We start from the raw sequence: 128,327 nt of genomic DNA on the forward strand, positions 1-128,327 counted from the left end.
AATCGTTAATTAAAATCCAAAACAAACTTTCAAATTCAATATGGTATTAAGGTAAATCAGTTTTTAATTTTTGACTGATGTAGCTATTTTCCTTATTTTTAATCTGAAGTGCAAGTTTGGTTATTTTGCAAATTACCTTTTTTTTTTTTTTCATTTCTATCTTTCTTTCTTTCTTTTTTCTTGGACATAAATATTTCTTTTTTTAAAAAAATTTTAGCTCGGATATTTTTTTAAAGTAATTTTTGTGCAGAGATCTTAATTGATAATTTCATTTGTCACAATTTTGTTAGGGAATTCAAATTTTTTCATTTCTATTTTAAACGTGTTTTTGAAGTGTGATGGTTACTAAATGTTTCAATTTGTGTTTGATCATTTTCCTATCTTTATGCTGGAATTGTCACTCAGCAATAAGAGACTTTGTTTATTTATGGACATATCTGAGCTATGAACTAATTACCAACGTTGGACTAAAGCAGGGGTCCCCAACCCTATGCCCGCGGGCACCATGGCGCCCGTCAATCGATCTAGGTGCGCCCGCGGCTTGTGCTCAACGATAAAATATTTCAGTTTTCCATTTTCCCAATAAATGCTATGAAAATACATGCTAAAGTACGCCGGCTCAGTAAAGGTAAAGTACTTGAATAGATTTCTACATTTAATTGGATAAATAAAAAATTATCTTGCAACCAAAAATCAAACATTTTTAGAACTAAGACATCCTCTTTGGCTAGCAGATTTGTCTTTCAGAACGGACATAAGGGAAAAACTAAATTATTTAAACTTGGAGCTGCAGGGAAAGGACAAACATAAAGCAAAATTGATAGAGGCTGTAAACTCGTCCAGAGCTAAGCTAGTTTTGTGGTTATCACATTTGAAAATTAAGTTTCTTGTGCATTTTCCAAGCATGAAAAAATTGATAGGTGACAGTGAAATTGACTTATTAACATTTGTCACCAACCTCTAATTGCTTAAAGATCAATTTAAAAAGCGCTTTCAGCAATTTAATATCATCGAGCCTTTGATAACTTTTTTGTTAATCCTTTTACCAACCAAATAAACGTAACCGTAATAGCAACATACATTTCAGAATTAGAAATTGTGGATATTCAGAATGACATTATCCTCAAAACTATTATATCACATGAGAAATTCTGGAAAATAGTTGAAGGAATAAATTCCATTCTTAAAAAGAGCATCATATTCTCCCAATTATGTATTGCTGGCCAGCGAAATGCCATGCCAAACACCACATGCCACTGTATTTTATAAGTAATTTTTATACTTCATATGTTTTGAAAGTAATTTAGTAATATTTCTTTTTACAAAAAATATTAATATTAATTGTATGAATATATTAAATTAATTTTTAAAATTTAATTTTTTGTGCGCTATATGTAGTGTGTATTATTACCTATGTCTACCAACTATAAATTTATCTTGAAAAAATAAGTGGTGCCCGCCATTCGATCTATATTCTCGTATTTGCTCTTTGGTACAAAAAGGTTGGGGACCACTGGACTAAAGCATTAATGTCCGGTTGTACTTCAATTTAAATTCTAACAACAAGTATTTTATTCATTTTTCCAAACTATTTGCATTAGTTTCAACATTTCTTGATTTAATTTTTGCCACACCGTAATTGCATTCAAATATTAAAAGTGAATCTCAATAATTATTGCAGTTGCATTACGAAAAGAAAAAAATTTTAAATGGCATTTTCATTTAAACCCTAATCACTGTAAAACAAAAACATAATTTCTACTAACCAAAAAATCATAGAAGCTGTAACACATAAAACAATATGAAAATAATTTCTTGAAACACTTTTCAATCAAATAAATCAATTAACTGAAAATAAAAATTTAAAGAAATAAAAATTTCAACAGTAAATACTATCAATATATAAAAAGTAGTTTCACTTTGAAACATCAAATAACGGAAAAAATTAAAATCATAATCATTTAAGAAATTGTTTTATGAGAATTGTAAAAAAAAATGAACTCAAAGGATACGTGAAAAAGTTCGAATTAGTCCAAGATATTTTGAAAATCACAACATCAGAGATGAGAGTGCGTTGAAATTCCGTGAACACAATTCCAAAACCAAAGACGAGAGCTGCTAGGGAAAAAATTTGTTTCTTCGTTAAGATGAATCGTAAATTAACACCAATAGTGACGGAGAAATTGAAGCTTATTTTTCTTTTGAATGTCGAATATTTAAGTAGACCATCGTGGGTGTGAGAATAATTATTCATCGACGATAAGATCCAGCTCCGCACTTAAGAGTGGCAAAATCAACGCTTTCTCAAAGGGATAGTTTCAATAAAACATTTTAATTAACAGGAATTCGATGCAGTTTTTCTTTTTAGTCCAAGGAAGGAATTGAAGCTCAGCTTTCTAGTATTCTCAGGAACGTAGACAAAATATGCAGCATAGACATGGAAAACGGATGATCGTTTAGTTCCACTGTGCGTAGGTATAATTTATAATAAACTAAACGTTTGATGATTGAAGAGATTATTTTTTTTTTGATGAAGATACAGGATGAATTAATTATTGCCATAAGTTGAAGAAGAATTTGACTGCTTATTTACCAAATGTCCATTTGAATAAATGATTTAAAGTTATTCCATATTTTTGAAGTACCCTCTTCCGAAGTTGATTTATTTAATTTCAAATGAGATATTAAATATCTTTAATGTACCGTACGAACTGTACCCCTTCCCGACCGTTAAATCCTGGCGACTTATAACGTCGTTGCCGAGTGGAAGGATTAAAACAGGTCATAGGTCGGGAAGGAGGGTACAAAATTTATTTATTAATTATTAGACAAGAGCAGTCATGAGAATGAGTAAAAGTGTACACGAAAAGTTGCGCTCCTTGGTTATATGTTAGGGAAAATCTTGCAAAGTAAAATCCGTAAAATGTCTTAATTTAGGGAAAGAGGGAAATCTTAGTAGTTGCTATTGGTTTATGAAAGAGATCGCGCGTTTCCCACACAAGAGCAAAGGGAAAAATGTCCTGCTCTTAATTAAATGCATACTTGAGCCAAAAATAGATTTAAGAACAGGATGTGGCTTTTAAAAGTGTGAGAAAGTATTTCGTTTAGAATAATTAATTAGGATGAAGTTTTATAAAAGAAACTAACATAAAAAGATTAATTGAAGCTTTTTATGTTACATATATATATATATATATATATATATATATAACGTCGTTGCCGAGTGGAAGGATTAAAACAGGTCATAGGTCGGGAAGGAGGGTACAAAATTTATTTATTAATTATTAGACAAGAGCAGTCATGAGAAAGAGTAAAAGTGCACACGAAAAGTTGTGCTCCTTGGTTATATGTTAGGGAAAATCTTGCAAAGTAAAATCCGTAAAATGTCTTAATTTAGGGAAAGAGGGAAACCTTAGTAGTTGCTATTGGTTTATGAAATGGATCGAACGTTTCCCACACAAGAGCAAAGGGAAAAATGTCCTGCTCTTAATTAAATGCATAGTTGAGCCAAAAATAGATTTAAGAACAGGATGTGGCTTTTAAAAGTGTGAGAAAGTATTTCAAATAGAATAATTAATTAGGATGAAGTTCGATAGCAAAGAAACTAACATAAAAAGATTAATTGAAGCTTTTTATGTTACATCCCCCCTCGCCAAAAATGTTTAGTTACAAACCAAAAATTTTGAAATTATCTATTTGCAAAATCTTCCCTATGGTAGAAGTACAAATAATATAACCAAATTTGTAATGGTAACAATATATAAAAGTAATATAAATTATAAAACATTTACATATGTTCTCATTGTAAAAATTTTAACATAATTAAAATTCTGTAGTAGCATCATCAGCAAATTTAAAATTTTCATTTTCAACAGTTTTTTTGACTAACAGTTTTTTCAGTTTCAAAAGTCTCTTGTTTAAAAATCACAACACAGCTATTTCACTATAAGAAGTATTCTTCATAAAAACACTATTTAAGTTAACTCTTCAATCATGATGACAAAAATTTATAAAAATTTGTTAAAAATGTGTAATTTAAAATGTAAAACACAAAATGCAAAATACAGTTTTACAGGAAAAATTTCAATCTGAAATTAGATTTGAGTATTGTTTACCTTGTTTGAAAACAAAATAAAATAAAAAATCTCACAGTGGTTGTTATTCTGAAGACCAATACTTCAGTATTGTCTTTATTTCACTTTATTTACCTTTCATATTTATCACTTTTATAGCAAAATATCCGGAATTTTTTTTTTTTTCTTTATGTCCAAAATTTGCCTTCTATAACATTTTTTCTTTTCCTTTTCTCTCTTATTTTTCTTTCTACTTTCTTTTCTTTTTCTCTCTTATTTTTCTTTTCTTTCTTTTACATTTCTTTTATTTCTACTTTCTTTATATTTATTTATTTGTACTTTTATTTTCTTTCTTGGTATTTTTATTGCAATTATTAACCCGGATTTCAGGAAATATGTGTACAGACAAATTGCTTTTATAATCAGAAAAGGTGATCAGTCTTCTCAGATTTTACATTACAACCCGTTTAACACAATTTATCACTAATTGAAATCCAAAACAAAGTTTTCAAATTTAATATGGTATTAAGGTAAATCAGTTTTTAAAATTTGACTGACCTAGCTATTTTCCTTATTTTTAATCTGAAGTGCAAGTTTGGTTTATTTGCAAATTACCTTTTATTTCTTTTTTTCATTTATATCTTTCATTCTTTCTTTTTGGACATAAATTTTTTTTTTTCAAAAATTTTAGTTCGGATATTTTTTAAAGTAATTTTTGTGCAGAGATCTTAATTGATAATTTAATTTGTCACAATTAGGAAATTCAAATATTTTCATTTCTATTTCTTACGTGTTTTTGAAGTGAATTTGGTTACTAATACTTTTCAATTTGTGTTTGATCATTTTCTTGTCTGAATGCTGGAATTAAAGCTCAAAAATAAAGAAACGATTTATTTATGGAAATTACTGAGCTAGAACAGAGCTATGAACTATTTACCAATGTTGAACTAAAGCATTAATGTTTGGTTGTACTTCAATTTAAATTCTAAACAAGTATTTTATTCATTTTTCCAAATTTTTTGATTAGTTTTGACATTTCTTGATTTAATTTTTGCCACACCGAAATTGCATTCACATATTAAAATTGAATTTCAATAATTATTGCAGTTGCATTTAGAAGAGAATTTTTTTTTAAATGTTTTAATTGCATTTTTATCTTCACCCTAAGCACTAGAGTAAAACAAAAACATAAATTCTACTACTCAAAAAATCATAGAAGCTGTAACACATAAAACAATAAATTTGAAAATAATTTCTCGAAACAATTCTTATGACAATCAATTCACTGAAAATAAATATTTCAAGAAAAAAAATTTCAACAGTAAACACGATTAATATATAAAAAATAATTTTTCAATTGAAACATCAAGAATGAAAAAAAATTTAAATAATAATCAATAAAAATTCAAAAAATTGTTTTATGAGAATTGTAAAAAAAAAATAAACACAAAAGGATACATGAAAAAGTTCGAATTAGTCCAAGATATTTTGAAAATCACAACATCAGAGATGAGAGTGCGTTGAAATTCCGTGAACACAATTCCAAAACCAAAGACGAGAGCTGCTAGGGAAAAAATTTGTTTCTTCGTTAAGATGAATCGTAAATTAACACCAATAGTGACGGAGAAATTGAAGCTTATTTTTCTTTTGAATGTCGAACATCTAAGGAGACCATCGTAAATTATTCCGGGGTGCGAAAACAATTCATCGACGATAAGATCCAGCTCAGCACTTAAGAGTGGTAAAATCAACGCTTTCTCAAAGGGATAGGGTTTCAATAAAACATTTCAATTATCAGGATTTCGATGCAGTTTTTCTTTTTACTCCAAGGAAGGAAATTGAAGCTCAGCTTTCTAGTAGTCTCAGAAACGTAGACAAAATATGCAGCATAGACATCAGAGTTGTAGAAGAATTTGACTGCTTATTTATCAGCTGTTCATTTGAATAAATGATTCGAAATTATTCCATATTTTTGATGTACCCTCTTCCGAATTTGATTTATTTAATTTCAAATGAGATATTAAATATCTTTAGTGTACTGTACGTACTGTACCCCTTCCCGACCATTCAATCCTGTCGACTTATAACGTCGTTGCCGAGTGGAAGGATTAAAACAGGTCATAGGTCGGGAAGGAGGGTACAAAATTTATTTATTAATTATTAGACAAGAGCAGTCATGAGAAAGAGTAAAAGTGCACACGAAAAGTTGTGCTCCTTGGTTATATGTTAGGGAAAATCTTGCAAAGTAAAATCCGTAAAATGTCTTAATTTAGGGAAAGAGGGAAACCTTAGTAGTTGCTATTGGTTTATGAAATGGATCGAACGTTTCCCACACAAGAGCAAAGGGAAAAATGTCCTGCTCTTAATTAAATGCATAGTTGAGCCAAAAATAGATTTAAGAACAGGATGTGGCTTTTAAAAGTGTGAGAAAGTATTTCAAATAGAATAATTAATTAGGATGAAGTTCGATAGCAAAGAAACTAACATAAAAAGATTAATTGAAGCTTTTTATGTTACATATATATATATATATATATATATATATATATATATATATATATATATATATATATATATATATATATATATATATATATATATATATATATGTATCTCAATGAATAACTTTCGTTCTAATGATCGGATTTTCACGTATTGAGTATCAATCTTTATGTTTTCTGAGGGTGACTTCATATATACTAATTAATTAGTGCTCACTATTAATTAAGTTACGAAATCGGACACAAAAGGCTTTTTCCTGACTAAACATATGACAAAATTTTGAAAAGATTGGATCATATGGGAGGATAATAAGTTATATATGTTTGGCGATAGTCGCGAAAAAAAAAAAAAAAAAAAAACACCTAAGCAAAGTCACAGCAACAAATGAATTTTTTATGATAATCAAGACTAATTGAAGAACGGAATACCCAATTTTGCTCTGCTGCTAAGCAACCAAATTCAGACAATTAAAAAAATTGAAATAATGTTCTATGATTGTTCGAAGAGGTTTCATTAATATTTAATAGGAAATATCTTGAATTTCCTAGGCAATAGACAATTTTTCAGCTAGTTTCTGACAAAATAGCAAAGATTTTTTTTCTTTTTAATCTCTTTTGAAAAGAAATCTTGAATCCATTTATAAATTATTTATGATTTCCTAAAGTTTTAGAACTTGAATACATGAACTTTTTATCCTAAATTATTTGGGTATTTTACGTTGTTTTTACTTCATTTAGATGAGGGTTTCATACTAAATTCAAATTTACAAAACTTATTTTAACAATATTCAAAATTTTAGGGATAATCATTTTAACAGATTTGATCGAGTCTTCTAGGCAAAAAAGTTTTTAAAAAAAAGAAAAAGAAATGTTTAGTAATTCTAATGCAAATATAATTTATATAATTTACGAGATTTCTTTTTACTATTACGGAAGGAATTGCTTGATGTTAAGGGGCATTTTAAAAACATTGAAATATGTTATGTTTAAGAATTACGTATTGAAAAAATATGTTGCATGTCATGCCTCCATGTTGTGATGGCGCTGTCATCAAGGTAGATGTTGTAAAATGACAGAGGAGGGAACGCTCTGATGGAGAGCGGAAGCGAATTGTTTAGGTGGATTTGTTATATTAATTTTCTTCAAACTTCATTTTTTTTCTTTGTTAATAAATATTTGTGTTGTTAACTGGTTACCATTTATTTGGCCAATTGTGATTTTGGGAAGTATCTGAGTGAAGAAGGGAAAAGGAAGAAAGAATATACGTTATATCACAGCACGCTCTCTTTCGAGAACCAGAGCATAAATCAAGGTATGAGATTTATCATATTCTGTTTATAAGAAACATTTTAAGAATTGAATTATGAGAAGTATTGATTTTAAGTGATATTCTTAAAGAAGAGAAAGAGTAGAATAATTGTGATTTAGAGAAATTATAATTATTTTGGGAATAGAAATAAATAGAACAATTATGTTTAACATAAGGGGGATGAAAAAAGAAGATTTGGTCGTAGCTGCCGAAGAATTAGGTTTAGAAGTAAAATCGGAGCATAAAGTTGTTGATTTGAAGGATTTGATAGAGAAAAGTGATCAATTTAAAAATGACTTTGATTTTGTTAAAGAATTTTTAATTACTACAGTTACCGAACGTATCGAACGAGAGAAAAAAGAAGCAGAATTGCTAAATGCGGAAAAGAATCAAAACAAAACAACAACTGAAGCAGCATTAGAACTCGAGAAGACTAGGCTTGAGATTGTTAAAGCACAATTAGAATTAACTAGAATGCAAACAGAGAGTAATAGCTCTAACTCAAATGTAGGAAATGATTTTAGTTCAAATAATAATAACTTAGAAACATTAATCAAAAGCGTTAAAACTTTAACTATTTCCGTTCCTAGTAAACCCGAATCTTGGAATTTATTTTTTACGTCTCTTGAAAAAGCATTTGTAATAAAAAATGTCCCGGAAGAATTTAAAGTCGAAATATTATTTAATTTGTTAGGTGAACGAGCGGCACATTTGGTAGTTTATGCAAACGCGGAAGAAATAAAAGATTATCTTAAAGTTAAAGCTTTAATTTTAAAAGAATTTCAACCTACCCCAGAAGCCTGTCTAGAAAACTTTCTAAACACCAAAAGATCTAAAAATGAAAACCATATGCAATTTGCTAGTAGACTAAGAGCGAATTGGGACTTTTATTGTGAACTTAAAAATGTAAAAGATTTTGAAACGCTGAATGAATTAATAGTTAGCGATAGATTACTAAGTGCGTTAGACAACGAAACTCGAAGCTATGTCAGAATAAAACAATTAGATACTTGGCTTAAACCTAGGCAGATAGCTGAATTATGCGATAATTGGTTTACCTCTAAAGGTAGAAATTTCTCAGAATTGTATGATAATTCGGTTAACAATCGTAATCCGAATGGAAACACTAAGTATGTTCCACCACCTTTGAGAAAACCCCCATTTACTAGAGAAAACAAATATTTTCCCCACACACGCGAATGTTATATCTGTTCTAGTAACTCACATATGGCTAAGAGTTGCCCAAATAGAAGAAATAAATACTATGATCAATCAAATAAAGCCGGTAATGATATTCAAAACAAAACGCGAAGTAACACACAAACGTCTATGAATAAATCCAGTGATAATACTGCAGTTGTTACAAATGTAAATTCAAAACATTTGCAGAGTTCTAAAACTTTAAATGAAATTAATTTGTACCCGTTACAAAAAGTCACAATTTCTATTGCAAGTAGACAAATAGACGCGATCATCGATAGCGGGGCTGAGATTTCAATTTTGAATACGACCCTACTTCCGTCTTTAGAAATAGAAGCTAAGGGAAAAATAATTTTACAATCCGCATTTAAAGAACAAGTCGAGGCGAAATTAGCAATATTGCCTGTCTATTATAAAAACCCTGACGATTGTCTATTTTATAGTTCAAATATTTTGTTTGCTTTAACAGATAAACTAAACATCCCTTGTTTAATTACACCGGACGCTTATAATTCTTTGATTTATCAAAATGATGATTCAGCTAAAATCGAAAACACTTTAGTTTTAGAATGCGACACGTCAGTAGACGAGGGGGAAGAAATGAATAAAAGTTCATCAAGGTCAGAGGATTCATTTTCACAATCCGAAGAAAGTGAAGCAGGGTGCGGTATTTATTTAATGTCGAATACTAATAAATTATGCAGTTCTAGCGATGAATATTCGGAGGCTAATAAATTTCGAGAAATGCAGAAAGATTGTTTAACTTTAAAGAACTCTTTTAAAGATGCTAGTTTGAAAAAGAATAATTTCTTTTTGCGAGATGATTTATTATTTCATAAAGATAAAATTTGTGGCGATACAATATATCAATTAGTATTACCTGAAATTTATAGGGATAAAGTTTTTCAATTAGCTCATAATGAGAATCATTTAGGAATACGAAAAACTAAGGAACGCATAAAATTATCTTTTTATTGGCCTAATGTTTCAAAAGATGTTGAAAATTATTGCAAAACCTGCGAAAATTGTCAATTAAAAAGTCCGGAGCGAAAATCTGATAAAATTCCTATAACCCCTGTCGTTAGAGCTCCATATCCCTTTCACACGGTAAATATAGATTTAATTGGAGAAATTGTTCCACCCTCGGGTAGAAAACATAAGTATTGTTTATGTTTAATTGATCAAAATTCTAGATGGCCCGAAGTCGTCCCACTAAAAAATTTGTCTGCTAAGACAACATGCGATGCCCTTTTAGAGATATTCATGCGTACCGGAATTCCAGAAGTAATTTGCAGTGACCAGGGTACTAATTTTACTTCGCAATTGACGAAAGAATTTGAAAATAGGTTAGGAGCAAGTCCTAGATTTTCCACTCCATCTTACCCAGCTTCAAATGGTTTAGTAGAGAAATGGAATAGGGTATTTAAACAGATGTTACACCATGTTATCCGTTCAGATCCTACCGATTGGGATAAACATATTCCATATTTACTTTTTGCGTACCGCGAAGTACCAAATTGTACGACGGGAATATCTCCTTTTAAACTTATGTATGGACGCGAAGCTAGAGGCCCTTTGTCAGTTCTAAAATCTTCTTGGTCAGGTGAGATTCCATTACCCCTAAATCTTAGCAATTCGGCTGTAGATTATTTACAGGAATTAAAAATAAATTTGGAAAAGGCCGCAGATCTCGCTTCTTTGACTACAATTAAAAAACAAAATTCTTATGCCCATTATTTTAACCGAAGTACAAGAATGAAAGAGTTTAAGAAAGGTGAATTAGTCTATTTACTAATTCCGGATTCTTCGAATAAACTGTACGCAAGATGGACAGGACCAGGCGAAATAATAGAACGAGTTAATCCTAATTCATATAAGGTTAAACTACCAGATGGCAATGTGCGACATATGCATGCTAACAAAATAAGACATTTTCATGCTAGAACACAAACCGTGGGAGTTATTTTCGAAGATGATGTTGAATTTGGTGAAATTCATCCTACACCAATTATAACACCTTCGTTAGGAAAAGATGTCATTCAGGTAGATGTTAGTCATTTAGAAGAAAGTAAACAAAGAGAGTTGCTTGAACTTTTGCACAAGCATGCATCATTATTCTCCGGTAAAGTACAAGTCGCTAATGTAGGTGAACATAAAATTCGATTAATACCAGGTGCTGAGAGGAAGAAACCCTACATTTACAAAATCCCCGAATCTTTAAAGACTGAAGTTGACAAACAAATTTCAGAATTAGAAAATCTAGGTCTTATTGAGCCCAGTGAAGCAGACATTGCGTACCCAGTAGTTTGCGTGGCAAAGAAGGATGGTAGTATGCGTTTATGCATCGATTTCAGACATTTAAATGCTGTAACAAAACCCTTTGATTACCCAATGGAAAATTCATCAGACTTCATCAACCAAATTGGACATGCTAAAATTATATCCTGCCTAGATGTATTAAAAGGATACTGGGAAATTCCTTTAGAAGAGGAAAGCCGTGATCTTACTTCATTTAAAACTCATCGAGCCCAATATAGATGGAAGGTAATGCCATTTGGTCTCCGCAACGCAGCAGCTTCCTTTCAGAAAGTGATGAACAGTGCTTTAAGTGAATATCGTGAATTCTGCAAAGCATATCTCGATGATATAGCTATATTTTCTTGTGACTGGAATACACATCTTAAACAATTAGATATGGTACTGTCTAAATTAACTAATCTAAAATTCACCGTTAATGTCAAGAAATGTGTTTTCGCAAAAACACAAATCAAGTATTTAGGTCATATTATAGGAGATGGTAGACATGAACCAGATCCTGAAAAGCTTCGTGCTATTGAAATCATCGAAACACCTAAAACCAAGTCAGCTTTAAAAAGTGTCTTAGGTCTCTTTAATTATTACAGAAATTATATACAAAACTATGCTGAGATAGCAAAACCACTGACAGATTTAACCAAAAAGAAAGTTCCAGAGCTTATTCCTTGGACTGACGTAGAGGAATTATCCTTCCAAAAACTAAAGAAGAAGTTGATTGAAGCTCCTTCCCTTTATACTCCAGATCCTAAAAGACCGTATGTTATACAGTGTGATGCAAGTTCCTATGGTGTTGGTGCTTGCTTATCCCAAAGAGATGATAACGGTCAACTTTGCCCCATCAGTTTTGCTAGCCAAAAACTGAACAAAGTGCAGCAGAACTGGGCTACAATTGAACGTGAAGCGTATGCTGTAGTATGGTCGATTAAAAAGTTCGAAAATTACGTGTTTGGTGCGAATATTGACATTATAACTGATCATAATCCTTTAATATTTTTACAGAAGTCAGCACCCCAATCTGCTAAGTTGCAACGTTGGGCTTTAGCTCTCCAAAGGTACAATATTCATATCACACACTGCCCAGGTGCTCAATTAAAAAATGCTGATGGTCTATCAAGACTAGTAAGTGATTAAATGTTTTGTGTACTTATTAAAAAACAATCTAACATATATGATAACCTGTTTTATAACAAGGCTTCTTTTCATCTGTAAATATATATATGAGTATTATTGAAATTGAATATCTATTGCAATATCGTATCAATTGTATCAAGGATTCTTTTCATCTGTAATTGTTTATACATACCAGTTTTATAGAAATTTGATTTGTTTATTGTATATCTTATGTGTTATAGCCAGGCAACTATACATCTGTCATATTTCTACTATTTTCATTTTGCATAGTTTATGTGTAAGTATTTGTAACAAGTATTCTATTCATATGTTTTATTTACAATTAAGTGTTAAATATATTTTTATATATATTATCCTACTATGTAGATCAGATTTCGCTATACCAGGTGTAGCGCAATCTTGTCGGGGGGGTGTCATGCCTCCATGTTGTGATGGCGCTGTCATCAAGGTAGATGTTGTAAAAAGACAGAGGAGGGAACGCTCTGATGGAGAGCGGAAGCGAATTGTTTAGGTGGATTTGTTATATTAATTTTCTTCAAACTTCATTTTTTTTCTTTGTTAATAAATATTTGTGTTGTTAACTGGTTACCATTTATTTGGCCAATTGTGATTTTGGGAAGTATCTGAGTGAAGAAGGGAAAAGGAAGAAAGAATATACGTTATATCACATTGCACATTGTATGATTTATTGTTTAAAAAATCGCATCATTCTGCCAAATATTTAGGCTACATGATTTTCTTTGGATAAAGCTGATTTGATGTTTCCTGAACTTATTTTCTCAAATTCACCTTAAAATGTGGCACAACATGTTCTTCAATTACAACAGATACATAATAAGCTACATTTATCGCCAAATACTGCTACTATGCTTTCTTTGTATACTGATATGTATGCTTTATATATCTGATATGATACTCTCCGTTTAAACTCCGTTTAAACAGAGATACTCTCCGTTTAAACAGAGCTCCCTAAGATACTGAAATAATAGTCCAAAAACTTAAAAGATAAAATATTCAATTTCATTAACTCAAAATATCTGGTCTCAAAATTTTAATTTTAAAGTTGAAGATAACTTTATAGTTACAATATTGATGATACGATTCTCTTATTTTTTTAAGCACCTCATGAATTTTGTTATAGCATTAAAATGTTTCTTTTACGAGCATAAAATGCAAAATTGTGTAATTAATAATAAAAACTTCATTGGCTTCAAAAAATACGGAAATGGAACCAGGAGTCGACGTGTTTCGAGCATTCAAAAATAGGTGCCCATTCTCAAAACTCATCGGGCATGAATGACTTGTGACGTTAATCATTGGAAGCTCAAAACATGTCAACGTTTATTATCATCTATTATTTTTTAAATCAATGAAAATTTCATCCTTTCGATTCAGTCTTTTTATTATTAAGTAGCACAGTATATTAAATTACTTAACATGATATTAAAATTAATTTTACATAAGATAAAAGCATAGGTTCTTAGATTGAAAAAATAATTAGTCACTACATTGAATATCATCAATTAAAAACATCAATACTGTAAAAAAAATTTACTGTTAGCCTTAATAACACTTTTTAAGGACATGAGAAAATTTCTTTTACAATCAAAATTTGAAAATTCGAATGTGAAAATGGAATGTCCCTTAGCACCAGGAATCAAAATGAAATAGTTACAAGGACAGCTATTTCAAACAAGCTAACGTTTCCGTCTTACTCGAAATTGTTTGAAAATTTAATTTTTATTTAAAGATTTCAAAAATTTTTCAAGATATAATTTAGGGTATGCATTAGGCCTACTTCGATAGAATTTATTTTTTCATCCATGTCTGCTTAAAATTACTAAATAATTTTCTTAAAGTAAATTATTCGAGCTATATAATTTAATGCAGTTATAGTATAATAGTAACCGGGGCTGCTATCGCATATCCTTAACCTTTAAACCGCTATCATCAAATAATGGAATAAACTTAGATAAATAATAATAGTTAAATTTTTTCTCGTTTTAGCTTTCAAGCAGTAATATGTTTCGTCCAAACAGATTTCATTTCTGGAATTAACGAAATTGAGTAGATTCCTTGGAACAATATCATTCTTATCCACAGACGAAATATAGGAAAAATTGGTATTGTAAGAAATATAACCTTCTCACAGCGCATTTTTTATTTTTTAAATTACGCAGTGATAATTCGAAAATTACGTATATATTTTATTACATTTTTCAAATCAGATGATGATTCTAAAAATGGCACGGCTTCGGAATCTTTTTACAAATTTCAATTTTTAGTATTTTCTGTTTAACAAAATAAGACATTTTCCTAACAACAAATTATGCTACTTAATATCATTTGAATTGTGCTGAAATTGATAAAAAATTTTAACAAATTTCAACATCTTTTTTTTAAAAAAACCGCTCTAGTTACTCCACAAGAAAAGCTCCAGCTCTAACTCCCCAATTAGTACTTAAAAGCTGACGGAACAGACGTGGAGACGTGGAAGGGGTTCGTGCAGGTGAAAGCTTATATTCGTGATAAAAATTGACATCCATTTAAAGTTCAGTTACTAATAAATAAAAGAAAAACTCCAAATAATTGTTATGGTTTTGGGCCCAAATGCAATAAATTTCTTTAGTTTCTCTAAGTTCATCGTATTATCGTATTTATCTTTTCCATACTATTATATCCAAGATAAAAATTAATATTTATTAAAAGTTTGGTTACTAACAAAAACTCCTTCAGAAACAATCGTCTGCATTTCAAAATTATTCTTATGGATTTGTGTTAAAATACAATCTATTTCATTGGTTTCTTTCGATTCATCGTTCTCTTTATTTTCTACACACATCACTGATTTTTTTAAGCATTTCAACAATGATATAATACAAATTTAGTCACGAAATAAAAATTTATTCTGTTAAAGTGCATGAAACAATTGTAACTTCAGAAAAGAACGAAACCGAAAAAATATTTTTTTTGTTCTTCCGTTTTTTGTTGCCTATCAAATCTATTCTATTTCTAATATTAACATACAATTATTCTTCGTTTCGTGGTTTCATTTCAAATTTGGTTTGTTTACTCAGTGGCCATCACACAAAAAAATATTATCTTATTTTCTGTCAAAATACAGGGGATCTGAAACCATTCACGCAAACACCCTCTTCCTTGTATGTCCATCTGTTTGCAATGAGGAAAAGTATTCGGGAAAAAAAATATGAAAAGAGAACTTTATTTAGCCATTGTTTCTACACTATTTCAGGAAGTAGGTATTACAGATACAGTTTGTGTCTAGATTGAGCTGCTGTCCAAAAAGTGGTCCTTTTAACATAAATCTATATCATGAACACTGTAAGTTTGATATCCTCCATTTCCATTACTATTTTATTAATCAAAATATTATAATAGTTTAATATTTAGAAACATATATTATTCACAGTAAGTATTGCATGGATTGTCTAATATTGAAATTATTGTTGTTAATTATTGTTATTGTTCATTAATTGTTCGAAATGAGAACAATATGTTCAGGTTAGCTGATAGTGATACTATATTTAAACGCTTATAATAAAATAATTTAAATTTGTTATATAAGTGCAAATATGGTGGAAGAGTTGAAGGAATATCGAATAAATGGAAATATGTATTATATATTTTTAAAAAATGCATTACGTATTAAGATTAAATACAAGGTGTGGCTATTAACTTGATCTAACAACCCCTGAAAATATTATACGTGAATTGCATACTCTCAAAATATGCAGGGGTCAAATAACAGATTTCGGGACTGTTGGCACAAAGTCACTTGGGGTCCTCTAAAAAAGCGGGCAAGTTTCAATTAGCATACATGGAAGGGGGGGGGGAGGGTTCATCACCATAACAAAAGATAATTTTATTAGAGAACAGCTAAAAGTAAAGCCTTGTTTAGAAGTATATCATATTGAAAATCAAAACTTAATTTAGCTAAACTATGAAAAAGATACAAAAATTTAATTAATATAGTAAGAATTATCGGTGAGAATGATTAAAATTAGAATTATCGGTGAGAATGATTAAAATTAGAATTATCGGTGAGAATGATTAAAATTATATTGAAAATAAGACATTCGTGCTAAGTACCTTGCAAAGCATCTAGAGCAATATAAGAAAAAAATCATTTTCAAGATTTATTTTTTACTTCAAAAAGCGTTATATATCAGATCAGGAGCACAACATTATTGCTTTTTTTAAAAGAAAACAATCTTACAAAAAACAAAAAAAATTTGGCGGACCTACCTGACGCTCTAACAACGAGCAAAAATATAATTTGGTATTTTCTAACTGTAACAAATTTTATAGTTACTAAAAGACTGTTAGATTATCTAAATTAAGTAATTTCTAAAGAAAATTTCTTCATTCATATTCAAAAAATTAACAATAATTATTTTGTAAATTAAAAAAGAATATTCTAAATAACTGCAAATTTGAAAAACTATTTTTTTGAAGTGAGTCGTGTTTGGGAGATTTTACCTCTACCGCAGAAAAAGACACGAGTGTTTCATGCTGTATTTCATAACCATAAATTATTAAAATACCAAATATATTATTTTTTACTTATTAAGACCCAAATCAATGCAAAATAATAAAAACAGTATGAAGAATATGCTTAGTAAAAATTCTGCTTCAAGAGGTTCAACCTTGTTCCGTTAGCAAATTGTTTGGTTTCGGAGGTTGTAGAGATGCATCTTTGACTATACTCGTCGGGCAAACCTCATGCAGATTTCTTCGTGTTTTCAAAACTGAAAAATTTACCAAAGGAACAAGTTTTAAGGACGTCTAAGACATTAACAGCATCAGAATTGAAGAGCATTACGAAAAAGAACTCTAAAAATAGTTTCTGAAACTAGCGTGAATTACGACATTGAATGAATGTAATTTACATAATATTTCCAGGAGTTGTTCTACCAGTCCTGTCGCACCTTTTATTTGTAAACTTCTTGGGTTAAAAAGCGATGACTTATATTTTTGTAGTTGAGAAAAGTTTTTCTGCGATAAATACCGCACAGACTTCTGAAGCAGTGTGAGAGAGCATAATGAAAGCCCTTGTTAGATGCAATTATATGAAGTGGGAAAGTGGCAATACTTTTATGGAATGTTTATTATTAATTTATTATTAATAATTAATAATTAATCTAAGTCAACACACGTTCCAATCAAACAAAAATAATAGAATGTTTAAGGGAAAAAAAAATAGCAATATTTTTACATTGTTTTTAAGTGCTCATGAGAATAGACGAGCTATTTATTATTGGTTGGTTTATATTTATCCGAAATAATTAATGATTCTTATTTTAAAAAAAAATTATTATTCCCTTCTGCTAATTTGCATTAAATAAGCGGAAAACAAAAAAAAATATTATGATTCAGATCTGCAAATGTATTCTCTTAAATAACTAGCTGATCTCAGTATAAAGTACTCCCACTCTATAATATTCTTCGGAGTAAATGTACAATAGTTTCTTAATTAAAGCATATGTATCTCTTTTCGCATTATACTATATGATTTAAATTAAAATTAAGATATTATTTGATAAAAAAAACTTCTTGTTCCATAATCGCCGCTCTTAAGATGCAATATATTTTTAAACATGCTTTGTAAAAAATGGAATCAAAAATTTATACATAATCGAAGGGTCGCATATTAACGAAAAAAATAAACGATAAAAAGCGAAAAAAATAAACGATATTAAAATCTAAAGATGTATCATTATTGAAGAAGTCTGTTGTATTGAAATATCTAAATCAGTTTGATTGCCGGAAACTTCTTATAATCGCATTTCTCAGTTTTTTATTTCATTTTTAACAATTGATACATTTATATTTTATATTCTTCGTTAGAATTGAAAACATTATAAATGAACACTCCATATATGATAGCTGGTATTATGAAATCATTTAACAGATAGTCTCTTCAATTAACACATTCGATTGACAATTTAGCATCAAGAGTACATAATTGATTATCAGCATTTTATTTAATATCGTGAACAATATATTTCTTAATTCTCTTAAATAGTTTTTTTCGATAGTTCTTTTAATAGCTAGGAGTAAAAATAATGTTAAAATGCACTCTAGCAACAGCCATTTTGTGGTCAAAGAAATCGAACTTCAAATTCGATCCCTCTCCTAACTAAACTATTGACACTATATTTTGTAGATTGTGTTTATATTTTGAGGTTATCCGTCGGGGATGAACAAGAAAAATATGTTTTTTCAGATAAACTATGTTATTTGTCTCATTTACTAAAAATATCATTCGCATTAATTAATTAGAATATTGAAGGAGTATGAACCCCTTGAGCAATTTAAATTGTAAATTAGTACTTGAAAATCTGGTCATTAAATAAAAAGCTATTCAGATTATACAGATTTTTTTTTCCCATTTTGTGTTTTGCATATGGTAATAAAGACATTTTTTTTACATTTGTTTTTTCTTCTATCAGACAACGGAGGTTGGAAAAAAGTGTCCCAAGTATTTTACAAGTTATTATCGATGTCTTACTATATTTCATGAAGAACTTTTGATTTCGTTGTATTAGAAGATTATGCTAAGAATAGGTTCACCAATTTTGTTTTGATCAACTCAATAGTTTAAGATTTATTTTGGCAATTTTTATTTAGTCCAAGCGACAATTTTAAAATGACACTTTGATATCATTGAGCATTATTAGATACTCGTATGAAAAGGAAAATAAATAAAAGGAGACCTCGAATATATTTGGTAATGTAAAAACTTCATTTGCTTCAAGAACTATAAAGGTGTCGACTTTCCCAAAATTCTAATTTGTTTCGAGTGTTCGAAAACAAGTGTCCGTTCTCAAGACTAACCAGCCGAGAATAAGAAAAACGAAACAGATTTGAAAGAGAGAATGCCAGCAAGAAAAAAACGGAAAACAAAATAAACACGAAAAAATAAACCAGAAAAACCACGGTAACGAGAGATGCAAATTAATTTAAAATATTTTGAGATTAATTTCATTTCTTTTTGTAAATTAATTACAAAGAATGAATAGGGAATAATATAAATTTAATACTATAATAATAAAAAGTTCAGAACTGTGGCGTCAGGCATTTGACCAGGGTCCTCCAAATCTCTGCTTCAGTTAGTAGCGTATCACTGACACACAATAAGCCTTTCTCATCTTAAATAGGTCAATTTTATTTTATTTTGTAACCAAGCCTTTAGCCTACAAAAATTGTAATAAACTTATTAACACAATTCAGGAAAATACGTTAAGAACTATATAAAACTCTAAACTAAAGATGTTAATCTAGACGTAAATTCTCTTCTGCAAATTCTCTCGACATTAAAAAATAATTTTTTTCATGTACAGTAGGGAATTCGCTTCGCTTTTAGGCGGGCCGATCCTGTCCTAATCCTATAATTCTCAGTTTTTCCGATGTATATCGTTATTTTCTACTGCATCTGTTACACTTGCACGATGTTGATCATAAAGCTGCTGGAATGAGTCTATGAATGCTCCTTTTGGGATCGATCGATGCACAGATGTGACACATCTTTAATGAGTGCAGCATTATATGAGAGCAGATCTTGCGCTTACTTAAACCTTTGTTAATGATCAGTCATTGATAATTCTTAAATCTTCCAATTTCTAATGGCGAACTTGCAACAACATCGGTCGTAACCATTGGAAAACCATTGATGGAATGGATAGCCACTGCACTCTCAGAAATGAAACTCACATTTTTGACGATTCAGCAATCCTCGAGTAGTATTTCGTTAATTTTGAGAATTATTTCGTCACAAACTTTCGTGATTAGTGAGTACTGACGAAACGCTAATTCTCAAATATATGACGAAAATGATTCCTCAACTCAGAACTCCATTATGGGATATTGGCAGGTAGGTACTTTATTTACGTTGCATTAGAGCTGCACAATGGGCTACTGACGATGGTCTGGGAAATATCCCTGAGGAGGATCCGAAGACATGCCATCGCCATTGTGATCCTCTGCTTTGGTAGCCCGCCGACCTGCGCGAAGTCGAGCACTTTACGGTAGATCAGTTTAACAAGGACTGATACTGCGCACCCTCGGTCTTTAAGCAGACTGATCAAAGTGGTCACCCGCCCGCTTACAGACCGCAGTCAGTGATGCTTGACTTCAGTGCTCTACTAAAAACCGTGCTTTTACGGTCAGTCCACTGCGGTTCAATGGGAGATTATTTTTAATTATAATGAAGACTAGACGATCGAAACTAGAATGACGAAACAAGCTGGCCGGATGTATGATGGTCAAGGAGTTGACCTCATATCAGGAGGATCCCGGGTTCGAGTTACGCTGCGGGAATGGAAGTAATTTATCTCTCTGTTCTGTATGTCCTTCTGGCGTTGTTGGAGCGACGCTGATCCACCTACACGGTGCCCACAAAAAAAAAAATACCCGCAATTTTGATTTGGAAAAAAAAGCAGAAGGATCAAATATTTGCTTTTGACGGAATTCTTTTCCCCGAAGAAGTAATGGTAGTTATTCATTACTTTGACAAGATTTTTGCTCGGAGCATATACCAGGAAACGGTTTCGCCAAAAACGAAGTAAGTTTCACGATATTTGAGTATAATTTTTTTTACACTGTGGACATCACATTTGTTCGTAATCAATGGCATGGCCCAAATGTCGCTTACCATCAACAGGCTCTTTTCCTCTTGTAAGCATCTAAACTAACAGTAAACGTCTTTTCTTCTCATAATTGTTCCGTACACCCTTGCTACCATTTTACGCGTTTCTGAGGCCGTTACCAGATTTTCACCAAAATTTTATGCTTATTCATTAGTTCATTTCAATTTCACGCGAGTTAACGTACAGACGCCGTGTCTCCATAGGCTTCTTCCTGCGCATGCTCTTGGCCACAATTCCCAACCAATACTGCTTCTGAGTTAGCCAACTAATCACCCAACTTTTTATACGCACCTTGTATATAACCGATAATATTTTTCTCATTTTACTAAAAACAGATTATTGTTTTTCAGTTAAGTTACCTACAGTTATCAAGAGTCTTTTTTTTTTAATGTTTTAGGCGCAAACAATTAACTGGGCTGAATGACATCCTGGGTTTGGCAAGATGGTGGCATAGCTGCTATGCTTGAGGTCAGCTTGCCACTGTCGAACCAAATTTTGGATGTTCATAATCATCAAATTGGATGAAAATCTTCTCAGAGAAGCACTCTCGTGCAACAATGATCTGATTATGATATCTTGTATCCAGAACTCGTGAGGTAGCAGCTTTAGAAGTTAGTATAATTTTAATTTCTTCAATCAAAATTTATTTTTGCGTCAGTAGGGAATTATGGTAGTATTAATATAATTTTAATTTCTTCTATTTAACGTTGTTTTTCGAAACTCTGTCGCCAAGTAAAAGAAAAAAGTCTTAGTTCAAGTACCTTAAACTTGAAGCAATGCTATGATTTTAAACTATATATATAATATTGCGGTGAGGAATTATCCGGGGTTTAGACAGACAAATAGCTTAAGCTAACGTTGTTTTTCGATGTTTTAAATGTCATTGGCATTTTGCGTCATTTTCAAAATAAGCGTAGACAACGCTGGCTTTAGATAGGCTAAACTTGATCTAAAAGTCATGGAGTAACAGTTACAAACTCACAGCAGTTATAAAAATAGCACATTATTCGAAAAATGCATCATTTCATATCACGACGGACACTTCGAAAAACAGCCTTAAAGTTTCTTTCCGAGGAAATAAAGAAATATAAAATTGATATCTAAAATAACAGTCGACTGAAACGAAAGCCTTCGCACTTCTTTAAAGAGTGATTCAATTTTGATATCTTGTGTCCAGAACCAGTTTGGTAACAGCTTTAAATATTAATAGGATTTAAATTTCTTTCATATAAAATTCTTTTAGACGATTATGATTTTTGTATAATTTTGATTTTTTTATTAAAAGTTTTTTTTTTGGAGAAGTGAAGAATTACGATATTTTAAACCAAGGCAAATGGAACGAGTCATCGTAAAAGAATCTATAAATTTGAAAGTTTAACGTAACCTCAGAAAAAATGTGTTTTTTCCGATGACAATTCCTCAATTTTATAATTAATGTACTCATGTAAAACTAAAGTAGTATGCTACTTTGCATTAACCATAAGTTTGTCTATCAGGTCACGAGATAAGGCTATTATCCAGTATTACTTTTATTATCCAGTATTTGCGTTACTTTTTTTCCCTATAGGTAAAGAATAAAAAAGGCGCATTATTTCGATAAAATTTTTAATCTCAACTGTGTGCAGAAAGGGATACCTAGAAGTGACGTACGTGGGTATCTCGATCCTGATAGGTTAGTAAAACGTACCATTCGTTTGCGTCATCAACTGTTCTTTACATTCTTCTTCGAGTGAGCTAAGCCTATCAAGTACCGATTCTCTTAAGTAATGCAGCCTATATTCGTTCACAAAAATTCTTTCACGAAGATTTCAATTCTACCACTATATATTTACACAAAGACAGGCACGAAAGTCATGTAGAACAAAAACAAACTTATTATGCATCGAAGTTGCCAGGTTCACAAAACAAAAATATATCACTGTTACAATAAAATACGAAAACAAATAATAAATCTAAGTTAAGTAAAAGAAGTAGACTAGAAAGTATTATATTTCAAAAAATTCGAAGCGCTATGCGGCTCTGTATTTAATTAACTTAACGTTAATTAACCTTTTAAGTTATGTAGAGAAATTTAGCTCAACTTTAATACTGACGTCATAGCTGGTGCTGGCGTCATAGGTCACATGCGTGGGTATTGAGCGTCTTCTTCTTCTTGGAGTGCAAATACCCAATTATAATCTTTTTTCTTTAATTCAAACGGCAACCAAAATAATAAAGTCATATACAATTAAACTGAAATACAGATCATTGAAGTAAGCATAATTAATGAAAGATATAAACATGATACATTTCTGGCAAGATTGATTTTAAAAGTTATATTTTCGATCGAGTCAAAAAATTTTCGAACAACTTACGTGAAAAGTATTAACCTTATCAATCCTGAAAATGTGAAATTATCTGCACGTTCATCACCTAGCGTTTACGAAAAAGAAAGGAAAAAATAAAATAAAATGTTTTGTGAATTCTAATCAGATTATTGGAGGGGGGTGGGGGACGTAGAATATCGCAAATATTTTCAAGTTATGTTGAGCTATGAAAATGTCATTGAGTTTTTTAAGAGTTAAGGTTATTATTTTTGAAACGTTTTATGTCCATGCTAATTTTATTTTATTATTTACTTTTAATTGCGTAATGCAGTTAAGCAAAAACTATTATTATTTATATATTTATTTTTTGCAGCAGCATACTATAAAAATGTTACTACCGTCATCGCTACTGCTTCAAAAAATGCAGAAAAAAATAATAAATGAATATTATAGAAAATAAATAAGCAACAATTTGAAACCAAAAGTAGTAAAAATATATGAAAGCACTAATAATGAATGCAAAAAAAAAATATGAAAAATTTTCACAGTTTTAGAGAAACGTTAAAGGAACATTTTGATATGAAAAGGATATTGATGTGGTCATTAGTTTGTGAATAATTTTACATTGCTATTGATTATTTTACATTATGAATTATTTTACATTTTATTCTACATTATGAATTATTTTACATTTTATTCTACATTATGAATTATTTTACATTTTATTCTACATTATGAATCAGTATTTTACATTATTACGAAAATTCAATTTCAAGAAAATAATTAGTAAGAGAATACAGATGTTTATGCTGTTATGCGCTGTTAGTCTCACTTTGTTATAAGTTGCAGGTCTCCCTCAGATTAAATTTAGAATAAGTTTGGGAGCAATTAAATAGTTTGCATTGATTTCCCGATACCTATGTAGTTCTTACGAATTTTTTGACGTAAAGGAAAAATAATTAAAAAAAAAATAAAAATTAATAAATTAGAAATTTCTACCTTAATAACTAAAGATAAAAAAAAATAGATCTTTTTTTTTTTTAAATAAAGATATTCAAAAACTGTTAAGAATTTTAAATTTGTCAAGAGCGCGAATTTTACTCTCCTCAAATATAAGCTTACATTTTAATTTTATGTAATAAGAGCTTATATTTAAATTTTTTATTTATTTATCTTTCTTTAAAAATCTTATTTATATAACTTTCGAGTATACTATGTATCGGTTAAAATTCCCGTTGCGGACCTTATTTTATAAGCGATCGAAATAAGTTTTAAGTTAAGTTTCATTTTCGTTTTCGTGAAAGAACATTCCTTAACTAAATTTTTTTTTTAAATTCTAATATTTAAATTCTGATTATATGACTGGGTTGAAATAACTGCTACAATTAAAGGTTATTGATCGAACCAAATTATAAACAAGTTTTAAGTTAAGTTTCACTTTCGATTTCCGGAAAGAATGAGTCTTGAAATCTGCAATTTAAGCAGAACTTTATGCATCCTTGAAGTTAAAGGGGAAACTTCCCTTTCTTCTCTTCAAGCAGTTTTCCTATCAATTAATTCTAGAACGAATAAAAGTATTGCAAGTGGAGCTAGTTTTGGTATGTTATCCTGTTTCAATTAGTATATTTATTTTAATACTCATGAATATTTTATATATCTCATTTGTAGAACCCAGAATTTCTTATTCTTTGACGTAGTATTTTTATAAAATATATTTTTCATACTTTTTAAATTATTTTAGTGAAAAATATTATATTTAGTATTTTAATAATTTATGATTGTGTGAAATATAACAAGAAACACTTGTATCTTGCTCGGCTTTAAAGGTAAAGTCTCACACACAAGGCTCACTTTCTAACAAAAATTTGCACTTTTTTAAGTTTACATAGTTAACATAGTTTTTCGTCTTTAAAATTTCTTTAATTTACTGAATCAATTATCGATACATTACAGAATATGAATGACAAAAAATGTTTTTCTAACTATTTTTTTTATTTATTTATTTTTTAAAAATTTTTATATATGATAATTGTACAACGGTAACTAAATATGTCCATCATAAAAGGTTGAGTAATACGATTCTATAACTTTATAACATCGCTTATTATACTAAAGGATAATCACTTTTATTTTTAAGCTTTGCTTTTAATTAATAGTTAAAATTTAAAGCTTAATTAGAGCATGAAGGTTTATAAATAAATATTATTGGTAGATGCCGTTCAAAAATTCAAATAATTATTTCCTGCTAAATAATGTTTAATTATATTAAAAAGTTATGCTGATATTAGCCAATGTACTCATATCTCATTTGTTTAATTATGGCCATATCATGTGATTTTTACCGCTAAATGAAAAAGCACTGACGATAGTCAAAAACAGTAAGACATATTTTATAATAATATAGCAATCTTTTGTAACAATATTACATGCATAGCAATTATATTTTTATGATAAATATGGATAGGTAAATCAGTGTCAGCTAGTTTAAACTACCAAAAAGCTTTTAAAAAAAATCATAGCCAAAATGTTTTAAATAGTTTGAGAATACTTTAAATTTTTTTCACTGCTCAAGTTTTTTTTCTCATTTTTTTTTAATCCTGTTAAGGGTACATCATGTTTACTTTAATCAAATGCAAACATGAGAACGAGAGGTGCATTTCGGAATTTTATATTTCAATTATATTTAAAATTGCTTCATTTTATCAGAGTAAACAAATTTGTATTTCATTATTGTGGTATGTTTTTATTCATTATTGTAGGGGTGCACAACCTTTTTAAATGAAGGGCCACTTGCGCAGCAAGTAGATTAACGAAGTGCCGCACGCATATTTAGTCATGTTAGCGGCAAATTTGATAATTTGTATATAAACACAAGTGTTCTAAGCAATAAGTTTTTTTTTTATCAGTAAACTTAATAAGAAATTAGCAGAAAATTAAATACTTTTAATCATTTGAATTTATTTAAAGATATAAAAAACTAATACTTTTCTTTAAAAAAAAACTTTCTTTTTTTATCGCAATAATTAATTTATTAATATATATAGAGAGAGAGGGGGGGAGGTATAAATTCTAACCAAAGAAAAAAAAATTGTAGAGCTTTTAGAGTGGAAATGTTTAAAAAATGTGCATATTTTCTCGAGTAATATAGATTTGAATTAAGTATTTTTATTAAAGAGAATTTATAATGTTTAAACAAAAACCAAAAATTAAAACAAATCCATTATAGTTCAAATTGAAATTCAATATTTTCATTATTTTTCTAAAAAAAAATTCATTGCTTTCAGAAACTCCCGCGAGCCGCACATCAACAGTCGACTGGCTGCATGTGGCTCGCGGTCCGCTGGCTTAGCACCCCTAATATTAGTATTATTGTAATATTAAGGCAAGAGGTTCGGACCCTCCCCCCCCCCCGGCCTCGTTCTCAATATAAATGTAAAGATTTTTATCTGACAACATCATATCTCTCTCTTTCCTTTCGTTACTTTTCACATAAAATCTAACGCGCGATTAGAAAGTAAAGATCTCGAGAATGAAAAATAAATTTTCTAGAATAATGAACAACTAGGAAATATTTAAAAAATAAATATTCGAAAAATTTAATATATAATTTCCAATAGTTTTGAATGAATTGGAATTTCGAGAAAAACTTGCATCAAGTTTATATATAAAAAAAGGTTTTATTGAGCATGTCAAGTTTCAACTCCGTAGTTGCATTTCAACTGGCAACAGATAGGTTCGCATAATATTTTTTTTCTTTTTGCTACCAATTTAACATTTATTTATTCTCGAACTAATTGTTGAATGTTAAATTAAGTATAAGCATAGTTAAATGAAGTAAAACATTCTTATTTAATTAGTTTGAAATGCTTAAAAATTTTGATTTCAAATAACTTACTTAATAACTTTGTCTTCCAATGAACGTATTAAGTTAAAACTTGATATTTGGTTCGAGTATAGCATGTTATTTTAATTCATACTAGCACTTAAATAATGATAATTGTTTTTTTTTTTATACATTTTTTACATAAATTTGAGAATTAAGTTTTTTTTTTCCAATTTAAAAAATACTTTTTATTTTTAAATTTTTACAAGCTATAATAAGCTGTTTTTAAAAGAGCATATTTGATTGCCCAATTAGAGTCATTAATATGATTTTTATCATGTGAGCAAGACATCATACTCTTCTTCAAATTTTAGCTCTCAAGAAAATCAATTTATAACAGTTCTTTGCGATATTTCACAAAGGTTATTATATTTAAGTAATGTTAACGCTCATGTGAAACTTCTGCAAAAAATTCAGAATTCTAAGTTAAATTTCTGATAAGCTCAAAAAAATGTATATCTACTGTATTTTGATGAAATTAATACCACCTTGACCTCAACCCTCGCGACCCCCATTCAATTTGCAATCTTGTTAATTTATACTTTCCATGAAGTTAGAATGATTTAAACTACTGGGCTATTTTTATTTTATTTATTTTTTTTCCATTTCAGACTACACATTAATAACATTTCCGAATGCATTATTTTTAAATTAAGATTTTCCATTTTAAAACAACTAAAAACCTGTTTTATTTCATAATTTTTAATTAACTGATTATAAAAGTCTGCAAAAAAATATCTCTTTAGAAATACCTTTAGTGCATTATCTGGGAATAGTTTTGAGTATTTATATTACTATGTGTGTATTAAAATAATCAGTATTAACTTATGAAAACAAATATATATTTTTTTCTAATTGTGAATACAATATGTGATGTGTAGTTGTGGTTATGAGTAAATAGTGTGTGACTTTTTCATTATCTTGTATTTTTAAAATTTGAGTAATATATTTTTACAGTCCTTTATACTTTTTATAAAATTAAGTTCTACTTGCTGTATTCTTTTACATCAAAAGAGCTGTTTTAATTTAATAAAAATTTATTAAATTCATTTTCTTTCTTATTATTGCTTATTAGTTTTAAATGATGTTTATAGCTTGGAAAATTGTATTATTAACTGTTTAAAAAAAGGAGTTTCTTTCATTTGGCCTAGAAAAAAAAAACTATTTCTTCAGAGTTTTTTTATTTCAAGATTCTTTTGGAAGAATCTAGCCATGAAGACAGCTATTTTAAATTATCTATTCACGATTATTTATTTATACTACCCCAATTCCTTTTCCTGTTTTTCCCCCCTCATCTTCCGACTTTCACTTTCAGTTCTTTTTAACTAATAATGATCGTTATCTATGAGAAACATTTGAAGATTTTAAAACGCTGCATTAAATGATCTATCGCAGACAATGTTTGCCAAGAAATGTTCTCGTGTTGTTAAATAACGGAAAATATCTTTTAGTTCCAGTATAAAAGATAGCCATGACACTGTCAGCAATTTTCAAATTCATAAAAACTTATTCGAGATATTGTTTTAACATTTTAATAAAACTATATTATAGCACTTTTAGAAGGATTGTTAACATATGGTAAGATATGCATGCTTTTCTTTTCTTTCTTTTTTATTATTCTTTTTAAAAAAAAATGTTTCTGATGAAGTTTTTATGTTGATAGGATATATAAGTTGCTTTGTAGAGTGTGTGTGTGTGGGGGGGGGGAATTCACAAAAGTCAGAAAAATCTATGCGATTTCGTTTACTTGAATGTTAGGTGATACTATTTGTTTAAAGAATAAACAAATTTGTTGATGTTATGAAAATTTAGGAAAACATTTATAGAATTATAACTTATTTCAAATTCATTTTATCACATTCGAACGTTTTTGAGCCAATATTTGATAAAACCATTGAAAAATTGCAAAAATTTAAATTTTTTTTTTAAACTTTATTGAAAAATTCAGTGCAAAGATTATTATTTTGCAAATGAATTCTGTGTATCATATTTATAATATTTCCCAGTTCCAGAAAGGTGGAAAAAAGACAATATTTAAAAATTAGCAAATATAATTAAATTTTTAAGAGTTAAAAAAAGCGACATCAATAGCTACTAGCTGCCTTCACCCAGCGTTCCAGGACAATGAATGAAAAAAATATAGTTTTTAAAGAAATAATAAAAAAGTAAATGAAGTATTCCGGGACTTTTCCCTTCTTAGCGACTCCCAGGCGCCATTGAACCAGGAAGTTGATGGTTTTTTTTCAAGGATGATGGTCAATTACAATCTTTATTGTTGCACCATGAACTCTTGTATTTCTCTATCTATTGGCAACACTTTATAGTTATTATTCATTTTATTAGGTTCTTTTAAGTAGTGTTAAACAGTTAATTCTGAGCAATTTTGCATTTTTATAGAAATGAAAACTCGGTTAGGTAATATATTGTTAAAAACTAATTAAAATTTTAGGAGTTGAGGAGGGATTAAAGAATTAGTATATAGTTGTGAGATGCATTCTGCTTGGTTACCGTTAATTATCTGATTATATATTGTACAAGATAATTTTGAAAGGTGAGAACAAGCTGATCATCAAAGGTAGCTATTATATTTTAATGATTTATCTTTTCTTTGCCACTATTTAGTTATAATTAAGTACAATCCTTTATAAAATAGAAATGTATAATTTAAAGTTTATATTTATTTAGTAATTTTATAATATTTTACGAGGGTTCGGAGAAAATGTTAATAAGTGTAAGTTGGAGTCGAAGTCGAGCACTCAAAAAAAAAAGTTTGAGTGGGGATCGAACATTTCAACTTTCGACCTGCGCATCTCTGCTTTGTAATAGGTTTTTGTACTCAGTGTTAATTTAAATGCGTGTACATACACATTGATGTTGACCGTTTTGAAATTTAAAAATGTGAATATTTCTTTTTATACTTAAAAATAAATTAAATCTCAAAACTTTCAGCTCAATTTAAAAGATATTATTTAAGATTTCAGAATTAAAATTTATGTTCATTGTAGATTTACAATCAATATTTATAATATGCAAATAGACTATGCAGGATAATATGTTGAACCACTGAATTTCATTCATTCGTTATTTTATTCATTCTTAATGTTTTACGAAGGAATAAAAAATAATGGTTGCGCGTACGAATTCCTAAAATTTATTTATTTATTTTTTTAAAACTAAAAAGAAAAAAAGAATTGGAAACATATATATGCAAGCTGCAGATGAAAGAGTTAGGATGAAAATGTCATTTTCATAAATTGGTGCTCCTTAAGGTATGCGAGACTTACGCCAAAATTTTAAAACATTATTTTAACAAAAAAAAATTTTTTTCTTTAATTAAATTGGTTGAAGGAGTATCGAAACTAAGGAAAATTTAGTTACTAGTCCTATGGTTACTGGAAAGGTCGGGATAGCTTGGATGGTAGGACGTTGGACTCTTGTTCATGAGATAAGGATTTCGAATTACGCTGGCCGAAGAAATCCCGTGTATCAAATGGTGACTGGTGCACGTTAAATCTGTAGGGGTCACAAAGTTCTCGAAGTTTCTATTACAAATCAATGCCTCTGGGAGTACTGAATTGGAGATTGATCGTTCTCTGATTCAGGTCAAAATCATGATCTGTGGATGTATGAAGGAATCCGCCTTATAAAACAGGCTGTGATGTGTATGTGTGATAGAAATCGTATTATTAGCCATAGATGGACCCACTAAGAAACAAGAAACGCACACTCTGCCTTAAAATTCGCTTGGTTTCCAAAGCAAACCAAGCCAATTGTAGAATGCATAATCATTAATTTTATTAAGATGATGAAAATCGTTATTACGATGAATAGGTAGAATTAAAGTACTGAATTGAAACTTTGTATATTGTTATGAAATTTTTGTTTTAATAATACAAGGAAGCAAGTCACTATAATAATTATATTTAAAATTTATTTGAGTGTAATTATTTATATAGTGAATTAAAGAATATTTTATAAATAAAAATATTTTGATTTTCACTCACAGTGATATTTTTTTATTTCCACTACTGATCCTCAGGATAAATTAAAATATCTGTAGGGGCTTTGTTTATTGACTATTTTATTGTGTGATTTGCGGAACCAATATTTATTAGATATTACTTGCCCCGACACATTTTCAGTGGATCATATACATGTCTCTATTAGATTTTTTCTAAAAGTTAATAAAGTAGGAAGATTCCCGTATCGTAGTAATCTGAGGTAGAATATTCGAGAAATAATCGAAAATCGGTATCTCAAAGGTGACGTCATTGAAAGCAAAGTATATCATGGTAATCGGAAATGGGATTACAGCAAAACTGAACGAAAATTATTGTCAAACCAAACGATTAATAAAATTTAAAAGCCGATTTAAATATGTTTATCTTAAAACGTAGCCGTAATAAGGTAGGACTGCGTTCTAATAAATAAGCAACTCTTTTATTTTTAAACTTTTAATTTCGAAAACTATCAAAATCGAAAACGTAATTACAGCAGAGTAGAATATTATTGGAAATGGGTCAGTTTGAGTGCTTACATAGCATTGGGTCAATCAAGAGTAGAATAAGAAATTTAAATACTGCAGGCAAATACCCTTAAATTACGGATTCAAAAATATTTTTAAATTAATTTTAAGTTGATGACAACCAAAAAAATATAGAAAATAGAAATTAATGTTAGAAAACTGTGCTCTATTACGTGATTTTTCGACCAATAAGAAAGATCCGTCAACAATGGAAAACTGTCTTAAATCGTTATGTTATGCAGAAAATTCAATAGAACTTTTAAATATTTTATTTATTTACTAATTGCAAAGCGAACAGCGTGGTATTTATGTCATATGGAGACTTTTTCATTAATCATGGTGCGTAGCGTTTTTAAAAAGTGCTTATTTCGATTTTCGTTATTTAAAAGCCATTAAAGGTGCTTTTTTCATTGGATGTTTTTAAAAAGTGCTTAATTTTCCCTTTTCGAAAATGAGATTTTTCTTTTCTTTACCGTGTCGAAAAGCGTGCTTTTCACATTGTTCTATTCTACGTTTTCACAATTCATTCCACCACAATCCATTTCGGCGTACTGTCTGTTCATATGGTATGAAAGCACCAAACATTTTACATGCTTGGTGAAATACTTGCGAGTCCCTAATCCTTATGTGGGTCTGCTGAGCTGGATTCGGTGAGATTATTGCAGTCTCATGCATTGCAACACTGCTGCATTTTGCAAGATATTCTCAATTCCAGACCCTCTGATATCGAACCGAAAAAATCTTTTGATCATTTTATAATGGCTAATATAATCAAGAAAAGAGTTCTTTGTCAGAAACTAGTTATTTTAGCATGATCATGTAAAGTATTTGAAAATTATGTTGCATTTTGTTAATGAACATAATACTTAAAAATATTTTTGAGTGCTTAAAAGGTGCTTATTTTTTGTTGAAAGATTTGACTACGCACCCTGTTAATGAAATATATAATAGATTGTTTGATTAAATAAATGTAGTACTAAATACAATGCTTAAAACGCATTTTTTTTCAGTTATTAAAATTTTAAGGGTATTTTATTTACTTAATTTAATGAGATTTGCTTTTATTTATTAGGTTGAAGTCGCAGCTTGAATTGATACTATACTTATTATAATTAATGTAAGCATGCAGTAAAATCAGGGCCGGCTTATGCATGTCGCGGTCCCTAGGCAATGCTCGTCTCGCCCCCCCCCCCTACCGTCTTCTAACTTCCTAATATATTTTTTCGCTAACACAACACTTTATTCATAATTACTCTGTTTTTTACTTCATAGTTATATTGTCACATTATTCAATAAAAATATTGAATCAAACGAAAGGAATATAAGTAATTAATATATGCATTTAAAAAAAATCATACAATAAGCTTAAATATTAACTCTTCTAACTTTTTTTGTTACAAAATCGTTCAAGACATCCTGAAAGTTAACCTTTTCCAATACATCATTTTCAATTGGCATTATGGCCAATGAATTTAAACGGTTTTGAGACATAGTTGAACGAAGACAGTTTTTAATTAATTTCAATTTGGAAAAGTTTCGTTCACCAGTGGCGTTTGTAATCATTAGACTTCTATATATTTGCAAAGCTGTCATTACATTCGGGAAAGTTGATTGTGTGCCATGTTACCAATAATCAGTTTGTAAGACTCTTCGGCAGGCACAATTTTTTTTCCGGGGTCTTCTAATTATAAGATGAAGTATTTATACTGCACCATTTCGTCTATAAACTCAGGCTCAATGTCCTCGAAATGATGTTCCTTAAACTTTGTGCAAGCCTGTCTAATTTCAGCGTCGGATTTTGTCGAGAAATCTGTTAGAAACCCAAACAGATCATTTATTTCCCGGTAAGCTTCTAGGCGCCGCGACAGTTCTGTACACAGCATGTCTAGTACTGGCAAATATGTATCAACTTTTAATTTCTCTTTTCCTCTGAGCACAACTTCTTTTGCAGGTCCATCATCGTGATGCCTTTTCCCTTTTCGCACACGCTGATTCTCATCACTGTATTGAGTATCAGTTTTCTCATTTGCCTTAGTCTCGTAGTCGTCAAATAATTCTCTCTGTGAAATTAAAAAATCTAAAAGCGATTTTAAAAGATCGACTGCCGTTCGAAGTTCAATTGTTTTCTTTTGTAAAGATTTGCTGACACCATTGATCCGATCTAGTATGGCAGCTCAAAATACGGCCATTACAGCATTTTCTTTTTTTGCCAAGTCATTCAATAGACATTTCGCCTCGTGAATCGCTTGTGATGTCTGAGTCTTATCGCAAGCAATAGACTGCAAAGCTTTCTGAAAACTGTTGTAACCATTTGCCAAAGCCTTAGTAGCATCGGCCCTTGCACACCATCTTGTATCGGATACTCTTTTCAGAACCAATGACGGATCTTGCTTACGTTCATCACCTTTTTCAAGGTGTTTGAGCATAATTGCCCAGCGATGAGTTGATGCCGAAAAAAAGTTGTATAGTGCCTGTACGAATCCGAAGAATGAGATTGCTCCCATGCAGCTTTCCGCTGCACGTACTCCAACCAAATTCAGGGAGAGCGCTGCACAGAGAACGTAGTGTGCGAGGTGATTTATTCTCTTAATATGCGCCTGGAGACCATTTTACTGTAAACTGTATTAAAAATAAAATTTTGCATCAAATCAATACATTTTTTATTGTTTTATCATGCTTAACGCCTTCATGTATATTGTAATGCTCTATGAAAACAACCAAATGTAACATTTATAGTTATTTTAATTTTGACATTTAGATTTTTATTTTCTCCTTCTAAATTTCAAAACCGTTTAGGTGTGTTTGTAGTTGAATAATTCATTAATACCTTCAAAAATATTATATTAATTTATAGAACAATTTAGTTATACATAATTTATCACGTAGGAAAACATCATGAAATCATTCATATATAAAATAAACAGTCAATATAAATAACAGGGTGCATAGCGTTTTTAAAAAGTGCTTAAAGGTGCTTATTTTTGTTTTTAAAAAGCCCTTAATGGTGCTTTTTTTATTGGGTGTTTTTAAAAAGTGCTTAATTTTCCCTTTATCAAAATGAGATTTTTCCTTTACCATGTTGATTTTTACTACAAATAATGCTAAAAGACACAGTTCACATTGTTCTATTCAATGTTTTCACAATCAATTCAACCCCAATCTGCTTCGGCGTATTGTTAGCCCGTAGCGTATGTAAACTCCATTCGTTTTACATGATTCAAAACTTCCATGATTTTTGATAATTGGCAAAAACAATAGCAAAAGTTTTTTTTTCTTTTTTGACATGACGTGACGGTTAAAACAAGATAAAACCGTCAATTGTCAAAAACTTTCCATCCCTGCTTGATTATGATATTTTTTTAAAGTGCTTAAAATATTCTTTGAGTGCTTGAAAAGTGCTTAAAATATGCTTTTTTGTTGACTAATTTGGCTACGCACCCTCAATAATATTAAAATAATTCCTTGATGTGTGTCGAAAATATTGCTTAGAAATTAATTGAGTTGTTATATTGTAACAGAGATGGCAGCACCAAGCATCAGTAACAATTTATTTCAAAATAAATTTCATGCAAATTTTGAAGTATTTTCCATCTAAATATAAGAATTAAACAATTTAAATGTGTTAACTACTCTGATTTCAATAAAAATACGGCTACATACAGTTTTCACCTGATAATTAAGTTTTTAATTTAATTTAAATGCCATGTTTCTTATCGTTAATTTTCATTTCTTAATTAATAATAATTTTGAAAAAGTAATTGGTTTGTTAACAATTGACAGATTCATTATAAATTTTAACTTCTAGATAAAATTAAGTTTAAATACTTATTCTGCATTTACAGTTTTGGGTATTTTAAATTTTTTATTTTAATAAAGAATGTGTCCTCGGTAGTATAGTGGTCAGTATCCCCGCCTGTCACGCGGGAGACCGGGGTTCGATTCCCCGCCGGGGAGGATCAATATTTTTTTAAATGTTTTTTATAAAATAGTCAAGATTTATTCTGTTATTTAATTTTTCTATAAAAATGTATAAGTGCGTTAATTTCTTTAAAAAATTTTTTTTTCAATACCAAAAAGACACGAATCAAAGAACTTAATTCGAGAACATATGTCAATTAAATCCGGGTCCAACTATGACGGTGAACTTGAGCCCATTGTCTGAACTTCGGTTAGTGCTCTCTTTCGGAATGTGACGTTTTTAATTTTCAAAGCTAAAAAAATTTCAAATTAAAAAAGTCGCAATTAATTAGAAAAATTTCTAAATTTTTCACAAATCCTGTATACATTTTAAAAATATTGTCTAAATAAAGAATTTCTAAATTATGAATCTCGTATAGAATACTAATATTGTTTTATTGAAAATAGTTAAGTGTACAGATTTCTAATTTTATTTTTCAGATTAATTATATTTGTATAGCATAAGCACCATTTTTGTTAATAATGTCTTACAAAACGTATAAAAAATAGACGGGTCAAATACAGATAATATGGTTAAAAAATATTAATAATAGCTATTTAGTGCCTTCTTCAGGGACTGTGTACAAGTCCCGATAGTCCATGCAATAATAAGTCCCCGAATTAAATTTAAGGAAGACAACTTTAGACGAATAGAAAATAATTTTTTCTGTGAGAATTAGTTTTTTTCTCCTGTTTTTTTAAATTTAACAGATTAAAAAGTGAATTTTGATTATTACCCATAAAATTAATTTTTTAATGATAATTCTGAAAATTATAATTAAAAGTGATGAATACAAAACAAATTTTAAACGTCAATAAATAAGTAAATAATAAAAATTAAACCAGTAGAAAATGCATGAAAAAGGTGCTCCTTTTTTTATTGAAATATTAACAAACAATGCGGACTTAACTATTTACTGTGAGCAGCTTATATTTAAATACTAAAAAGGAAAGGTATGTGTGTTTCACTTATTACAGCAAAACAGCTTGTGCTGAAGTTCTGATATTTGGACAGCGGGTGCAAGATGTAGTTTCAGCACTACACTCCATAAATCAGTCAAAATTTTAATTTGACAATTCGGGAAAGACGTGAGAAAAATGAATTTTTGCTCGTAAGATAAATCACAAGCACTTATTCTTTTCATTTATTTAAAGTATAACATCAGTTAGCTACCTTATAGCTTTATTTCAATAACGATAATATTCTCTGCAGGGCCGTCTTAATAGCCCCCCTCCCCCGGCACTGAAATGTTTTTTGCCTCTGGAACATCCCTAGCAGCAAAGTAACTCGGCTCTCATTGGACCAATATTCACTTCTTATCTGAATAAGGGTTAAAATGGCGGTTATTGTTTCGATATTGGTCCTATATAGAATTATCTGATTCATCCGATATTTTCAAGCCACTTTACAACCAATATAGGCCCTAAATAGAATTATCGACTCACCCGATGTTTCACATTCATTTTCTAACCAATATAGGCTCTATATTGACCCTATAAAGGCCAATATCTGTCCATGTTCATATATGACCAATATTGAGACAAACTGGAGTCAAGATAAAAATGTTGAGGTGCTAGGGGTGCCACATTGTTTGAAATCGAACTAAAAAAAGTTCAGACACATAAAATAAAGCATTTTTTAAGATTTGCAATAACTTTAACGAATTTTGATTACCCCAAAAACTCAATGTACGTAAACAAAGCATTTTTAAACTATGCATAATTTGAAAAAAAATTTGAAATTCTAATTAGTTGCAACTCTCAAATAATAAAACACTCTTCAAAATCATGGAAACCGATAATTAAAATAATCAAATTTAAAAAAAAAAAAGGTACAACAAATCAAGAAAAAAAAAATCAAATGGTAGGAAATATTTTGTTAAACTTAGCGGTTATTAAAACATCTTTCAATGTACGTCAGCCATTACAAATTTAAAAATTTGCTGTATCATAGTGTTGTGTAATTCTAAACTCTTTCAATTATTACTTAATTTAACTAATTTTGAATACAAAACAGAATTGGTGGTGGTCAAGCATTTTAAGTGACATTATCACTTAAAAGAAAATTTGCCCACATTAATTTTTTTACAAGTACGTATGAATTATGCCGGGGCAAATAGAGCAGTGAGAGTTGAGCTATTGAGTACCTAATAACTTCAATAGAACGTAGAAAAATCGATGTTATTTGCCTTTTTAAGTTTTACTGATGATAAAATATACAAACTATTGGTGTTTGCAAGAGAATCAATTACTATTTATAGAAAGGAACACAAAAGGCACACTTTACATGCACACACAATAGAATATATTTATTAAAAAAATATCTATTTATAGGACAATGTTGTTTATTCTTATTTTTTTTTTAAATACAATTTATAAAAGTATGATTCTCAAAGCCCCCTGAGTGTCTAGGGCTCCCGGATACTGATTAGTTTGATGCACGTTCGTTAATAATAGTTTATCTTCGATTCATTATGACTTGTAAGCACAACTAATTACAACGTAGAAATTTGTGCCGACGTCAATAAATAAGCTTAATTGTGTTTCGAAAGACACTGACATTACGCGTTTATTATTATCAGGACCAGAACGTTAATCTATATATTCTCCAAAAATGATCTTGGAAAGTGCAAAAAAGAAGGAAAAAAAATTACTCTAAGCACTAACAAAATAACCTAAAAGAAAAAAAAATTATACTCTTAAAACTTTTTTTAAAGAAAAATAAATCGTAAATTGTATTTAAGAACTGAATAATAAATAAAATTAATGGGCAATTTATAAATTAAATAATTGTAAATGTTATTTAACCTGATGTTAAATAACATTTATAAATTATAATTGAAATTAATAAATAAGAATTAATTAATTTTTCCTTACGATCTTCGAAAATGTCAGAAATACCTTGCATAATTAAATATTTTCTGTATATTTATGTAATCTTAAAAAATTGTGAGATTGCCAAATTATCAAAATCAAATTTTAATATCTTAAAAAACTGTTCAACATGAACATTTGTTCCTGGTGGATATTTAAAATAACAGCAAATTTAAACAATATGTAAAGAAAAAAAATAATTGATCAGCAAAAGTTTCGTAACATGAAAAATATAATTTCAAAAACTAAAAAAAAACTTTTTAGAGATGAAAAAAAAATTCAAAATTTCCAAATAGAAAGCTATGAATTTAGAAATCCTCTATAAATTAAAAAAATACAAAGGAATGACTTAACCATATATACCCTGATTATCTTATTATTATTTATAGCTACTCTTTTTAAACGCGTTTCTGATTTTCTCAAAATTGTAACTTTTTCCTAAGACAAATAGGAAAAATTCATCTCAAAATTAACTCAAATCAACGACCAGCAATGAAGACAACCTTAAAAATAAAAATTCAGAGACAGTTTTAATTTGTAATTGCATGGAAAAATGTAATCACTGTCGCCTTACGTAAGCGTTTTTAAAACACACGAAGAAAATATTTATTATTTTTCTATGAATCGAGAATTATTAGTAAATATTAAAAAAAAAAACTTTTTAAATAATATTTAATTCAAAGCGTAACTAATATATTTTTTAAGAAAATAGATTATATCTAGAATTTTGAAGAAATATTGATAACTTTTTAACAGAATTTTTACTTTTTCATTACAAAACATCTATGTATTACTTATATTTTCATATTACCTTAAGTTAAATCACATTTTCAAAGTAAACACGTAATCATGAAAAACCAAAACTCTTGTTTGTATTTTTAAATACTTTTTTGGGTACTGGCGCAGTAACTACAAAAAGGGGCACCATTATTATTGTAATTTCAAAATATATATTTTTCTTAACTACACCACTTGCTCTATAATAATTTAAAAACATATTATATATCATTTGCTTTCATATACTTAATCATAACTTGAATATTTCATCTAAACTAATTATTGTTTTGAAATTTGCCTTGGTGGCATTTTTTAAAGGAAAATTTAATTTAATTTTTCTATATCTTCTTTTGTATATTTAACTTTTCATCCAAATAGCACAGTAAAGTTTCAGTTAATTATTTCTCATAGTTTTTCTAAGTAACTTCTTACTAAGTTACCTAATTTTTATTTATCTTCAAAATTTATAGATTGTTGTTAAAATTATAACTTAAAGCGATTGTGTAGACATTCTAAATTATTCAGTTCTTAATAAGAGTAAAAAAGAACACAAAAATGCTAAGTAAACTTCCAATTAAAAACTTTTTAAATTAAAATACAATTGAATTTAAGAAAATTTTCAGCTATTGTTTTATTATACAAAGTTACTATTTTGATTTTCTAAATCAAACAGCAGTTGGAACACAAAACAGAACATATTCATAACTGTCTAAACACTTATAAGTAGATAATTTCAACTTTACCTCAGTAAAATCAATATCTGCCAATAATTTACTCTTAAGTTTTAAAATGTGGTATTCTTATGTTTACCAAGATTCCTATATGTCAAATAATAATGGTCTTTTATTGCTTGAAATCTGTCATAAAAGAAACTAAATATGCAAAAACAAAACCAAATGAATCAAATATATTGAAAAGTTTTAAAATAGTAAAGTAAATTATAGACCTTAGGTAATTTCTGTCCCCTTTAACTGCATTTGCAGTAGTTTTTACCAAATAGATGAAAAACTATTTCATTTCTTTAATTTAGCCATCTATATTTTTATAGAAGTAAGTACATTCTATACAAATCAAAATTTTTTACTTGCTTGCAATTTCTTAAAAGAAAATGAGGGGGACAGTAATTACATTCCATAAAGTCACCCACAATTTTTTTAAAGATGAAATTAAGCTTATTGACCCAATAAGAAATGCCACTGCAATTTAACTTGACTGTTTTGTAAAATGTACTTAGTACTTTAGTAACCTGGGAGTTATATTTTATATTTAAACCATCTATAGTGTTTTATTGGTCTTTTTCTAAGGATATTGATCATAATCTTCAAGTAAATAATCATAATATATCAATATCTAAGCATTTAGCTCTATAACACTTTCATACTAAGGTTAATCATTAAAAAAGTTATGAAATGTGTGTTGGGGATGGGGACAAGGGTCACTAATGACATTTTCCCTATATTTTATTTTTGAAAAAAAATATAGCTTCAATACAAAGTGTGCTCTTAAGAAAGCAAAAGTTAAATAATTGAGAGAATAAATAATTTCAGTCAATAATATTTTTTTTCATGAAAGCTTATACATTTAGAGAGTTTCTTAATTATATTTAACATGCATTTAGACAGTCTCCCTTCCTAAAAACTGTCAACGAAATGCCTTAGTTAACATTTAAACTAATGTAAAGTAATATATAAAAATGTCTTCATGAATCAGTTTATTAAATAAATTACTAAAATTAAAAATAAATAAACATGAAGAATAATAATTTTTTAAGTAACGTTAATTCTTTAACCTCTTTTTTACATAAATTTTCTATGGAATATAAATGCATAATTATCCTAATATTTAATATACAACAGACTTTAATCGTGAACGTAAACGAAATACACTTATTTAAGGTGTTTTATATTCGAAGAATAAATACTCCCTCAGGAAAACTAAAACGAAAATGAGATAAGTTATCAGGCGATTGTTTAAGTTTATCTGAGCCATAGGTATTGATATTCAAATAAAATGGCATTAAGTTAAAATTTTAGACAAAGCTGTTAAGTAAAGAAAAGCAGTTTTTATCTCGATTAAATTATCATTTATTCTGTTGTATAGTTAATGATTTGTCGTGTGTATGGTCCCAACTCATAGTTTAGGTGATTTAATTCTAAGTTGTGAGTATTGATTTAAATTATTTTCTAGTTGCAGATGATAGCTTAACTTTAAATTTACTTTCTGAAAAATGTCGAGATTGAAATAAAATTACTTGCAAGTACAAATCGACGCGAAGCTGTCAGAAAAACAGTCTTGTCTTACACAATATAGTATATTGATTGATACAGCTTTGAACATTAATAAAGTCATCTATTCTAAGAATAAGCTTAGCATCTCTTCTCAATCATGTTTTTTCCAACGCAAAATTATTATTTTTTTTTTTCATAAATTTACCTAAAAGTTTTCCATATTGTTTTATTTTTAATCTAATATTTTAAAATTATGCTTTTTTAAATCGATGAATGCAAACTTTTTTATTTCCTTCTCTCGAACTACTGATGCATGAATATGTTTTTTTTTTTGTTTTTTTTTTTTTGTTTCATACGAAAGTAAAATACATTTTTATCAGAGAAGAAATGAAGAGCGAATAATAATTAAATAGTTGAAACTTGATTTTCTTTACAATATTGAATCAATTTCGCTATAGCAATTATTTATGTAAAAAATATGCACGAAATTTTTCATGTGGATATATATCGTGCATGCTTTGATAGTTACATAAAAAGAACAAATTATCGGCGAAAGGAATTTCGGCCATTTCTCGACTAGCTAGAGTAATCAAATCTCTACTTCAGCTTTGTGTTAAATGAATCTTGTTCTAACCCCTACAAGCAAAACTTATCTCGATGTTATCGCCTTAGGAAATTGATTGTAAATTAAAATTTTGCCTACCTGGTATGCTTAAATCTTAATTAAAACTTTGCGCGTAGTGGTAATTCAAGTTTCAATCGTTTAGTGGCTGCTACTAGCAATCTATAATGTCTTTTTATAGCCAGTTTTTTTCTTTTTTAATCGGTGAAGTGAAATTTTAACTTCTTTTCACTAGTTTCGACTAGCTGGAGTACACAAATGTGGGTCTGATGAATACTGAGTATGTAGGGTACTTATAAATGAGTATTAGCCCCAGATTGGGTTTATATCCATAGAACGATTTTTATAACTTTTTGTCATTTTTAAAGCTCAAAACCATGATTTGTCTTCCTTGTGGTTTCTGGAAATATTTCTCATATTTTCAGTCAAATCAAATATATTAAATCAATTTAATTTTCGAAAATAAAGTTACAATTTAAAATATTTCAGTTTCATTTTTTGAAGAATTATTAAATGTCAGTTTTCTTAAAATCTAGGTAAAAACATGTAATATTTAAATGAAATATATTAGGTTTTTGCATAGAGTTAAACAATGCAATTTTACCTATGAAGAAAACAATTATTTCTCAGCATTAAAATTGCATGTTGAGTAGATTTTTTTCCCCACAGTGGAAGATGCTTCCCCAATCTTATTCATGACAAACATTCAAATATTTTGAAACATTCAACCACACATGTGTTGTATACCCCCATGAAATTTTAAACTAATATTAAGCTCTATTTTTATATCGATTAGTAATGATATGAAAATTCGAAAAATTAATAGCCAAATGAAATTGATAACATGTTCGGAATTATTAATATTCATCATCGCATCACAACTAAATGTATATCAGAAAAGAAATTACGTATTTAATCCTATACTAGAAAAGTTAAGAATAGCGAACTTTTTAAAATGAATTACTTAAAACCTGAATAAATATTGGCATTTCAAAAATATATTTCTGCCTAACTTTTTCTACATAAGTTGCTTATTTTGAAACCTCAATTATTGGGAGTAATGGAACAGAAACAGGGATATAAGGACAACTAAAACCCCAATCCCTTTCGAAAGAAAATAAAAACTACGATTTCAATTATTTTTATGTATCAACTATGTATTATCAATGTAAAACTTAATTGTGCCTATATATAATTTAATAAAACCCATAATAAAAATAGCCATTTCGTTTTCTATAAAATTCATAAATTTCCCTGGATGGGTTTTCATAATAGCCTATCTAGATATTAATGAATTTTGGGTAAATATCAAATGTTATAAAAACCGGGTTTTAAATAAACTTTAAAAAACTTATCGTGCATTATGATTTATAACATTGTAAACACCATCCTAGGTTTTTGACGGTTTTAAACTTTCAACCAATTTTTGACGAATTAAATTAAATTTTGACGGTCATCCTTTCAAAAACCCAACCCTGATTATGATTACAAAGATTTAAAAAAAATCTTCTATTTTTGGGCCGCATAATTTCGTTGTTGACAGTACAATTATGATTCATTTTTCGCTCAATTGTTTATCTTTTTTAAAAAAATTATAGCTGATGTTACTTAAGCTTTCAAATCGTGTTTCTTTTAACCAAAATAATGCCATATCAGCAAAAATTAATTTAAAAAAAAGTTATCTATGGAATGTCAATTGATTAGGGAAATTTTGATTCTGCGAAGTTTAATTTTTGGCAATTTCAGGTTTTAGTACCAATATATGTATAAACAAATGTTATTATTCTTATTAGTTATGTTATTTTTATTAATTACGTAATTATTCTTATTAATTATGTTATTATTCTTATTAATTAAGCTATTATTGTGAGTTGACCATCTATTTTTTTTTATTAAATCTAAAAGCCTCTGGAAAAGAAAACATCTAATGATGACAAATTATTTATTGCAGATCTAAATAAAAGAAATAGTTGCACTGTAAAAGTTCTGCTAAAATAATTATAAAATGTTCATGCTACTAATAAGTATGCATCCGGCAAAAAAAAGAAAAAGTAAGAACAGTGTATTTTTAAATTATTTAATCAAAACTACAAATCGCATCAATTTTGCTTTCAAGTTAAAGGTAAAATTTATAGAATTCTTAAAAAATTTCGAGCGCTATTTCTCCGTATCTAATTAACTGACCCTTTTATTTCCTCTCTTTTTTAAAAAGTATCGTGCTGTCGAATTATATCATCAAAAGTTATGATATAGTTTTGATGATATAGTTTTGTACTTAACTATATCATCAAAAGTTAAGTACAAAAAAAATATGAAAAACATACAAATTGAAATTTAACCAAAAATCCAAGATGGCGTGGGTAGAGACTTTAAATGAAGATCCACTTTCGTAGGAGTAAGACCGAATTAATTAAGCTGCTAGTCTATATTATAAAGAGTAAAAATCTACTCCTTCACTTTTATTTAAATGGTTTCTAGAAAGACTTAGATTAATTACGTAAACCGTGTTTTTATTGATTTTTTTCTCAAGAAAGTTGAGTGTTTATTTAATACTATTTATAAAATTTTAAAAACGCCTCAGCTTCTTAAAATATTCCCAAAAATAAAGATTTCAGTATGGTGGATAGTTAAAATAAATTTTTTCTTTCAAAATTAAGACTTTTAAGAAAAGAATGTTTTAAATATGCTAATTTTATACTTTGTTCGTATGACTTTTGTTAAATTATTTTTTTTATAATAAACTATTTTAAAAATATGTATTTATTTTAATAAACTATATTAGTCAAAAAAATTAATTTGTTGATAATATTCATGCAAGCTTTTTCATACATCTGTTTTAAATAACAATTTATTAATTATTACTAAAATTTTATAGTTATTGTTAAACTACATATTTTAAACTATTATTATAAAAGTAATTTTTTCTCAACATAATTTATTCTTATATCTTAAAGTATAAAAAAAAATTCTTTCATTTTCATAATTACAAAACTTTTAGTATTCCTTTATGTAATTTTTTATTTTCTTTATTTATTTATATTAACCCGCTAAGTGTTTCACCCGATGCAGAAGAGCTTGCTTAGCTGTAAGCTTTCCTGCATCAAAAACCAATTTCTCCATGTTATTTGGTAGTAGTGTCCAGAGCATGTAAATTTCCGTATAATTTTACCCAGAGGCTCAACGCTAGAAGTTATTTTTTCCAATAGTTAATTCGTAGAAACATTTTAATGTAACGTTAATGTTAATCTGTACGAGTGATTTCCTTAACTTATCTTTTTAGGCAATCATATCAGAACAGTGAATTGTACATCTCGCCAAAATTGAAGAATAGGAAGAAGTGTAAAATAAAATATGTAAAAAGTCACTTAAAACATAAATATCGGGATTACGAATCCGGACAAAGTCAGAGGTTTAAGTACGTAAACGTCTTTTTGGGTGTAATAACGAACTTGAATGCGAAAATGCCGAATAATAGAAATCGTTCTAGTAGAACACGTTCTGATAGAAAACGTTTGGCAGCCAATATATCTAATAAAGGGATAGTTCAGGAAAATAAATTTTCGCAAGATCGACAAGAAACGGAAGAAACCTGTCCTAAGAGTGATAGTAATCCAGATGGTACTTCAAAAGCAGGACGAAATATTCCGGGCGGAAATTCCGTAGACAAGTTTTGTGATTCCTTTCGAGTTGATTCCGGTAAAACCAATAATGTAATTACGCAACGTGATCAAAATAATGATTCTGTAGATAGATATGAAAATCCACCGGGAAAAACAAGTCCAACTACCAAAAAGAAAGGAAAGAAAACTAGGTGGATACTACTAGATACTTATGAATCTCTATTCTGCAACTCTGAAAATAGTCAACAAAATTTGAATCGAAACTTAGAAAGAAATAACAAGGATAACAACTTATGTACATTGTCCGAAACAATAACTTCAGCTGTAGAACAAGAGGATGAGTTTCAAATACGTAGTGAAAATGTTACTTGTTTTACATCACAGGAAGAGGCTAGTAAATCTGATGCACAATTTTATCCAAAACATGAAATAGAAGGAGAAAGAAAACATTCGGATGAACCGGAAGGAGATATAGTGACTGTGTTACATTTTAAAACTCGAAATATCCCAACAGGAAGAAATCACTTTTTCCCGGATGCTCATGAAATTCAGTTGGAGGAAAGACACACTCAATCTCCAAACGAGACTATGCATCTCCAGAATAATTTTGATCCTGTTTCGATGTGTGAAGTAGATGGGCAAATGACAAACGATAATAAATCTGAATCAACTTCGGAAACTAAAGGCATTGTCGATGAAACAGACGAACTCTCTTCAAATTGTGATGAGATTACATCTGCTGACTCTGTAAATAATCATTTCGTTATACCAGCAAATGAAAATATGAATTTGCAAGGTAATTTTGAACCTAATCATGTTTGCATGTCTAATGGGAAGGAGCTTACACAAAACACGGCAGCGAAAAAGGACGAATTTCTCACAAATGGTCAAAAGGTTAGTGATATTTTAAACGAATCAGTTGATGTATCAACAAGTGATTCTAAACATTCTAATGATAACTTCGATCTTAATTCTGTTTCCCTATCTGGAGCAGATGGCAACGAAACAAAAACTTATAAATGGGATACATTTTTTAAAACACAAGACAAGGAAGAAATATCAAACGAAATTCCCTCAAATGCTAATGAAATTCAATCAGATGTCAATCATATAGAAAATGGACCAGCAAATGTATTGCCATGTAAATATATGCATTTTACTGATAATTTTGGTCAAAATTCTGGTGCCCTTTCTGGAGTAGATAAGAAAAAAACTGAGACTGATAAATGTGATTTATCTTTGCAAAGACAAGGCATCGTTGTGGAAGCAAACGAACATTCCTCAAATGTAAAAGAAATACTATCGGCGGCCAATGACATGGAAAATGAAACAGTTAATGTATTTCCAAGTGGTTCTATACTTTCTAATGATAACACTGATCGAAATACTGGTGCCTTTCCAGAAGTAGGCAGAGACGAAACTAAGACTGATAAATGTGATTCATCTTTGCTTTCGCAGGGCATGGATACGGAGGCAAACGAATTTTCATCAAATGTTAATGAAATACAATCGGAAGTAAAAGACATAATAAGCGAAACAGTTACTGTATTGGCGAGTGATTCTTTACATTCTAATCATAATTTAGATCAAAATGTTGGTACAGTTTCTGAAGGAGGTAGGGGTGAAACTAAGACTGGTGATAAATGTGATTCATCTTTGCAAACATTAGACATGGTTGCGGAAACAAACGAACTTTCATCAAATGTTAATGAAAAGCAATCGGAAGTAAAGGAAACAGTTAGTGTATTGGGGAGTGATTCTTTACATTCTAATGATAATTTAGATCAAAATGTTGGTACAGTTTATGAAGGAGGTAGGGGTAAAACTAAGACTGGTGATAAATATGATTCATCTTTGCAAACATTAGACATGATTGAGGAAGCAAACGAACTTTCATCAAATGTTAATGAAATACAATCGGAAGTAAAAGACGTAGTAAAGGAAACAGTTAGGGTATTGGCGAGTGATTCTTTACATTCTAATCATAATTTAGATCAATATGTTGGTACAGTTTCTGAAGGAGGTAGGGGAGAAACTAAGACTGGTAATAAATGTGATTCATCTTTGCAAACATTAGACATGGTTGCGGAAACAAACGAACTTTCATCAAATGTTAATGAAAAGCAATCGGAAGTAGAGGAAACAATTAGTGTATTGGGGAGTGATTCTTTACATTCTAATGATAATTTAGATCAAAATGTTGGTACAGTTTTTGAAGGAGGTAGGGGTAAAACTAAGACTGGTAATAAATATGATTCATCTTTGCAAACAATAGACATGATTGAGGAAGCAAACGAACTTTCATCAAATGTTAATGAAATACAATCGGAAGTAAAAGACGTAGTAAAGGAAACAGTTAGGGTATTGGCGAGTGATTCTTTACATTCTAATCATAATTTAGATCAAAATGTTGGTACAGTTTCTGAAGGAGGTAGGGGAGAAACTAAGACTGGTAATAAATGTGATTCATCTTTGCAAACATTAGACATGGTTGCGGAAACAAACGAACTTTCATCAAATGTTAATGAAAAGCAATCGGAAGTAAAGGAAATAATTAGTGTATTGGGGAGTGATTCTTTACATTCTAATGATAATTTAGATCAAAATGTTTGTACAGTTTTTGAAGGAGGTTGGGGTAAAACTAAGACTGGTGATAAATGTGATTCATCTTTGCAAACATTAGACATGGTTGCGGAAGCAAACGAACTTTCATCAAATGTTAATGAAAAGCAATCGGAAGTAAAGGAAACAATTAGTGTATTGGGGAGTGATTCTTTACATTCTAATGATAATTTAGATCAAAATGTTTGTACAGTTTTTGAAGGAGGTTGGGGTAAAACTAAGACTGGTGATAAATGTGATTCATCTTTGCAAACATTAGACATGGTTGCGGAAGCAAACGAACTTTCATCAAATGTTAATGAAATACAATCGGAGGCCAATGACATAGAAAAGGAACTAGTTAATGTATTGCCAAGTGGTCCTATACTTTTTAATGATAACATTGATCAAAATTCTGGAGCCTTTTCTGAAGAAGGCAGAGACGAAACTAAGACTGATAAATGTGATTCATCTTTGAAAACACAAGACATGGTTGCGGAAGCAAACGAACTTTCATCAAATGTTAATGAAATACAATCGGAGGCCAATGACATAGAAAAGGAACTAGTTAATGTATTGCCAAGTGGTCCTATACTTTCTAATGATAACATTGATCAAAATTCTGGAGCCATTTCTGAAGAAGGCAGAGACGAAACTAAGACTGATAAATGTGATTCATCTTTGAAAACACAAGACATGGTTGCGGAAGCAAACGAACTTTCATCAAATGTTAATGAAATACAATCGGAGGCCAATGACATAGAAAAGGAACTAGTTAATGTATTGCCAAGTGGTCCTATACTTTTTAATGATAACATTGATCAAAATTCTGGAGCCTTTTCTGAAGAAGGCAGAGACGAAACTAAGACTGATAAATGTGATTCATCTTTGAAAACACAAGACATGGTTGCGGAAGCAAACGAACTTTCATCAAATGTTAATGAAATACAATCGGAGGCCAATGACATAGAAAAGGAACTAGTTAATGTATTGCCAAGTGGTCCTATACTTTCTAATGATAACATTGATCAAAATTCTGGAGCCTTTTCTGAAAAAGGCAGAGACGAAACTAAGACTGATAAATGTGATTCATCTTTGAAAACACAAGACATGGTTGCGGAAGCAAACGAACTTTCATCAAATGTTAATGAAATACAATCGGAGGCCAATGACATAGAAAAGGAACTAGTTAATGTATTGCCAAGTGGTCCTATACTTTCTAATGATAACATTGATCAAAATTCTGGAGCCATTTCTGAAGAAGGCAGAGACGAAACTAAGACTGATAAATGTGATTCATCTTTGAAAACACAAGACATGGTTGCGGAAGCAAACGAACTTTCATCAAATGTTAATGAAATACAATCGGAGGCCAATGACATAGAAAAGGAACTAGTCAATGTATTGCCAAGTGGTCCTATACTTTTTAATGATAACATTGATCAAAATTCTGGAGCCTTTTCTGAAGAAGGCAGAGACGAAACTAAGACTGATAAATGTGATTCATCTTTGAAAACACAAGACATGGTTGCGGAAGCAAACGAACTTCCATCAAATGTTAATGAAATACAATCGGAGGCCAATGACATAGAAAAAGAACTAGTTAATGTATTGCCAAGTGGTCCTATACTTTCTAATGATAACATTGATCAAAATTCTGGAGCCTTTTCTGAAAAAGGCAGAGACGAAACTAAGACTGATAAATGTGATTCATCTTTGAAAACACAAGACATGGTTGCGGAAGCAAACGAACTTTCATCAAATGTTAATGAAATACAATCGGAGGCCAATGACATAGAAAAGGAACTAGTTAATGTATTGCCAAGTGGTCCTATACTTTCTAATGATAACATTGATCAAAATTCTGGAGCCATTTCTGAAGAAGGCAGAGACGAAACTAAGACTGATAAATGTGATTCATCTTTGAAAACACAAGACATGGTTGCGGAAGCAAACGAACTTTCATCAAATGTTAATGAAATACAATTGGAGGCCAATGACATAGAAAAGGAACTAGTTAATGTATTGCCAAGTGGTCCTATACTTTCTAATGATAACATTGATCAAAATTCTGGAGCCTTTTCTGAAGAAGGCAGAGACGAAACTAAGACTGATAAATGTGATTCATCTTTGAAAACACAAGACATGGTTGCGGAAGCAAACGAACTTTCATCAAATGTTAATGAAATACAATCGGAGGCCAATGACATAGAAAAGGAACTAGTTAATGTATTGCCAAGTGGTCCTATACTTTCTAATGATAACATTGATCAAAATTCTGGAGCCTTTTCTGAAGAAGGCAGAGACGAAACTAAGACTGATAAATGTGATTCATCTTTGAAAACACAAGACATGGTTGCGGAAGCAAACGAACTTTCATCAAATGTTAATGAAATACAATCGGAGGCCAATGACATAGAAAAGGAACTAGTTAATGTATTGCCAAGTGGTCCTATACTTTCTAATGATAACATTGATCAAAATTCTGGAGCCTTTTCTGAAGAAGGCAGAGACGAAACTAAGACTGATAAATGTGATTCATCTTTGAAAACACAAGACATGGTTGCGGAAGCAAACGAACTTTCATCAAATGTTAATGAAATACAATCGGAGGCCAATGACATAGAAAAGGAACTAGGTAATGTATTGCCAAGTGGTCCTATACTTTCTAATGATAACATTGATCAAAATTCTGGAGCCTTTTCTGAAGAAGGCAGAGACGAAACTAAGACTGATAAATGTGATTCATCTTTGAAAACACAAGACATGGTTGCGGAAGCAAACGAACTTTCATCAAATGTTAATGAAATACAATCGGAGGCCAATGACATAGAAAAGGAACTAGTTAATGTATTGCCAAGTGGTCCTATACTTTCTAATGATAACATTGATCAAAATTCTGGAGCCTTTTCTGAAGAAGGCAGAGACGAAACTAAGACTGATAAATGTGATTCATCTTTGAAAACACAAGACATGGTTGCGGAAGCAAACGAACTTTCATCAAATGTTAATGAAATACAATCGGAGGCCAATGACATAGAAAAGGAACTAGTTAATGTATTGCCAAGTGGTCCTATACTTTCTAATGATAACATTGATCAAAATTCTGGAGCCTTTTCTGAAGAAGGCAGAGACGAAACTAAGACTGATAAATGTGATTCATCTTTGAAAACACAAGACATGGTTGTGGATGCTAACGAACTTACATCAAATGTGAATGAAATGCAATCGGAGATCAAAGACATGGAAAATATATATTCACACAATTTTGTGTCCACAGCTGGAGCACACGGAGAAAAGACAGAAAATGATAAATTAGAAGTACAAGGTGTAAAAGTACCAGAAAACGGTAATTCTTCATGTGGAGTTAACGGAAAAGAGAATACTGCTAAGTCGGGATTAATTTTGGAAAATGTTTCTTCTAATAGTTATGAAACTCATCTAGAGTCGAATCGAACTATGTATTCTGAAGATGATATCTACGATAAAGGTAAACTTTTATCATTTAAAAGAGATGAAAATTCAAGTCCGATTGGAAAATCTACACAAGCGATTTCATACCCCTCGACATCACAGTTAAAGAGACAAGATTCTTTTAGTTCAGAGAAAATTATATGTGAACCCAGTCAAATGTTCCCTCATTTACTTCTAAGTACCTTCCAAAATATTTTCGAAGAATATTTTTCTCAAAATTGTCGAATATTTCAAGAACAGCTGCTTAGGTCTACTCATCTTGAAAGGGAAAGTAACGATATTTCATCAAAAAGTGAACAAAATATTGTTTCTCATCCTGAATCTGATGTTGGAACATCAAATTTGCCTGCAATAAATTTAAAGGATGGCAGCCAACCATCATCATCCGAACTTCATGATAACACAATGAGTTCAGGGACTACGTATTCCAAAACAGAATTCCCCAATGGAGATCCGCGTAATGACCAAGAAGTCAAGAGCAAGGATTTGTCCGTAGAAAAACAGATTACACCTTCAAACAACCAATTGAATCTAGGTCCGAATATTGAGTCTGGTCATGCTTCTCCTTCGAGTTCACATGCTGTAAGATTTTCAGATAAATACTGCATGAAATTACCCGAATGTCCTGAGCCTTTTTCTAACTTTCTCCTTTGCCCATGCTGTATTGAACAATATGAGAATTTGAGAAAAAATCAAAATGTTGTTCATTTGTTTGATGGTTCTAAATTTATTTGTGATAGCTTCAGCAATACGACTTCGAAGACAAGCATAAGTAATGAACCCGGTACAGACGTAACAGAAAATATATTCGGTGCAATAAATGTTGAAATAGCACCATACTCTGATAAACAAGAGTCAGTTGAATCTAGTGGTGCCTTTTCAAGCGATGTGAAGTTAACTAATCCTAAATCAGACTCTGTAAATGGAATAATATATATGGAACCATTAATTTTGACAGAACGAAGCAAGCCAAAAAAATTAGAAATGGACTCAGTTGAAAAATTTAATCAGGATTCTATGCTGAATGAAAAGGTAATAAGTAGACATCGCGTTTGCAATGATATGAGCCTTAACTTAGATTCTTCTGCTTTATTAAAAAAAGGGGGTTCTGAAAATTCTATTTCATTAAATAAGGTATCTTCTGATACACTTCCATTAATTTTGACAGAACGAAGCAAGTCAAGTGAATTTGGAATGAACTCACTGGAAAGTATCAATCTGAATTCTATGAATAATGAAAGAGTAATATGTCAACATGACGGTAACAATGATTCGAGCTTTAACTCTGACTCTGCTTTACCGACTAACATAGTTTTTGAAAACTTGGATCTTTCTTTAAATAACGAAGGCTCTGAAAACTCATGTGTTACATCATTAAATAACGCAATTTTTGATGCTCTTCAATTACCATTACCTTTGAAAGAACGAAGCAAGTCAAGCGAATTTGGAAAGGACTCTGTTGAAAGTATCAATCTGAATTCTATAAGTAATGAAGGGGTAATAAGTCAACATGACGGTAACAATGATTCGAGCTATAACTCTGGCTCTGCTTTACCGACTAACATAGTTTTTGAAAACTTGGATCTTTCTTTAAATAACGAAGGCTCTGAAAACTCATATGTTACATCATTAAATAACGCAACTTTTGATGCTCTTCAATTACCATTACCTTTGAAAGAACGAAGCAAGTCAAGCGAATTTGGAAAGGACTCTGTTGAAAGTATCAATCTGAATTCTATAAGTAATGAAGGGGTAATAAGTCAACATGACGGTAACAATGAGTCGAGCTTTAACTCTGGTTCTGCTTTACCGACTAACGCAGTTCCTGAAAACGCGGGTTCTGATTTATTTGAAACTTTTGGTCATGCTTTATTTAATAAAACAGCTTCTAAAAATGATATAGTCATGCATAAAAATGCACCTCTTACAGATAATTTAGTCACAAAAAAAGAAAATGCAGGTAGAACATCACATGTAAGATGTCGATCAAAGTTTAGAAAAAGCGTAGCAAAGAGACCTTCAAAATGTATCTCTAGAAAATATTTATCTGCCAACTTAGAAGAAGTGTCAAATATTTCAGAAAAAAATGAATCCTTATTGGAGGAACGAGACACAGCAGCTAACGAGCCAAGCTTTAGTTTAAGTAGCACTATGAAGTCTCTAATTCGAAATGAAGTAGAAGTATCTGAAATAGTTGCTGAAGATAAGGCTTGTTCAAAAAATGAAATTGTGGATGCTATGGACAAAAAAGAAATGTTGGATTCCCATGGTACTACCGAAATGAAGTTCAGTTCAGTGTTAACTAATCAGGTCAGTACGATTGCTATTGATTTATTTATAAATAGAGTCCACAAACAAAATAAACGGATCCTCGCTTTTTATACTCTATCTTACTGTGGTAACCTCAAATATGTTAATTAAATAGCGTAGAATATATTTAAAATTACGAAATCAGACACAAAAACGCACTTTTTCCGAATAAACATACATTTTTTCGACGGATTCTTACGCACTAAAAATAGGTGGTTGCCGCAATCTAAGTATCGCTATCCAAAGATAATTCCATGAAGAAAAAAAACTTTTTAGTACATTTTCATTATTTTCTAAAATTTTATTAAATAATATTGGAGAAAAATTTTAAAGCATGTAATTTTTTTTACATTATTTTAAAAGAGTGTAATTTTTCTTGGCAAAATAAGACATTCAAACGAAATCGGATGAATTGTTCCTGAGAAATCAAATTTTATATATACGACTTTTTGAAATTTGATTTCTGAGAAACTTCGACCAATTTTGCCAAAATTTCGTATTTTACCATCTAAAATTGCATCTTTTAATGTAATGTAAAGATTGTGTATCTTACAATTCAAATTTTTTAAGACTTTAAATTTTGCTAAATGTTATTTGTTGCATTAAATTATCTTTTGTTAAAACAATTTTGTAATTGTATGCAGAAACTTCTCAAATAGCTATAAACTTATAACGAAATATGGCGAAATACGCAAAGAGTTAAATTAGCATTGCTCTCCTGACCAAACTGTAAAGACCAAATTACGGCTACCGATCAGTGATGGCTGAGGGGATAGAGCGTTCGTCTTCCAATGATGTTAACAGGTTTCGAATCCCAGTGATGGCTGGTCGATACGAGTTCCGCATTCGGTTTGCACCGACTACTGTGCTAACTAAAATATCTTCAGTGGTAGTCGGATTATGGGTTAGGCTAACCATCTTGTCGTCAGGCTAACCATGGGAGATTTTCGTGGTGGTCTGCAGTAATTAATTAGCAAAACTGGGGTCACCCCCTTAATCCTTTAAGATTGAGTCCTAAAACATAAAGATCCGATAATTAAATCAAAAGTTACTCAGATAGGTCCGTTTATTTTTTTGCGCACTGTACAATCGGCAAAATAACTATTTTTTTTTTCTATCTGAAGACAAATTTTTCACCTGCTAAATTAAAATATTATTTATTACAGGGTCATATTTAAAGTAGGTTAGCCTTTCAGTGCAAACTTTTAATTAAATTTTAAAATCGTTAAACAAAAACGCAAGGTAAGCAAATTAAAATCAGATACCTAAATAAGTTTTGATTTAATGATCGGATTTTTACTATATGGCATGCAATTTTCGTAGCTAGGGATCGATCCTAAATATGCTAAATAATGAAGCAAGGCAATATTATACGTTAAGAAATCGAACACAAAAATGTACTTTCACGCTTTTTTATTAACGTTGGACTTGTAACCTTTATAATAGATTGTAGTCAATCTAAAACAGTGGTTACCCTGCGCGCCGCATCCGGCCCGCGAAGCCTTTTTATGTGCCCCGCGAACTAAAACATTTGTTGTCATTTTTTGCAGACAATTTTCGTGAAAAATCTATATGGGTTTAAAATTCTTTTCTTTCGTTAAGAGGAACCTAATTTCTTCGTTTCTGTGAAATTTAACATACCAACGGCGCAAAAAAATTTATTTCTCAGGTTTTGCATCGAAGAAAATATTCAAATACAAAAATAATAGTGTATGTTGCATAAAAATCTACTTCTAATTTTAATTTCTAATTCAATACGTTAGTTTTGTACAACTTGATAGAAGTCGGACAGTAATATTTAATGTTCTTTCAAACATAAAAGAGTCTGATATAAAATTTTGATAAGGTTGAGGCCCGCCATTTAACTGGTATTTTTAATTACGGCCCCCGGCCTCATGTAAGTTGGAAACCCCTGATCTAAAAAATATCTCAATTAGTTTTGCCAGAAGAATGGTCGAAAATGAAATCCCTTAATGTTAATTTTCTTTTTTCAGTATTTTGCCAGTTCTTAAAAGAACCCCCCAAAAAAATTTTTTCTCAGAGTTATAAAATTCGTTTGTTTTGAAACTATTCATAACAAAATAATCATCATTTTTTAATTATTTGTTTTAATAAAGCTTTGTCATGAAAAAAATAAAAATAATTTAAAGATTTTTTTCCTGTAATTATCTTTGGATGAACAAGTAGCATAATTGCATGGAAAAAAAATTCAAGATTCGAACTTTCAAACAAACAAAACCATTGGGACCATATTTTACAGTAAATGGCCATATTTTGTAGTTCAAAAATCATACAAAAAGTTTAATTTTCCAAGAAAGTAGTTTTTATACCTGATTTCATAACTTGACGCATCAACTGTGTAAATTATCACTGAAGATGTGTGATTTGTACTGGAGATGAGTACGAACTCGCCATTGGAGAGTTGAGCCCGAAGAATTTTAATCCGAGTCCACTCGAGAACGATATACAATTGATAACTTAATAGAGTCTGAGTCAATCCTCACAAAACAAAGGCCCCAAATACAAGTAGCAGATCGCAGTAATTTTTTTATGCTTTATTAAGTTTTGCATTTTTTATACTTAACTGAGTCTAACCTTTAATTAAAAGTGATAAAAAAAAAACTTTACTGTTTGTAAAGATCATCTACTGTTTGTTGCAATGCCTTCTCTGACGTAAGGCTATTTCATTCTGCTATGCTTGTTATTTAAAACATAGTGCGATTTCTGTTCTACAGCTTTTCTTTTTCAAACTTAGAATACCAGTTTTTTCGCCTGAGAAACTGCCTTCTTCATTTAAAAATCAAATAGAAACTTAAAAGGTATTGTTTTGTATGGACTTATCTAAATGAAAAGTTATAATTTTGCTAACAAAATGTTGCCTGACTTAAATATGACTTGCTCTAAATTGTGTTATACAATGTGCGAATAATGCATTGTTAAGACAAAATAATTAAAGTATATATATATATATAACGTCGTTGCCGAGTGGAAGGATTAAAACAGGTCATAGGTCGGGAAGGTGGGTACAAAATTTATTTATTAATTATTAGACAACAGCAGTCATGAGAGTGAGTAAAGGTGAACACGAAAAGTTGTGCTCCTTGGTTATATGTTAGGGAAAATCTTGCAAAGTAAAATCCGTAAAATGTCTTAATTTAGGGAAAGAGGGAAATCTTAGTAGTTGCTATTGATCATTTTCCTATCTGTATGCTGGAATTAAAGTTCAGAAATAAAGAAACGATTTGTTTATGGAAATTACTGAGCTAGAACAGAGCTATGAACTAATTACCAACGTTGGACTAAAGCATTAATGTCTGGTTGTACTTCAATTTAAATTCTAACAACAAGTATTTTATTCATTTTTCCAAACTATTTGTGTGAGTTTTAACATTTCTTGATTTAATTTTTGCCACACCGTAATTGCATTCATATATTCAAATTGAATTTCAATAATTATTGCAGTTGCATTACGAAGAGAAAAAAATTTAAATGGCATTTTTATCTTACCCCTACACACTATAGTGAAACAGAAATATAAATTCTACTAACCAAAAATTCATAGAAGCTGTAACACATAAAACAATAAATTTGAAAAGAATTTCTCGAAACATTTCTTATGACAATCAATTCACTAAAAATAAAAATTTCATCAGTAAATACGATTAATGTATAAAAAATAATTTTTCAATTGAAACATCAAGAATGAGAAAAAAATTTAAAATAATAATCAATAAAAATTCAAGAAATTGTTTTATGAGAATTGTAAAAAAATTACAATTCTCATAAAAAAAAAAAACACAAAGGGATACATGAAAAAGTTCGAATTAGTCTTAGGAGATATTTTGAAAACTGCAACCTCAGAGATGAAAGTGCGTTGAAATTCCATGAACAAAATTCCAAAAGCTAAGACGGGAGCTGCTGGGGAAAAAATTTGTTTCTTCGTTAAGATGAATCGTAAATTAACACTGAATGGAGAAATTGAAGCTTATTTTTCTTTGAGTTCTGAGTAGGTGGGAGGGAATGTCGAACATCTAAGGAGCCCATCGTAAACCATTCCGGGGTGTGAAAACAATTCATCGACGATAAAATCCAGCTCAGCACTTAAGAGTGGCCAAATCAACGCTTTCTCAAAGGGATAGGGTTTCAATAAAAACATTTTAGTTATCAGGAGTTCGATGCAGTTTTTCTTTTCAGTCCAAGGAAGGAAATTGAAGCTCAGCTTTCTAGTAGTCTCAGTAACGTAGACAAAATATGCAGCATAGACATATGGAAAACCGATGATCGTTTAGTTCCACTGGGCGTAGGTATCATTTATAATAAACAAAAAGTTTGAAGAGTTTATTTTTTGTAGAAGATACTGGGTGAATTATTAATTGCCATTAGTTGTAGAAGAATTTGACTGCTTATTTACCAGCTGTTCATTTGAATAAATGATTTGAAGTTATTCCATATTTTTGATGTACCTTCTTCCGAAGTTGATTTATTTAATTTCAAATGAGATATTTAATATCTTTAATGTACCGTACGTACTGTACCCCTTCCCGACCGTTTAATCCTGACGACTTATAACGTCGTTGCCGAGTGGAAGGATTAAAACAGGTCTTAGATCGGGAAAGAGGGTACAAAATTTATTTATTAATTATTAGACAACAGCAGTCATGAGAATGAGTAAAAGTTAACACGAAAAGTTGTGCTCCTTGGTTATATGTTAGGGAAAATCTTGCAAAGTAAAATCCGTAAAATGTCTTAATTTAGGGAAAGAGGGAAATCTTAGTAGTTGCTATTGATTTATGAAATAGATCGAGCATTTCCCACACAGAGCAAAGGGAAAAATGTCCTGCTTTTAATTAAATGCATTATTGTGCCAAAAATAGATTTAAGAACAGGATGTGGCTTTTAAAAGTGTGAGAAAGTATTTCGATTAGAATAATAATAAGGCTGAAGTTTTATAGCAAAGAAACTAACATAAAAAGATTAATTGAAGCTTTTTATGTTACATATATATATATATATATATATATATATATATATATATATATATATATATATATATATATATATATATATATATATATGTGTGTGTGTGTGTGCGTAAAGCTCTGATTAAGTTCTTCTTTATTAATAGAATATTAATATAACGATAAATAAGTTATCTATAAAAAATTTTAATTTTACGTCGGTATATCACTCATTTTGATATTAAATTTATACTGTGTTATCTTTCATTATTGCAATTTTTTTTTCGGCAGATCGTTTCAAAGAAGAGAAGCAGCTTGGAGGCAAATAGTTTATCAACTCGGAGTTTCACATCTTTGAACTGGAGGCCAATGAAAAATATATCATCATCTGAAACCGATTCTGAGGACAGTTGCAGTGACATTGAGCCAGCCACAGTGGCTAAATGTACTATTGATTCTGTAAAATTTCGCAATCAATTTCATTATTCCAAAAGTCAGCAACAAAAGACTACACAAGAATGGTTGAATGACACTAATGGAAAGTGCATTCCTTCTGATATTAAGCAAAGGCATGGACAAGACAATAAATGTGTTGAATTTGTAGGTAACTCTTGTGAATTCCGTCTCGCGGGCAAATCTAGTTTGTGTTTAAGTTCTGACAATTTAAAGCTAGAAATATTTAACAATCCATCTTTTGTGAATCTGGAATTAATTGGGGGAAAAATGGAAAATAATTTGGAAGATACCAATGTTGAATCAGAAGGTGGAAATTGCAATTTAGAATTATCAGCATCCGCTAATGTTTCAAACAAGAACAACAATCAAGAGGCAACAGAATCTACTGCGTTAAAAAAAGTGGAGACAAACTTACATAACTCGCCCTGTACCGTTAAAAGGAAAGTAGTTAAAAAAGGTAAGCCTAGTAAAATGCAGAATAAACCAGAAACTAAAGTAGAAGTTGGAGAAATGCAAAACTCAGTAATGCGTCAAGCAAAACCTAAACAGCGTCGTAAACGAAGCACACCAAAGAAAGGGATAACACAAAAGGGAATTGAAACACATGCAGAACATCAGTCAGGAAATGAAGAAATATGTTCCAATAACCAAAGCTCAACTTCGTTCCAAAACAACAAAACTCATTATGCGCCATCGACTTTGATGAGAGCTAACTTACCAGACTATTCTGATTTGACAGGAATCGCTAAGCCAAATACTGTTTACGAAGGTGAAAACCACCAACTAGACGCAATCGAATCTGATTCTTTCGCAATCACAGGAGAGCCAATTGTTTTAGATGAGGAAAACAGGGATTTAGCTGCAGCTAGAGATATTTCTAACAGCATGGAAAGTTTAGTTGACTCACTTTGTAACTTCCATTTCTCAGACAGCAGAGAGATAGTTGCAATAAATGAAAATGACGAATTCAGTTTTCAAAGCAAGAATCTTAAGATGACTTTTCAGCCCAATTCAGATATGGACAACTTCAAGTTTTGTTATGAACGCTCGTTTTCAAAATCTGAATTGGAGTTCGAAGTTAATGAGAAAAAACTATTTTTGGAAATTGGACATAACTGAGTTCATTCAATCCTGTATTTTGAATGTTATTTTGGCTTTTCATTTTTTAATAAGAATTACTGAATTTTTTTTTTCTTTTCTTAAACTTTATTATTTTCCCTTAATATATTACAAAATATCTTTAAGATATACCACCTTCTCTGCGGTACTTATATTTATATCAAGTCTTTGAAAATAAATAATTTGTTAGAGTTATTAAATTTTTATGAAAACATTTATGAAGCGTTTAAAAAAATTAAAAAGATTTCCCAAGTACCAAGAATAATTTTAATTAAGTGATGCATCAAATGATTTTGTGGCATTGAGTGTGATTCTAGCCAACTGATTATTTCAGTGTTACAATTAGGTAATTATGCGTTAATCGCCCATCGGATAATTTATTTGTGCTAATTTAAGTTTGGTTTAAAATTTCCAAAGGTATTAAGCTAATTTATTCTGGTCTCTGAAATCGTAATTGATCTTTTAGCCTATTTCTGTTGTATAGATTCCTGTTGCAATAAATTATTTTGCCAATAAATAACTACTTGCCAATAAATTATTTTTTGTATACGATAAATCCAGTAGGCAAATTGAGCCATTAAAATACCAAAATCGCGGTGTAACAGGAAGAGCATGAGATAGTAAAATAGCTGCTACTTTTCATTTTTAAATTTAATATATTTAAAAATAATGCTTTTAAATTATCTTTAATAACCTTTTAAGTAAAATTTCATAATTCTAATTAAAAAGTGATTGAGCATTTTGATGTCTTGATTCTAAAATTTTCCTTGTTTCGAAAGTATTTTGATTGTTTGTTTGTTTGATGTATGTTTTTGGATCTAATTTCCATTTTTTGGATTTTTGATTTTATTCTCATTTATTCCCTGTGTCTGTTATAAGTATAAATATCAGGCATTCACAAAAGTTGTGACGTTTTTGTCAGGGAGGGAAAAAAACACCTGATAATTTCATGTAAAAGCATTTTATACAGCGAAATCAGCTTCAATTATACGTGTCCAACCATATAATACTCGTACAAGCTTGCAAATTCTGCTTTTTTTAATGTACTGGCAACAAAAACAGTCTACGTGGTATTAACATGGTTTTGAAACTGTTTTTCATTCAAATGACTAAATACAAATGATATTCTAGTAGTGTATATCGGGAGAGTAATGAAAACATTAAATTCAAAATTTCCCAACCAATGTATTAATAATCCGTATGGTGTCATTCTTCTTAACCCTTTGATACTGAAATTTCATCAAACATATTTTTCATACTTTTTTCATTGTTTTGTATTAATTTAAAACAAAAGAGGTGAAAAATTTTATATTTGGCGTTTTAATAATTATTTGCTACGAAATACAGCATAAAACGCCGCTTCATTTTCTGACTATCCCAAACAATTAAAAAAAAACTAAAAGAAATAGCTATTCATCAGAGAAATTTATCCAATTTACAAAATCAGTTATTGTTAATTTTTGAAATATGAATGGAAAAAAATTTTTTTTAAACTACTTTTTCTTATTTTATATTTTAGTACAAATATGACTCCCATTATATAAAAGATATTTTTTAGTAAGACTGTTTTTTCTATTTAAAAAATAACAAAATATGTTTTTGGCTTTTAATTAGAGAGTCAGAAAAAAAATATATTAAAGGAACATCGGTGTCCCATCAGAGTCAAAGGATCAAGATCTGACCAATGGGGTGAATGGCGATAATTATGCCAGTTTTAGCTTTTTAATGTATTTAATGCAAGCTCTGGTCCACCAAAAACGAATCGGAACATACTCTTTTGGTCACGTGATATATGGTTTGTTAAGAGTTACGTTAATTGTAAATTTTTTCCCAGTGTTTTCTGTAAAGAATTGGCATGCATTCGAATAAAAAGTTAATTTATCTTGAAACATGACCAAGGTACGTACGCACTTCGAAAAAACGCTTAGTAATATTAGTATGAAAATTTGTATTTTATTGTGTTTGTAACTATTATAATATTTAATTATATTTAGATCCAACAAAATTCAAAAGATTTACATTTTTAATTCACAATTGAAAGATAAGCTCATTTATAGCTGTTTTATTTCAATGTTGATGTCAGTTTTTAAGTTTTTCCAGGTGCTTACGAACCACAAAACATTTATTTCTGTAATAGTGTAAAATTTTCTTATCCCTAAGAATGTCTATGTCTGAAGTAACATTCTGTAAATATTATTCTTAACCTAAAACAATTCATTTGTATTATGTTTTGTTGATTTTTTACTTTAATTTTAGTAACGTTTTTTTTTGTAGTATGGGGCAAACAGTGTTTCAAAATATTTACTTGCTTAAAATAATTGCTATGTTTTTTATACTTAAGTGTGATGTTATTTTTCATTTTAAATATTTTTTTAAATAAAAAATAATTTTCTGTAATTATTATTCTTAACCTAAAAGATTTAATTTGTATTATGATGTTCTGTTGATTTTTTACTTTAGTTTTAGTAGTGATGTGTTTTTTTATCTTGGAAATGAAGTTAATTTTTTTTTTCAGTATGGTCCAGTGTTTTGTTAAAATAATTGCTTGCGTAAAATAATTGCTATGTTATTTTATACTTAAGTGTGATGTTATTTTTTATCAGCTTTAAATATTTTTTGTAAGTGAACTGCAAAAATATTTCTTTCAAAATCGAGTATGGTTTATAAAATGCAAGTGATTTCTTATATGAAAACTAACTTCAAATACAAAAATAAAATAATTTTTCGTAATAATTTCTATCATTTATATTTAGCATACACTTAATTATTTTTGTTTTATCCCCCCATGATAGCTCTATCGCTTTTATGTATTTGAAATTTTCATTGCTGGTGGTCGATATTTTAGCCAACACAAAGTAATAATATTTCAATAAATGAGGTGAACACATTAATCAACTCCATTTTTTTAGAAATATATCGTACCAGGCTCTTGTGAGTCCAATTCTTGAATATGGCTATCCTGTCTACTGCTGTGCTTCTCAATCTAACTTAAACAAATTGGAAAAGGTTCAACTGACCGCCGCTCGCATCATCACTGGACTGAAACGTAGCTGCCCTTCAGAGATCGTTCTTTACGAAGCAGATCTGCAACCTCTTAACTTCAGAAGGCAAGCTAATTTAGTGAAATATTACAATAAACTTTCCAGTTTAGACCAAGGCAATTTAACTGCTATTTACCTAAATAACTGGACCTGCAATCAAAGGCTAAAGAAAAACAGTCCTTTTAGTCATGTTAAATCACAACTGTTAATCGCTGAAAATATTGAACCTCTTTATCTTCATAGCAATCTTAGTACTTGCTTGGATCTTTCCAATGTTAGTTTCCATGAAAGCCTCCCTACCATGCTTGACAAGAAAGACTGTGTGCCTGACTTCCCCAGACAATTGTCCCTAGAAATCATCAATAAAATCCCTCCAAACGACATCAAAATATTCTCTGATGGCAGTAAAATGGATAGACAGACTGGCAGTGGGGTATTTATCGAAACACCTCGAGAGAACTACACTCTTCATCAACGAAACCCCGATTTTTGCTCCGTCTTTCGAAGCGAACTAATTGCAATCGACAGGGGACTAGAGAAAATCTTGAGTGAAGGGCACCTTGGAAATACTTGGATACTATCTGACAGCCGTAGTTCAATTCAACACCTCAAAAATTGGACCCTCATTGGAGATAAAACCAGTTTTTCGATCTTACAAAAAGTAAAGCTCATTTCCCAACAGCATGAGGTCCACTTTCAATGGATCCCGTCCCACGTCAATATCCACGGCAACGAGTTGGCTGACACTCTTGCAAAGAAGGGACTAGACCATCCAGTCCCCTCCACCTCAGAGCTTACATACCTTGAACTTTTTGCAAGGCAAAAGGCCCAGAACAAACAAAAGTGGCTGCTTCCACCTATTCACTACTGGTATAAAGCAAAAAGACCAGGACTCTCTCTATCTCTCCCTGGTGACAGGCAAACCAACACCTGCCTATCCCGACTGGCCCGTGGACACCTGAAAAGTCTCACATTTTCTGCAAATCAAAAGATCTTTCCTCTTTGCCCTAAATGCCAACAAAACCAGGCATCACCTGAGCACATCTTGATCTGTTTAGGGCTGGATTGGACGAACAGATGGGAATTAGCAACAACAACAACAGAAATATATCGTACATTTAAATGCCAAAGAACTTGGCTCATTTACAGCTTTTTATATTTGCATATAATCTACCTATCTGTATTCTGAGCGCCAGCTGGCACATGCGGCCCAAATCGCTTTTTTTCAGGCACTCGGTCCTATTGCCTCCTCCCATCCATTTAGTTTTGCTCTGCACATGTATCTTGTGCATGTATCTTTGCCAAGTAAGTTCCGACCGGCCGCACAACAGGAAACACTCACGCTTTAGGCACTGCTTGTCGCGTTAGAGAATAAACGCTTTGAAAACCGCAAATATGGTAATCCTACCTATTAATGCGTCGCACCTTATCTTAAGCAGCTTGCGTTTCGATAGTCTTGGAGGAGAAATGGTTAATTTGGATTGAGAAGCTATTTTATTTGTGTTAAAAAAAATTTCCTGTCCGAAAAACAGTTTAAAATTTAATCGAACTTAAAATTTATCTGATTTCTAGAAATAGAATCAGAAAACGAAAGTCGCTGAATTTTCTAGAATCGGTCAAATTTTTTTAGGATCGTAATGAATTTTTTATTTTGAAAAATGCAGAGCTGTTTATTGTGAAAGATGTATTAAAGACTTAAATATTTTTCTTTAATATCTGTATACGACTTCATAATATTATCAAAACAGTTTTAAATATTCCTATTCTAGTTTAATTAAGTGATTGAATTTCCAAGGTAGTATTTAATACCTCATTTTTATATGAGAGAGCAACGACTTGAAGAAAAAATTGACGTGTTTCTTATGAAACTAAAAATATATCGTTTACTTCAATGTTTTATGTAAAATAGCATAGAAGAAGTCACTTTTTTTTATAATAATGCAAAGAATTTTAAAAATATTACTATCATATTTTACAGGTACAATTAAATGGAAAAATTACATATTAACCATAGTCTCAACTACAAAGGTCATATTGTATTCACAATGCATGGTAATTTTCAATTCACTACTAAATACTTTTAAGTATGATTGTTCTAAGTAACTTTCAGGTAATATGGTAAAGAGATTTCAAAATAAATATGTTTAATATAGATTTTATTTTTGCATACTACTAGTTTAACTTCATGAAGTAGACCTACGAATTCACTAACTGCTGCACTTTTTTTTTACTAAATACTGAATTTTTATTTACAAATTACAGAATAATTATGAACAATTTAATAAATTGGTAGGCGTGGTAGATTTATTACGAAGCAATTGTGAGACTTATTTTTAGTTTCTTTCATTTCTAAAAGAAATACCAAGTAATTTTCAACTATTTTATTAGTTGGTTTAAATTTGGTATTAATTTTAGTGGGTTTCATTATGAAAATACATATAAAACGAGAAACTGAGCTAGAAAAGGATTCAATTTTCATTTACATTGAGCTATAGGAAAACAGGTTTTGATATCGGAAAATTTCAAATTCTCAATTACAGCGTCAAATATGGCATTTATTAGATTTTTTTAAACCATTTTAGAACATACAGGAGTATCTCTAGATTGCTATAAAACACAGAATTGTTAAACTATGCAATGTTTGAATCAAATTGAATAATATACAATTGTATTTTTTCTTATAACGATTTTCCTCAGAATATTTAAATATTATTTTAATAAGCTTTTACATAGTATTACAATTAATACTGAACTAAATTATCTATACCTATGTACTTTGTAATCTTTTGACAATTGATGCAAATTATATACAATTTTTGCATTTCTAATGTTCATTAGCAATAGAGTCTATGCTGGCTAATATTTGGAAGGAATTAATAACGTTTTTTAAAACCTACAAAGTAAGTTAATATACTCTTATTTACACTTCACATAGAAGCAAGCTAAAACTGCCACCAGATTTTACTGAATTAATGCATTTGGCTAATCCATGACTTAAATTATATAAATTATTCAAAAAGAATAATATGACCTCAATTTATCAAATTCTAACACTTTATAAAAAATTGCGGGAAGTAATTCTGTATTTTTTTCATTCTGAATTCTTCAACACAAAGATAATGTTCATACAATTCAAATTTTGAGTTTTAAATGCTATTTTAATGAGTAATTATAAATTCAAATGAAACATGAAGATTTAATGAGAGATGAGAAATCCGTTTTCTTGAGAAAAATCTAGAATAAGATTAAGCAAAGTAAAAACATAAATTTAAACTCGGGGAATGCGCTAAAATTAACAATTTAGTTTAACATCTTGTATATAGATGTTTAACTTGACACCCAATATTAAAATCAACGAAAATAAAGATAAGTAGATAAATTATGGGATATTATTCCTTTCCTTCCGTCAAGAACCAAGAATATAATAATGAGCATAATAATGTAAACACAAACTTCTATATGCAAAAGTTCTAAACAATGTTTAGGTCAACACAAATTTTTCAACTCATGTCATCTACTTCAACATTTTAGTAAAACATCAAAACAATCCGGAGGTTATAAACAAGTTATTTATATCTAGAATTTCAGTAAAGGCAAAGTACTTGATAGATTTCTACATTTTATTGAAGAAATAAAAAATTATCTTGCAGCCAAAAATCAAACATGTTTAAAACTAAGAGATCCTCTTTGGCTAACAGATTTGTCTTTCATAACTGGCATAATGGAAAAACTAAATAATTTAAACTTGGAGCTGCTGGGAAAGAATAAACATATAGCAAAATGTTAGGGGCTATAAACTCATTCAGAGCTAAGCTGGTTATGTGGATATCATATTTGTGCATTTTCCAATCATGAAAAGAATGATAGGTGACAGTGAAATTGACTTATCAACATTTGTCATCAACCTCCAATTGTTTCCAGATCAATTTGAAAAGAGTTTTCAGCAATGTAATATCATCGAGCATATATCAAGATATAGGTCCCGACTTACAGATGAATACCTTGATGATTGCTTGCGAGCAGGAATTTAATCATATTCTCCCAATTCTGAAGCGCTGACCAGTGAAATGCAATGCCAAAGACCACATTGACTGTATTTTATAAATAATTTTTATACTTTGTATGTTTTTAAAGCAATTTGGTAATCATATATTTTACACAAGAATATTAATACTAATTGCATTTATATGTTAAATTAATTTTTCGTGCACCATATGTAGTGTGTATTATTACCTATATCTATCAACTATAAATTTATCTTGAAAAAATAAATGGTACCCGCCATTCGACAGATATTCTGGTATTTGCTCTTAGGTACAAAAAGGTTGGGGACCTTATATGTCCTGATCTATAGTGTTTTATTGATCTTTTTCGTACTAGGGACAGAAGTTACACAAAAGTTGAAGACACATACAAAATGATCTGTAGAACAAAATATGCAAATTATTCTAAGTATATTGATCATAATCTTCAAGTAGATAGTCATAATATATCAATATGTAAGCATTTATCTCTATAATACTTTCATATTAAAGTTAATTATCAAAAAGTTATGAAATGTATGTTGGGAACAAGGTTCAGTAATGACATTTTCCCTATATTTAATTTTTGAAAAAAAAAAAAAAAAAAAAAAAAAAAAAAACCTAAATACAAAGTGCGTCTGATGAATTTTTTTTTACTACTTGCAAGTATTTTAAGCAAAAAATATCAATAATGAAAATAAATATTTTAATGAGGAACATTGCTCCGAAGGAAGTAAAAGTTAAAGAATTGAGAGAATAAATAATTTAAGTCAATAATATTTTTTTTACAAAAGCATATACATTTAGAGAGTCTCTAAACCACTGGTAACCATTTGGCGGCCCGCGAAGCTTTTTTTTCTTGTGGCTCGCGAACTGAAATATATTTGTTGTCATTTTTCAGCGGACAATTTTCGTAAAAAATCTGTAGAAGTTTTAAATACTTTTAAGTTATACGTCTTAACAATTTGATATCTGTTGCACATTAATTGTTTAATACGTAGGTGCACATTAAAGTAATTGTAGCCATAATTTTTTAATATACAATTAAATATTTTTAAAAATATATTTATTATTTTAATTTGTAATTTAATACTTTTGTTTTGTACAACTTGATAAAAATCTGACAGTAATACAGTACACTCTCGATTATCCGTGTGCGGATTATCCGTGCTCATTCCGGAGTCACACAAAAAATATAAAGAGAAACATTTTCAAGATTAAAAAAATTTGATTCATGAAGTTATAACACTACCAAATTTTTGGAAGCAATATTCGTTATTGGATTGCAGTATATGGAATATCAGCAGCATGGTCAAAGGTAAAATTGTCTTGATCTTGAAGAAAGATCATACCGCTTGATGAACAATCCTCTTCAGATGTTCAAGAAAAATATAACAGTATTCTCGAACAAGCCAAAAGAAATCTAAGGTTTCGAAATTCTTGATGAAGAAAATTTAGAAGATTGGTTTTAAAGTGATGCACGTGAGCCTGACTTCCAGTATTTGACTGATGAAGACATCGTTATGTTGTTAAATCAAATAGTAATGATAGTAACTGGTGCAGAAGATGTAGTAAATGAATGAAATACAATTTCTCATTCTGCTGCTCTGTGGAAACTTTATTAGATTATATGGGAGGATTTGATTACAGTGACATTACTGCGGTTCGTAAAATTTGTGTATCGATATATGGCGAAGACGCATTACACATTTTTTTATAAGAAAAATTCCTAGTTTGATGTTATGCATGCAAATGTCAGTAATTTTTATATTGTTTGTACTGATATTGAATAAAAGGAGTTTTCGGATTATCCGTGTTTTTCGATTGTCCATGCGACCTGTCCCGGTAATTATCCCGGATAATCGGAAGTGCACTGTATTTAATGTTCCTTCAAACATAAAAGAGTTCTATATAAAATTTTGATAAAGTTACGGCCCGCCATTTGACTGGTGCTGTTAATTGCTGACCCCGGCCTCATGTAAGTTGGAAATCCCTGCTCTATATATATTTAACGTGTATTTTAGAGAGTCTCCTTTTCGAAAAACTGTGAACGAAATGCCTTAGTTAACATTTAAACAAATGTATAGAAATACATATAAAATATCTTCATGAATTGGTTTAGTAAATAAATTACTAAAATTAAAAATAAACAAACATGAAGAACAATAATTTTGTAAGTAACGCTAATTTTTAAAGCTCTTTTTTACATAAATTTTGTATAAAATATCAATGCAGGTCCAGAATTATCCTAATAATTACGATACAACAGACTTTAAATAAAAAAAAAATAGGTGGTATGTTGCATATATTCTCTTTTAAAATCATCAACTTAAGCGAAATACACTTATTTAAGGTGTTTTATATTGCAAGAATAAATGCTCCCATAGCAAAACTAAAACGAAAATGAGATAAGTTATCAAGCGATTGTTTAAGTTTATCGAGTAATAAAGTATCGCTAATAAAATAAAATAGCATGAAGTTGAAATTAATCACAAAGCTAGAAACAAAAAAAAGCAGTTTTTATCTCAATTGAATTATGGTTTATTCTGTTGAATAGTTAATGATTTGTCGTGTGTATGGTCCAACTCATAGTTTTAGGTGATTTAATTCTAAGTTGTGAGTATTGATTTCAATTATTTTCTAGTTACAGACGATAGTTTAACTTTAAATTTACTTTCTAAAAAATTTCGAGATTAAAATGAAATTACTTGCAAGTAAAAATCGACACAAAGCTGACCGAAAAACAGTCTTGTCTAGAAAAAAATTATAGTATATTGATTGATACAGTTTTAAACATTAATAAAGTCATCTATTCTAAGAATAAGCTTAGCATCTCTTCTCAATCATGTTTTTTCCGATGAAAATTTATTATTTTTTTTATCCATTTACCTAAATATTTTCCCGATTATTTTATTTTTAATCTAATATTCTAAAATGTTGCATTTAAAATTAAAAACATATCAATTTCATTTTTGTAAGAATTATTAAATGTCAGTTTTCTTAAAAACTAGATAAAAACGTGTAATATTCAACGTAATAAATTAATTATAAAAGGTTTTTGCATAGAGCCATTTTACCAATGCCATTTTACCCATGAAGAATACGATTATTTCTCTACATTAAAATTACATGTTTAGTAGTTGTTGTTTTTTTTTTTTTCACAGAGGAAAAAAGCTTCCTAATCTTATTCAAACCTAACATACTGATACTTTGAAACATTCAAACCAACACATGTTGTATACCCCCAAGAAAATTAAACTAATATTAAGTTCTATTTTTTACAGATTAGTAATGATATGAAAATTCGAAAAATTAGCAGCCAAATTAAATTGATAACACTTTCGGAATTATTAATATGCTGTATGACATCATCGCATCACAACTAAATGTAAATCAGAGAAGAAATTAATAAAATTACATCTATGCTGGAAAAGTTAGGAATGATGAACTTTTTGAAATGAATTACTTAAAACCTGAATAAATAATGGCATTTCAAAAATATATTGTTTGTATTAAAACCTCAAATATTGGGGATAATTTAACTGAAACTGGGATTTAAGGAGAATTAAAACCACAAACACTCTCGAAAGGAAAGAAAAAGCCATGATTTCAATTATTTTTCATGCTTAGTTGAATAAATTTCTTTTCTTAGTAAACAGATATATCAACTATTATGAATGTAAAACTTATTTGTGCCTATATATAATTTTATAAAACCCTAAAAAAAATAGCCATTGAATTTTCAATAAAATTCATTAATTCCCCTGGATGGGTATTCATAATAACCAAATAGATATTTATGAATTTCGGGTATTTACCTGGGTTGGGTAAATGTCATAAAAACCGGGATATTTTATATCTGTAACTAGTGTGAACAAAATTCAACTTGATCTCTGAGCCTATTGACAATACAAGTAAAATTAGTTCCCTTATGTATGCAAGCACGAATCTTGACCTTGATATATGGGTGATTCTCACGAAACATGACAATTCGGACCAAAAAATTTCTTCAAATTTAAAGTCTTCAAAATAATCTAAAATATTTTTTGTATACTTCTTTAGCTGCACTTATAGACAGCAGTGTAGTTTATTGACATTTGCTCGAGAAGAAAAATAAAATAGAAATTCACCAAATCTTGAATGCCAGGAAAATGACATATTACCTTAGAAGTTTAAAAAACAGTAATTTTAAGTTAATTGTAAGTAACTCAACTGAAGCCTTTATGTTAGATGGACCATAAATTGCTTAAAATAATTCTTTTTATCCACTGTAGAAAGAAACAAAAAATGTTTTGCTGCTGATATGTACAGAATAAAATTGTGTATAATAATCAATCATTAAATAAATAAATAACTTTGATTACATCCAAGCATATTACAATCATACATAAACCTTGTAATTAGGTTAATATTTGCTTTCCCTCTTTACAGTATTAGCAGTTAAAAAGAATTTCTGGTAACACTTCATTGTCCTGGCATTCATAAACCAGGATAATGACAAATTCGCCATTTTATAGCATATAACTTTACTTTAATTTAATATTTTGGTCGAAGACGTTTGTATTCTGCAGAAAACAACAGTATTTCTTAAAATAATTCAGATAAATCTATGTAGTTTTTGTTATTAATGATTTCAAGAAGCCAGGAAAATGACAGCATAAAAACCTACTCACCTTGAAAAAATTTTTGAAATAGATTTTGAGCCAGAAAATTGGTTCTTTATTCATGCAACAAGACATGTTCAGATAGAAGGGTATCTAATCAATCTATTAACATAAGATATTAATTCCTGGCTCTATTTATTTTGGTTATAAATCACTAAATAAAAGTAGCCAGGAAAATGACAGATTTTCATGGGACAAACAAATTATTGACAGAAAACGTTTTTTTAAACGAAGTTTTAGTTAACAATACCCTCTGCCAGGACTCGAAAAACCACCCGTCCGCCCGTTCTCTGCGGTCAAAAATTACCCGAGGACAACGAATTTCTCGAATCCGACGTCCGCGCGGACGGCTATTTTCCCATTAATGTTGATGATACATTTTCAATCTTTGTTATCTTACAAGAGTCTAGCGCCTCACTTCTAAAATGACCCTCTAATCTAGAAATACAGCAACATACTGTGCATGGTGGAATTGATGATTTCTCTGTCTCTCGTACTGCAGCGATTGAAAGGGACTTTTCAGCAATGAACTTACAAAAAAAAAAGAAAAAAAAAACATTACGTATTGGTCTTAAACAAGAAGCGTTAAACGCAATTATGAACATCTACCTAAATGGAAAACCCCTTTCAGATTTTTGTGCATAAACCTCTGTAAATCATTAGCTTGATCGTGGAACTGGCAAACGTCATATTTGATTCATTTAAAAAACGCAACGCAGTACCTTCGGATAAATTGACATTCCAGATAACTTGACATTTGTCATTTAAATTATTTCATAAAAGAAATAAATTATTTCATAATAGAAATACTAGGTTTTACTATTAGTAACCTAGTATTTCTTTTATTACTGTATAACGTAATCCTAGTATTTGTAATCCTAGTAACTACTAATTCATTGTGCAATTTATATAAATGTTTGTAATAAGTAAGAGAAAATTATATTTTTATTTATTTAGAAGCGACGGGTTAGTTTCAAAAGAGGACGGGTACATTTTTGGACAAGCCGTCCTCGGGGACGGGTGAAATTTTTGAGTTTTTTCGAGCGTACCCTCTGCGTATATTCTAGAAATGCTTACGTAGGATAAGATAAAAAAAATTAGATTTTGAAAAATGTATGGGAAGTTTTGAAGCTAGTTATTATTGGAAATATTGTTTGGGACATGCCAGGAAAATGACATTTTGATATTCAATTAAATTTTTTAAGAATACAAAGCAGCCAATGCTAGTGCAAAGTCATTTTAAAATGCTAACAGCAATGCTATTTATTAATTTTTTTTAAAAAAAGAAGTTCTTTTAGTATTAGATCTTGGAGCAAGGGACAGTGAATTGTCATGTTTCGTGAGAATCACCCATATATATATATTATCATCCTGGTTTTTGGCTGTTTTGCTAAATTTTTGATGATTTAAATAAAATTTTGTCAGTTATCTTGTCAAAAACCAGGTTTTTGACGTCAAAAATCCAACTCACACAGTTGGATCATAATTCCACTGTCACAACCAAGTTGTTGACAGAGGAATTATGATCCACTTTGCACTCAATTGTTTATCTTTTCTTAAAAAACTTAAAGTTGATGTCTTTAACCAAAATAATGTTATATCAGCAAGAAATAAGTAAAAAAAAAATTATCGGTGAAATGTCAAATGATAGGGGAAATTGTGATTCTGCAAAATTTTTGGCAATTTCAGGTTTTAGTACCAATATATGTATAATCAAATATTATTATTTTTGTTAGTTGAACATCAAATTTTTTTGTTGTTGATAAATCTAAAAGCCCCTGCAAAAGAAAACATGAAATAATGATAAATTATTTGTTGCAGATCGAAATAAAAGAATTCGTTGCACTGTGATAAAAGTTCTGCTAAAATAATTATAAAAATATTCATGCTACTAATAAATATGAATCCCGCGTACTAATTATTTTCAAGAATTACAATGATGGTTGTGTTAAATCTTTTCTTTCTCGAATCAGTATTGTGAAAGCAAAAGGTTTAAGAGTAAGTAGCGCCAAGTCAGTGGGAAAATTTATATCATAGCTAAAAATAGGGTACTGTACTGCATTGCTTTGTTCGCCATAAATGATGCTGAAATAATATAAGTAACTTTTACAAGAATTTCATACTGAAGAAGACGCTATACCATGGGTGAAATTTTTAGTCAAAATTTTTTTTCATCTCCATAACTAATTTAAAGTATAGATAAAAGTGAATTCAGACATACCTAGAGTAAGCCATGAGGTTTCAAATACTGAAAAGGAATTTTTAAAATATCAAAATGAAAACAAATTATGAGAAGATTACGCAATGAAGAAGTTTTCTTCCAATAATTTGTTTGCATTTTGATGCTCTGAATATTTTTTTCAGTAATTGAAACTTCATGGCTTTCTCTAGGTTTGCCTAGACTCACTTTTTCTTTCTTTCAAATTTGGAGGTGAAAGAAAATTTGGGACGCGAAGTTACTCTCATGGCATGACGTCTTCTTCTAATTTTATAGAAGGCTCTCACTTTTCCGATTGAACTGAACTGTTGAAGAGGATGAGACGTGGAGGGAAAATTTTAAATATGCTAAAATCCTCTTTATTTAATTATCACAACTAAACTGATGATGCATATTTAATCTATTTGGCTTAATTTTTCGATACATATAAATTTCAAAGCCGCCAACCCAATCAGAATTTGAGATATGAAGTGTGCCGTATTTTAGATCCTTTTTTAAATTTTTCTGACAAAATTATGCCAATACAATTCTGCTCTCAACAGTTTTTGATAGATAGTTAAATAGTATATATACAGTTGCATGTTGTTAGGTTTTTGATAAGTATCTTTGCTCTTATGCAATTAATGTGTAAAAAAATTTTAGCGTTATTTAAATCGATTTTCATCAGTTTAGACTACTGAAAAATTAGATTTTAAAAAAATAAAAGAAGTTTGAAACATGTCATTTTAAATTATTTACTCAAAACCGCAAATCGCATCATTTTTGCCTTCAAATTAAAAGAAAAAAAAGTTCTAAAAAAGTTTCGAGCGCTATTTCTCTTAATCTAACGAAGCGACCCAGGGCTAAAGAGAATAGAAGGGCTGGTTCACTCCTTTGAAGAAACTCTCGCCGCGCCAATCCTCCGATTTTCTCCAGTGACTTCACTTTGGCGCACAGCTCGCACTTTTACTTCAAGAACGGAGCGTTCGGCCTTACTAGCTCTAACTAATATTGGAGCATTTTTTTTTGCGAGATATTCTAAGACATTTGTTATTTTCTATAATGACTTTCCTCTGTTTTTGCAGTGAATTTACAAGAATTTAAAACTATTATAGAAATGCTAGTTTGCACGATTGCAGCTTGCAAAAATTCTGATAGAAAAACAAAAGGAAAAAATATAATTTTCTGCTTGTTCCCTAAAGCAAATGAGCAACTATGTAAAGAATGGATTCCGAAATGACACAGTTAATATAAAAAAGCAATACGTTTATTCTGTTGTTAAGAGCTTTTATAAAAATTCATTATCTAAATAGAAACGGCCTCGTTACTTCAAAAAGAAAGGCAGGGGGAAAAAATTAAAAAATGGATAAAGTCAAAGAAAATTAAAATGTTAATAAAAAGTATAAATAAAATATAAAGTATATAGTTGAAATTCTCCTAATTTCATAACATATTTTTTAGTGTAGTAATTCTAAATATTTATGATTTTTTTTTTAAAATTATATTCTCTTAAATTTAAATATCTATAAAATTTATATCATCGTAAATTTAAATATCTATAAACAATTGTAAAATTTCTAATGTCATTATGAACCTAAATTATTATTTTGCTTCAGTAATTAGCGTTTAAGGTTGATGTTTCCTAATGATTAAGTATGAACAAATTGCTATTAACGGCATATTTTAAAATCAGGGATTCTAAATTTAACTCAACTTATTGTTATAAAAGAATATGTTGATAAAAAAAGTGTTGATATATGCTTCCATTTTTCTTAATAATTAAAGTTGAAACTGAACTTTTTAAAATAAAGTATTTATAGTGTCATTTCGCCAACTAGTTAAACATTTTTATAAGTTTAAAATGGTATTTTTTTATATAATGGCCAAGAAAGTTTTTTTGAACTATGTTTATGAACAGAAATAATGTGTTAATTACGTGAAGTTTGAAAGCTAATAACCAGAAAAAGTCTAACTTATTTTTACAAAGAGAAAGATACAAAGTTATCATAATATCTTTGCTTGTGATCTCCAAGATCTATGGACACACTGACGTCATGAGGAGGGAAATCGTAGCTTCAGCTCTAAGAGCTAAGTGAACTAGCCCCTTTAGACCTGGGAGCGACCCCTTTATTTTCCATCTTTTTGAAAAGTATCGTGCTGTCGAATTAATTACAATATCATCAAAAGCTAAGTACAAAAAATATTAAGAAAACGCAAATTGAAAATTTAACCAAAATTACCACATGGCGAGGGTAGAGACTTTTAATGAAGATCCACTTTTGTAGGAGTAGGACCAAATTAATTAAGCTGCTAGTCAATATTATAAAACATTAAAATCTGCTCTTATATTTTCAGTTAAATGTTTTTAATAAAGACTTAGATTAATTGCATAAGCTATGTTTTTATTGATTTTTTTCTCAAGAAAGTTGAATGTTTATTTAAAACTATTTATAAAAATGTAAAAACGCCGCAGCTTCAAAAAATATTCCCAATAAAAAAGATTTTCAGTATGATAGACAATTAAAATCATTTTTTTCTCTTCAAAATTAAGACTTTTAGAAAAAGAATCTTTGAAATATGCTGATTTTATTTTATCTTCTGTTCTTATGACTTTCGTTAAAATCATTTATTATAATAAGCAATTTTCAAAATATGCATTGCATAGAGCTCAGTATTTTTTATAAATCATATTGGTCAAAAAAATAATTTTATTCATGTAATCATGCAAGCTTTTTCAAACGTCTTTTTTAAATTTTAAATAACTATTTTTTAATTATTGCTAAAAATTTATAGTATTGTTAAACTATCTATTTTAAACTATTATTATAAAAGTAATTTTTATTATTATTTTTTAGTAATTTATTATTATTATTTTATTCTTATATCTTAAAGTATTAAGAAAAAAGTCTCATTTTCATGCAAGCTTTTTCCTGCATCAAAAAAACAATTTCTCCATGTTATTTGGTAGTAGTGCCCAGAGCATGTAAATTTCCGTATAATTTTACCCAGAGGCTCAACGCTAGATGGTTTTTTTTTCTTTTCTTTTTTTCAATGGCTTATACGTAGAAAATTTTAATGTAACGTTAATTTTAATCTGTACGAGTGATTCCTTTAACTTATCTTTTTTAGGCAATCACATCAGTACAGTGAATTGTGCAACTCGCCAAAATTGAAGAATAGGAAGAAGTGTAAAATAAAATATATTAAAAATCACTTAAAACATAAATATCGGGATTACGAATCCGGACAAAGTCAGAGGTTTAAGTACGTAAATGTCTTTTTTGGTGAAATAACGAACTTGAATGCAAAAATGCCGAATGATAGAAATCGTTCTAGTAGAACACGTTCTGGTAGAACACGTTCTGGTAGAAAACGTTTGGCAGCCAATATATCTAAAAAAGAGATAGATCAGGAAAATAAATTTTCGGAATATCGACAAGTAACGGAAGAAACCTGTCCTAAGAGTGATAGTAATCCAGATGGTGCTTCAAAAGCAGGACGAAATATTCCGGGCCGAAATTCCGTAGACAAGTTTTGTGATTCCTTTCGAGTTGATTCCGGTAAAACCAATGATGTAATTACGCAACGTGATCAAAATAATGAATCTGTAGATAGATATGAAAATCCATCGGGAAAAACAAGTCTAACTACCAAAAAGAAAGGAAAGAAAACTAAGTGGACAAAATTAGTTACTTATGAAACTCTATTCTGCAACTCTGAAAATAGTCAACAAAATTTGAATCGAAACTTAGAAGGAAATAACAAGGATAACAACTTAAGTACATTGTCCGAAACAACGACTTCAGCTGCAGAACAAGGGAATGAGTTTCAAATGTGCAATGAAAATGTGACTTGTTATACATCACAGGAAGAGGCTAGAAATTCTGATGCACAATTTTGTCAAAAACATGAAATAGAAGGAGAAAGAAAATATTCGGATGAATCGGAAATCATTTCAAAAACACAAATTGAAACATGTGTCTTTTCTCCGAATCTTGAAGAATACAGTTCTAGTTCCGAATCGGAAGAAGATATGGTGACTGTATTACATTTTAAAACTCGAAATATCCCGACAGGGACAAATCACTTTTTCCCGGATGCTCATGAAATTCAGTTGGAGGCAACACACACTCAACCCTCAAACGAGACTATGCATCTCCAGAATAATTTTGATCCTGTTTCAATGTGTGAAGTAGATGGGCAAATGTCAAACAATAATAAATCTAAATCAACTTCGGAAACTAAAGGCTTTGTAGCGGAAAGAGACGAACTCTCATCAAATCGTGATGAATTTCGAAATCGAAAGAAAACTAGGTGGATACAGTTAGATGCTTATGAAACTCTATTCGGCAATTCTGAAAATAGTCAACAAAATTTAAAACGAAACTTAAAAGGAAATAACAAGGATAATAACTTAAGAACATTGTCCGAAACAACGACTTCAGCTGCAGAACAAGGGAATGAGTTTCAAATGTGCAGTGAAAATGTGACTTGTTATACATCACAGGAAGAGGCTAGAAATTCTGATGCACAATTTTGTCAAAAGCATGAAATAGAAGGAGAAAGAAAATATTCGGATGAATCGGAAATCGTTTCAAAAACACAAATTGAATACAGTTCTAGTTCCGAATCGGAAGAAGATATGGTGAATGTATTACATTTTAAAACTCGAAATATCCCGACAGGGACAAATCACTTTTTCCCGGATGCTCATGAAATTCAGTTGGAGGCAACACACACTCAACCCTCAAACGAGACTATGCATCTCCAGAATAATTTTGATCCTGTTTCAATGTGTGAAGTAGATGGGCAAATGTCAAACAATAATAAATCTAAATCAACTTCGGAAACTAAAGGCTTTGTAGCGGAAAGAGACGAACTCTCATCAAATCGTGATGAATTTCGAAATCGAAAGAAAACTAGGTGGATACAGTTAGATGCTTATGAAACTCTATTCGGCAATTCTGAAAATAGTCAACAAAATTTAAAACGAAACTTAAAAGGAAATAACAAGGATAATAACTTAAGAACATTGTCCGAAACAACGACTTCAGCTGCAGAACAAGGGAATGAGTTTCAAATGTGCAGTGAAAATGTGACTTGTTATACATCACAGGAAGAGGCTAGAAATTCTGATGCACAATTTTGTCAAAAGCATGAAATAGAAGGAGAAAGAAAATATTCGGATGAATCGGAAATCGTTTCAAAAACACAAATTGAATACAGTTCTAGTTCCGAATCGGAAGAAGATATGGTGACTGTATTACATTTTAAAACTCGAAATATCCCGACAGGGACAAATCACTTTTTCCCGGATGCTCATGAAATTCAGTTGGAGGCAACACACACTCAACCCCCAAACGAGACTATGCATCTCCAGAATAATTTTGATCCTGTTTCAATGTGTGAAGTAGATGGGCAAATGTCAAACAATAATAAATCTAAATCAACTTCGGAAACTAAAGGCTTTGTAGCGGAAGGAGACGAACTCTCATCAAATCGTGATGAATTTCGAAATCGAAAGAAAACTAGGTGGATACAGTTAGATGCTTATGAAACTCTATTCTGCAATTCTGAAAATAGTCAACAAAATTTAAAACGAAACTTAAAAGGAAATAACAAGGATAATAACTTAAGAACATTGTCCGAAACAACGACTTCAGCTGCAGAACAAGGGAATGAGTTTCAAATGTGCAGTGAAAATGTGACTTGTTATACATCACAGGAAGAGGCTAGAAATTCTGATGCACAATTTTGTCAAAAGCATGAAATAGAAGGCGAAAGAAAATATTCGGATGAATCGGAAATCGTTTCAAAAACACAAATTGAATACAGTTCTAGTTCCGAATCGGAAGAAGATATGGTGAATGTATTACATTTTAAAACTCGAAATATCCCGACAGGGACAAATCACTTTTTCCCGGATGCTCATGAAATTCAGTTGGAGGCAACACACACTCAACCCCCAAACGAGACTATGCATCTCCAGAATAATTTTGATCCTGTTTCAATGTGTGAAGTTGATGGGCAAATGTCAAACAGTAATAAATCTAAATCAACTTCGGAAACTAAAGGCTTTGTAGCGGAAAGAGACGAACTCTCATCAAATCGTGATGAATTTCGAAATCGAAAGAAAACTAGGTGGATACAGTTAGATGCTTATGAAACTCTATTCGGCAATTCTGAAAATAGTCAACAAAATTTAAAACGAAACTTAAAAGGAAATAACAAGGATAATAACTTAAGAACATTGTCCGAAACAACGACTTCAGCTGCAGAACAAGGGAATGAGTTTCAAATGTGCAGTGAAAATGTGACTTGTTATACATCACAGGAAGAGGCTAGAAATTCTGATGCACAATTTTGTCAAAAGCATGAAATAGAAGGAGAAAGAAAATATTCGGATGAATCGGAAATCGTTTCAAAAACACAAATTGAAACATGTGTCTTTTCTCCGAATCTTGAAGAATACAGTTCTAGTTCCGAATCGGAAGAAGATATGGTGACTGTATTACATTTTAAAACTCGAAATATCCCGACAGGGACAAATCACTTTTTCCCGGATGCTCATGAAATTCAGTTGGAGGCAACACACACTCAACCCCCAAACGAGACTATGCATCCCCAGAATAATTTTGATCCTGTTTCGATGTGTGAAGTAGATGGGCAAATGTCAAACAATAATAAATCTGAATCAACTTCGGAAACTAAAGGCTTTGTAGTGGAAAGAGACGAACTCTCATCAAATCGTGATGAATTCAATCATCTCTTTATAAAAGCAAATGAAAATATGAATTTGCAAGGTAATTTTGAGCCTAATTACGTTTGCATGTTTGATGGGAATGCAGATATCAATGATTCATATTTGGAAACACAACATACGATAGATAAAGATGACGTAATTTCTTCAAGTAGTAATAAAGTTCAATCGGTAAGCAATGACACTATAAATAAATCAATTTATACACCATCGAGAGAAATAACGGTTTCTGATTACAATTTTGATCACAATTGTGTTACAGTGCCTGAAGAAGATGAGGAAAAGACGAATGAAATTTGTGATTCCTCTTTGCTTACAGGAAACAAGGTAGCGAAAAAGGACGAATTTCTCTCAAATCGTCAAAAGGCTAGTGGTATTCTAAATGAATCAGTTGGTGTATCAACAAGTAAGCCTAAACATTTTAATGATAATCTCGACCTTAATTTAGCTTCCCTATCTGGAGTAGATGGCACAGAAACAAAGACTGATAAATGTGATTCACTTTTTAAAACACAAGAGATGGAAGTAATATCAAACAAAATTTCCTCAAATGCCAATAAAATTCAATTAGATGCCACTGACATAGAAAATGAATCTGCAAATGTAAAACTAAGTAAATCTATGAATTATAATAATAATTTTGGTCAAAATTGTGGTGCAATTTCTGGAGTAGATAAGAAAGAAACTAAGACTGATAAATGCGATTTCTCTTTTCTAAGACAAGGCATGGTTGTGGGTCCAAACGAACTTTTCTCAAATGTTAATGAAATGCAATCGAAGGCCAATGATATAGAAAATGAACCAGTTGATGTATTATTACAAAGTGATTATTTTCATTCTAGTGATAATTTTGATCATAATTCTCGTTCCTTTTCTGAAGTAGGTAGAGATGAAACAAAGACTGATAAATGTGATCCATCTTTACGAACACTAGACATGGTTGTGGATGCAAACGAACTATCCTTAAATGTTAATGAAATGCAATCGGAGGCCAATGACATAGAAAATGAACCAGTTGATGTATTATCACAAAGTGATTCTTTTCATTCTAATGATAATTTTGATCATAATTCTAGTGCCTTTTCTGAAATTGGTAGAGATGAAACAAAGACTGATAAATGTGATCCATCTTTGCGAACACTAGACATAGTTGTGAATGCAAACGAACTTTCCTTAAATGTTAATGAAATGCAATCGGGGGCCAATGATATAGAAAATGATCCAGTTGGTGTATTATTACAAAGTGATTTTATTCATTCTAATGATAATTTTGATCATAATTCTAGTGCCTTTTCTGAAGTTGGTAGAGAAGAAACTAAGACTGATAAATGTGATCCATCTTTAACACTAGACATGGTAGTGGATGCAAACGAACTTTCCTTTAATGTTAATGAAATGCAATCGGGGGCCAATGACATAGAAAATGAACCAGGTAGTGTATGGCCAGGTGAAACTATAGCTTCTAACGATAATTTTATTCATATCTCTGTTTCATTATCAAAAGTTGATGGGAAAGAAATTAAGGCTAATGAGCCTGATTCAACTTCGGAAATGACGCAAGAAACAGAAACTGACGAACTTTTTGCGAATGAGGTATTATCAAAATGCACTGTAAATGAACCAATTGGTGCATCAGCAACTAGGTATGTATCAGCAACAAATCTATATTCGCACGATAACTTTGTTTCTACAACAGGAGTAGATGGTGAAAAGACAGAAAATGATAAATTAAAAGTGCAATTTGTGAAAATACCAGAAAACGGTAATTCTTCTTCCCCATGTACTGTAAATGGAGGAGAGAGAAAGACTGGCAAGTCTGAATTAATTTTGGAAGATGTTTCTTCTAATAGTTATGAAACTCATTTAGAGGCGAATCGAACTATGTACTTTGAAGATGATATCTATGATAAAAACAAACATTTATCATTTAAAAGAGATGAAAATTTGTGTCCGATTGAAAAATCTGCACAAGCAGTTTCATACCCCACATCTCGGTTAAAAACTCAAGATAATTTTGGTTCGGAAAAAATTATATATGAACCCAGTGAAATGTTCCCTCATTTACTTTTAAAAACCTTCCAAAATACTTTCAAAGAATATTTTTCTCAAAATTGGCAAATATTTCAGGAACAGCTGCGTAGGTGTACACTTACTGAAAGGCAAAGTAGCGATATTTCTTCAAAAAGTGAACAAAATATTGTTTCTCATCCTGAAACTGATGTTGGAACATCAAATTTGCCTGCAATAAATTTAAAGGGTGGCAACCAACCATCATCATCCAAACTTCATGATAACACAATGAGTTCAGGGACTACGTATTCCAAAACAGAATTCCCCAATGGAGATTCGCGTAATGCCAAAGAAGTCAAAAGCAAGACATTGTCCGTAGAAAAACAGATTACACCTTCAAACAACCAATTGAATTTAGATCCGAATATTGAGTCTGGTCATGCTTTTCCTTCTAGTTCACATGCTGTAAGATTTTCAGATAAATACTGCATGAAGTTACCCGAATCTCCAGAAACTTTTTCTAACTTTTTCATTTGCCCGCGCTGTATTGAACACTATGAGAATTTGCGAAAAAATGAGACATCGAGAAAAATTCGAAATGTTGTTCATTTGCTCGATGGTTCTAGATTTATTTGTAATAGCTTCAGCAATACGACTTCGAAGGCAAGCATAAGTAATGAACATGGTGCAGACGTAACAGAAAATATATTCGGTGCAATAAATGTTGAAATAGCATCATACTTTGATAAACAAGAGTCAGTGGAAGCTAGTGACGCCTTTTCAAGCGATATGAAGCTAATTAATCCTAAATCAGACTCTGTAAAGGGAGAAATATATATAGAAACAAGTAAGCAAGAGGGTAAATTTAACGTGAAGAATTTTTCATATGCAAATAACCCCTCATCATTTCTTTGGGAAGAACGAGATAAGCTGAGAAAGCTAGGATTGGAATCAGTTGAAAATACCAAACAGCATTCCGTAAATAATAGGAGCGTACTTAGTCGGCAGCACAATCTCAAAAATATAAGACTAGAACCTGGTTCTGCTTTATTTGATAACGTAGAGTCTGAAAACTCTGGTTCTATTCCTTTAAATAACGTAGCTTCTGAATATCTTCCATTAGTTTTGACAGAACGAAGCAATTCAAAAAAATTAGAAATGGACTCGGTTAAAAATTTCAATCAGGATTCTATGATGAATGAAAAGGTAATAAGTAGACTTCGCGGTTGCAATGATATGAGCCTTAACTTAGATTCTTCTGCTTTATTAAAAAAGGGGGGTTCTGAAAATTCTATTTCATTAAACAAGGTAGCTTCTGATACTCTTCCATTTCTTTTGACAGAACGAAGCGAGACAAAACAATTAGGAATAAACTCAGTTGAAAATATCAGTCAGTATACTTTAAACAGTGAACGGGTAGTTAGTCGACATTCCGATTTCAAAAATATAAGCATAGAGCCTGGTTCTGCTTTATTAAATAACGGAGGTTCTGAAAACTCCTGTTGTATTCCACTAAATGACATGCCTTCTGATGATCACCATTTTCCATCACTTCTGACAGAACGAATCAAGCTAAGAGAGTTTGGAATGGACTCGGTTGAAAATACGAATCTGCATTCAATGAATAATGAAAAGTTAATAAGTCGACGTCACGGTTGCAACGATGCGAGCCAAGACCCTAGTTCTGCTTTATTCAGAAGCGGAGACTCTGAAAACTCTGGTTCTATATCAATAAATAACGTAACTTTTGATACTCTCCAATTTTCATTACTTTTGAAAGAACGAAGAAAGTCATGCGAATTTGGAAAGGAGTCTGTTGAAAATATCAATCTGAATTCTATGAATAATGAAAGGGTAATAAGTCAACATGACGGTAACAATGATTCGAGTCTTAACTCTGGTTCTGCTTTACTGACTAACATGGTTTCTGAAAATTTAGATCCTTCTTTATTAAATAACGAAGGTTTTGAAAACCCAGGTTATATAACATTAAATAACGTAACTTTTGATGCTCTCCAATTTCCATTACTTTTGAAAGAACGAAGCAAATCAAGCGATTTTGGAATGGACTCTGTTGAAAATATTAATCTGAATTCCGAGAATAATGAAAGGGTAGTAAGTCAACATTGCGGTAACAATGATTCGAGCCTTAACTCTGGTTCTGCTCTACCGACTAACACAGATTCTGAAAACCCGGGTTCTGATTTATACGAAGCTTTAGAAAGTTTTGGTAGTGCTTCATTAAATAAAACAGCTTCTAAAAATGATATAGATATGCATAGAAATGCTCCTCTTACAGATAATTTAGTCTCAAGAAAAGATAATGCAGATAGAACATCATATGTAGGAAGTCGATTAAGGTTGAGAAAAACCGTGGCAAAGAGACCTTCAAAATTTATGTCGAGAAAATATTTTTCTCATGCTGCCAGCTTAGAAAAAATATCTAATCTTTCAGAAAAAAACGAATCCTTATTAGAGGAACGAGACACATCAGCTAACGAGCCAGGCTTCAGTTTAAGTAGCAATGCACCTGCTTTTTATCAAGAAAAATTTGAGAAACTGAAGAGTTTGACGAGAACAGATGTGGGAAATGAAATCACTGGCGAAGAAAACAGTAGAAAGGATTTTATTAAGCTTGGTGGGGCTATGAAAACGGAGTGCTTTGTTTTTGATCAAAGTTCTCCTAAGAATCAATCTTTTGCTGAAATCTCAGAGGAAGTAAAAATGTCATGTCCGACCATACGTCCAAGAAGATCTACCGAACTGGCCGTTCCATCATCTGAATCTTCAAATTCAAATAAGTCTCTAATTCGAAATGAAGTGGAAGCATCTGAAATATTTGCTGAAGATAAGGCTTCTTCAAAAAACGAAATTGTGGATGCGATAGACCAAAAGGAAATGCTGGAATCCCATGCAACTATCGAAATGAAGTTCAGCTCAATGTTAACTAATCAGGTCAGTACGATTGTTATTGATTTATTTGTATGTACAGTGCACAAACTGATCTTCACGTTTTGGACTCAATCCTAATATTTTAACCTCAAATATGATAATTAAATAATGTAGATGATATTTAAAATTTCGAAATCAGACAAAAAAAAACGCACTTTCTCTGAATAAACATACCTTTTTTCGACAGATTCTGACCCACACAATCCGAAGATAATCAATCTCATGCAGAAAAATAACTTTTAATAAATTTTTACTATTTTTTAAAATTTTATTAAAAAATAGTCAAAAATTGAACTGTAAGGCACTGAACTAATTGAACTGTATCTGTAATTGAACTGTAAATTGAACTTTTGAACTGTAAGGCATACAATTTTTAACATTATTTTAATAAAGTGACGATAAGCTTCACGAAATTAAGCTAAGCTTTATCTCTTAATATCTGTTTCTATCCTTTCATTTTATGTATTTATTTTTTAAACGCTAAAATTCCATAATTTTCAAACATCTGATTTCTATTTTTTGACTGAAGATAGGAATGCGTCGAGGAGTGAAAAGGGAAAATCTATAAAATAATAATATTTTCCTACTTTAATGTATACTTTAATTTTCTTGTAGCGTGTTATACTTATTGTAACTTGTAAACTTGTTATATGCTACTCTCAATAAAATAAATTTTATTAATAACAAATGTTCTATAATTTTTTTTTTTTTTTTTTTGCTGAATTACAACATTTTAGAACATTTTCCTCTAAGATAAAATCTTTTGCAAATAATCAAAAATAATTTTACAGTAATATTTATATGCATTTTAATATTTCATATAATAAATTTAAACTGAACGTGCACAGTTTTTATTTGTTTGGTTCTGCAATCATTCTTGATAAATTTAAGTTATAGATTTTAATTTCTAAGGAGATTTATAATTCGCGATCGCAACGCTCGAGTACGCCATCTAGCGGGAGACTGAAAATATCGGACATTAGTTCCCACAAAACCATTGGCAACGATGGACGCCATTTCATTAGCAGCAAATAAGAAGCAAAATTTCCCTAAGGAAAAGGTAGAACTTCTTGAAAAAACTAATCAGAACATGCCAAACATTGAAGCAGAACACGCCAAGCATTTGAAGAACAATTTCTGGATAATTTTTACCTTTCTATTACCAACAACATAACTTCCAATTTCATGATAACTTGCTGTTACAGATTGTGTGCATTACGGTAAAATAATTTTTTCTGTCTTCAATTCATTACAAATTAAAGTGAAATCAGCATTGCTTTCGTCATTCCAATGAATAAATAAGAATTCAGAATATGCACAGAACTGTATAATATGTAGTTATAGAATATTGTTCTTCTTCATAGAACAGTATATATTTCTGTATCTATTATTCGTAAAACAACAATAAAGAATCATCCGAACTACTTGAAATAGATTCATTTGTGCTGATTATTAATAAATTTGAATCGTTTTCTTGGTAATTATTATTTTGTTTTGAAGGAATAATTTCAACTAGAATTCAGCTATTCTGTTTTTAGCTACATATTCAAATTCATATCAATTATAAAATTTTACTGTGTAGTATGTTATCTAAAAGTAATGAAGGGATAAACTATGCATATATTATTTGAGAATAAAGTTTTCAAACAAGGAACTTATCATTTTGGAATTCTCCGGGAATTATAAATCAGGTAAGTGCAATGATTTTTACAATAAAAAATTTGCTTGTAAATATTTTTTTTTTCATTTGATGTTGGTTCTCTACAGAATGGTTTTTTACGTCTGATTAAGAACTATAAGAATAATAAAAAAAGAAACAATATGAAAGTTTTTATTTCAATGTAAAGAATTCTTAAAATCGTTTTTTTATCCTAAGAATTCTTTATTTTCCGTTTTTTAGTTTATAATTTTTTGATAAAAATTGTACTCAAAATACTTTTTCTGAAAAATTAAATGGTATAACATTATGTGTTTATGTATACTTCTTGTATATTCCAATGTTTGAAGTAATATGATTCAGAAAAGTATGGAATAAAAATTCGGTACTTACTTATTAACGCTACCGCCGCTACAGATTTGGCGGTTTTTAAGTGCCGCCAATCTACACTTAAAATTTTTGCGACAATTCATAAAATAAAACACTTTATTTAAAATCAAAATAGTCAATCGGATTTCGGTGGAAAATGAGCCGATATAGAGTTTAGCATAGATTCAAAACAATCATATCGCCATATGAACTCTGATAAATAAGATTCCAAATGAAATAACATTTCCAAAACGTACGTTTACCAAGATAAAGTTTTATGTTGTGGGAATTGGTACATTTTCGTTTTTTCGGTAAAATATTTCCCTCCTGAAAAAATAAAATTGCTTCTTGTTTTGTTTTTGGCAAATCCCAAAGACGAATTTTCATAGCACTAAAAATGGCGACAAAAAAGAATTGTTTTTTTTTGTTTTTGTTTCGTCAGCATTCTTTATTTTACGTTTCTTAGTTTCTAAATAATGATTTTTATTGAAACTTGAAATTTTTTGATAAAAATTGTTGTCAAAAAACTTTGCTTACAAAATTAAATTTCATAAAATTATGAGGCTTATGTATACTTTTTGTTCATTTTAATTTTTGAAGTAATATGATTCTTAAAACTATAGAATGTAAAGTTTAAATGGGCCTTTCATGTTATATCATTAAATTTAGTAATACTATTTCTCGGGAAATTAGGTTTTAACTCTTATAAGAAATATACATATTTTTTTCTGTTAATGTACAAATATTTTTCCGATGCGTTTTGGATATTCCTTTTCTAATAAAAAGAGATACCATTTAGTTTTCGTTTGCAGAAGAAAGAATATCAAGCATTTTTCTTTTTTAAATTTAATTAGCCACAATAAAGAAGGAACGTTGCAATGCTACACGCTACGTTAACGACGTCTCCAGAGTAACTGAATGACGGTTCATATAGAAATCGCAGGTAAGCGGCTCACACAACAACGCCCCCTATAGTTCGTTGCGATCGCGAATACTTTTCAGTTTGAATATTAATCAATTCTTATATTTATTATATGAAAGCTAGCTAAAAATATATAATATATGTTCACAATTTAAAATATATGTTCACGATTTATTTTTAATATTTATTGTTGTACTAATTTGATGTTTTACCAAAACATTTACCTGAAATCCATAACATTAAAAAATATTACAATGAAACGTTAACAAAATATTTTTTTAACAAATAAAGAAAAATATAGAAATAAATTTAAATCAAACTATCTTCCAATAAATATGTTATTATTAAAAGACCATTGATAACTCTATTTTATGTTCTGTACGGAACTTTAAACATTTGTCTTAAATTTAGTATGAGAAATATACTAGAACTGATATATGATTGACTTACATTTTGTTAACTAATTACGGAGAAATGATATTGGGGAGGAGCTACAAAAAAACATGACAGAAAGCTTTGCCGAGAAATCCAATCAGCGCTCTGAAAATCTCTCTTTTATAAACTGTAGATGTAAAGGTAGGTTACATGCGATCCGGACACGGGACTCGGGCGGACCCATCTCATCACCAGCGTGGTGGCCGCCTCGAGTTATTAAGATTGCAAGTTTCTATGTGAAGAATCCGATCATTAAATGAAAAGTTACTCAAAGTGTACTGTTTTTTATTTAATTAATTATTCACTTTACATTCTAAGATTAAACATACAATTTTTAGACAGATTAGATTTTTTGATATATGTTGGAGTAAAGCTGTTACTGGAAAACTAACTTTCTGCCCAGGTTGAAAATTTGTCTTCTTAAAAATTAATATTTTTGCTTAATTTTGAAACTATTAATATTGAAAAAAATCATAAATTTTTTAACGTTTATTTGCTTAAGGATTTTATCCTGGAAAAAAATCCTTAAATAATATTTATTATTTAATTTAGTATTGATAGATAAATGTTGAATGAATGGGGATATATTTCACCTTTGTTACACTACATTTAAATCCCAGTTTCTAAAATTTTAAACTAATCGACTTAACAGCTCTCAAAAAATTTTAATAAATTATAAAGTCAAGCGGCTATTTATTAAAATAATAAATAATTATTAATTTTTTACGAGATCTTTTTAAAGGATTGGTTTCAAATTATGATACTTTATCATTTAAAAATAGAAACTTTAATATGGCATTAAAGTATTATATCTTTTAAAATTATTTGGATCATTGTTAAATTACAAATTTAATAATAAATATTAAAAGGTATTGTTTTGTTTGGACTTATGTATGGACTTTTGTTTGGACTATATATATATATATATATATATATATATGAAGCTCTGTTTAAGTTCTTTTTTATTAATAAAATATTAATATAAAGATAAATAAGTTAGCTATAAAAATTTTTGCTTTCACGTCGGGTAATCACTCAATTTGATATTAAATTTATATTGTGTCATATTTCACTATTGCAATTTTTTTTTCGGCAGATCGTTTCAAAGAAGAGAAACAGCTTGGAGGCAAATAGTTTATCAACTCGGAGTTTCACATCTTTGAACTGGAGGCAAATGAAAAATATATCATCATCTGATACCGATTCTGAGAACAGTTGCAGTGACATTGAGCCAGCCACTGTGGCTAAATGTACTATTGATTCGATAAAATTTCGCAACCAGTTTCATTATTCCAAAAGTCAGCAACAAAAGGCCACACAAGAATGTTTGAATGACACTAATGGAAAGTGCAATTCTTCTGATATTACGCAAAAGCATGGACAAGACAATAAATGTGTTGAATTTGTAGGTAACTCTTGTGAATTCCGTCACGCGGGCAAATCTAGTTTGTGTTTAAGTTCTGACAATTTAAAGCTAGAAATATTTAACAATCCATCTTTTGTGAATCTGAAATTAATTGGTGAAAAAATCGAAAATTATTTGGAAGATACCAATGTTGAATCAGATGGTGAAAATTGCAATTTAGAATTATCAGCATCCGCCAATGTTTCTAACAAGAACAACAATCAAGAGGCAACAGAATCTACTGCGTTAAAAAAAGTAGAGACAAACGGGCATAACTCGCTCTGTACTGTTAAAAGGAAAGTACTTAAAAAAGGTAAACCTCATAAAATGCAGAAAAAACCAGAAACTAAAGTAGAAGTTGGAGAAATGCAAAACTCAATAATGCGTCAAACAAAACCTAAACATCGTCATAACCGAAGCACTCCAAAGAAAGGTATAACGCGAAAGGGAACTGAAACACATGCAGAACATCAGTCAGGAAAGGAAGAAATATTTTCTAATTACCAAAGCACAACTTCGTTCCAAAACAACAAAACTCGTTATACTCCATCGACTTTGATGAGAGCTAACTTACCAGACTATTCTGATTTGACAGGAATTGCTAAGCCGAATACTGTTTACGAAAGTAAAAACCACCAACTGGACGCAATCGAAACAAATCCACCTGATTCTTTCGCAATCGGAGGAGGGCCAAATGTTTTAGATGAGGAAAACAGGGATTTAGCTGCAGCTAGAGAGATTTCTAACAGCATGGAAAGTTTAGTTGACTCACTTAGTAGCTTCCATTTCTCAGACAGCAGAGAGATAGGTGCGATAAATGAAAATGACGAATTCAGTTTTCAAAACAAGAATTTTAAGATGACTTTTCAGCCCAATTCAGATATGGACAACTTCAAGTTTTGTTATGAACGCTCGTTTTCAAAATCTGAAATGGAGTTCAAAGTTAAGGAGAAAAAATTATTTTTAGAAATTGGTCATAACTGAGTTCATTCAATCCTGTATTTTGAATGTTATTTTGACTTTTAATTTTTTTTATAAGAATTACGTAGATAATTTTCTTTTTTCTTAAACTTTTATTATTGTCCCGTAATATATTTCAAAATATCTTTAAGAGATACTACCTTCTCTGCGGTACTTATATTTATATCAAATCTTTAAAAATAAGTAATTTGCTAGAGTTATTAAATTTTTATGAAAACAAATATGAAGTGTTTTAAAAAACTACAAAGATATTCCGGGTACTACGAATAATTTTAATTAAGGGAAGAATCAAATAATGATTTTGTGGCAATAAGTAATTCAAGCCAACTGATTATTTCAGTATTACAAGTACTAATTATGCGTTATTCGCCCATCGGATAACTTATTTTTGCTGATTAAAGTTTCGTTTAAAAATTCCTAACATATTAAGCTAATTTAATCAATTGGTCTCTCAAATCATAATTGATCTTTTAACCTATTTCTGTTGTATAGATTCCTGTTGTAATTTTTCTGCTTGCCAATAAATTATTTTTTGAATACGATAAATCCAGTAGGCAAATTATTGAGCCATAAAAATATTCATAAAATACAAATCGCGGTGTAACAGGAAAAGCATGAGATAGCAAAATAGCTGCTACTTTTCATTTTTAATTTTAATATATTTAAAAATAATGCTTTTAAATTATCTTTAATAACCTTTTAAAAGTAAAATTTCATAATTCTAATTAAAAAGTGAATGAACATTTTGATGTTTTAAATCTTAAATTTTCCATATTTCGAAAGTATTTTGATTTTGTACTTATTTCTTATCATCAATGCTTAATTACATTTTTAGTATATATATTTTTTGGACCTAATTTCCCTTTTCCTGGATTTTATATCTTCTCATTTATTCCCTGTCTCTGTCACAAGTATAAATATCAGTCATTCACAGAAGTTGTGACGTTTTTGTCAGGGATAAGAAAAAAAATCACCTGATAATTTCATGTAAAGGCATTTTATACAGCGAAATCAGTATCAATTATGCATTTCCAACCATATAATACAAGCTTGCAAATTCTGCGTTTTTTAAGGAACTGGCAACAAAAACAGTCTATGTGGTATTAACATGGTTTCGAAACTGTTGTTCATACAAATGACTAAATACATATGATATTCGAGTAGTGTATGAAAATGTGTAAAATTTCCCAACCAACGTATTAATAATCCGTATGGTATCATTCTTCTTAACCCTTTTTCACTGAAACTTCATCAAATAATTTTCTGAATATGAATGAAAAATTTTTTTTAAAACTACTTCTTCTTATTTTGTATTTTAGTTCAAATGTAACTCCAATTATCTAAAAGATATTTTTTAGTAAGACTGTTTTTTATAATTTTTGGCTTTTAATTAGAGAGCCAGAAAAAAATTACATTAAAGGGACACCGGTGTCCCATCTGAGTCAAAGGGTCAAGATCTGACCACTGGGGCGAGTGGCGATAATTATGCCAGTTTTAGCGTTTCAATGTATTTAATACAAGCTCTGGTACGCCAAAAACGAATCGAAACATACTCTTCTGGGTACCTGATGGTTTGTTTAGTGTTACGTTAATTGTAAATTTTTTTTCCAATGTTTTCTGTACAGAGTTGGCATGCATTAGAATAAAAAATTGATTTATCTTAAAACATGGCCAAGGTACGTACGCACTTAGAAAAAACGCTTAGTAATTTTGGGATAAAATTTTTTATTTTATTGTGTTTGTAACTATTATAATATAATAACTCTATTTAAATAAATTTACATCCAAAAATGAAAAAGATTTAAAATTTTAATTCACAATTGAAAGATAAGCTTACTTATATCTGTTTTATTTCAAAATTGATGTCAGTTTTTCAGGTGTTTAGAAAACCATTGGGCCACAAAACATTTATTTCTGTAATAGTGTTAAATTTTTCTTACCCGTAAGAATGAGTAAGTCTGAAATAATGTTCTGTAATTACTATTCTTAACCTAAAACATTCATTTGTATTATGATGTTTTGGTGATTTTTTTTACTTTAAATTTGGTAATGATGTGTTCTTCATCTTAGAAAAAAAGTTTTTTATTTCATTTTTTTCCCAGTATGATCCAGTGTTTTGTTAAAATATTTGCTTGCTTAAAATAATTGATATGTTATTTTATACTTAAGTGTGATGTTATTTTTTATCAACTTTAAATATTTTTTGTAAGTGAACTGTAAAAATATTTCTTACAAAAATGAGTATAGTTTATAAAATGCAGGTGATTTCTTGTATGGAAACTTCTAATACAAAAATTAAATCATTTTATCATTTATATTTGTCATACACTTAATTTCTTTGTTTTATTCTCCCATGATAGCTTTATCGTGCTTATGTATTTGAAATTTTTATTGCTGATAATATTTCAATAAACGAGTCGTTCAATGCACACATTAATCAACTCCATTTTTTCAAAAATATATGTTACATTTAAATGCCCATTTTTTAAATATATGTTACATTTAAATGCCAAAGAACATGGTTCATTTATAGCTTTTTATATTTACAATAAATCCACCTATCCATATTCTTCGCTCCAGCTGGCACATAGTCTCTTTTTTTTCAAGCACTCTTTCCTGACTCCTGAGTCAGTCTTCTTACCTACTCCCATCCATTTAGTATTCTGCACATGTTTCTTGTGCATGTATTTTTGCCAAGTAAGTCCCGGCCTTCTTTTATGTTTTCCATTGCTTGTTGAAGTAAGTACGATGATAGCAGGGCTATCCCATTTTAGTCGAAGGATATATTCAGTCCCCCTTTACAATATACGAGGCTCAACCAGAAAGAAAGGTTTCCCTATTTTTTTTAAAAAAAGAATTCACGCTTTCAGTAACCTATTTGTTGGCAACAAGTACAGCAATGTTTCAGCTACTTTTCAACATAGCCACCACCAGAATTGAGACACTTGTCGTATCGTGGGATCAACTTTTGTATCCCTCTGTCGTAGAACTCTACCGCCTGTGAATGGAACCAGCGTGTGTCGAAAAACCGGACACCCGAATACAAAATTCAACGCTTAGGAAGCTGTCGGTACGAAAAGTGATGTGCACGGTGCTCTGGGACAGAAACAGCATTTTGCTCATTGACTTCCATCCAAACAGTAAACACTGACCGTTACTGTGAAACACGGAAGAAATTGCGACGTGCCATTCAAAACAAGAGTTGTGGAATGCTTACTGCAGGTGTTGTGCTTCTCCATGACAATGAATGATCTTGCTCTCAGCGATTTTCACGTTTTCTTACACCTCAAGAAATTTCTTTCCTCCGGTGAGCGTTTTGGCAACGACGAAGAGCTGAAGACGCCTGTCACACGCTGGTTCCATTCACAGGCGGCAGAGTTCTACGACAGAGGCATGCAAAAGTTGATCCCACGATACGACAAGTGTCTCAATTCTGGTGGTGGCTATGTTGAAAAGTAGCAGAAACATTGCTGCACTTGTTGCCAATAAATAGGTTCCTGAAAGTGTGAGTTCCTTTTTTTAAAAAAATAGGGAAACTTACTTTCTGGATGAGCCTCGTACTTGACAAATAACAAAGAAAAAAATACCTACATAATATAAATTTGTATTATTTTTTTTTATTGTTTAGAAGTAAGGTATCTTCAAAATAAATCTACCAAATAATAAAGACACTACTCTTGTAAGCGATGAAAAAAAATAATTAAAAAAAAGTAATAGTTGTTATTCATTTCATTTTCCTCTTTGATCAATTTGTGCAGTGAACGACTCAACTGTCAAAGTACGTTCATTAAATAACAAGTCCTGCATTCTCTTGAAGCTTCACCATTAATTTATTAACGAAACAATTAATTAAAAATATTTAAAAAATTTATTTAAGTTTTTTTTTTTTGTTATATGGAGTTTGTAAATTTGTGCAGTGAATGGTACGTGTGTTGAAGTTTGGCTTAAGTAGCAAGTTTTACATTCTTAGTAAATTTCACATTCAATTCATTGAAGAAACAATTTGGGAACGATTATTGTGGTATTTTGATTTTGGTGTTGCCAATAAATATTCGAATCTTAAAACTTTTGTCCCCTAAGTTTTGCTTTAGCATCTAAATAAAAAATATAATAACAGTTTTTCATTTAAATGATTTTTAACTAACACCGATTCGCTTTTGAAATTTATTGAAATTTTCTGACTGCGCATAAAAATCTGCGCGCGCGGAATTGAAGTTATGCCTGTTCGATTTTGGGCCGTTGAAGTGAGAAAGGCTATAGTTTCATATATGATGCCGTGAATAGAGATTGCGTAATCACGTATATGTGATCACAGTTCTGAAGGGGTTAAGTAACTTAACTTTTACTTCGAAACTTTAAATTCTTCATCGTCTTTTAGCAAATGAACTATAAGTGTGCCTCTTCCAAAAAATGGCTTACATTAAGTTTACTGGAACCGGGAATCTTCTGTCGGGGCGCTTTTACACTAAATTTCCGCTATATCGACAAGATGCTACATTCCGTTCGTACCGCTATATTGACAAGATGCTATATTCCGTTCGTACCGCTATATCGACAAGATGCTACATTCCGTTCGTACCGCTATATCGACAAGATGCTACATTCCGTTCGTACCACTATATCGACAAGATGCTACATTCCGTTCGTACCACTATATCGACAAGATGCTACATTCCGTTCGTATCTCTATATAAACAAGATGCTACATTCCATTCGTACAGCTATATCGACAAGATGCTACATTTAGGATGCTATCGACAAGATGCTACATTCCGTTCGTGCCGCTATATTGACAAGATGCTACATTCCGTTAGCTATATCGACAAGATGCTACATTCTGTTCGTACCGCTATATCGAGAAGATGCTACATTCCGTTCGTACCGCTATATCGACAAGATACATTTAGGATGCTATCGACAGGATGCTTTCCGTTCGTACCGCTATATCGACAAGATGCTACATTCCGTTCGTACCGCTATATCAACAAGATGCTACATTTAGGTCTGTACTACTGAATACTGAAAGGGGGGGGGAACTGAAAATAATTTTATAAGTTGTAGTTTAGATCTTATGCCCGTATCTGAAGTTCGCTTTCACTCTCGAGTTCAGCTTTAGCCGCTATCTGGAATAGACATTATCTACCGAGCTATTTTTACGCTGTATCAAATGAAACGAAACACAATCGATAGGGCGACAAAGAAGTTAACTGCTTTTGAAAAAATAAAGTAAAATTACCTATGGAATTGTCAATGTTGCATATAGTAGAACAGCTACTGAATTCACAATATGAAAATAAAAAAAAAATGAGTAATAAATATTAAAGAGTATAATATGTGTATTTAAAAGATTGTAACTTTACTGTCCAATCGCCACTTGACTCAAATAAAATCAAAATTTTAATAGATCTAATTAAACTAAAGTTATTTTCTGACAACTGAATCATCTTCTGTTTTAAAACCAAATATCCAACCAAAAATAATTTCGAAATAAGTTATCATTCGGAAAACAAAAATTTATTTCTAGTGATGAAAATTTCTATTTCCAAATCATTAATGCTTGAATTGAAAATTTTGCTGTGATCTATCGGTTTAAGTTATGATTAAAAATAATGTTGCCACTAAGTTCTTAAAAATGTTCTTTGTGCCAAGATATTGTACGATCAAAAGACAAATTATAGAGCATAGCGAAGAGAAAACGAAAATGAGATAAGTTATCAGCTGATTGTTTTAATTTCTCTTGCAAAAAATGTTGATATCACAATAAAATAACATTCAATTCAAGATTGCGTAAGTTAAAGCTGGCAGAAAAGCGGTTCAGTCTAGACAAAGTTATGATTGATTTCAATGAATAAAATATTCAAAACTTAATAAGGTTTTTTAAGAAGTGAGTATTGATTTCAAAAATTATTATTCTTTTGATATATACAAGATACACACATACTTATTCTAATTATATGTAAGTAATATTATTTTATTTAGTTTAGAAACTGTAATTGTGAATTTGAGTTTCATACAACGCTGTTTTTTATTTATTTCTATAGAACGAAGCTAAGCAATGGAAAAATGTTTCTTGTTTTCCTATTTATAGTTTATATTTCAATAATTTTTGTCTGTATCACATTTTAAAATATTATTGTGTAGAATACAGTGTGTTTCGTTTTGTATATTTTATTCCCTTATATCCTTAACATATATTTTTAAAAACCTTATCAAAAATGTAGTAAAAAAAGTGTACTCATGAGAGGAAACAAAAACGCTATCGAAATCTAACTAATCAATATTGAGGAAGGCGGGATGAAAAACATCAAGATCCTGTTTTATCGCCTGAAATGTTGAAAGACGATTATTTAAAATAATTCACAGTTTTACCATACAATTAGACTGGTTTTTATTTCTTCACTAAGACAAAAAATTCGCCTAAGGAACATCCTATATGTATTGTATCATACGACATCGTGTATTTCTCACTGATACGATGTTACTAAACTACTACTGCAAATCGAGAAACCAAAGTAGACATGAAAATAACCACTCGCCATTTGGCGAGTCAATGAGAAAATGGCGATTTAAATTAGTTAAGCAACCAGTCACTGTTCTTTTTTTTTCTAAAATGTTTAATGGTAGAAGTACATCAATATGAAAAACAAAATTTTCATTAAAATGTATAGTGTCTCCATTCAAAATATTGTTCCTTCAGAATCAATTCGGTTGGAAGGATTCATGTGGAAAAAGAGTTCCTTACCGATTGACATATTTCAAAGTAGTTGTAAGGTATACATTAAATATATTTTGCCTTCCTAAATATTTTTAAATAAAGTTCTTTAAAGTCAGTATGTTTAATTGAATTTCGCCACACGTGTATTTCATTTCGATTGTTGAATTAACTTTTTATAGCTTTAAATTATTTAAATTTTTTGAAAAAAATATATATTCAGTATTGTATTGTTCATTAATATAAACGGAATAATATATTGTAAAAAAATAATCTTCGTAAAGAAATTTAGAAAAATTCAGAAGGAATTCAGAAAAAGATTAAAAATAATGAGCAACATTAAAGTAAAATTTTGATAAATAAATCTTAATAGCGTTCACAACTGATTATGTGAGTTGGTCCCCTTAAAATTTTCAAGAGCTGATAAAAGTCAATTTTTAAGCAATCCATTAAAAATTAGCATTTTATCGCCAATTTTAAAAAATTGCTTATCATAGATACTTTTGGTTTCGGTAAAATTTAATGAATTTAAAGAAGTCGTCAGGTACTGATAATATTTAAAGCATAAAATTAAAACAGCCGTTTCACCAATCATTCATAGTTATTTGCGGAAAATAAATTTAAGTTTGTAACAAGTAAGTATTAACTTGATTCCATTACTGAGCAGTTTTGAAACATCATGTAATGTTTTGAATTTGAAAACTCGTAAAACATATAAGTAAGCAACTATTTAAATTTGTTTATTTTTTCTGAAATTATTTTAAGTCAAAATTCTTGATGGTCGCATCAAAAAATTTTGATGGTTTACGTTGGTCTCAGTGCAATTCATGATGGTCCCCACTATCCAACATTTTCCATTACACATTCCGTAATTAATATCTACCACCCCCAAAAATTCTAAATTAAAGCCTTTAGTCTAGTTCAAAAACGTTCTTTGAAACTTTTTATTTATTTATTATCATTGGCAATGTTTTTTATTTTATTTTATTTTTTTAAATTAATTGGAATAAACTAGTAAATTAATTTACTTATAGACTTTTGATAACAACAGATTACAATTAAGCTCGAACTTCTATTTAAACCTTTGCATTTTTTTTCATACTTGTATCGTGTAATTTAGATTCCTAAAAACATACTTGATACTTTTTCAAAAATTTAACACCAGTTTTTAGTTAAATTTACAAGAAAATTATTTATTATTATCCCGATAACATAGGAATAAGTTTTTTTTACTTTTGACGAAGCTTCTTATTTCGGCAATATTCTACAGAAACTACAACTCTTTATTCCTGTAAGTAAGTATCCTTAAGTAGTTTTCTTTGTTTATCTTTTTTAGGAAGTCGTATGAGGATGCAAAAGACCACAATGTTGCGAAGTTCAAGAAGAGAAGAAAGTATAGAAGTAAAAGAACTTAACTTTATTTAGACTAAAAACATAAGAATCTCTAAAACGAATCTGAGATCAAACGTGAAGAAACATTTCATGGGAAATCCCATAAGTTTATTCGGTAGTTTATCTATGAAACGGAAAATTTCCTCCAGTAGCCATCTAAATGACGAATTGCAAGATTTGAAAAAATCTGATGATTACTTGAAAATTAATGAGTTGTTGCCAAAAGTCTCTGGCAACAGTAACCATCAAGAATGTGTTCGTGTTAACACTGCTTCTGATAAAATAGCAGACCTACAAATGAAATCTGATGAAGAGAAAATGTCCTTAAATAAATCACAGGCGGAATCTTGCCATAACACAGTTGAAAGTTTTGATGAGAAAAAATCCTTAAATAACTCACAGGCTGAATCTTGCCATAACACAGTTGAAGGTTTTGATGTGAAAAAGTCCTTAAATAACACACAGGCTGAATCTTGCCTTAACACAGTTGAGGGTTTTGATGAGAAAATGTCCTTAAATAACTCACAGGCTGAATCTTACCGTAACACAGTTGAAAGTTTTAATTCTACAGAAAAATCAAAAAATAGTGTCTTCGACTCTGAAACATTAAAAAATGACGGTCTTCAGAAAAATGGCACTTCTAAAACTATAAATGACGTTTGCCAAAGGGGAATGCCCGAGGAAAAAAAATTTGATGCGACTCAAATGAGTTCTTCTGAAAATTGCGAAACAGGGAATTATTTTTCAAAAGAACCAGGGAGCGAATCTGCACATCCTGATGTAAAAAGTTTAAATATTTCATTTGAAAGTAAAGAAAAACAAAATGCAGTTCATACTCTGAAAAATACTGCTAAAAACTCGCCCGTTCCCCCGATGAGTTTCGATCAAATTGAGGGCGAATCCTCTCATTTCGAAATAAAAAGTTGTGATATTTTCTTTCAAAGTGAAGAAGAGGAAGAGGAAGAAGTTTCTCTAAAATCTGAAGTCATTGAAAAGAAGGGAATCAGAGAAATGAGGGAAAATAGACACGGAAGAAAAAAAACTTTCATAGACGGAAGCAGGCAAGAAATAAGGGCACTTCCTGCGAAACAAAACCAACTACCAATACATGGTCAGAGTTTGAATGAATCCATGGATAACGAACCAAATAAAAAGTCTCTCCCCGGTTTACGAAAGACGTCAACAAAGACAGAATATGAGCTGGAAATCCCACTTAAAGCTTGCCAAACGGAAGCTCCGCTGGATACATTACAAATTTCAGACATTGAAGGCAGTGCCATTTCTCAAACAAAACATCGTGAAAAGGAGCACTCGAATCCTGCAGATGTGGTGCAAACGAAAGAAGATTTTATTTTTGAAGTAAGTCCTCACAATTATCAGACACTCTGTAAATTCGCACGTGAAGATCACACACAGTGTCCAAATACACAGCCAAATAGATCTACAGCAATGATTCTTCCTTTACCTGAAACTTCAAATGTATATCAGGATCAGGAGGAATCCATAATGGTTTCGGGCGAAAAAATTGGGCAACCTGGATATGCTTCAGGGTATCATGCAAATGATAATATCGAAACTAGTTCATTGCAAACAAAACAGGTCAGTAAGGGCTTTAGTTGATTAAAATATATTTTTTTTGCACTGTTAACAAAATAATTACATGAAATTGATTAAATTTTTAACGTTATGATAGATTTTCGTGATGTAAGTCGTTGCAAGAAGTCGAATTTTTTCATCTCATAACAAAAATATCCATAATCCGATATAATAAATATCCACAGTAAAATTGCCAACTACAACGTGTCTGTTCACAAAAAATACAGAGTATTATAATTTCTTTCTTTAGTTTCGCTCATATTGCTGAAATATAAATATAATTTGAACACTATCTTTAAAAATTTTTGTTCGATTTTTTTATTTAAAAATAATTTTTAAACAAAAAAATCTTTAACTTCCAGATTTAATTTCAAAATCCGAATTTATCCCCTTGTTAAAATTGCACCATTATAAAAGCAACAAAACAAAAACAAAAAAATTCAGAATTTTCTGAGAAAAAAGTAAATTAGTGTTGGCAATTTTAACATAGCTACCCCTAATAGTTCAAAAGACACAACTTCAATATATTCATTCATTAGTACAACCAATTAAATAATTTATAATAGTAATCGATAGGGGTCTGTTTCATTTCATCGACAGACCATTTCATAGACTAGGTCGTCTACAGGTCATTTCATCGACAAGGTGGTTTCGTCGACAGCGTCATTTCATCGACAGGGTCATTTTGTCGACAGTGTTATTTCGTCGACTTACCGGAAGCACTGGCATAAAATCATTACAACCTTGTTTGTGCTTGCTCTTCAGAAAAGTTTTTTTTTCTATGGATAGTGAACTTGAAAAATAATGATAATAATTAGAAATAAATAATGTATTGGCAGTATTAATATCAGACGCATCTTATTTAACAGAAAATAAAACGTGGAATTTAAAAATAAGAATGTGTAACTATTATTCTACAAGCAAGAAAAAAACTGCAATTAAAATTTCGTCCGCTTCTTGACTAATTTAGGTGCTCAAATTTTTACTGATGTTCCGTGCAGGATGACTACACAATTTTCAAACACTTTCTGACCACTATAAGCGGAATTTATCGCCAATCTAAATTTTGATTATTTACCGGTCTGAATAAGCCAGGGGACACACAACTAAATTGTAGAAAATATGAAAATAAAAAAAAAGTAATATATTTAAAAAACCAAATTTGTTCAGTGGACTAAAAATTAGAAAAATAAATTTATAAAAAAATTTCACACACAACAGAAACCGCAAGGACAAAATTTCACAATGAGCTTCTACCAACATTTAAAGTTCCACTTTTTTTTGTTTTGGTGACAAAAATTTATATTTTTTTAGTACATTTATGCGGCGACTGAACTTAACTTAATCGTAACCGCGACAGTTACGATCAGTAACTGTCTCCGTCATTCACCAGAAGAATCCTAACCGCCATTGTAGAATGACGCACTGCTCTTGTTTTCACATTTTCCCTTTTTATACTTAATAATTAAATGTAAAATAAATACTAATTAAATGTAAACTTAATCTATTCATCTCCTGAGCACAACCAACCACCATACTTATCAAGCGTGATTTTTAAAAACATTTCTATCTCCAATTAAACTTTTTAAGAGGAACAATCAGTGCCATCCTTTGAAATATATACGCTCATTGCAAGTTTTATTAATTTAAATTAATTTGTATTCTGCAGCAAATCAAAAAAAAATTTTATTTGGGTAAAAAAAAAAGGCTTACAAAACTTATTTTTAATTAAACATAAATGAGAATAAAATCAGATGCATATGAGTAACTCTCCCCGATATGTTAAATTCAAAAGTCAATTTATTTGTCATATCGTAGTTATAAGCGTTTTTTTTTTTTTTAATTCTTTTATAAATGTTTTAATTAAATACACAGGTGAAATGAATTAAGAGAATTTGCATTTTTATCGAATTTCAAGAAAGGAACTGAAATGAAAGTAAAACCTTTGCTTCTAGGCAGAAAGGTAAATCTTGTACATCAAATACGTAATCGTAGACGTGTGTGTAGGCGAAGCCAGTAGAGAAACATGCTTTATAATTGCGCTTTTTTTTTCTCGGCGAAAATCAGAGATGTGGATATTTTTTTAGTCTATTTACTAATACAGTTTTTTTTATTTCATTATATAAACACATATAATATGCATATTATGTATAAATACACAGTAATGCTCGTTGAGTAAATAGGAATTTTGTCGTTGTTAGAAATAATTTTTCTTTACAAATTTTTATTACTTTTTCTGGAATGCAGTATTTACAAAGTACGGTTAATGTGAATTTATCACCTTATTTCTGCAAACTATTTGCTAATGCTTGCAAAGAAGATTTCTAAAATAGCAAAATTAATGCATTGTGCATTTTAAAGAGAAAAGTTAATTTAGATAATTGAAAAAAATCACAGGTTAAGCATCCGGTACAGCTGTAAAACTAATCAGTGCTTTCAAGAATCTAGTCCATTGAAAAATATCTGTACCTCATCGTCACAATTTATGTCCTACTGATCAAATTTTCACTAATGTAATTTAATTAAGCCATATAATTTCAGCGAATCATTATCATTAAGCTAAACGTTTTTGTTTTATTAAAGCTGAAGAATTTTAAAAAAAAATTTATGCAAACCAAAATAATTTCTAATACGCTTTTTTTATAATTTATTAAATAATTAAATTTAAAGATAATGCTGATATCGATTCTCAAAATTTTTATTTGTGGAGAAAATAATAATTTTGCTATGGCTTTAAAATATTTTTATAAGTACTTACAAAATTGAATTACTGTTCCAATAATGTAGAACTAAATGCATGCTTGATTTCAAAAGTCTTATAATATAATTGACTGCAATTAAAATAAAGTTAATAAATTTTGTTGGAATATATAATTTTTTTATACTTCCTTTAACTTAAAAAAACAATATTTTAATAACAATAAAATATTTTTTGTTGCTATTCTATATAATGTTGATTGTAATCTTGGACTTTATAATGTTAATGTAATTCGACATTGTAAGTAAAATCAGTATTTTATTTTCTATCTGAATTTTAAAAAAAAAATGAATTAAAATTTTTGCGCAAATCACGATTTTTTTTAAATATCTTGTATTTTTATGAAGATAATTCCTTGCATTAAATTGAAGATGGAATAAATTGAAAAAAATCAATAACTTTAGTTTTTCTACATTTTTGAAATCTAAAACTATTCTGCATAAAAATTAATTCAACATTTCTTTCACTCAAAACTGAATTTTATAACATAAAATTAAATCTTCTAAAAAAACGTTAAATATTCTTTATAATTAAAATTAACGTAGTGAAAAAATGGAAGAATAAGATCATTTTGTATTTATAAAGCATCATATGAATAAGTAATATCAGGTATCCATAACTCACTACTTAGCTTGAATATCTTAATTATTCAGATCTTGAAAATTTCGTCAACTGTTTACAATGTTACATTGTGTATCGCTGAAATTTAATGATATTATAAAAATAAGTTATGTTAAGCCCACATTTTCATCAGGATACATTAGGGTATAATTTATTGCACAAATTTTGTTTTAACATATTTATTTACAATCTAACACAGTTGGATTTAATTACGAACATTATGACTTTCAATGCACAGTCATAGCAAACTTAAAGATGGGCACAGGTGACTTCAGTTGGAGAATAATCATGTGACTCCTTTTTTCAGATGAAAATGAAGAGAAAAAAATGTTTTTTTTTTAGTGATTCTAAGTGCATTAAAATTTTTAAAGAGTATTAAGTTTTTTTTATTACCATTCTGGGGTTTAAACATAGTGCCTTTGATAATTGTCAACTATAATTTCATGATTAACACTCTTAGAAAAGTAATAAAATGTTTTTTAGGGGTTTTGAGTAATTCTGAGTACATTAAAATTTTTTAAATTCACTAAGAGTTTTTCTCCATTCTCAGGTTTAAGCATAGTGACGTTGGTGATTCTCCACAATGTTGTCAATATGCGAAAATTGCTCCTAAGGGGAAGTAGAAGGGCATTTTTTTTTTATGGTGCGAAACTATTAAACAAAAAAAGGAATAACAATGAAATAAATTATATTTGATGTTAAGTTCGTTATCAATTTATCTGAATAGTTTTATTTGAACAAAACTTTTTCAAAATAAGTCTTAAACTACGATTCTTTATTTTTTGTGTTGCGATATCAGAAAAACTTAACTGATATTGTTTACATTTTAGTATTAAATTATTCGTAAAATATCTTTATTTATAAATTTTCCGACAGATACTTTCAAAGAAGAAAAACAGTTTGAGAAACGAAAATGATTCATCACGAAGTGAAGGATCCAGCTGGAGGCATGGATCATCTGTTTCTGACGACAGCTACAGCGACAGTGAGCCATCCATAGTTCACGAGTCTCATAATGTAAAACTAGGCAATGAAGAAAAACCTACCATGCAGTGGTTGAGTGATATTGATGAAAAGTTAAAGACTTCTGATGCGCAAAAACCAGACAAAGGCTGTCTTCAGTTTGTAAGTAATCCTGGTAGATTGAGTTTGGCGCCTGATCAGTCTGATTTGTGTCTGAGATTTGATAATTTAAAGTTAGAAATTTTCAATAAGCCATCGTTTCTGAACGTTAAATTAACTGGTAAAAGAAGAGGATGTAATTTAGAAGGAACACAAATCAAAACAATTGGCAGAGATAGCGAGTTAGAATTATCAGCATCCGCTAATGTTTCTAACAAGAATAACAATCAAAAGGCAACAGAATCTACTGCTTTGAAAAAAGTAGAGACAAACTTACATAACTTACCCTCTACCGTCAAAACGAAAGTAGTTAAAAAAGGTAAACCTCGTAAAATACAGAATACACCAGAAACTAAAGTAGATCTTGGAGAAATGCAAAATTCCGTAATGCATCAATCAAAGCCCAGACATCGTCATAACCAAAGCACGCCAAAGAAAGGTATAACACAAATAGGAATTGAAACACATGCAGAACATCCGTTAGAAATAGAAGGAATATTTTTCAATAACCAAAGCACAACTTCGTTCCAAAACAACAAAACTCATTATGCGCCATTGACTTTGATGAGAGCTAACTTACCAGAACATTCTGATTTGACAGGAATTGCTAAGCCGAATTCTGATTGCGAAAGTGAAAACCACCAGTTAGACGCAATCGAAACAAATCCACCTGCTTCTTTCGCAATCACAGGAGGGCCAAATGTTTTAGATGAGGAAAACAGGGATTTAGCTGCAGCTAGAGAGATTTCTAACAGCATGGAAAGTTTAGTTGACTCACTTAATAGCTTCCATTTATCAAATGACCAAAAATTTGTTGCGAAAAATAAAAGTGAAAAATTTTGTTTTCAAAACAAAAACTTTAAAATGACTTTTCAGCCCGATTCTAATTTGGACAACTTTAAACTGTTGTATGAAAGCTCTTCTTCAAGGTCTGCATTGGAGTTAGAAAGTAATGACAGAAAGTTAGTTCTAGAAATTGAAAATAATTGAATTTGAGTGTTCATATAATTTTAAGTAGTTTAGTAATTTTTTTTACATCTGTTCTATACCTTTTAATGCATCTTTTTTGGATAGTACTTTTATGAAACTCTACATTTAAAAGTAAAAACTATAAATAATAAATACCATGTCAGAATTATCCTTTTAACAAAACACATATCAATCATTTTTAAAACATGAAAGATGAACTAGTTATTATATAACACTATAATGTGAAATCCCATTGAAAATTATGGATGCACCTAATAATTCTTTTTGCCGAATATTTAAGTCAGTTTATTGAATAATAATCATCCCATATTCACCATCCGAATACTTTATTTCTATTAATTAAAATTTTGTTTAAAAATTTCAGATGTGTACTTTTTTAAGACAATAAATTCAAACAATTTAAAGCCATTATGGATGAATCTTCTTAAGAAATATCTCATTTTCTGCAAAAGTATGTGCAAATGAATGTTATTAGCGTGTTGTAAACACATATTTCTGTAATATTTTATTTCTATTTTGTTTTGTAAATTGTGCTCTGTTTTGTTTTCCTTTCCCTAAAGCATGCATTTTTGTAATGCATCAATTCTGTGAAACATATAATTTCTGAAATGCATGCTGTGTAATGTTTAACTTATCATAAAATATACATTTTTGTAATGCAAACAATATTATGTAATGTTTTACTTATTATAAAGTCTTAATTTCTCTAATAATATTTTCTGAATTGTTTTACTTAAGGGTTCCAGGAGATTGCCAAAACTAATCATCAATTAAAATAAAAAGTTCCTGCTTTAGAAATCACCTTTAGATAAATTTCAACAATTCGATGCCAGTTTTCTTGATGTGTATTTTTGAATTATTGTAGTGAATAATACAATTAATGATGAACATTTAAAAACGAGAAACGCATTTTATGATATAAATTTTGTATTCATTGGTGATTATTTTTTCGGTGAACCATTGGCAACATTTCTATCATGAAACATTAAGTTTTGTGGTGTTTCATGCATCATAAAATATATAATTCAGAAATGATGTTCCGTAGAATCTTGAATAATATTTTTAACATCATGACAAGGAATTCAATTTACTATTATATGCACTTATTTCTTATTATAATTTTGTCAATTTTTATTAATTTCAAATAACTTTTCTGTGTGAATTGTAGAAAAATTCATTTTAGTTGACAAAAAAAAAACATTTAATGAAATGATATTTACTTGTGCATTGCAAAATTAAAATCTATTTACTACGCCTTTATTAATTTATTTTCGTAACTGTAACGATGGAATCTCTCAATCCGAATTTCGATCACTTTCCGTCGATCTACAGCACTCAAATATCCACGATAACATTGTATCCGATGAGAATGCAAGATTCAATCGATTCCTAACCTCTACAAGCTAAATTTATCATTATATTATCACCAAAATAATTTATCATCAATCAAATAGATTATATAGATATAGTACACAATATGACCCTATATAAGATTTTTTTTCTTCTTATGTATAAAATTTAAAAACCGTTGTATAACTGCGTATTTTAATTTCGTCCCCCTTTAAAATTGGATATCTTCTACTCCCCATGTAATTGTTTAACTGCAAAATTCGATTATACAAGGTTTGTTACTGCATCTGCTTAAAATAATAAATAAACATATGACCCCTGAATTTATCCCCTTAAAAATTTGATAAGATAAAATTATAAATTTAGTTTCTTTTTCATAGAAAGACAAAATTTGCGAAAAGTTTTTAAACGATGAATCCTGTTGGTAAGACGATATGCCTGAATCTTGTATTTAGTTTGTAGACGGTCCCTTAATAGGAACTATCGAATTTAGCGATTTCTACTTTTATTATTAATTTAAATAAAAAGGTGTTGCATCAAAAATATAAATTTTTCAATTTTTCATACCGATTTCTTAGAATTGTCATTTATATTCTTAGAAAATGGGATGTTTTGAACGCATACTGAATTCAAGAATAGCAAAATAAAAAGCTAAAGATCAGGACAAATAAAACAAAATATTTTTTATCAGGAAAATTAGAAGAACTACGAACCCTGGAATATAATTAACATTTTTATGCAAAAGTAATTTAGTGGATGGTCCCAGAATTCATAATTTAAAAATTTTATGATGCGTTCGATTTTAGTGTTGAATGGGAAAATTCATTATTAAAATCATAAGAAACAGACGAAAAAATAATTGTGAAACTATAAAACTCTTCACTACAAGATTTACCATCGCATTTAAAAATAATAAATAGATGCATCAGCCCTGAATTCGTAATTATAAAAATTTTATAACGTAAAATTGCTAATTGAGTGTTTTTGTCATAACATGACAGAATTTCCAAAAGTTTTGAAACAATTAGTTCTGCTGGTGAGGCTATACATGTGACAAGTTTCATTGTGACCTTAATCATTAATTAAAAATAAAAAGACTTTGTATCAAAAAATCAAATATTTTAATTATTAAAACTGATTGTTTTAAAATTCGCGTTTGTATTCTTAGAGAATGAGATGTACAGAACAAACACAAAAGTCAAGAACATTAAGACAAAAAATCAAAAATCAGGAAAAAATCTGGAAATTACGAACCCTGTCTCGATCCCAATACAAGTTTCCATCATTTCCTGACTGCTACCAATAGAATTCTATTTACTACTGAGATATTTCTAGCAAGTGGAAATTATAATTTAAATTGCAACAGCTTTCCAATTAGTCCAACTGAATTATAGCTTTGTACTAAATGACAATACAAGTTTCGTTCGTTTCCTGACTGCTACAAATAGAATTTACTGAGATATTTCAAGCAAATGGAAATTATCGTTAATCCAAACTTCAATCACTTTCCAACTAGTTAAAATATTCGAAACTGAATTATAGATTTGTGCTGGATGACAATACAAGTTTCAACCGTTTTCTAAAAGCTACAAACAGAATTTATATCACCACAGAATTTTTTTTTTTTTTTTTTTTTTTTTTTTTTTTTTTTCCCTAGCCGAAATTTTGACCATTTATTTGACCTTCTAGAAAACCTAGATTTCAAATGGATTTTTTTTCTTCTTTTTTTTGTGCTTGATGCCAATAAAAGTTGCAATTGCTTACTATATGGTGTGAAAATAAGTTGTTGTCATTTGAATTTTTCAGAGGCGTTGTGGCTCAGGGGATAGAGTTTTCACCTCCCACGGTGACCCAGGTTCGAATCCCAGTGAATCAATACGATTTCAGCACCCGGTTCGCATAGATCACATTGCTGACGTAAAGTATCCTCAGTGGTTGAGGAATTATGGGTTAGAGTCCCCTTGCCGTCAAGCTAACCGTGGGAGGTTTTCATGGTTTTCCTCTCCATGTACCACAAGTGCCGGTTAGTTCCATCAAAAAGTCTCCCAATACTTGATCCAGGAATAAACTTGTCATCTGGATTTGGTTCAAAATAACAAGGCTACGGAGTTGAACTTTGGTAGTCATAAACTCAAAATTGTGTTGGCGGCTTTTCAAACAATTTCAAATTAGGCACTAAACTGAAAGGAATAAATTAATAAAAAAAAATTCAACAGCCATGTTTCGTAGGTAGAATAGCAAAAAATAATAATTTTATCTAATAGAATCTACAACGAAAAAAGTCAGGTGAGTGTCATGGAGGAAAGCGGTCACCGGTTGGTGACTAGATTTTTTTTTTTTTTTTTTTCTAAATAAAAACTTTTTTTTTATAGAAATTTGTTGTATTTTATTAGGATGTGAGACAGTTGTGAAAAATGATTCTCAATACTTTACTGAATAAATACAATTTTCGTTAAAAATGTGCTGTTTTTCATTAGGTAAAGAGATAGCTATAAAAAATGATGGAAAGCAGATAAATGAATTATTTGGTTTTAAAAAGAGCTTTTTAATGCAGAAAAGTACATTGCATTTTATTTGGATGGAAGGAAGTAATAAAATATTGTGAAAATATATAACTGATGAATAAATACTTATTTTAATGAAAATATTTTGAGACAGTAAAGGAAAATGGTGGACATTACGTATTTGATAAAAAATTCTTTTTATTTAAAAATGTATTTGTATTTCGTTTTATTCGGCCCTATATTGGGCAAGAACTTTTGAAATCACATGAAATAAATTAATGTCCCTGAATACTGAAGTTTATTGATACAAATAACAAGTTTTTTCACATTAAAATTGCTTTATTTTTATCTCTACGGAGTAAATGGAAAACTAAACTAAGATAAAGTTAAGCAGAAATTATATCTTGAATTATCTAATTAAACATATCAGAAAGCATTATATTTTAAGAGAATGGTAAAAAAAGAACGTGATACTGCATTTATAATCAGGGAAAAACAATGTTATCACAATCAATGCATAATTGTTTAAAGAAATATCAAAATAAACCATACGAAATGAATCAACCTTTGATTAGAACTCTTTAAAACAAATGAAACCGTGTCCACTTGCTTGCGAATAACACATGTCTTAGATCCAAAATTGCCAACTCTCAATCGTAAGTATCAACATAATTGCACTTAAGCATATTTTAATTTTAAAAAATTTAAAAAAAAATTTTTTATACCTTAAAACTTTTTCACACTTTTCTTTTCTGTTACTAAACTTTTGGTTAACTCTCGTGACAATGGAAATTATAATCTGTTACGGTAATTTAAAAGGTACGGTTAGAATTCCTTAATTTTTAATAAAAATAAACGAAGACTATGAGTGTATGATATCACATGGAAATAGAATTATCCGTCACTGAAGCAGTCAGCGGAGTATTGTCAATCATAACTTTGGATTCGCCCAATCAGACATCTTTCCATGGTTTTCGGACCATTTTGCAATAGTTGTACCAACCTGCCTACACGTTTGACACCCCTTTTGACCATATAAACTGCACTAATTTGCTCCAGATTATATTTTTTTTATTTCTCTAGTGGAGCGTCAATACGGTATTACATAGGATTAACAAAAATCTAGCTTATAATGCAATGATTATGAATATTCTTATTACCGTGCTAGTAAATAAAATCAATGCGATAAGTATAACACGGCCAGTTTTCATTGGTCAGTTAGATGAATGAAATGCTAACATACTAACTACGATATCCCATCTATTGAGAAAAAATAAAAGCAGAGTTTTCTAAAAAGAAAAAGTAATTTTACTTCTCCATTAGGTTCTGAGAAAAGAAATTTTAAATAAAGGAGTAAACCTCAAAACAATCGCCATTTTATGACGCAATAATTATTGCACAGTAAGTAATTGTATAACTGTAGAAACTTTATAACTTCGATTATATTACAACTAACACATATGTTATGAAAAGTAAACACTCTCTAGAAGCATTGTCCTCAGACAGTCGCCAATAGCCATTGTGCAGTTCTAGGGCGACGTGAATAAACTACAACTAGAAATATTGATTGAACATTTATCCTCATTCTTAAACTCATTATTTCCAATTTTTCTACACTTTTTACTGGTTTATTAGATTACGATTTCTGAAAAAGGTTAATAAAATATTGTTTTTTACCACAACATTACAGGTTGTTTGAAATTCATATTACAATTGCTACCTTCATTGGTGAGATGAAAAGAAAAAAAAAAGATTTCTCACTCTGCAATCTTTAAAGGACACAGCCAAACGTCCATTCCCAAGAAAAACTCACTTTCTAGATTTTATTCTCTTTTAAGTTGCAAAACATCTTTCGCAAAAATTTTAATATAAGATTTAAAGAGGAGTGTTTTCTTCCTTGATAAAATTTTCGAGGAGAGAAACTCAAATCCGATGCGTGAAATATGTGTCAGAATGTGTATTGATGAGCTCAGTGTAAAAATAAAATGACTTTAAAAAAATCTGAAGAAGAAATAATCTTAACTGAACTTACTGAACAGTGACAGAACTAACACAAATATTTTTAAATTCAGCAAATTTTATTAATAAAAAAAAAACATGGATTTTTATTTTATTTTTTTATTTCAGCAACCTAGTGTGTTATCTCTAAAAATCCTCTCATTTGTTCCTCCTTTGCAAAACATTTACAGAAGCAGAAATCAATGTATGATACGCTGAGAAAAATTTGCAGTTGCAAAGTGGATTTTTACTGTTTCTGTTTTATAATTCTATAGTGGAATAACAAAGCACTCGGGCAACAGCTGTTCCCAAAAAGAAATGGCGATGATAGATAAGAGTTATTTGATTCTATGTTTCATTGAAGACCTTAAACATGTCGATTCTTTCCCATCCAAGAGAGATAATTTCTTATCTCAATATAACAAATGGTCAGAAGAATTTGAAATTGTCTTGAAATGCTTCAACAATCTTAGAAAACAAATTTTGCCACAATTCAATCCTTCTCGATTGCCATGCCTTTGGGCAACATTCTTTCTCGTGCTTTGTGTAACTGAAAGCATCAGGGAAGAATATTATGTTGTTTGTATACCGGGACTCCTTCTCTATATTCTGTTTGTTGTAATAAGCATCATAATTGCAATAACTGCATCATCTTTCTTAAAATATGATTCATTCTCCGATACTTGGAATTTTAATATTCATGTGAACTGCTTTTTGAAAAAAATTGAAGAAAAATTGTCGGATATAGACAAGAGACTGAGATTAGAAAAGAACCAAAACTCCTTAAAGATAATTCCCAACAGCAGTGAAGAAGATCTGTTACTGATGACACAGAGGAATTCAATTTTTGCCATTTTGTTGCAATTCTGTGAATATATGTTTGGATATATTTGGTTATATGTTTGTCTTGCATCTGCTATTATTTTGTCTATTCTTTTGTTCACGTTAAACATCAAACATTTTCCGTATTTGTTCATTTTGGCATTGATATTTTTGATATATCTGTTGCTGTGTCAGTGTTTAAAATTACGCAGATGTTCTATCGATTTGAAAAGTTTCAAAATGCATCTGGAATATAAGAAAAGCGTTATATTTCGATGGAATAGTTTTAACTGCTGTGAATTTCAATCGATAATGGGTAAAGGAGGTCACAACTGCGTAGCATTTCTCAAATTAATTCAGTGGGATTCCGACATCTACTCACTAATATTAAACCCGTCACTGGCGTATGCTGCTGTAGTAGTTCATGTCGCTTGCAGGTTACAGCGAAGAATTTACTCTAGAAATATCGAAGAAATTTTGGAATCTTTATTTTTTTCTTTCTAAATTAGGTTATCAAACACTTAAGACTCATTCTCAATTAGAATTAGTTAAAAACTACAAATGAAGTCAATTAGTTTCTACAGAAAAGGTGAGATGCGATATTTGCGGCTCCGACAATGTGGAAAAAACACAATATACGGAAATCCTGAAAGAAGATAAACAATAGTTAAACTCTTTTGAATTTTTCATTGATGAGCAGTTTCACTGCAAGCGAAACTGCTCATGAAAGAATAGCTCTGAACTTCCTAAATAACTTAGAAAGTAAGCCTGTTCTGAGAAAAGACTCACTAAAAATAGCTCCAAATATCTTTAAGTAAAGTAAAAATTTGTCCTGTTTGTTACGTATCTTTAAAGACTAACACAGCAAAACTGCTCAGTTCGCAAAGAAATACTTCAAATATCAGTAATTGGTGCTGTTGGTGACATTTCTTCAAAGCCTATCGCAACAAAACTGCTCAGCTCACAAAGAAATAACTCCAAATATCAGTAACTGATCCTGTTGTTGACATATTTTAGAGATTACCTCAGCAAAACTACTCAGCTCACAAAGAAATAACTTTGAATAACAGTAATCGATACTGTTTGTGACATATCTTCGAAGCCTATCCCAACAAAACTGCTCAGTTCACAAGGAAATAACTCCACATATCATTAATTAATCCTATTGGTGACATATCTTTATAGACTACCTCTGCAAAACTACTCAGCTCACAAAGAAATAACTCCAAATATCAGTAATTGATCCTGTTGGTGATGAGTTATGCTACTGCAGAGAAACTGTTTCACAAAAAATATCTCCAAATATTTTTATCGTTACTGCGGGAAATGGTCCTGTTTGGGACATATCGTCAGCGACGGCTATTGCTGACGAAACAGTTCATTCCTCGTTGAAGAATAGATTAAAATAAATAAATAAAGGTCAAAGTGATCTTGTTTATGACGTAGTTCCTGAATGTTCTTCTTAGTGAAATAAAAATAAAACATTTCTCTGGCATAGTTGTCTCTTATTGTTTTTAGAAGGGTGGTCTACTCCGCATGCCCTTTCACTGAGATAAATGCACTCTTCTTTACCCTTTATGAAAAAAACCTGCCCCAATCACTTTGTTAAAAAAAACTGTCTTTTTATTCTTTTTTTTTTATTATTCTTTTTGTCATAAGAAAAAGATGCATCTCTTTTTAGTAATAGAAACCAGGAACAGCAGATTGCTATAACTGCAATTTAATTTCAGGCTAAGTCAGTATTAAATATTATTATTTCTTAAATTTATTTTAGTATTTTCAATTCAAGTGTAATAATGTATTTTTTAGCCTGATCGGTGCCCTTTCATCAAAATTGAAGGGGCTTTTGTTTTTGAAAAGCATCCAACCCTTTTTGATTTTTATGGTGATCTCTGATACTAATCGTAATGATTTCAATTATGATGCATCATGCACCGACATCAATTTTAGATCGACCTTAGCGATTAACAGTGAGGTGGCTCAGGGGATAGAGCGTTCTCCTCCCAATTAAGTACCCAGGCTCGAGACCCAGCGGTAGCTGGTTGATACAACTTCTGCTCCCGGCTCGCATCGTTCACAGTGATATCATAAGATATCATCAATGGTAGACGGATCACTGATTAGAAACCCCTCGTCGTTGGGCTAACCGTGGGAGGTTTCCATGGTTTTCCTCTCCATTTAACGCAAATGCTAGTACCATCAAAACATTCCTCCGTGAAGGCTAGTTTGTCCTAATGCTTGATCCAAAAGTTTCCGTTGTGTTCTGGATTGGATTCAAAATTACAAGGCTACGGAATTTAACTTTAATGGTCATAAATTCAGAATTGGGTTGACTGATCAACGCCGGTTATAAAATGAAAAAACTCATCCAACACCATTTCTGAAATGCGCACTAAAAGATCTCGAAGAATATGTAAATTATTGTATGACAAATTCATTAAGTAAAATATGAGAGCAAAGTCGGTAAACGAAGTTTCTAGAAACTTGAAGAAAAAAAATGTCGCAAAAAGTATGGTGTGAAAAAAAAATTATAATCTATGGTTTATTTCTTAATATAAAACTCAAAAAAATGCTCTTTTTTACGACTATAATATTTAAGTTCACGGCTTTATGTATATTCGGAAGAACGAAAATAGTTTAAAGTTGAATCATAATATCAGTACTTTGAACGTTAAATGTGATGTTAATTTTCTAAAACCTGAAGCCTTGAAGCTATAAAAGAGCTCCATTGAGGAAAGTAGCAATACAATTAATACAATAGTAGCAATACAATTAACAATATGTTTAAATTAATAGGATATTTTTTTCTTAGCTACCACATTAAATAAAAATACTGAATTTAGGTCACTAAAATTCATTTTTAAAATGAAAATGATAAAATTTCAGTTTTTTCTTAATATTATTTATACATTTTTAGTGAAACCAATATCTTCATAAGTACCTTAATATTGCATATTCAGGTGTAAGGAATGTTAAACGCTAAATGCTTTTTTTCCTATGAAACCACAATTTCTACATAAGTACATATAAAAAGCTTAAACGTACGTATAAAAGCTTTACCTAAATTGTTGAATTGTTTCTTTGTTATTTTTCTGGTCCTTTGCGATGCAGTGAGCTGTCAAATTTTCTGGATTGAATTCCTAATAAAGCCATATGAAACACACACACACGAATAAAAAGTACAATTTTTGTACTTATATTTAATTATGCGTCTTACGCCGCTATGTAGACAAGTGGGAGATAGCTTCTTATGGATTGCTTTACTCTTTATTCAATAAATTTAAAAGTAAATCAGCATAACTAATAGTTTTGAGGGTCTAAGTATTTTATGACTTTAAAAAATCTAAGTGAAAAATTATAATTTTAATTTTATATTCTTAATATTTGCTTTTTGCAATTAGAAAAAAAAAACAGATTCTACCAAGTCCTGTTTATGAAAATACAGACTCTACAAGTTTAATTTTTCTTCTTAATTTACTCATGAAATCTGCTTCAATAATTATTATTAATTAGCTGGATTATAGTTTTCTCAAATAATAAATAAAAAGAAAATGTCATATAAGACACTTAACAATATATTTTTCCATTTTTTTCCCCAATGCCTACTTGACACTCGTCATTCAGATATTAATAGGGCAGATTTGTGGCCGCTCTTTCAGGGGCACCATAACGAAATTTGGAGTTTTTTTTTTTTATTTATTATATTATACCAAAATAAAATTTGGAAAAATATTTTTTCCTAACTAAAATCTGGAAAAATATTTTTTCCGCTCCATCTTTCTTTTTTCCCTACATGAGACACCCCAACTGAATCATTTTCTTCCACAATTTCTATTTCACAAATTCGAAGTAAAAATAATTCAAGTCTTTTGATCGATGGTTTCATTTTTATGCAAAACTAAAAGATAATCCACTATCAACCACTGTAAAAAGCTCATAATTCACCAACAATGAAAATATCTGCATAAAATAGAATTTTATTTCCACTCGACTACTTCTTTTTCGGGTTTTATATTGGAAGGGGTCGCACTATGGTCAATGGGTCAATAATATACATTGTGAGTAAAGCTAAATAAATACCACTTTCTAACTCCCAGAAGGGTTGGGTGGCAATTCCCAATATTTTTAGTTAGTTCTTAATCCTCTTTTGGAAAGGGCAAAATACAAAACATCAGAATTTTTCCAAAAGGGTAAGGAAAAAGCATCGATTTCTGGAAAACTTGTTCATAGGGTGAATGTTAGAGGGGTGTAGCTGAGAAATACAAAACAAATCGCGGGGACACCGGGTACATTTATTCATATATTACAGGATTAAGAGCATTTCCGTAGCAGAATCCTGAAAAGGAGAAAAGTAATCTTGTAATGTGTGTCTGTTAGGAAGGTCGGGTGCCTATTTCTGAAAGGGCTTTTTAGAAATAAGAAAACATGTTATTCTCTTTTTTGTATTTCCAATTTCTTAGGGATTAAGATAGACATTCATCTGTACTGGGCGTTTCAATCGGAATTTTTCTTAACTGTGCAAGTTCGGTTCGACTATAAAAAGTAAGTAAACATTTGCACACCAAAAATAGAACGATAGCGTATACCATTGGTGTGATATGATTCATTTTTAAACTGTTTACAAATAAATACGTATAATAGAAAAAATAATATTGGAAATATTTAATGTTTAGTCCTACATGATGTTTAAAAAAGTTATTTAGGTTATTTATGTTTCTTCTTATCTTGTAACTTTATTTGTAATTTTAAATATTGGTTCAACTAACTTTGAGCTTGTTGTTGATATCTCAACTTGTTCTTCAGAAAAATCAGTGTCTCGAAAAATCAATAAATAAATAAAATAAGATGAAAGGATACCCTTGAGCTATAAGTGATTGCTTCAGCATGTTTTACCAGCAGCTTAAAGTAACAGATACTGACCAGATCTAAGCTTTATATACCTAAATATAGTTTTAATAGTTAAATAATATGCTGATGCTTTAACGTGAATATTATGTCTCGCGATGAATATCAAAAATGCGAAAAAAATCGATAGCTACACTTGTCGATAACAATAAGATCATGATAATAATTTGTAAGGATAATTATCGAATACGATATTACCGTAAGTGTTGATAAATTTCCTATGAGTAACGATACTATTAACCCAAGCAAAAATAATGTAAATTATTTAACTTGGAAAAAATCCCCGATACACCGTGAGACATCGATTTTTCTTGTAGTCAGAAATCTCAATATCGAAATTCCAATATCACCTTAGCACCAGTAATGACAAACTCTTTTAAATAATATAAAAGTCAGACTGAATCATCCGACCTCTCTCTCCGGACTCTGGTTCGAATTCCGGTAATAGCTGTTTCATTTTTAACTGTCTCTAGCCTGCACCAATCACAGTATTCTTAATACATTCCCTGGGTGAGAGTCATTGCCTTAGGAAAAACTATAAGAGATTTTCTTGCCTGCCCATGTAATAGAAATGTATATGCATGATAGTTTTACTTAAAAAATCCGTTTGATACTTAACAAGGTAGTTTTTCTCTCTTCTGAAGTGAATTCAAAATTGCATGGTAACGGAAGTAAAGTTTATTACTTTAAATCTACAACTTGGATAAGAAGTTCATCAACAATGATAAACTAAAGTGAGATAAATGGCTCGATGTAGCGTATACTAAAAAAATTTACGCATTTATAGTTAGTAGAACTACGAAAGATGATACTGCTGATGTAAAAAGAAAAAAACTGCATATATTTGTGCTATTGTTTTTTCTTAGAGTAAAACAAATCTAATGAAGGATTGTTATCGTCTGATGGTAATTAATTATTAAGATTTCGTTATCATTACGTAAGCTAAGTAACGATGTCAACTTTCATAAATTTCTAATATTAAGTAATACACAAATAAGAGCAATAACAGTAATAAAGGATGGGATGTAGCTCGAAGTCAGACTTAAAAACAAACTTCTTTCCCCAAAGAGAGACAGAAAAAAAATACTCTGTCCGAAGCAAGCACAACGAATCTCTTTCAAATCGGGATTAAGAAGCTGACAAGCACCGTCAATCAGAAAGACATTTTTTGAACTTTTCGATCCTCCCCCTGTCCGTTCAATTTTACTTCGTGATATTGAATTTCAGGTTCGGGGAAGGAAAAAAAAAGTTAAGAAAAGTCGCTAACATCATACAAATGGTACTATAATGAACTCTTTCATGGCGGATTTTTTTTTAATGGAACATTTTTAGCTGTATGGATTTAGAGTTAGATTTTTTTTTCAACTATCAACTTGTGTCTAACTTCGGGAAATTTGAAATTGTTCATAAAAACCGGTCAATAAAGTAATAACTCAAATCGAATATGTTAAATGAAGAAATCGAAGAAAAAAAAAGAAAAAAAAGTCATGTACAGTGCTCAAATAAATTAATAAATAGGACGGAACGCCCTGAATCTAACTAATCTAATAATCGGATTATGACGTATTAGAACTCAATCTTACTTAATGATATATTTGAGGGCCTCACCTTCAATGTGCTAATTAATTAGTGCACAGGCTATTTTGCTATTTTAAGTAGTTCACATTTTTGCTATTTCATTCAATGATTAAATTTTAAAAAAATAAATCATTATTTACTTGAATAGTTTGGTATTTAAATTTTAGTCATTTTTAGTTGTTCAAACAGATAAAAACAAAATTTAAAGTGAATTTAAAAAGAAAAAAAAATACTGCATAGTCAATAGCGAAAGACTAAAAAATTGCTACCTTTGCATACCTCTTTTTTTTTAAAAAAAAAAATAACGGCAGGCACCTGAACTCTCGTTCTTCTCCTCGGAATATGCCGTAAGTGTTGCTCACTTAGCTTTACCCAGTGGGCACCTGTGACCCTAAATCACGGAGGCGAACAACATTACCCACGCCTCACTGCCACAAACCCGTTCATAGGGCGGGCCACATTCACACATTACACGCAACAGAGGACAACACAAAGAGAAACATCCATGCCCAGAGCGGGATTCGAACCCGCAGCCATTGGCTTCGCAGTCAGGCACGCTAACCGCTCGGTCACCTGGCCGGCGCATACCTCTTTTTAGACGGATTCAGTCGTTCAGTGTTTCGTAATCACCCCCCCTCAACATGTTTTTACTGATAGTTAGTTAAAAATTTGATAAAAAATACATATAACCGTCGTTGAACAGCGACCCAATTTCTATGGGTTGAAGACTACTAATGTTCAACTCCGTAGCCTTGTAATTTTGAACCCAATCCAGAAGACAAGGGAACTCCTGGATCGAGCATTGGAAGAAATTTGCCTTCGTGGAGGCTGTTGGAGCTAACCGGCATTTGCGTTACATGGTGAGGAAGACCACGAGAACGCTCTATTCCTTGAGCCATCGCGGCTCACCCTTACGATTTTATTTTATTTTATAACCGTCGTTGAATAGCCGACCCAATTTCATGGGTTTACGACTACTAACGTTCAATTCCGTAGCCTTGTATTTTTGAACCAATCCAGAAGACAAGGAAACTCCTGGATCAGTACCCCCAGAGGTATTGATTTGTTGTGGGAACATGGAGGACTTTGAGACTCGACAGATTTAACGTGCATCAGTCACCATTTACTACACGGGGAGTCTTCGGCCGGCGAGAATCGAACCCACGACCTCTTGGATATAGGCCCAGCACCCTACCGACCAGGCTTACGATTGCCGTAATCTGGAAAATATGGTCCTCATAGTATGATCAGGAGAGCGGACGAACGCCTAAATATTAATTTTACTCTTCGCGTATTATGCCATATTTTAAGAAGTTTTTAAGCTAAACGAACATTTTTTGCACACAATTTTAAAATTTGTTCACCAAGGATAATTTCATCCAAAAATAACTTTTAACAATCATTTATTATTTTTCCTTAATATTTTTTATTATTTTGCTTAATAATATCTGAAAAAAAATGTTGAAGTGTAAGATTAGCAAATATTTGTACCATTTTAAAGAATGTAATTTTAAATTACAAAATGCAAAAGTTGAGTAAAATTGGCCGAATATTTCTCTCGAGAAATAGAATTTTAAATATACTTTTTTAAAATTTGATACTAGAATTCTGAAAACAATATAAATATCTATATAAGATTTATGACAAGGCCATAAAATATTATTTTATTCATTCATTAAATAATAAATAAATTAATATAGTTATTATCTCAAAATATATGATTATTTAGCATTTCGAAATCACTTCCTAAAAAGATTTTTTTTTTCAATGATAAATAAACTGAGGGTTATCAAGGACGTGTCTAGGAATTTAGTAAAATGCATCATAATACTTCTTTCTACAAAACATGCTGTAGTTTTGATAAAGAATTTGTTTCTAAAACAATTACTACAATTAGAAATTTTTAATATTATTGCAAGTTTGTAATATTAAAATACGTTTTACTATTCTAATAATATGCAAATAATACAGCAGCACTTACAATTTACAAACAAAAAATATCAGAAATTTTCCCAAGTTTAAAATCGAATCAACTAACAATCAACAATGAATTCGTGAATTAAATTAGCTGATCCTTGTGACACTAAATTTTATGGAGGTGATCGGTTATCGAAAAGAGAGTTGTTACATCATTTTAGAAACGCACAAATAAACACAAAGCTTTTAATGTTTTTTTTTTCATCTTTTATTTTCGAAAAAAAAGAAAAAAACGGGGTGCGAAAAATTGGCAAAATTGTTCGTTTTATATAATTACAGAAGACATATTGAAACTTAAATACTTTTTTTTATAAAAATATATAATCTTATAAATATCATTCATTGCTGCCATACATGTTTTCAAAAATAGAACTAACGATAAAATTTTATCCCGTTTATCATTCTTTTCACAAATAAAGCTAATTTATCCAATCCAATGCACTTCATGGGCATTTTAGTCTTTCAGAAAAATAATAAACAGCAACTGAAAAAATTCTATTCTGTAGCACCATTAAATTATTATTTTAAAGAAGGAAAGTCCTATTTTTTAAGGAATGTCTGAGCTTTGGATGTCAGGGGGTAGCTTTGATTGCTGTTTTCTGCTTGGTCAGATCAAAACTGACAGGTTTACAGTCTTCGAGATTACAGTAGATAACAGCCTACAAAACGTCATGTTCGCAATTCGGCGCGCGCAGGTAAATGGAAATGCATTGTATTCAGCTAGCAGACTGACACTTCGCTGTCAGCGGTCCATACAAATTTCATCTCCTGGTCCCTTTTTTGAGGGAGGGTGAAAAAAGGAAATAAATAAATTGCAGACCATAGAGGCTGCTTTGGGATTGTTATTTTCTTGAAACTTGGTTTTCCTTATTTTGTACTCAGTACAACAAATAAAAGATTTCAAAATTATAGAGTAATATGTGATACTTACGTGTAATAAGAAAATGATTTTACTCTGTAAATTTGTTAAATATTATATAATTGATTTAATTCATTTTACATAATTTCTTAGCGTTATTGAAAATAAATCTTCATTTTGGACGCATACGGCAAGCTTATATACATATTTTTCAAAAGTAAATATCAGTTAAAATGTAGTTATGACTAATATAATTTTTATTTCAAAAATAATAAACTGAATTATGATAATTCTTAGTGTCCCGTTTCTTCTAATTCCGACACAGGGTTAATATTAGACGGTTTTTGAAATTTAAATGCTATATTTCTTTTTTTGTTGCAATTATTTAAAAATGATAATACTATACCATAATAGAGATACATAACTTCAATAGTTTTTCGAAGCTTCATGTCCCTTTCCTTCCAAGGTCTTCCTTCGAAAAATTTTCTCTTCTTTGTTGTTGACAGGGTTGTAAACTAAAATTAAGAAATATGACACATGATGCAACAGAACATATTTATTTGAAACAATGCTTTACATATTTCTGAACAGTGTACAATTAACTACGTATATTATTCGAGGAACGAGAGTTGATTAAGTGAATTTGAAATATCCCTCAGTACTTTATTTTATAACCTGGCGTTAAACCAGCGACCCAATTCTGAGCTCATGACTATACAACTCCGTAATCCTGTTAGCTTTTTAATGGAACTAACCCAACATTTGCGGTTCAGGAAGAGGAAAACCACGAGAACCTACCACGGTTAGACCGCTGAAAGGCGATTCTAATCCATGATCCGTCTACCACTGAGGATATTTTACGTCATCACTGTGGTCGATGTGAGCCGGGAGCAGAGTTCGTATCAATTAGCCACCTCTGGGTTTCGAACCTGAGCCACCTCCTTCAGAAGCGAATGCTCTATCTCCCGAGACAACCGCGAATCTTACAGATAGCAAGTAAGAAAGATTTAAGCACAATCGGGACTTCGTAGGAGGGCCAACAAGACTCTAAACAAGGAGCAAGTCTGATGGACTATCCTCGCCCCCCCCCCCCGAAATGAAAAACTAACCAAAAAACAATGTTTTACTCGAAATAGGATGCAAGCAAATTAAACTATGCAGCTTTTTATTCTCATGAGAATTTTTCTATTCGCTTGAAGTTAGCCAGTTTTTTTTTAAAAAAAGAGAAAAAAAATGTGCTTAATAACTTAAAAAATACCCATAGTTTTACTTTCTTTTCCACTTATTTTCTCACAATAGTTTAACACGAGAATTGGAAATCTGTTTCCTTGGAATTGCATCCGAAAAGGAAGGGGTGCCATTCATCACAGACACATAGCATTTCTGTTTACAGTGCAGAATTCGTTCTGCATTTTCGGCACGACCCTTTCGCCTTCATTGCTGGATGTTTCTTTTGCTTTTCTCATTTTGTTTCACTTCCTGGGATTCTAATCAGACCCCTCGTTTTTCTTCCAGTTGCATGGCAGGGGATTCTCTTTGTCTTTCTCTTCCTCCGAACTTTTCCTAGAAAATGCAACACTTGAGCTGACTGAACGTTATTTTTAAAGTGGACGGGGAGAGTTTTGAAATTCCTTTATTGAATGTTCTTCCGTCATTGTCATTGTTAGCGATACTGAGAGAAGAAGCAAGCTGTTTATTCGTCTATTATATTACGTTGTTTTGTTTCAGATTTAATAAATATACAATTTGAATATTTCAGCATAAAATATTGTTTATTCAGAAATACCATTTTTTTAAATGTATTTCTCTAAGCTACTGCAGCGGCAATAATCAACTCCGTCGGTATTTCAAAAAAAAAATTTCGTCTTCCGCTCTTCTTACTTACATAAACAAAACAAAAAACTAGTGAATGAAAAAAATATGAAATTTTGAACATTTTTAGAAAAATGTTTCAGGAGCATGCTGTTATGAAAATTAATCGATGCAGTATTTAGCATGTGGGTTACTTTAAGAAGAGGACACTATACCACGGGAAAAACTTTTCACAGCCAATTCTCTTTTACCTCCATAAGTAATTTAAAGTATACTTTTCAATGTACATAGTGCAACCATAGCCAATTCTCTTTTACCTCCATAAGTAATTTAAAGTATACTTTTCAATGTACATAGTGCAACCATAGCCAATTCTCTTTTACCTCCATAAGTAATTTAAAGTATACTTTTCAATGTACATAGTGCAACCATAGCGAGTGTAATGTCATAAGTTTAAGCTGTATACAATTTTACTTTTTAATCATTTATAAATCAAAATTTATTTTCAAGATATTTTTTATACAAGTCCAATGTTAAAAGGTAAGTACAGTAAAACTTGTGTAAGTTGACCACTTGTGGTGCATTGTTTTAGTGGTCAACTTAGACAAGTGGTTAACTTATAGAGGGGGTGGGTCATTGTTTACTTTTTCGTTTCCATGTTGCTATATACTTAATTTTTTTTTTTACTTGATTCAGAAAATATTCAAATGAATATCTTAAGAAATGTGTTTAAACCTGAATGAACTTCAATTTGATACATATAATTCTAATATTTAACTAATTTTTTTGAAAAAAATTATTTCGTTAGTTATGCATGTAAAGTCTTTAATAAATATAATTTCTTAAAATATCAGAACACAAAAACATGTAATTTGAAAACTTTAACAAAATAAAATTATTTGAACACTTTAAAATTTATTTACTACACTTAAAGATCAAAGACCATAAATAAAGGATCAAAGCATATTTCAGAGTATTCATTTATTCAAATGCTCACTATTGCAACTGGAAGAGAAACTTTTCAACTAACACACCTGTTTTCAATGAACGGATGAAAGAAATGGTCAAAAGCTTACCCCTTACAGTTTCCCCTGATGGTCAACTCACTAAAGGGTTTAGATTAGCTTTTTACACTATTTCACCAAACAAGTGAAATTTTAACATACATTGCCAAAATGACAGAAAATTTTCTGAATTTTTTTTTTCTGGTCAACTTATGAGGGTTTTAGAATAGAATTTCATAATACTCCTAGACAAAATTGACTTATTTCAGTGGTCAACATACAAGATAGACAGGTGGTCAAGTTACAAAGGTTTTGCTGCTTTATATAATATTGGAAAAAGTCCGTTCTTGATAATTGAGGTCAACTTATGCAGGTGCCCAACTTACAAGGGTGGTCAACTTGGCAGGTTTCACTGTATTAATTTTTGACAAATTTTTTTTTCCCCATCACGATTGCAGTGGGCAGATACAAAGAACCTGAAGATATTTAGGGCGTCGGCATCAAATTCACAAAAGATAACCTCTCTTCCCCCTTGATTTTCAAGTTAAATTATTCTTTTTCCGAGGGTAATAATTTCTGTAAAACCCATAACGTTCCCAAAACAAGATTCAGCAAGAAACCTGTTTTCCTAACCTGTTGTCTGGAGAAGATTCTTTGCAAAGTTGGCGCGTGCCTTTCAGGTGGCAGGAACCAATAAAAACACTTCCTCCTTTTTAACACGCCTATGCTCGTGCCGTTTTGTTCATCAAGTTTACCACAACTCAAACTTTTGCTCTTGTTGGCGACTTGGCGACTCACATCTGTAATTAAAATATGTGAACTAAACTAAATAGAAATTTTTTTAATCAGGAAACTCATTAGATTTTGTAGCAAAATTATTAGACCATAATTATCTCCTATGTTCCCCATTTTCGCCCGATCAAACTTTTAGAAAACAATATTGGAGCTATCTGTCCAGAGTTGAGAATTTTTAAGAGTTTTTCTTTTTTAACCATTTTATTTATACATTTGTGATTTCTGGAAGCTGTTCACGAATTGATAAAAAATTTTTTTTAACTTTTCATGAAAAATTCTGAACTTTTAAAAAAGAGTTTAATTTAGTGTAAGAAAAAATATATATCAGTTTGCGTGAGGGAGTTATAAATTTAAAAACATAAGATTTAGTTTTATAATGTTGTTAATTATTTATTTTTTATTATATTAATTTTATAATAGGGCTGTAAATTTTAAAAAAAAATTTTCTCTACCAATTTGATAAGCAGACACTATGAATTCAAGTCATCGTTTGACATGCTAAGGACTAGGAAGAATATTCCAGAATAACATAGAGATTATCAAATTATATTGGGAAGCAAGAACAAAAAGAAACTCTCAGTGATCAGACTATAATTGAAATTGTTCTATAGACTATAATTGAAGTAGTAGTTTATTTACTAGTTATTACCCCTTTTCAAATTTTAAATTGATTTTGTTCCCCTTCCCTTCAATTGTTTTTTGTTCACTTCTATTTTTATTTGTTCTTCCCACTATTTTACCAAATGAAGCCATATGTGACACAAAAATTTTGAGCATTTTATAATAAAAATTCTCCTTCTTACCTCTATTTCTTTCTTTTTAAAATTGTTTTAATTTAGATCTAGCTGCTGGGTCGGACTGGCTATAGACTGAAATTGCAATCGCTCTCTAGGCCCCAGCTACTATGATGGGCTCGCTTTGAAAATAACCATGGTACTCAATATTCATTTAAACTGAGAAGCGTAAAGAATAAAAAATTAACATAGCCTTATAACATGTTTTATTGTGATTACTTATATTCTTATCATTATGAACAAATTATTTTAATGGACTTGTTAAAATACATCTGGCTAAAAACATGTAAGGACATCACTATTTAAATTACTACAGGTAACGACACCATAAAAATTATTTTTACTTTTTGAGTATTTTAATATAGTGTTTGAACTAATGTAAACACTAAAATATTTGAAATGGGTAAGTCCTGG

General features: G+C 30.2%; 5 protein-coding genes and 1 non-coding gene across 8 annotated transcripts; all 6 read left to right on the forward strand.

The window, feature by feature from the left end:
- The first annotated feature begins 7,632 nt into the window (after positions 1-7,632).
- LOC147815814 (uncharacterized) lies at positions 7,633-12,530 on the forward strand. Its single transcript, XM_087156595.1, has one exon. The coding sequence runs from the start codon at positions 8,046-8,048 to the stop codon at positions 12,528-12,530; it is 4,485 nt and encodes a 1,494-aa protein (XP_087012721.1). The 5' UTR covers positions 7,633-8,045.
- A 23,265-nt stretch (positions 12,531-35,795) lies between these two features.
- TRNAD-GUC (transfer RNA aspartic acid (anticodon GUC)) lies at positions 35,796-35,867 on the forward strand. Its single transcript has one exon. It is a non-coding gene; the product is annotated as a tRNA-Asp (tRNA).
- A 5,668-nt stretch (positions 35,868-41,535) lies between these two features.
- Positions 41,536-63,642, forward strand: LOC107455751 (uncharacterized). The gene is made up of 3 exons (XM_071177631.2): positions 41,536-41,680; positions 45,652-54,376; positions 59,626-63,642. The coding sequence occupies exons 2-3, from the start codon at positions 45,833-45,835 to the stop codon at positions 60,907-60,909; spliced, it is 9,828 nt and encodes a 3,275-aa protein (XP_071033732.2). The 5' UTR covers positions 41,536-41,680; positions 45,652-45,832; the 3' UTR covers positions 60,910-63,642.
- Positions 63,643-70,228: 6,586 nt separating this feature from the next.
- Positions 70,229-94,638, forward strand: LOC107455753 (uncharacterized). Its single transcript, XM_043048431.3, has 3 exons — positions 70,229-70,588; positions 77,963-86,558; positions 91,035-94,638. The coding sequence occupies exons 2-3, from the start codon at positions 78,144-78,146 to the stop codon at positions 92,325-92,327; spliced, it is 9,708 nt and encodes a 3,235-aa protein (XP_042904365.2). The 5' UTR covers positions 70,229-70,588; positions 77,963-78,143; the 3' UTR covers positions 92,328-94,638.
- Positions 94,639-98,053: 3,415 nt separating this feature from the next.
- On the forward strand, positions 98,054-108,775 carry LOC107455752 (uncharacterized). 2 transcript variants are annotated; one of them, XM_016073436.5, is made up of 3 exons: positions 98,054-98,208; positions 100,373-102,027; positions 106,280-108,775. In XM_016073436.5, the coding sequence occupies exons 2-3, from the start codon at positions 100,519-100,521 to the stop codon at positions 107,513-107,515; spliced, it is 2,745 nt and encodes a 914-aa protein (XP_015928922.2). In that variant the 5' UTR covers positions 98,054-98,208; positions 100,373-100,518; the 3' UTR covers positions 107,516-108,775. The 2 variants fall into 2 exon arrangements, with proteins under 2 accessions (XP_015928922.2, XP_015928923.2); XM_016073437.5 differs by having other exon boundaries at positions 98,103-98,280.
- A 3,122-nt stretch (positions 108,776-111,897) lies between these two features.
- Positions 111,898-115,684, forward strand: LOC107455763 (uncharacterized). Of its 2 annotated transcripts, none has more exons than XM_016073452.4 (2): positions 111,898-112,025; positions 113,497-115,684. In XM_016073452.4, the coding sequence occupies exon 2, from the start codon at positions 113,686-113,688 to the stop codon at positions 114,691-114,693; it is 1,008 nt and encodes a 335-aa protein (XP_015928938.1). In that variant the 5' UTR covers positions 111,898-112,025; positions 113,497-113,685; the 3' UTR covers positions 114,694-115,684. The 2 variants fall into 2 exon arrangements, with proteins under 2 accessions (XP_015928938.1, XP_087013562.1); XM_087157436.1 differs by having other exon boundaries at positions 111,934-112,025; positions 113,559-115,684.
- The last annotated feature ends 12,643 nt before the right edge of the window (positions 115,685-128,327 follow it).

Source organism: Parasteatoda tepidariorum, chromosome 2, assembly GCF_982258835.1.
Source record: "Parasteatoda tepidariorum strain Cologne lab strain chromosome 2, Ptep-v5.0, whole genome shotgun sequence".
Lineage (NCBI taxonomy): Eukaryota > Metazoa > Arthropoda > Arachnida > Araneae > Theridiidae > Parasteatoda > Parasteatoda tepidariorum.

Coding starts and splice junctions, on each gene's coding strand:
- LOC107455752 (XM_016073436.5), top strand. CDS start 100,519: ATGGGAAATCCCATAAGTTTATTCGGTAGTTTATCTATGAAACGGAAA. Junction 102,028..106,279: donor GTTCATTGCAAACAAAACAG/GTCAGTAAGGGC, acceptor ATTTTCCGACAG/ATACTTTCAAAGAAGAAAAA.
- LOC107455763 (XM_016073452.4), top strand. CDS start 113,686: ATGGCGATGATAGATAAGAGTTATTTGATTCTATGTTTCATTGAAGAC.
- LOC147815814 (XM_087156595.1), top strand. CDS start 8,046: ATGTTTAACATAAGGGGGATGAAAAAAGAAGATTTGGTCGTAGCTGCC.
- LOC107455751 (XM_071177631.2), top strand. CDS start 45,833: ATGCCGAATAATAGAAATCGTTCTAGTAGAACACGTTCTGATAGAAAA. Junction 54,377..59,625: donor GTTCAGTGTTAACTAATCAG/GTCAGTACGATT, acceptor TTTTTTCGGCAG/ATCGTTTCAAAGAAGAGAAG.
- LOC107455753 (XM_043048431.3), top strand. CDS start 78,144: ATGCCGAATGATAGAAATCGTTCTAGTAGAACACGTTCTGGTAGAACA. Junction 86,559..91,034: donor GCTCAATGTTAACTAATCAG/GTCAGTACGATT, acceptor TTTTTTCGGCAG/ATCGTTTCAAAGAAGAGAAA.